The sequence below is a fragment of the Chiloscyllium punctatum genome, chromosome 2, assembly GCF_047496795.1.
Source record: "Chiloscyllium punctatum isolate Juve2018m chromosome 2, sChiPun1.3, whole genome shotgun sequence".
Taxonomy (NCBI): Eukaryota; Metazoa; Chordata; class Chondrichthyes; order Orectolobiformes; family Hemiscylliidae; genus Chiloscyllium; species Chiloscyllium punctatum.
In genome coordinates this window covers 147,069,895-147,174,191 of record NC_092740.1, presented here as the reverse complement: position 1 = coordinate 147,174,191, position 104,297 = coordinate 147,069,895, and the positions used below count along the sequence as shown (strand labels likewise).

The 104,297-nt window shown below is 41.5% G+C and overlaps 2 protein-coding genes across 8 annotated transcripts; both read left to right on the top strand.

The window, feature by feature from the left end:
• Positions 1-1,547: 1,547 nt before the first annotated feature.
• On the top strand, positions 1,548-64,846 carry fsd1l (fibronectin type III and SPRY domain containing 1-like). 7 transcript variants are annotated; one of them, XM_072589891.1, is made up of 15 exons: positions 1,548-1,682; positions 4,756-4,851; positions 8,810-8,941; positions 20,893-20,994; positions 27,387-27,409; positions 27,540-27,572; positions 31,621-31,742; positions 37,455-37,664; positions 40,024-40,122; positions 44,283-44,412; positions 44,987-45,019; positions 48,707-48,804; positions 49,961-50,212; positions 60,119-60,207; positions 63,585-64,846. In XM_072589891.1, the coding sequence occupies exons 1-15, from the start codon at positions 1,668-1,670 to the stop codon at positions 63,705-63,707; spliced, it is 1,557 nt and encodes a 518-aa protein (XP_072445992.1). In that variant the 5' UTR covers positions 1,548-1,667; the 3' UTR covers positions 63,708-64,846. The 7 variants fall into 7 exon arrangements, with proteins under 7 accessions (XP_072445992.1, XP_072446008.1, XP_072446017.1 ...); XM_072589907.1 differs by lacking the exon at positions 27,540-27,572; XM_072589916.1 differs by lacking the exon at positions 44,987-45,019.
• A 17,168-nt stretch (positions 64,847-82,014) lies between these two features.
• Positions 82,015-92,703, top strand: LOC140491544 (sialidase-2-like). The gene is made up of 3 exons (XM_072589877.1): positions 82,015-82,426; positions 85,053-85,304; positions 91,161-92,703. The coding sequence occupies exons 2-3, from the start codon at positions 85,101-85,103 to the stop codon at positions 92,229-92,231; spliced, it is 1,275 nt and encodes a 424-aa protein (XP_072445978.1). The 5' UTR covers positions 82,015-82,426; positions 85,053-85,100; the 3' UTR covers positions 92,232-92,703.
• Positions 92,704-104,297: the final 11,594 nt, after the last annotated feature.

The following is a 104,297-nucleotide window of genomic DNA, read 5'->3' as shown; positions in this document are numbered from 1 at the left end:
GGACACAGGTACAATTACATTTAAAAGATATCCAGATAGATATATGAATAGGTATATGCTGCCTCACAGCGCCAGAGACCTGGGTTCAATTCCCACTTCAGGTGACTGACTGTGTGGAGTTTGCACGTTCTCCCCGTGTCTGCGTGGGTTTCCTCCGGGTGCTTCGGTTTCCTCCCACAGTCCAAAGATGTGCAGGTCAGGTGAATTGGCCATGCTAAATTGCCCATAGTGTTAGGTAAGGGGTAAATGTAGGGGTATGGGTGGGTTGCGCTTCGGCGGGGCGGTATGGACTTGTTGGGCCGAAGGGCCTGTTTCCACACTGTAAGTAATGTAATCTAATCTAATAGGAAAAGTTTAGAGGCATAAGGGCTAAATGCTGGCAAATGGGGCTAGGTCAGATTGGGATGTCTGGTCGGCATGGATGAGTTAGACTGAAGGGTCTGTTTCTGTACTGTGTGACTGTATTACTCTATATAGGAGCAGAAGTAAGCCATTCAGCCAATCAAGTCTGCTCCACCATTCAATAAGATCACAGCTGATCTAATAATCCTCAATTCCATTTTCTTGTCTTTTGCCCATAAACTGTGATTCCCTTAAACAGGCCGTTCTGCTTGAACGTGTGTTTCATTAATGCAAATTCGCTATAACGTGACTGACGAACTGGGGACACTATTTCTAAAGCACAAACTTTTAAAGCATATATTGGTTATAGCGCGATGCCGGCCCTGTTAGTTGAAATGGTGCTGCTGTTACACTAATTCCTTGTAACACTGGATTGCACAAGAACAGAACTACAACGTTACAGTAGTTAACACTGTTGCCTCATAGCACCAGTGACTTGGGTTCGATTCCAGCTTTGGGCAACTGTCTCTGTGGAGTTTGCACATTCTCCCCTGGTTTCCTCCCACAGTTCAAAGATATGCATGTTAGGTGAATTGGCCATACTAAATTGCCCATAATGTTCGGGGGGGAGGGGGGGTTGTGGGATATGGGCCAAGTGCTGGCAAATGTATTTAGGATATCTGGTCAGCATGGACGAGTTGGACCGAAGGTTCCATTTCCAGGCTCTAAGAAAAAGATTCATTACATGTGGAATGATCCACAAGTCTTTTTTAAACAAAGAACTGCAGAGGCTGAAAATCCGAAACGAAACAGGAATTGCTGGAGAAACTCAGCAGGTCTGGCAGCATCTGTGGAGGGAGAAAGCAGAGTCAATTAAGATTTCGAGTCCAGTGACCCTCCTACAGAACTGTATCACTGATTTTCTTTTCGCTTCCGCACCACGGCATTTACAATAATCATATGACGCTGCTTACTATTATCCAAACCGTGCGGGATGGGTTTTGAGTTCAATGTTCAAATCCAGCCAATTCCATTACCATCCCAATCCCGCTCCTGATCGTGGTCGGGACGGTTGGACGTCGCCAACGGCGCCTGCTGTCTCCAAGGCAACAGCACGCGGCGCTCGGCGCGCACGCATGCGCGTGACGCCACTTCGCCCGCCCACGGCCCCCACCCCCTCCCCAGTCCGACCTCCGGCGCGGCATCGTCGGTTGGTGCGCCTGCGCACTGGGCCCAGCTCGTCCGTGTGTGGTTCCCGGATCCTGGTGGCGCCGGGTGTCTGTTGTTTTCAGGGGGCAGCGGGCGCCCGCTCTTTGACCGCCTCGATGGACTCGCAGCGGGTAAGTGCCAAGGCCTGAGAGAATGAAGTTCGCCCTTGGAGAAACCCTGCTCGTTTCGAGATGGAAACAGAAATTGTTTAGGGGGGAAGCTCAGACGATCTGATAGGGGAAAGCAGAGTTAATGTTTTGAGTCCGGTCATCCCTTCATCAGGACTGTTCTTTCCAAGCCTTCCTCGTTGCCTATCCACCAGCAGGGTCTTAAGCGGTAGAATGGGTCAGGGGCTGGTCATCCCCGAACCAAGGCGACCTAATCTCTCTCTCTGTCTCTTCCACTATCTGCTCGCTGACCCTTCCCTCACCGACCCTCCCCCTCCCCTCGCCGCCGCCCCCTTCCCCACCCCTGCACCCCTTGCCCCTTGCTGTCTCCTCTTCACCCTTTGCCACCCCCTCACCCCACTGCTTGCCCCCCTCGCCACCCTCTTCGCATCCTTCTCCCTTCCCTCTATTCCTGGTTAGTTCATTTGGGTGTATTTCAGTTTTGCATCAGTCGTGTGGTTCATTTGATTTAAATGTCTGGGTCTTATTTTTCAGCCCTCATTTTATTTGCACTGAGGATCTTAACAATTGTATGAGTCCTTGACCTTTTTGTGTTCAGGTTTAGAAAGGGAATGGGGGGAGTTTAGTTATTGCTATTCCCAACATCTTGTTGCGGAGCAATGAAAATGCTGCATCACTCTGGTGTGTAAGCAATCCGCATCCATCCTCAGTGGCTTTGGCAGTCATTGGTTTAGAGGATATTAGATTTGCAGTGAGATCAGTCGTGGGAACTAATGTAGGGTGGTGGCTGAGTTGTAATCCATTTGTTGCAGTGTTGATTCACATTGTATCATTCAGTGCTTTAAGTACTTATTTGTAAATATTTGTATCTTTGGGTTGTAAAGTTACTTGCATGGGAAGTGCTATTGCTCTTTTTGGAAATAGTTAATTTGACAGATGTTTTCCAATTTTTGAAGACTGCTAATGTTTATGATCTTGTTTAGTTATTGTTCAACAGCAGTCGTGTCTTGAAACAGTACTAGCTTTATTTGAGTAGCGTATAGCAAAGACCATTTTGATATCCTAAAACGTCAGATTTGAAAGGAACTCAACTTTATCTCAGCGTTTGAGCAGTCTTTTTAAAGACTTGTACCAAAGCCTAATCTATATGTAGTCTGAACCAAAAATGGAATGACTACTGTCTGATTCAACTGACAGTGACGAATGCATTTATAAGATTAATGGATTGGCAGATTGACAAATCTCTGCTCATTATATTTGATACTGGCAAGAGTATTTGGCAGTGAGGAGCTTAGCTTTTAAGATTCAGAGGATATGATTAGACCCTCTGTTAGTTTGTTCATGTGGATTGAATTAAATTTGCTTGACTCTTGAATATTGGTGCAGGGGCCTTTATTGGTGGTATTTTTGACAGTCTATCCCATTTTTTGCATTGGGCTTTTGAAAATCTGCAGGGATGTGGTGGTAGAACTGAAAAGGCTGGAGTGAGTGAGACTGGCAATACCAACATTTTTTTAGTGAAACCTGACCACATCTGTATTCCAGCCATTAGTGTCCCATGCTCTCAACTAGCATGCACGCAAGTAAAACCACTTCTAAGGGGAAAAATTAAATGATGTAAAAGTGCATGTAAAGGGGGCCAGTGAATATTCAATGATGAGAGAATATGAATTATTTGTGTATCATGCAAAGCAGACTTGATTGCTCAATGTCTTAACTCTGTTTTTAAACCTGCTTTGGAAAATTACAATACAACTGCTTAAGCAAGTGCAAACCTCTGTCTAATCTCACTTGCAATTCACTGAGAGTGATAATTGAGAGAGAACCAGTGGTTACAATGCAGTGATTAAAACAAATCAATTGTAGTTATGCATGTCAGTGGGTTGAACTTATTTTGTTGTAGATTTTCTTTTGCACTTGATGCTTTTCTGTTAGGTCTTGTCTGTTGCCTGAATTACCCTATGGAGGTTTACTTGACCTTTCTGTCATTTTTAAATGCCAGGATCTAGTGACTGATTTGGTATATAGTTTAATAATATACTGAAGGTTTAATAATTGTGAAAAGCAAATAATTGATAGGGTCAAATATTGATTAGGAATTGTACCTTAAAACACTTTTATTTTAGCTGGAGATTGATGCATATAAGGTACAACATAAAGGATTAATATTCAAGGTGTGGCTCATGATGTTGGATATACACATGGATAAACTGTAATTAATGCACAGGAAGCAAAGACTAAGGATAAATGTGGCATTTTCAAATTGCCAGGCTGTTGCTTGTGGAGCACTATTAGAATCAATAGTGGTATCTATTATTCATGATTTATATTAATGACTTGGAAAAAGGACTTGAGTAATATAGCTAAGTTTGCTTACAATGTAAGGTTAAGTGAAAATATAAACTGAGGTGGCTGGAAAAAGGTAAGTAGATGAAGTGAGTGGGCATCAAGATCATAGTATAATGCGAGGTTACTCACTTTGGTAGTCAGAATGCAAATGCAGATTTGAGTTGTGAAATTTGTATATGTTAATGTTATGAGGGACTTCGTACTTGTTCGAAGAGCACAAAGTCAGGATTCAAGTGTAGGCGACAATTAGAAAGGCACATTTCCCCTTCTCTAAGGAAAGATGTAATTGTATTAGGGTCAGTTTGTAAAGGTTTATGCTTGTCTTAAGATGAGTGAAATTTAGGCCTATACTTTCAGAACCTAAAAACGTGAAAGGTGATTTTGTTGAAATATATAAGATTCTGAGTAGACTTGCTAGGTTAGATGCAGCTTGTATTTCCTACCTAGACAATATGGGTGAGTAGTTTCATTTCATGATTTAAAATTATGAAACTCTCACTTTGAACACTTAGACAATCCATGCAAGACCCTCTAGTTAAAATTGACCATGTTTTAATTAAAAAGGTTGTGGAAATTGGTGAGGGCTAAAGCTTTTACATCTGTTTAACACTTGCATATATAGCATTGCATGAAAAGCTTCCAGCTCTACATCAGATATTGATATTAGTTCATAGTTAGTGATTTTTGTTTTATTTGGATGACCTATTTCTCCTCTCTTTTTATATAGGAAGCATTGCAAAGAATTATCACAACACTGGCAAACAAAGATGATGAAATACAGAATTTTATTGAGACATTGAACCATACTTTAAAAAATGTTCAGGTAGTATTTTTAAGTGTATTATGCCTTTTCTCCAAAATTGCATACATGTACTCATTCAAACTTTTTTTCCTGTGCTCACATCCATAGTTTAATTGTCTATAAATTAGTATTTGGTTATTGCAATTCAACTTTATGCAAATTACCCAAGTAAAAGATGATGTAGACAAATTGCTGAATAAGATTAGAGTGGTGCTGCCAAAGCACAGCAGGTCAGGCAGCATCCGAGGAGCAGGAAAATCGTCGTTTCGGGCAGGAGCCTTTCATCAGGAAGGGCTGATGAATGGCTTCTGCTCGAAGTGTCAATTTTCCTGCTCCTCGGATGTTGCCAGACATGCTGTGCTTTTCCAGCACCACTCTAATCTTGACTCTAATCTCCAGCATCTGCAGTGCTCACTTTCACCAAATTGCCAAATAATACTTGTCAGGATGTTGCTATGTGGCAGTTAGCATGGTGATAATGCTATTCAGCATGATAGATGGTATTCTCATTGAAGGCAGGAGGGGGAATCCAGAACTAGAGGGCATAGGTTTGGGGTGAGAGGGGAAGGATATAAAAGAGACCTACGGGTCAACTTTTTCACACAGGGTGGTACGTGTATGGAATGAGCTGCCAGAGGAAGTGGTGGAGGCTGGTACAATTGCGACATTTAAGAGGCATTTGGATGGGTATGTGAATAGAAAGGGTTTGGAGGGATATAGGCCAAGTGCTGGCAGGTGGGACTAAGTTAGGTTTGGATATCTGGTCGGCATGGACGGGTTGGACCGAAGGGTCTGTTTCCATGCTGACAATCTCTATGACTCTGACTGTGCAGTGGTCATTCTTACCAATAGTCATGGATAGATGCATCTGCATCTGGCAGATTGATTAGGATGAGGTAAAATGATCTTTTTTCTCTAGTTGGATCCCTAGCCTGAGATGAGCAGCTATATCCTTTAGGACCCAACCAGTTTGATTAGCGGTGCTGTTGCTGAATCACTCCTTGGTGATGGACATTGAAATCCCACACCAGAGGACATTTTGCACCCTTGCTTCCCTCAGTACTTGGTGTTCTTTTATATAGAAGAACATTGATTCATCAGCTGAGGGAGAACGGTACATGGCAATCAGGAGATTTCCTTGCCGTGTTTAACTTGAAGCCATGAGACTTCATGGTCTTTGGGAGTCAATGTTGAAGACTCACAGAGCAATTCCTTTCCCATGGTATACCACTGTGCTGTCACCTCTGCTGGGTCTGTCCTGCCAATGGGAAATATCCCAGGATGGTGATGGTGGTGTCTGGCCTATTGTCTGGAAGGTTTGGGGGTTCTTGTAGTGCCGTGGTAGTGTTCCTAAGTTTGAACCAGTAGACCTTGGTTTAAGTCCTAGAGTTGTGTCATAGGACATCTGAACAAGCAAATATCTATCATGTGCCTCAGGAATTCATAAATGAACAATAATCATGTTGGGGAGAAGATTTCCTGAATAAACTGCGGGTCAACTAATTTTCATGAAATGAATGCCTTCTCATGTTCCATGTCAAGATTCTTTTATGCTTTCCTCAGAGCAGGTTGACCCAAGATAAGTATTTCACGAGAAGTGAAAGGATGTTGTTTGAAATAGCTTACTCCAGCTGGTTCACATGAATTACAAATATTTTACCTGAACACATTCCTTAATCTTCATCACTTGATGAAATAGGGAAGTGCATCAACAGTTCATGGCCTGAATGTGTAAAGTACATGCACTTAATACTGTGCAACTAAAGGAGTCATCTAATGAGTTAATCAAAGGACTAAAATGTATTGTGCTTAGTTGATTCACAAGAGTTTTTACCATTACCGGAGGCCATTTGGCCCATTTTGTCTGCTCTGGTTGTCTGAGTGTTTTGGCTTCGTGTCAATTTCTTGCTGTTTCCTTGTAACCCTGCATGTGGTTTCTATTTAAATATTAATCTGTTGTCCCCTTGAATGCCGCAGTTGAAACTGTTGTCAATACACTTCCAGGCAGTGCTTTCCAGACCCTTAGTACTTGTATGAAAAAGCTTTTATTCTCCTCTTGTATTTGCTTCTTTTTAAAAAAAAATCAAATCCTTTGGTTTGAGTCCTGTTGTGAGCGAAAACCGTTTCTTCTTACCTACACTATCTGCACCCCTCATGACATTTTATACCTCTATCAGGTCTCCTCATGGCCTTTTCTCTAAGGAAAAAAGTGCCAATTTTTCCAAACTATCCTCAGAGTTTAAATTTTTCATGCTGGAACCCTTCTCATGAACCTCTGCTATATACTCTCCCATGTATTCAAAATCTTTTCTACAGTGTGCACCAGAACTTGTTGATATCATCTTTTTTCTTTTGTGTCGTAGGACTGTCATGTATTATTTAGAAGATCATGCCTATTTGCTTTGGGCTGTTCACGTGATACTCCAAGTCACAACTGAAGCACCAATTGATTGTTTCTTGGGAATCTCATGAATTCTTCTCTCATTAGTTGTTTCAGTTTTGACTACTGTGAAACAAAGTGAAGACTTGTCATTATATTGTACCCATCAGTTGTATTGATGCTGTGACTAGTATCTGGAATATTCAAAATTTAGCATCATTTGAGTATTCTATTGAATGCTCCAATTCTTCAATGAAGACTACATGCCCAGAAATTTTCCAGGGCAAACGGTCCACGAATCCACTGGATTCTCTTCTTGAGAACCAAACATCAGTTGGAGCTGGTTGCCTGCCCATCTAAGACACAAACCAATATCTCAAATGCTGATCCAACAATCTCCAATCTGAAAACTGTTAATCTTTGATACAATATATTAAAATTTATGTTGCATTCTTCCATGCATTTAACCAGTTGTTAACTCCAGTCTAAGAAAGCTGCACTGTGCTTCAGGAAACTAACAGACAACCATTTTTGTAGATTTCATTAAGGATCTCTCTTTAAAAATCCAAATTTTTTTCAGTTCAATTATTATTAGTTTATCTCTCAAAATACTTTTTGATTTTAATTCTTGTGGGAAGTGACAATGTCAAGACCAATTCTTATTTGTTTTCATTTGACAGTATTGTAACCCATGTCTACGTAACCACTTCATTCATCTGCTGGTGATGTGGCTCCATCTCTGGAAATGAGGGTAATCTACTCTCATAATTTAAATTTTCCGTTGTTCCATTTTCCATAATGGCAACTAATCCTTTGGCTATTGCTGTACATGTTCAAGCAGACTGAGCTTCAAGGGGTTTACCTTCACAATTCATAACGCAAATGTGATGCAACTCCATGAATATGAGATTGTAGTCAGACTTGCTGTAAAATTCCTCTCTAGTCTCCCTTTTAAATTGCTGTTATTTCCATTTCTTTCATAATCTGAAATTTGAGTTTGGTCTGGAAATTAAGAACTTGCATGATTCATTAATCTCATTCACCAAATAATCATTGTCCAGCGTTGTCCAAATATTCCAGCTGATACCTAAACTGTGGTTAATAGTCTAGCATGGGTTCAGTTATTGTGTTCTTTTCCTCACCACATCATGTTTGCCACATCACATTTAAGAATTTGTGTCTGGGCTTCAGCTTGCAATTTCATATTTTCAAAATTGTCACATTTAGCATACAGTCTTCTCACATTCTCCACGTTTTGCCCAACCCCCCCCCCCCCACCAAGTGTGCTTCATTTAATATTTCTCAATATTTAAATCTATATGCATTACTTATTTCACCATTCTGTCATCCTGAAATCCATGAATTGCTATATATCTTTCTTTCAAAGACTGGTCAAAGCATTTTGAAATGAATTGAGTATAGAAGCTAATACGAATTGATTATATACAGGCAAAAGAAACATTAGTCTTTTCGTAGCTCTCTCTGATTGTTTTATTTGCTGATACCAACATTTGATTGTGACTTCTATTTTGATTAAGGTGCTAATTCAGCATATAGGTAAGTTTAAAAAGTTGTTTTTTACTTGTGTTTTTCATGCAGGTCAATACCACCAAAGTGATGATTGACTTAGAAGAAGAGTTTGGCGCTCTTCAGGCTACTCTGGATGAGATGAAAGCTAGTATGGTGAACAAAATTAAACAGGAACAAGCATACAAAAGCCAAGAACTCCAGGTAAAAGCTGTTCTTCAAGACAGACTTTTTGTTTTGTTTTTTCATGGTCTGGGAATATCCAGAATAATTTATATCTGTATATTTGTGTTTATTTGAAACCAAATTAATAATTCCAAACTGCTAATTTTTCTGGCTACCCAAAATTCTAACATTGATTTCAACTCAAATTGATCAGAATATGTCCTTGACTTGGAGTAATAGAGATGTACAGCATGGAAACAGACCCATTGATCCAATTTGTCTATTCTGACCAGATATCCTAAAGTAACATAGCCCCATTTGCCAGCATTTAGCTCATCCCATTAAACCTTCCTTTTTATATACTAATCCAGATGCCTTTTAAATGTTGTAATTGTACTAGTCTCCACCATCACCTCTGATCTTGTGAACTCTTCATTACTTTGGTACCAATGACATAATTCATGTGGTTTTGGCTTCTGTATCAATTCAGTGTTTGAAGTGGCAACACTCCGTATTCCATGCTCTGTGGCAGTACTGTCTACTTTGAAGATTTCGGAGGGAAAAAAACAAAAGATGCTGAACATGTAAATGGGTACCAAGTATTTAAAGTCATTGTAGTCCTACCAGACCATACGGCTGCTCTCTCATTAGGGAGACAAGACTGGTGATGGTTTATGCTGAGGGTCACCGCATCTCGGGTGAGGGGAGCGATTGCGAAGGCAAGTATTTTGTGCTAGAGTGGGAATTGAACTCACGTTGTTAGCCTCACAAACCAGCTGTCCAGCTAACTGATCCCCAAATGGCTACCACTGTGTAGTGCATAGTGATGCTGCATGTGGCACCCGCACTTCATATCAAACCTCTGCTGTTTATTTCCAGAATATTCCCCAGTTAAGGGCTCATTATTCTATCAAATCTTTCCCTGGAGGGGGTAGGGGCAGCCCAAAGAACTGCAGATGATGAAATCAGAAACAAACAAGTTGCTGAAAATTTCAGCAGGTCTGCCAGCATCTGGCATCAGAGAAAGCAGTTTGGGGTCCAGTGACCAAAATATGTTTTTTCTCCAGAAATGCTCCCACACATGAGTTTTACCACCAATTATTGTTCTTGTTTCTTTGGAAAATATTTGGTAAAATAGCTGGTCTGAAATAATCGTGCTGTATATTGAATGAGCTAACTATGAAGGCCAATGAGAGAAAGGATGCTATTAAACTGGAAGGGATGCAAAAAATATTTACCAGGAATTGGAACCCTGGAACAATTCCAGGCTGGAATTGAACCTGGGATGCTGGTGCTGTGAGGCAGCAGTGCGAACCACTGAGCCACCATGCCGCCCTCATATTGTCCCATGCAGTCAAGAGATTTTCACAGTTAATTTCTATTCCCCTAATCATAATTTATTATAGTCTCAACAATCCTGTGTGCCCACCTCTCTCTGTTTAACTACTCGCACTTCTTTTTCAAAACATAACTAATGCCAAAGTGAAGATTTTGTTCTTCATCAGCTACCTGCTAGAACTAACAATTTTTAAAAAACCCACATCTGGTTGGTCCAGAAATTTACTAGGAGTTCTGGAGACATGACTGCTGAAGGTTCATAGGCAGAGTTCTGCAAGAGATGGATGGGAATCAACAATCAAACTTTTCCATTAAAATAGAAATAACTATTATTGGCCCACCAAATTTCATAGAATAATTTGGCCTCCTGTGTTGCAATCAAAGTCAATGTACTGCAATTGAGAAATTTGAAAGGGTTCAGAAAAGATTTACAAGGATGTTGCCAGGGTTGGAGGATTGGAGCTTTAGGGAAAGGGTGAATAGGCTGGGGCTGTTTTCCCTGGAGCGTCGAAGGCTGAGGGATGACCTTATAAAGGTTTATAAAATCATGAGGCATGGATAGGATAAATAGACAAGGTCTTTTCCCTGAGGTGTGGGAGTCCAGATAGAGGGCATAGGTTGAGGGCAAGAGGGGAAAGATATAAGAGAGACCTAAGGGGCAACTTTTTCGCGCAGAGGGTGGTGCGTGTACGCAATGAGCTGCCAGAGGAAGTGATGGAGGCTGGTACAATATAGCATTTAAAAGGCATCTGGATGGGTATATGAATAGGAAGGGTGTAGAGAGATATGGGCCAAGTGCTGGCAAATGGGACTAGATTAGGTTAGGGTATTTGGTTGGCATGAACGAGTTGGACCGAAGGGTCTGTTTCCATGCTGTACATCTCTATGACTAAATGCTAGAAATCTGTAATAACAACAGAAAGTACTGGAGAAACTCAGTATGTCTGACAGCATGTCCGAAGTAAGGGACAAAGGTAACCTTTCAAGTCCAATTTGACACTTCTCCAGAACTGGCTCCACCCTTCAGTTCTGAAGGAGAGTCATTTCAGACACGAAACATTGACTTTGTTTTTCTCTCCACAAATGCGGACAAAACTGCTGACTTCTCCAGTACTTTCTGCTTTTATTTCAGAAAGAGGCCATAAAATCAGTTAAATCTATGCTGGGACTGGTGTTAACTGAGTTTGGAAGGTTTGAGTTATTAGGAGATTCTCTGACCTCTTTCCCTGGAGGCTGATGGGTGTCTTGTGGAGTTTATAAAATCCTGAGGGTCATAGATAAGATGAATAGCCAAGGTCTTTTGCCCAGGGTAGGGGAATCCAAACTATTGGGTATAGATTTAAGGTGAGAAGGGAAAGATGTAAAAGGGGCCTGAGAGGCAAATCTTTCACACAGGGAGTTGCATTTATGGAATGATCTTCCAGAGGAAGTGGGCGAAAAGAGTACAATTAGAGCATTTAAAAGACATCTAGAAAGATACGTCGATAGGAAAGATTTAGAGGGATACGGGCCAAATGTAGATAAATGGGACTAGTTTAGTTTAGGAAACCCTGGTTGGCATGGACAAATTGGGCTGAAGGGTCTGTTTCCTTGATGTATGTATGAAGTGTACAAAAAAAACCTTAAAGCCATTTCAGTAACGCCAGTGATTCTTCAGGCTTCAGATTCAAATGCAAACGCACGTAAAGCAGGAAAAGAAGTAACTGGCCTGTCACATGCAAGGGGAAAAGATTCAGCTAGGAATTTTGCACATGTTGGGAGACTGTACCTGAGCTATGTTTACATGTGACGTACTGTCTACATCAAAATAATGTATGTCAATAGCAGAGTCAGCATGTTTTTGCTAGCATCTGTCAGATTGTGAGTGCAGTGTACTTTGGAACAATCTATTAATGTTCACTGACTTTCATTTGTCACATAAATGCTTGTTACCAAACATGATGACTTGACAAATTTGCACAGCATTATCTTCCAAGGCTGTAATGCTGGGCTTGAAACCTGCAATTTCTAATATTAAGCATTCCACTATTACTCTGACATTTCCAAAATTGAATTCAAGAAATCATATGTTGTTTTTCGTGATGCCTGTCTGCAATCTTAAGCTAGCTAATTTTTTTTAATTAAAAACCTGAATGGTTCTTGTGCCACTCAAGGAATGGGATCTAATATAGGAGCAAATTACTGCAGATGCTGGACTCTGTACTGGAAACAGAAAATGCTGAAAATTACAACAAGTCATGCAGCAGGAGAGAGGGCAAGCTAATATTTTGAGTCTAGGTGATTCTGGAGTCTAGACAGTTATTTTTTGTTTTCAAGGGATGGGACTTGACTGATCTGGACAGGTTCAAGCAATCTTGGCATTGTTAAACCCACAAAGTGCTGCTCACTAGAAATGCCTAAGAGTTAGCCCATGGACTAATTAAGCATTAGGCGTCTCTATTCTATCAATCAGTTAACATTTCAGATACTATTACAATGCTAGTGTATATGCTAATTTCTTTTCTAATCCATTGTAGCCCCTCATGCCACCAACTTTCCTATCTAGCAGAAGTGTGGTACTGTGGTGAACATTTGAATTGAATAAGCCAATGAGCAATGTCTTGAATAATTCCACAGATTTACTACTTTGAGAAAAGAAATTTCTTCTCCTTTCTGCCTTTAAATAGGCAACCATTTACTCTGATATTGTGACCTCTAGTCCCAGACTCTTCCACAAGGATGAAAAACTATGCATAGTTACTCTGTCAGGTTTCCTAAGAAACTTGACAAAACAATGCTAAAAGAATTTTTGAGAAGATTTGTAGCTCAGGTTGATGATAAGTATAAGTTAGCTTGCTGAGCTTGAAGGTTTGCATTCAGACGTTTCGTCGCCATACTAGGTAACATCATAGAGTCTCTGATGAAACGCTAGTGGTACGTCCTGCCTCTCCATTTATAGGTCTTGGTTCTTAAGGTGGGTGATGTCATTTCCAGTTCTCTTTTTCAAAGCAAGGTAGATGGGATCTAAGTCGATGTGTTTATTGATGGAGTTCTGGTTAGAATGCTATGCCTCGGATTTTTCATGTGTCTCTCTTTTGCCTGTCCTAGGATGTGTGTTGCCCAGTCAAAGTGGTGTCCTCCTTTATATGTATGGGAACTAGTGATAGTGGGTCATGTCTTTTGTGGCCATTTGGTGTTCACGTATCCTGGTGGCAAGTTTCCTGCTAGTTTGTCTGATGTGGGTCTTTTTAAGAGTTCTTGCATGCTATTGTGTAAATGACATTAGTTTTGCTGGTAGTATCTTATGGATCCTTTAGGTTTATTCATCGCTGTTTAAGTGTGTTGGTAGGTTTGTGTGCTACCACAAGGGGTCTGAGTAATCTGGCAGTCATTTCTGAAAAGTCTTTGCTGTTAGGTAATGTGGCTACAGATTTTGGTTGCATTGTCTGTTCCTGAGGAATCAGTGGATTATGTTTATTGGATGTTTTTTCTTGAAAACATTGTACAGATTTTTTTTTTCTTCTGCCTTTTGTAGTTCTTGAGTGCTGCAGTGTGATGTAGCTCGTGAAAGAATTTCTTGATGCAGCTCGGTTTGTGGGTATTGGGATGAAGCAATCATTGAGCTAACTTACATACATCTGCTAAAAGAATTGCAGATGCGAGAAATCTGAAACAAAAACAGAAATTGCTGGAAAATCTCACTGATGCTGCCAAACCTGCTGAGATTTTCAGGCAATTTCTGTTTTCGATCCGAAGAAACTAAATGTTTCAATAATGTTGACTCTTGTTACAAGCCAATCTTCCCTACCCAGTATCAACTTAGTTAAGCTTCTCTATACTGCCTATAATGCAAGTATATCTTTGTTTTGTTAAAGGAACTAAATATGTTCAGTTTTCCAGGTATGGTCTAACTAGCTTGTCTTGAAGAGCTTTAGCAAGACTTTCTAATTTTTGTGCTCCATTCCTATTGAAATAAAGGCCAAAGTTCCATTTGCCTTCCCTATTGGCTGCTGGATTTGGGTGGTAGCTTTTCATGATTCATGGACAAGGACTCCTAAGTACTTCTGTTTCATTACTTTCTGTAGTCTTTTTTTCATTTGAATAATGTTCAGCAGCTCTATTCTTTCTGAAGAAAATATATAACCTTGCATGTTCCCATATTAAATTCCATCTGCCAAGTTTTTTTCCCCCCCACTGGTTTAACCTGTCTATATTTCTTTACCAGCTGTTTGTCATTTGCAACTCTTGCCTTCCCACCTATTTCTGTATCATTCAAAACTTGGCATTAGTACATTTGCTTTCCTCATCCAATCATTAATAAGTCTTGTACATAATTGTGGCCCTTGGAACTGATCCTTGTGGCAACATAGCTGCTGTAAGTTGCCATCCTGAAAATGTACCACTTATCCCCACTGTCCTTCTATTAGTAATCCTCTATCCTTGCTAATATACTACCATCAACACTATGGGCTTGTACCTTAAGTAGCCTAACATGTAGTACCTTATCTGACATCTTCTGGAAATCCAAATATATTGAACCCACTGCTTCCACTTTGTCTTGCTTGTTATGACACTGAAAGAATTATAGTAAATTTGTCAGGCATGATTTTTACTGCATGAACCCAAGCTGACTCTGCTTGATTTATATTGTGCAATTACATCCTTTAAAATAGATGCTCACATTTTCCTAATAACAGACACTAAGCTAACTGACTTTTTTTCACTCCCCTTTTTAGGTATATGTTACATCGGCTGTTTTCCAACCTTCCTGGATGTTTTCAGAATCACTGGATTCTTGGAAAATTGCTGCCAGTGCATCCATTTATCTGTGTAGCTTAATCATTTTCATGTGTCCAATAGATTCAGGATACTTAGAATCATAGAATACCTACAGTGTGGAAGCAAGCCATTTGGCCCTTTTGAGTCCACACTGAACTTCTGAAGAGCATCCCACCCAAAACCACCTCCCTGCCATATCCTTTGTAACCCAGCATTTCCCATGACTAATTCACCCAACCCAGACGTCTGTAAACACTATGGGCAATTTAGCAAAGCCAGTCCACCTAATTTGCACATCTTTGAACTGTGTGAGGAAACCAGAGCACCCGACAGAAACCCATGCAGCTACAAGGAGAATGTGAAAGCTTTACATGGATAGTCACCCAAGGGTGGAATCAAATCCGAGTCCCTGGCACTGTGAGGCAGCAGTGCTAAACAGTGAGCTACTTTGCAACTCCATTGTTGTTTCGTCAGCCCTATTCTAAGGAGTCTATGTTCAGTTTGGCCGCTAGTATTGTTATGAAGATGTGGGTGTACTGTACCTTTTAAAAGCTAGCAGAACTACCTGACAGCACCAATTGTTCTGAACAAGATATAATGCAACCTTTTGGTCCAGCAGCTAATGTAGCTGGTTGCCTGGAGACAAAAACAAATTTGAATTAGGCCATTCGGTTTAAATTACACCCCAAAAAAAAACTCCAATCAAGTTTGAATTTATTATATTAGTGTTTACTGTGGAAGAAGACACGGAAGATATAGAATGTAGGGAAATAGATGGTGGCATCTTTAAAAATGTCCATATTACAGAGGAGGAAGTGCTGGATGTCTTGAAACGCATAAAAGTGGATAAATCCCCAGGACCTGATCAGGTGTACCCTAGATCTCCGTGGGAAGCTAGGGAAGTGATTGCTGGGCCTCTTACTGAGATATTTGTATCATTGCTAGTCACAGGTGAGTTGCTGCAAGACTGGAAGTTGGCTAACATGGTGCCACTATTTTTAAAAAGTGGTAAGGACAAGCCAGGAAACCATAGACTAATGAGCGTGACATCTGTGGTGGGCAAGTTGTTGGAGGGAATCCTGAGGGACAGGATGTACATGTATTTGGAAAGGCAAGAACTGATTAGGCATAATCAACATGACGTTGTGCGTGGGAAATCATTTCTCGCAAACTTGATTGAATTTTTGATAAGGTAATAGAGGATTGATGAGGGCAGAGCGGTAGATGTGATCTATATGGACTTCACTAAGGCATTTGACAAGGTTCCCCATGGGAGACTGGTTAGCAAGGTAAGATCTCATGGAATACAAGGAGAACTAGCCATTTGGATACAGAACTGGCTCAAAGGTAGAAAACAGAGGGTGGTGGGGGAGGGTTGGTTTTAAGACTGGAGGTCTATGACCAGTGGAATGCCACAAAGATCGGTGCTGGGTCCATTACTTTACATCATTTACATAAATGATTTGAACCTGAGCATAAGAGGTATAGTTAGTAGGTTTGCAGATGACACCAAAATTGGAGGTGTAGTGGTCAGTGAAGAAGGTTACCTCAGATTACAACGGGAACTTGATCAGATGGGCCAATGGGCTGAAATATCGGATGGAATTTAATTCTGGTAAATGCGAGGTGCTGCATTTTGGGAAAGCAAATCTTAGCAGGACTTATACAATTGTGGTATACAATTAAGGTACTGCGGAATATTGCTGAACAAAGAGACCTTGCATGCAGGTTCATAGCTTCTTGAAAATGGATTCGAAGGTCGATAGGATAGCGAAGAAGGCGTTTGGTATGCTTTCGTTTATTGGTCAGAGTATTGTGTACAGGAGTTGTGAGGTCATGTTGTGGCTGTATAGGACATTGGTTGGGCCACTTTTGTAATATTGCGTGAATTCTGGTCTCCTTCCTATCAGAAAGATGCTGTGAAACTTGAAAGGGTTCAGAAAAGATCTACAAGGGTGTTGCTAGGATTGGAGGATTTGAGCTAAAGGGAGCGATTGAATAGGCAGGGGCTGTTTTTTCTGGAGGTGTCGGAGGCTGAGGGGTGACCTTAGAGAGGTTTATAAAATCATGAGGGGCATGGATTGGATAAATAGACAAAGTTTTTTTCCCCTGGATTGGGGAGTCCAGAACTAAAGGGCATAGCTTTAGGATGAGAGGGGAAAGATATAAAAGAGACCTAAGGGGCAACATTTTCACGCAGAGTGCGCTACGTGTCTGGAATGAGCTGTCAGGAAGTGGTGGAGGCTAGTACAATTGCAACATTTAAAAGGCATCTGAATAGGAAGGGTTTGGAGGGATATGGGCCGGGTGCTGGCAGGTAGGACTAGATTGGGTTGGGATGTCTGGTCGGCATAGATAGGTTGGGCCGAAAGGTCTGTTTCCGTGCTGTGCCTCTCTTTGACTTTGACTTTTAATATCGTCAATAGAGTCAATGCTTTGGGGTAATAGACCGGGAAAAATTGAACAGTTGGGGGAGAACTGACAAAAGGCCAACAGATGTAGACTGCTAGTCAGAACTGGAGAAGGAGTTTGCACAGAGAAAAACATGAACACTGACTTGGAGAGCAAATCTGCAAAGAAAAGATTTGACAGCTGGATGGTTTTGAAATTTGAATTTTTCAGTAAATCTTAAATGGGGGTTTTATTGGACTAGTATTATAGAAGGGCAAGTAAAAGATGTTAGTTCATTATGCCCTGTTATATACTTTTAAGAAATAAAGTTGTTAATTGTTCAAATAGTTCTTGGCCTCTTGAATTTTCACATTACTGCATGGGATAAATCTTTTGTGTTGCTGGTTTAAATTAAGCAGTGAGGTTTATCCCATGTCGTAACAGTATATTTAGAAAAGCTCTTGCTGTCTGTCTTGGTATTAGTTGCAAGTTTACCCTCAAAGTTTGTTTTCTTCCTCGTTATTAATTTTTGGTCATCTTAGTTTTTAAAACTTTTCCAACCCTCTTGTCTACTACAAATCTTTGCCACATTTTATGGTAATTTGATGGTGTTCTGAACTTCCCTGGTTAACTGTGGTCGACTCATCCCCTTCCTAGAATCCTCCTTTCTTAGGGAATTTCTCCAGGAATCTTTTGCACTCAACATGTTAACTCTGTTTTTCTATCCACAGATGTTACCAGATCTCTTGACTTTCTCAGTCACTTTGTTTTTGTTTCAGATTTCCTGCACTCCTTGATTTTATTATTATAAAGACAACCAGATTGACACTTTAGAAGTGTTCTGTAAAAGACAGTCTCAAAAACCGTTAACCATTGTTAGCCAAGTTGTCTTTGAATATTAATGCATGATGAAGCCAAATGAATTCTTAGACAAATTTGAGGTGAAGTTTGTTTCCTAAATATTGAGTGCAGCATTTTGAGAAGCAAGTTGAGGTTGACCTCTTTTGGACAAGTTTTCCTACTTACAGTATGGTATAAACCAGGTCAATGGATTGTAAGTGTGACCTTGCCATATCTGAAGGACTACTGTTTGGAGTTGTTAGGGTTTGAGGAGGAATTAAACACTATTCATACAAACTGAAAATGGCAACAATGTCATTTTGTATGCAGACTTCTCTTTCTATATTTCATTGAAACAAAGAAATTAGGAGTAACAGTAGGCCCTTGAAACATAGGCATAGAGAATGTACAGCATGGAAACAGACCCTTTGGTCCAGTCTGTCCATGCCAACCAGATATCCCAACCCAATAGAGTCCCACCTGCCAGCACCCAGCCCATATCCCTCCAAACCCTTCCTAGTCATATGCCCATCCAAATGTCTCTTAAATGTTGCAATTGTACCAGCCTCCACCACTTCCTCTGACAGCTCATTCCATACCCGTACCACCCTCTGCGTGAAAATGCTGCCCCTTAGGTCTCTTTTATATTTTTGCCCTCTCACCCTAAACCTATGCCCTTTAGTTCTGGACTCCCCAATCCCAGGGAAAAGACTTTGCCGATTTACCCTATCCATGCCCCTCATGTTCCATCATTCAATATGATCATGGCTGAGCATCCATCTCAGTACCCTGTTCACACTTTCTCCCCATGTCTATTGATTCCTTTTGGCCTTAGAATATATCCAACTCTTTTAAAAATATTCAATGTTTTGGCCTCAACCACTTTCTTTGGCGGAATATTCCGTAAATGCACGACTCTCTGGGTGAAGATTGCAATCTTAAATGGCTCACCCTGTTTCCTTAAACTGACCCCTGGTTCTGGACTCTCCAGTTATCAGGAATATCCTTCCTGTGTTTACCCTGTTGAAAGTTTGAGATTCTTCTGAACTCAATTGGTTATGGCAATATTCACTAAAGACTCTTCATACATCAGCCCTTCATACCCAGGAATCAGTTTTGTAATCTTTATTGTACCCCCTCAATAGCCAGACCATCTTTCCTCAATAAGAAGATCAAAGGTATGTGCACTATTCCTAGTGTGAGCTTACCAAGTTTCTGTTTAATTGCCTGCTTCTGTACTTGAATCTTCTTACTAGGAAGACCAACATACTATTTGGTCCCTTCAGTCCCCTGCTGCAACTGCATGCTTTGCTTCAGCAACTGGTGATCAAGGACATCCAGATTTCATTGTACATCCTCCTTTCCCAATCTATAGCCATTCAGATAATATGCTTCCTATTTCCACCACCAAAGTGAAGAATCTCCCATTTATCCACGTTGTGCTTCATCTACAATGCATTTACCCACTCACTCAAATTATCCAAATCACACTGAAGAATCTTTGCATCCTCCTTACAGTTCACCCACCCAGCTTTGTGTCATTTGCAAGCTGAGTTATTACATTCAGTTCATTCATCTAAATTGTTGGCATATATTGAGAAAAACTTAGATCCAAGCATTGATCCCTGTGGTACCACTATTCACTGTACCAGCGCTCAAGATGTCAATACACTATGCCTAATCCCATGAGTTAACCGGAGTTGATACTAATGTTAATAGCTAATGCTTAAGTGAGATGTTATCAAAACCTTTTTAAATTTCAAGAATGTAGGAAGCTAATGTTCCTTCTAGCAAAGACGTCTATGACACTAGAATATTATATTAATGGATAATAGGTAGTGGATAATTGAGGTAGCACAGAACAGGATACTGGTAATTGATTGAATCTGTCAAAGTTTATCAGGCACAGAAAATGAGTGGTTGAACAGAAAAACTTGTGAATTCTTAAACATATCATTCATGTTTTTCTTGTCCATAATGCTGTGATTTTAACTAACTCATCTTTGGAATTGTACCTCAAGTAGCACTGACACTATTGGTCTTCGAGCCTTGCCACCAGACTCTGGGGCTTTCCTTTGGGTCTTTTTAAATCTGTGGTGGCTAACTATCATTCAAACATTGAACACCATTCCCTTGGTAAGAAATTAAAGTAAATGATCTGCAGTTGAAAGCTTGCAGGTGGGATTGACACCATATTCATTGAATTGTTTTTGAAAAACCACATTGGCTATTGGTTTGATTTTTGTTATGTTTAGTACAGAGATGAATGGCAATTTTGTGAATTGAGACATTAAACTAACCTTCTGCCTATAAGGCTGAAAACATGACATGGTAATCCCCTCATTTGTTTGCTGTGGAGATCAGGCCTAAAGGATAATTTGTTTTTCTGTGTTGAGTGATAAGATAACTAAAAATATGTCTACTTTTGTTTAACTGAAATGAAGAAGAATTGGAACGACTGCAGTTTAAATACTTTATTTTCTTGTTAGTTTGTTTTGTATTCTGTTGAAATTTTGGTTCTTATAACTTTACTAGAATGCATGTATGAATAGCATTCCTCAATTTGTTAGTTCAAAACCATCTTGAGTGTGAAAATGCAATTTGTGATATGTAATTACATTGAACACAGATGGCTAATTGTGCAATTTTTAAAATTTCATCAGAACCAGTTGACCATATGCAACAATGCTTTGGAAAGTTCGGAGGAACTACTAGATTATGCAAATCGGACATTAAGTACCAATGACCCTGAAGCTTTTACTAAGGTATGATTTTTGGCTTTGCATGGAAGCGTTCTTTTTTTTTTAAGGATGAAACATTTGAGATTGGTAGAAATGACCAACAAGATATTGCAAAATCATGTAAGAACTTAAGATAATGTAATTTATTTTACAAGTACACCTCCATTAAGATGCGCCTGATCAATTTCCATCTTATCCATTTGAATGGTCATAGCTGTTTAGTTCAGTGTTGGGGCTAACTTGCTGTACTGTGGGGAGTGCAGTTCTTGCACTGTTCTAATTTTAGGTGAATTTGGAAAATTACTTACACACTTAATGGTAAGGTCCTAGGGAGTGTTGCTAAACAAAGAAACCTTGGAATGCAGGTTCATAGCTCCTTGAAAGTAGAGTCGCAGGTAGATAGGATAGTGAAGAAGGCATTTGGTATGCTTTCCTTTATTAGTCAGAGTAGTGAGTAAAGGAATTGGGAGGTCTTGTTGCAGCAGTACAGGCATTGGTTAGGCCACTTTTGGAATATTGCGTGCAAATCTGATCTTCCTATCAGAAGGATGTTGTGAAACTTGAAAGGATTCAGAAATGATTTACAAGGATGTTGCCAGGATTGGAGGATTCAGCTATAGAGCGAAGTTGAATAGGCTGGGGATGTTTTCCCTGGAGCGCAGGATGCTGAGGGATGACCTTTTAAAGGCTTAGAAAATCATGAGGGGCACGGATAAGATAAATAGACCGGAACTCTGTTCCCTGGGGTGGGGAGCCCAGAACTAGAGGGCATAGGTTTAAGGTGAGAAGAGAAAGGTATAGAAAAGATCTAAGGGGCAACTTTTTTACTCAGATGGCTGGTACTTGTATGGAATGAGCTGCCAGAGGAAGTGGTGGTGTCTAATACAATTGCAACATTTAATAGGCATCTGGATGGGTATATGAATAGGAAGGGTTTGGAGGGATATAGGCCGGGTACTGGCAAGTGGGACTAGATTAGGTTGGGATATCTGGTCAGCATGGACAAGTTGGACTGAAGGGTCTGTTTCCGTGCTGTACAGTTCTATGACTGTAGAGACTTAAGGCTGTATTTCTCTGTAAGCTGAGGGGGAAAGAGCTTCACTAGGAAGTACTCCTGCTAATCATTAATTGCAAGCAAAATGCTGGAATATGTTCCCAAGTTCTGAATAATGCAAGGCTCATCTACAGCATGTGGTCATGAATGTAAAATGCAGCTCCTATGTTATTACATATAGAGACATTGGTTCAAAGGAATATGTATGTTTGAATATTTCACATTTGCCCATGAAATAATGGTTGATCTTTTGAATAAATTCTGGGATGTTGGCAAATGTTTCTTACCAGCTAAAGCTTAGCTGTACTGGCTTGATTGAGTAATCTTGATAAGCTTCTATGTGTACTTTTCTTTATAACTTCTGAGAATTGCTTCAAAAGGCAGACTTCAGTCTTCTCCTGTTTCTTATTTGACTTGCTTCCAATGAAGAAGTAAAGTACTTGGCCTAGGAATGCCCTGGACTAAAATCTGACAAGTTGCCTTAAAAAAAAGTCTTATGCTAACATACCATGGAGCTCCTCTGTCAGTTCACATATGAAGTAAGTCTACGAATGGAAGTTGGAGTTTGATCTAACAGAAAATTTGTGAAAGTAGAAATATTGGAATAAAATGGTTTTGTTAGAATGAGATTTAGAAAATTTAGGTTTATCATTGTATGAGGAGAAGCTGACGTTACCATTCATTGTTTCTGAGACATTTCTTTCTGGATTGCAGATGATAAATCACGTGCAGTAGGTCTTTGTGCATCTCCGTTGTACTGGAGGCATGGTTCTTGGGTCTGAGGGTATTAGAGACTTTCAGGCATGTATGATGTATTTACAATATCTCTCTGTATTCTCCTCCACTGAAGCGTTCAAGATGTTTATAACCAGGGAGAAAATGTAACTGGGTGACATTGTAACACAACTCTAAAGTGCCCATGGGTTCCTCATGGATTTTGTCTGTGGGAAACTAGATTAAATTTGAAGGTTAAAGTACACCTATGCTTCATGTTCAGTAGTTTGTTTTTGGAGATTAAAAAAACCCAATCTATTCATCACACTTTTACCAATTGGCAATCACATCAGCCTACAGGAGTTTACATAGAAATCCTTAGCTTCTGTGTCTAATTTGAAGATTAGATTACTTACAGTGTGGAAACAGGCCCTTTGGCCCAACAAGTCCACACCGCCCCGCCGAAGCGCAACCCACCCATACCCCTACATCTACCCCTTACCTAACACTATGGGCAATTCACCTGACCTGCACATCTTTGGACTGTGGAAGGAAACCGGAGCACCCGGAGGAAACCCATGCAGACACGGGGAGAATGTGCAAACTCCACACACAGAGTCGCCTGAGGCGGGAATTGAACCTGGGTCTCTGGCGCTGTGAGGCAGCAGTGCTAACCACTGTGCCACCGTGCCGCCCACTAAACATGACAGACAGAATTAGTTCAACCTTGGTCTCCTCATATTTAAATGGTTGTTAACAATTTGTATGATGTGTAGGCTCTTACTCCAAACTAGGAAATGTTTATCTTGCCATAGGTGTGGATTGCTTTGCAAGATCTCTATTATTTGTTATGTGGATATCTGTGGTTACACCCGCATTTATTGCCTACCTCTTTAATGTTAGGTTAGATTAGATTACTTACAGTGTGGAAACAGGCCCTTCTGCCCAACACGTCCACACCGACCCACCGAAGCGCACCCACCCAGACCCATTCCCCTATGTTTACCCCTGCACCTAACACTACAGGCAATTTAACATGACCAATTCACCTGACCTGCACACTTTTGGATTGTGGGAGGAAACCGGAGCACCTGGAAGAAACCCACGCAGACACTGGGAGAATGTGCAAACTCCACACAGTCAGTCGCCTGAGGCAGCAATTGAACCCGGGTCTCTGGTGCTGTGAGGCAGCAGTGCTAACCACTGTGCCACCGTGCCGCCCATGTTTTAGAGCAGATTGATGGTAAGGTACTTATTTGAATCACTGCACATTTCTCTTGTGGTGTAAGTGCATCTACAAGTGCTGTCAGGAAGGGCATACTTGCAATTTGAGCCAGAAATAGTGAAGGATTTGAGATATAGTTCTAAGTCAGGGTGGTGTGTTTTGGAGAGAAAATAGAATGTTATTCGCTTATCTGCTTGACTTGTCCTTTTGAGGTGGCAGATGTCACAGGTTTTAAAGATACAGTCAAAGGAACTCCCTACATTAACTATTTTAAGACATCATTCCCATCATATGCATACCTCTCACAAGGCCAACATTTATTTACCATCCCTAGCTACCCTTGAAGATAGTAGTCAACTGCTGTCTTGAGTTGTTGTAGTCCCTGTGAAGATTCGAGCATAAACCCATTTGATGTTTGCCTAAGCCAGGATTGTGTTGTACTTCAGAAGGAACTTGAAAATAAGTGTTACCATTCATCTGCAGTTTTGTGCTTTGTGAAATTGTAAATTTGATATTTGCTGTTGAAGATCCCTTCAAAGTTTCTACAGTGTTTATTGCAGTCATACTATACAATTGGTTCTTGTTTTTTGGACTGCACCCAGCCAGGATCTTGTATGCAGATGCACATGCTATCAGTTGCATTTTGTTTGCACTGGTGTCATGGTGAAACAAACTTCTGCTTTTTATGGGGAAAAATATATTTTGAATATAATGCCAGTGTATGTTAATTGAGTGTTTTTTGCATTAAAACTCCACTCTATAGTCTTGCATTTAATTTAAGGTATCGCTCTAATGCCATAGTGAGGAAGTGTTGCACTGTTTCAGGATTAGGTTTTTTAAGCATTCAAACAGAGGTCCTGTCTGTTCTTCCAGACGAATATGAAAGATCTTTGAGATACTGTTCAAATATTGTTACAAAGAAATCATATGCATCCGGCTCCAAAATGATTAAATAATGAGGATCAGAAGGGCCGAACAAAATCCTCAAAACCTGATGATATAACTTTGTTCTTCCTCCTCCAATCTTGTAGTTTTTCCAAATGAATCTTCTCCCTCACTTCTGCAAGGATTCACTAAAATCTTCTGATTTTTGTTTGTGGGATTGTGCGCTGTTCAGTTTTGGCTACGATGTTTTTCTCTAGGTAAAATGATTAGCTTTTAATAATTTAGCTTCTCCCATTTGCCTTCATGTGCATATGCTGTTAAGATAATTAATCCAGTTTAATATCATTGCTTGATGGGGATCAATTGAATAAACAATAAGTTTATGTTCTAACTCTGGCACTACTTTTGTAAGAATTTGCCTGGAAAGATTGATAAAAGATTCCCCTTTTTTGGTTAAGTGTTGAACTTTATATAAATGTAGCGATGGGGAAGTAATCGAGAAAGGCCAACCTTAAGAGCATCCAAAGTCAATCAGTTGAGAAATGGTTAAGACATATGTGCGTACACAACAAAGACAAATGGGGGAGTTGGGAAGAAAGAATGTGATGAGTGGAGGGAAGAATTAGGAAAGCAGTTCAGTGGTTCAGTCCTAAGGATTTTCTCAGATACTACTTGTGCTAATTAGAATGCAGCTTCTTGATTTTTATTTGGATGCTTCCTCTTGTTTGCAAGAGGCGCAGGGTGACTGATTCGCACAAGTCTCTGATTTGTTAATCAGAAGTCACAGGTTACAGCAACTGCTGGAGGAAAAAGATGATCTGGTTTTCTTCAAGCTTTCAGGGGTATTTATTGCAGCAAACAGTTCCTAAACTTGCAGAGATCTGATGACTTCTCATCTATCACGTTTGGAGACTAAGCTATTCGGCTCCCTGGGAACCAGTCACATAATTATTGGCAGGCAGAAGGCCATAGTCATTGCTAGTTCACAGACCAATCAGCTACTTATTGCTGGCTGAATGTCCGTTTGTGCATAGCCCTTGGCTCCAGCAAAAACTCCACGACTTAGCGTCACAGGAATGTACAGCACGGAAACAGACCCCTCAGTCCAATTCATCCATGCCAACCAGATATCCCAACCCAAGCTAGTCCCACCTGCCAGCACCCGGCTCATATCTCTGCAATTCCTTCCTATTCATGTACCCATCCATATGCCCTTTAAATGTTTCACTTGAACGAGCCTCCACCACTTCCTCTGGCAGCCCATTCCACACATGCACCACCCTAAGCCTATGTCCTCAAGTTCTGGAGTCCACCACCCCAGGGAAGAGACTTTGTCTATTTATCCTCTCCATGCTCCTCAAGATTTAATAAACCTCCATAAGGTCACCCCTCAGCCTCCAACGCTCCAGGGAATTCAGCCCCAGCCTATTCAACCTCTTCCTATAGCTCAAATCCTCCAACCCTGGCAACATCCTTGTAAATCTTTTCTGAACCCTTTCAAGTTTCACAACATCCTTCCAATAGGAAAGAGAACAGAATTGCATGCAGTATTCCAAAAGTGGTCTAACCAATGTCCTGTACAGCCACAGCATGACTACAACCCAACTTCTGTACTCAATATATTTCCTCAGTGAGAGTAACAGAAATTAACTTTTGATGACTTTGACCCTTTCTGCATTTTAAAATCTACTCCCTTGATGTTCTAGAAATTGCTGAGCAGCATATTATTTGCTGCTTGACACATTCACAAAACGTGCTGGAGATGCATAGGTTTAGTAAGAAAGAATACTGCTGTGTCCTTGGATGTGGGATTCAGAATCACTTCTAACATTTGTAAATACATGCTGAGAGTAACTTCAACACAAATTAGTATATGCTGTCATTTTGTTGTTTTAAAAAATGCTTTTTGGAATGAAAAGAACTGGATTATGCAACTACAGACACAACTGTGTAATTGATGTGCAAGCAAAACTGGTAAGTCATAGATCCATCAGTCTTGAGGTCAACGGTTTAATTTCTTAGCTCTAAGTGCCCCTTGTGGGCTAATAGAGTACTGTGAAGTTGTGCTTGATTTGGTCGCATTTTGCACTAAAATCTTGAATTATCTAGTTATTCAAATTAAATGACATTTAATTCAGAGGAGTGGGCTGTGCTCCGTTATCTATTGAGAATGCATCTCTGCAGTAATGGATACATCAAAATTTTAATTATTCGCCGCACCCTGCCTTTCTGAAAGGTTGCTGTGCTATTTGAATAACTAGATAGTGTGTTATGCTTAAGCATGTATCTGATTATTTTGGCTACTGCAGCGCTAACCCACTAACTGCTGCAGCAAAGATGGGATTCTGTAATCTGGTAAATAAAAGTAGATCACAGTACCCTTGACTTTTTTTCTTTAAAATGCAATGTCTTGGTTTTCTTGAAAAAGTTTATAGATTTCTCGTGTACTTTCACCTCTTTCACCTTCAGCATGATGTTTCAGTCAACTTGCATGAGCGGGACTAACATCCTCTTTTCCTCTTCCTCTTTCACTCCAAGGCTGCCAAGCAGATCAAGGATAGGTAAAAAAATTTATTTATCTTTGGCACTTGTTGAATGTTGAACATCTATAATATCTATGAGAACTTCTTATTTAATCTCAGGATTAAGTGAATATAAGGGAAGAATAGAGTTCCTTTTTTTTTCTCATAGTACAGAAATGAAGCTCATCTTCACCAGAGCAGGGTAAGAAAAGTGGTACACTTAATTTTTATTTCCCAATTAATGTATTTGTGTGAATGATAATGAATTTCTGCTCGGAGTCGGCCCCTAGTTGTAAACTACTCAGTTGAGAAATTGTTTGCCATATAGTCAGTAACATGGGTCTGAGCCTCAATGTTGTGACGCAACGTGTTATGTTTACATTTGTTTTTGTAGGGGCAAGCTGCTGGGTGAGGGTCATTTTAGTTAGAGGTTTAGTGTCAGTAAGTCCCATGTATTTTCCCACTCTTCATTGATTTGGGTTAACATGAAATGCTTATTTGTGCCTATCCCAAACGTCATCCATAGTATTCAAAATCAAAAGCTGGTACAGCCTGGGCTTGGTTCCACTCATGAAGCCTGTCTTATGCTTGCGCCAGCTAACAGACAACCGATCAATGCTCTGAAACTTGTTTCAACTTTGCTGCAATTTAGAACATTTATTGAATGGTGTAGCAAAGAATAATTTGTTTCAAAATCAGGAATAAGAGGGTGAGAGTTGAGGTTGCTAAAAACATTAATTTTAAACCCTATTTAAAACACTTGATGTGGCATTATTCTGAGCTGCCCACCATGTTTTCCAATTAATTAACCCATATGTTTTCCCTTAAACTGGCAGCCTTCAACTGATGTTTTTATGCACATATCTTTTATATGTATTTAAATGGGCACATCATTAATTGCATCTAAGTTCTTCCTACTTTGTGTTTTACTTGCATCAGCACCTATGAGTACCTTAGATCAGTCAGTGCTGGGTCCACTTTGGTTGTCATTTATATAAACAATCTGGATGAGACATTCGGAACCATGGTCAGTAAATTTGCAGATGACACCAAAATTGGTGATACAGCCAACAGTAAAGCAGGTTATGCAAGGTTACAAAGGGATCTTGATCAATTGGGCCAATGGGATGAGGAATGGCAGATGGAGTTTAATTTGGGTCAATGTGAGGTACAAACAAGGGCAGGACTTAGTTAATGGTAGGGTCCTAGTAGTGTTCTCAATCACCAACCTAGGAGTTCAGTTGCATAGTTCTTTTGAAAGTTGCATCACATGAAGACAGAATGGTTAAGAATGAATTTAGCGTGCTTGCCTTCATTGTTCAGAGTTAAAAATCACAACACCAGGTTATAGCCCAACAGGTTTATTTGGAAGCAGTAGCTTTTGGAGCGCTGCTCCTTCATCAGGTGGTTGTGGAGTATAAGACCATAAGAGACAGAATTTATAACAAAAGATTGCAGTGTCATGCAACTGAAATGATATATTCAACAAACCTGGATTGTTGTTAAGTCTTTTATCTTTTTAGAATGGATTGCAGGTTTTGGTTCATTAATATGTAAATACCAGAACTTCTTTTAAGTTACCTTTTCGAGATTTTATAACAAATGATGTCGAGGTGCCAGTGTTGGACTGGAGTATGAAGTTAAAAATCACAAAGCACCAGGCTATAGTTCAACAGGTTTATTTGGAAGCACCTGATGAAGGAGTAGTAATTCCAAATAAACCTGTTGGACTATAACCTGGTGTTGTGATTTTTTATTTTATAACAAAAGGTGACATCTAGATCAGACAATGCATTAAAGGTGTAAGGCTAGGGTCTGTTTCCAAATCTTGAGTCAGACTGGTTCTATTTCCAAAGTAGAATTTACAAAGCATTACATGGATTGACTGCCTGCAGACTGTGCATTTTTTGAGCAAAATAGAATGTATCTGCAAATACAAATACACACATCTATGGGATGAATATGTGCAAGAGAGACTGGGAGTGAGTGTGTGCATGTGAGACTGTATGTTTGCATCTGTGAAAGCTTGATAAAGCATGTGTGAGAGTATGATGGAGTATAATCCTGTGAGAGGATGTATGCGTGTGTATGAGAGGGTGTATGTGTGAGAGTTTATACTGTAGTGGGGTCACCTGTAGTGTGACATGAACCCAAGGTCCCGGTTGAGGCCATCCTCATGGGTACCGAACTCGGCTATCAGCCTCTGCTCAGCCATTTTGTGTTGTTGCCCTATCCTGAAGTCTCCCTTGGAAGGTCATCCGAAGATCCGAGGCCGAATGACCCTGACCCTTGAAGTATTCCCCGACTGGGAGGGAATACTCCTGCCTGGTGATTGTTGTGTGGTGTCCATTGATCTGTTGTTGTAGCATCTGCAAGTTGGGACACACTTCAGCCGTCAGAGTCATTCAGCCTTGGATGACCATCCTCCAAGGCGGACTTCAGGATAAGCAATAACGCAAAGTGGCCAAGTAGAGGCTGATAGCCAATTTCGGTACCCATGAGGATGGCCTCAACTGGGATCTTGTGTTCATGTCACACTATAGGTGAATGCATTACACTGTGTACTCTCTCATGCGCACTCTTACATACACTCACACTCATGCAGACCCTCTCTCATACATACACCCCCCCAGTCACCCATGCGCACACCCTCTCGCAGGCTTATACCCCATCACACCCACACACGCTTTACCAAGCTTTCACACATACAAACACGCTCTCTCTCACTCACATGCACTCTCATATGCACGTGCGCGCACACAAGTCTGTGGGGTATATTTGTATTTGCAGAATTTTATTTGCAGATACATTCTATTTTGCTCAAAAAATGCACGATCTGCTGGCAATCAATGCAGGCAATCAATACACCTAATATTCTGTAAATTCCACTTTGGAAATAGAACCAACCTGACTCAAGATTGTGATACAGACAGACTCTGACCTCAGACCTTTACTGCATTGTCTGAGCTGAGATGTCACCTTTTGTTATAAAACCTTAAGTTATCTCGAGAAGGTGACTTAAGAAGTTCTGGGGTTTACACATTAATGAACCGAAACCTGCAATCCATTCTACAAGATAAAAGACTTAACAGCAATCCAGGTTTGTTCAGTATATCATTTCAGTTCAGAACTCTGTGATCTTTTGCTATAAATTCTGTCTCTTTTATAATCTTCTAGTCCACAATCACCTGATGAAGGAGCAGTACTCTGAAAGCTAGCGCTTCCAAATAAACCTGTTGGGCTATAACCTGGTGTTGTGTGATTGTTAACTTTTTCCACCCCAGTCCAACACTGGCTTCTCCACTTCATTGTTCAGATCATTGAGAATAGTTGGGCTGTCATGTTAAGATTGTACAGGACATTGGTGAGGCCACTTTTGGAGCACTGTGTACAGTTCTGGTCACCCTGCTATAGGAAGGATATTATTAAATTGGAAACAGTTCAGAAAAGATTTGCTGGAACTGGATGGTGAGAGTGATAATGAGCTGCTGGATAGGATGGAACTTTTTTCCCTGGCACCTGGGAGGTTGAGGTACGAGGTTTATAAGGATAGGCTGGGACTTTTTTCATTAGAGTAACTGAGGTTGAGGGATGATGATATAGAGGTTTATAAAATTATGGGAGCATAAATCAGGTGAATAGCAAAGGTCTTTTCCCAGAGGTGGTGGAGTTCAAAATTAGGGGGCATATTTTTAAGGTGAGAGAAGAAAGATTTAAAAGGGACCTGAAGAACAACATTTTCAGTGTGGTTTGCATGAACTGCTAGAGGAAGTGGTAAATGCAGGTACTGTTACAACATTGGAGACATTTGGACTGGTACATGAATAGGAACGGTTTAGAGGATGTGGGCCAAATGCAGGTAAATGGGTTTAGTTTGGTTTTGGAAACCTGGTTGGCATGGACTAGTTTGACTGAAGGGTCCGTTTTCATGCTGAATGTCTCTGACTCTGTCTGATTCTGGAGCCGTGTATTGCCATTTTATTGCAATTTGGAAAGTTCATTGGATTTGCAGTTTTGTCAGTCTGTAGTGTGTTCCAATAAAATCTAATCTGAGTACAGGTTCACAAATGTTTAAGTAGTTGGGGGGGGGGGGGGGGAGGTTGAGACAGCTGTAAACTGGATAATCCACATACAGTTTGTTGAAAATGAAATGTCGTTGGTTTAAAAAGAAAAGGTTTGCCGATTTCATTATGGCTTTTTTTTTCTGGAAAGAATACTCTAACTTGTCAGGTTTCATGTTGCTTTTGTAGGGTAACAATGGCTCCTGCATTTCGGTTATCTTTGAAACCAAAGATCAGTGACAACATGACACATTTAATGGTTGATTTCTTCCATGAAAAGCAGATGCTGAGATCACTGAAATTTTTACCAGGTAAGACTTTGATTTGTTGGTCTAGCCCCCATGTTTATGTTGATAACACCTGTGTAGTTTCATGCAGAGAATGGTGCATGATTGGAATGAGCTGCCTGAGGAAGTGGTGGAGACTGGATGGGTATATGAATAGGACTAGTTTAGTGGGATATGGGCCAAATGCTGGCAAATGGAGGTAAATTAATTTAGGCTGTCTGGTTGGCATGGATGAGTTGGACTGTAAGGTCTGTTTCCATGCTGTACATCCCTACGACTCTGATTCTAGTGCTTTTGCTGTATTCATGGAAAGCCACTAGCAGTTACATTCTTGTGATTTGGCCCCTTGTTTACCTGAACCAAACCATAGCTCAATAGTTGACCTTCAGATCTTCTGTCATTCTCTCAATTGTTCCATTGCAAGCCTTGCAATGAATGACAATCTAGATTGAAGTATAGTTCTTCCTTCTTCTCCTTCCTCCAGACAAATGTATCCATTCTCTATGGTAATTGGCAAACAACCTAAGAGAAAGTTGTCCTAGGTCAATAAAACATTTTTAACGCTATACATAATACATTTTTAATTCCATACCATTCCCATGCAGGCTTGTAGTTGAAATTGAAGACCGAAGTATAGGAACCTACTCTATACCCAGTTATTCTTTGGTTTCAAGTAAAGCTATCATGCTGAAATTTTAATTAAGCAGAAATCATTCTTGAATATAATATTTCCACAGATATTCAGTGACCGTTTCAAAGTGGAAAAAAATTTTTCCACTGTGTAATTGTGTTTTGAAATAGAAGAGGAGGCGGCGGCAATGGCCTTGTGGTATAATCAGTGAACTGTCAATCCAGAGACCCAGATAACATTCTGGGGATTGGGTTCGAATCCTGCCATGGCATGTTGGAATTTGAATTCAATAGATATCTAGAATTAAGAATCTAGTGATGACCATGAATCCATTATTGATTGTAGGAAAAACCCATCTGGTTCACAAATGTCCTTTCGGGAACAAAACAGGCCTCCTTAGCTGGTTTGCCCTTCGTGTGACTCCAGACCCACAGCAATGTGGTTGACTCTTAACTGCCCTCTGGGCAATTGGGGATGGGCAACATATGTTTGCCTAGCCAGCAGCACCCTCATCGTATGAATGGAAAAAAGACTATTGATGTTATTAAATGGATATTTTCGAACTCTCTGAACATTGCTTCATATAGCATTCTGTTTTTGGAGCATTGTTAACTAACATCAACCAATCCAACTTCAGATTTTAAGTATGGGAATGGTTGGCTTTAGCTGTTTAGCACACAGTGCTACACAGCTCAAGTGGAAGTAATCCCAACACTGCTTTAAAAAATTGTGCCCTTTATGAAATGTCTATTTTATCAGTCCAGTTGTTCGGTTAAGAACAAAAGGCTTCTTAATTCTGTAAATTGTACAATTAGATTTCTTTGGGTTTGTCCTGATGCAGTTTTACTAGTAAATTATACAGTTTACTCTTAATGTTGAATGAAGTGTCAGATGTATGATGTTAATGGGGCAAATTGCATGCATGTGCAAAATATTATTTGTTTTTCTCCTGCTTGCAAATATAAATGTTACATTCTGGTTACATATATCTGTTTCTCCATGAGGTGCAAGCTTTAAATAAATTTAAAGTGTATGGACATAATACAGAAAAATAATCAATTGATTTTTGCAACAATTGATTGGGCTGCACTCAAATGCAGTGGGGCTTATGTAGGACACTTACTGCAGACTTGATTGCACCACCTGTTTGTCTAGACTATATAATGATGCATTTAACAGACATCTGTTGCCCTTTCTGTAATGTCGCATCTTCCAGATTAAATGCATTCCCTAGGTGATTTTAATTCCCTGAGCCTAGTAAAGAAAAATTGTCAACAAACTTGAGCCATTGTTTACAGTACACTTAGTGTATGTTGATTATTTCCTATTCTAATCAAGCCCTGCTTAATGTTTGCTGGTCGCCCTGGCTCACTGTCCCCAAAAGGTAGTGTTCAAATTTTTTTTTAGTAATCTCTCACAGCCCTATAACATCTTCCCACCTGCTCTTCCAAATTCTCTTTCTCTACCTCTGGCTTTTGTGCAGTCCCTCAGTCCACATTCCTAACATGCCTTTAGTCAGTTGGCTGCTATACTTCTGATAAGAAAGTTGATGGCCTCGTGAAAATATCACTGAGCTGTTAATCCAGAGACCTTGGTAATGTTCTGTGGTCCTGGGTTTGAATCCCACCATGGCAGATGATGGCATTTGAATTCAATAAAAGCCAGGAATTAAAAGTCTAAAGACTGTGAATCATTATCAATTGTGGGAAAAACCCATCTTGTTCACTAATGTCCTTTAGGAAGGGAAGCTGCTAAGCTTACACGGTCTGGTCTACATGTGTCTTCAGACCCACAGGAATGTGGTTAAAAACCAGGTGATAGTCCAACAGGTTTATTTGGAAGCACTAGCTTTCAGAGTGTTGCTTCTTCAGGTGGTTGTGGAGGATAAGACCACCTGATGAAGGAGCAGCGCTCTGAAAGCTAGTGCTTCCAAATAAACCTGTTGGACTATAACCTGGTAATGTGATTTTTAACTGTACACCCCAGTCACCTCTGTACACCAGCATCTCCAAAACAGGAATGTGGTTGAATCTTAACTACCCTCTGGGCAATAAATACTGGCCTAGCCAGTGATGCCCTCATCCCATGAACAATTTTTAAAAAAATTCCTCAATGCTTTGTGCTGTACGGCTTCCAAGTTTTTAAGACCCTCTTTTGACCAACACTTTGATTCAGCATTTGCGAATCATAGAGTCCTACAGCATGCAGATAGGTCCTTAGCTCCAAACTGGTCCATGCCGAACAAAATGTCCATCAACGCTAATTCCATTTCCCAGGACCTCGCTCATATCCTTCTAAACCTTTCCCATCCATATGTGTCCAAATGCCTTTTAAGTGTTGTTAATGTACCCACCTCAACTACTTCCTCTGGCAACTCATTCCATATGCGTACCACCCTCTGTTTCGAAAAACGATTGCCCCTCAGGTTCCCTTTTATTCTTTCTCCATTAACCTTAAACTGATGCCTTCAAGTCCTTGATTCCCCAACCCTGAGAAAAAGATTGAGTGCATTCATCCTATTCATGCCTCTCATGATCTTATAAACTTCTATAAAACTCCCCCCTCAGTCTCCAAGCTCTAAAGAAAAAAAGTCCTACCTTGCCCGACCTCTCCCTGTAATAGAAACTGTTGAGCCCTCGCAACGTTGTTGTAAATTTCTTCTGCATTCTTTCCAGTCGGAAAGTGTATATAGTTTAATTACAATATTTGATTTTCTGAATCCTAGCAGGATGGTATCAGCTTGACTGCCTTTGAACTAGGGCAAACAGTAATATGACCAGGAGCAACTTGCCTTTCAAACCTATAGTTATGTAAGAAGAAGGGAGAAGCATCTTGTAGAAGGCACAATGCCTGTGATGTAGGTTGTGACTCAGAAATTTTCAGAAAGGCCATGTGTTTTGAGTAGTGCCTTCTGGACCTAGTGCCATGTGCTAACGTTGACATCAAATTCGCAGTGCATTTAACCCCATAGCCTTCATGACCCCAAGGGCTCCCCTGACCATCTATTCAGGGTCTGTTAACAGCCCACAAATGTATGAGACTACCAGCTTGTTTGCCAGTGATGACAGTTGGTTAGCTTCACCTGTGATATAGGCCAGAACAAACAGGTAGTTTGGTTTGCTTCTCTGACTGTTGCCTTGATGCTGCAAGACATTATCGTCAAGACCATAACAATTAGGAGCACGAATCTACTATTTGGCCCTCAAGCCTACTGTGCATTCAATAATATTGTGGATCTGACCATGGCCTCACCTCCACTTTCCTGTTATATGTCAACTCTATACCTCTTAACTCCTTATTCAAACATCTGTCTCAGACAGCATTGAACAAACTCAGTGAGCTAGTCTCTACTGTTGTCTTGGAGGCGAGAATTCTACAGACTAATAATTTCCTGAGGGGGAAGAGAAACCATCTCATCTCCATCTCAACCAGGAGACCCTTAAATTTTAAAATTCTGACCTCTAGTTCGAGACTCCTGAACAAAGGAAAACATCCTGTCAGCACCTGCCAAACCAAGTTCTTTTATTCTTGTATATTTCAATAAAATTCAACTGAACGCAAAAGGCAATTGTCATTCCCAAGATCAATCAAATTTTCATGAGCAGCAATATGTGCACCCACAAAATTACATATGAGTGTTTTAAGTTGTTGTCCCATGTCAGTTCAGATTTACTAAAAAACCTGAAAGCAAATTTAACGATGGCTTTAAAGAGACTAATCAATGGTTGACCTAACTTTGTTTGAATAAAATGCTTTGTTAACAGTTCAGCTGTCTTTACCAGTTGACCATAAGCCATAGCTTTGCTTTTACTGCCAGTCAGATCATTTTACTTGAATAGTTTCTTAGTGTGGCAGTCCAAGATTGCAGAGCATCCTTCAGCAACAGTCACTTTAGCTTCATCCTTGCCAGAATTGGGTCTGGCCAGATAATAATGATCAATGCCTATCATGATTGTTTTCAGTCACTCTTTGTTAAGGATACTGTAACCTGATTGGTGTTGAGCAGATATCGCTCAACACTATTTTTCAGTGAGGTAAAAACAATGACTGCAGATGCTGAAAACCAAATACTGGGTTAGTGGTGCTGGAAGAGCACAGCAGTTCAGGCAGCATCCAACGAGCAGCTGATGAAGGGCTTTTGCCCAAAACGTTGATTTCGCTGCTCATTGGATGCTGCCTGAACTGCTGTGCTCTTCCAGCACCACTAATCCACTATTTTTCAGTGGATGACTCCCAACTCAGGTTAACATCTTTCAGTGCAGAAACAAGATACTGTAGAGGCTAGAAATTTGAAATAAGAGTGAAATACTCAAGTGTGAGAACATATGTGGTGGGGAAAGTTAACTCTTCAGGCCAATGACCTTTCATCTGAAATGCTGCTGAGCGTTTCCAATATGTTATGTTGTTTTGCCTAGACTCCCAGTTTCTGGATACAGGTGCTGAAATTCCACAGGTAAACAATACCTCTGCATTTTGAGAGTTGTAAAATCAGTGGAAACCATCTCTGGTATTCTTTCTCGTTCTTGCTTGGTATTTTGTCCTCTAACAAGGGATAGAGTTTTATGCCATAAGTGTATTGGCACATGTTCAGCTAATTGGCACCCTCACCAGTCACCAAGTATTCTGGGAAGAGGCATGAAATTATAGACTCATCTTTACTGGCTATAAATCTTGGGTTATTGCATCTGTAGCATTTGACTGTGGTTCATTAGGCATGTTTCAAACTTTAGATGGGAAGAATATTTAACTGAGCAGGATTGTAACACAATCCTGTTTTATTGCATGGTAGTCAAGAAGAAAGCTGCCACTTGATTTCTCTCCCCAACCAATGCTGGGCCCCGCAGCATCTCTTAGCCCATGGGTCAGGAAGCAAACGTGGGATTTAACATTTTTTGGTTTTGTAAATTCTATCCATGTTAACGGAGTCTTGAGCTAATTAAGATGTTAATTTCCTGAAATACATTAGTCATTGTAATGAAAATATTTTCCAGCTTCCATCTAATGTATATTGATTAATTTCTGATTTGAATTTGAGTTATCGGTCATATCCATATGGGCTGAGATGATATTATTGTAAATGATTAAATGCATAACCTTTTCCACAGTCCCACGAGCTCCTGAGATTGACCTGGCAGATTGTTTGGTTGCTGATAATTGTGCAACTGTTGTGTGGAGAATGCCAGAAGAAGATCATAAAATTGACCACTACATACTAGAGTACAGAAAAACCAACTATGAAGGACCGCCTAGAGTTAAAGAAGAACGGAACTGGGATATCATTGATAATATCAAGGACACTGAATACACCTTAACCGGTCAGTTCTGTATTTTAAAGTTAAACCTAATGTGTATGCAAAAAACAGATGAGGGTCAATTTCTTTTGTTATTGAACCTCTGCAGATGCATTGTCCATCAGAAGCTGGCAGTTTTGTTATTGATCCACAGTCTGTCCATTTGAGTCATGATGACTAATAGCAACAGGTCAATGATCATAAATTCACATCAAGAAACTCTTAGATGTTTATTTGCAGAAAATGTATTCTGGATTAATGGCCTGAAACCTGCAAAAAGATACCAATATTAAATTTTTGCTTTGTGTACCCCCATTTAAAAAAGTGAAGCTGAATGCAAATAGCTAACTTGCAATGTTGCTTTGGCGAGTGTGATTACCCTAGGTATCCTTGGAAGTATTCTGGTTTCTGAAGTTATCTTCAGTGAAGTGGAGAAATAGTGATAGCATTAGCTTTGTTACTGTGGTATAGAAGGAAGTCAGACCCTGAAAGGCTAACTATCACTACCTGTGAACAGCTGATATGTTTATTTTTCTCCCAAATCTTCTCCCTTGGATGGTATTTATAAGAAATAGCTTACCTTATTTTTCATGTCTTTGGGAGATCCCAAAGTGCTTTGTATCCAGTGACATGCTTTTGAATTGAAGAGCCTGTGGAACTGGGGGGGAAAAAAGGCAGCAAATTTGGACATGGCAAAGCCCAGAAACATATGGCTATTTTTGGGATCTTGCTTGAGGGGACAAAAGTAACATTGATTGAACTCTGCTGCTGTTTGGTAATGCCTATGTCCTTTATTTCTATCTAACTTGTGTTAACTGTGTAGATCTTGTGTTGCAATGAGTGTCAACTTAAATTTTATGGTGTCGCCTCTAGAATCAACTTTTGGGCTAACTTTGTGAAACATTCGACTTTGATTGTAGTATGACATTAGAGCAACAGGTTTTAAGTAAAAATTTAAAATACACTTAGGAATTGTCTTGCAGAATATGGAAGTAGAAATACTTGGGCAACTAGCCATTGCTGGGGGAAAGAAATTGCCTGAAACAATATAATTCAGAAATGTTTTAACTTGTCAGTTTACTGTTTGTGCTACAAAGGGGTAAAACAGAAACAGCCAGTTTGGTGGACCTCATGCCACTGTTTCCAACAGTGATATACCATTGGGTGAGCAAATCACTGAGCCACAAGAGCAGGCAATGTATTTTGGTGGAGGGGTTGGGTGATGGTGGGAAGAACTTCAGAGTCCATCACCAAAGTATTCAGTAGCACCTGAATATTGCATCTGCCAGATTCAGCCTGATTAGCTTGACTAACCATAAATCAGTAAAACCATAAGTAAGATGACTCCCCAAAGCCTGAGAGCCATTAACATAGCACAAATCAGGCGTGTGGTGGAATACACTCTCTTGTTTTATTTCCACCTTTGAGATGTGAGTAGAATTTGGTGCCAATCCCTAAATTGCCTTTGACTTCTAGGCAATATCCAAGAATAACCTGAGTCACCAGATTGCTGCAAGTTCTCCTCCAAGTCGTGCACCATCCTGATTTGGAACTTCATATTGCTGTTCCTTCTCTATTGGATGAAAATCATGAACTCCCTCCCAAACTCACTGTGTCCCTGCATTAGCTGGCTTCCAGCAGTTCATGAAGGCAGCTCATCATCACCCTTGGGGCAAATAGAGATAGGTACCAATGCTGGCTTCTCCCATTCCATGAATTATAATTTTTTTTAAAAATTGCAGGCAGGTATAGAATTCCAGCTATAGACTAAAACTTCATTCAAATTAAGATTTCCATCTGACTCCAGGGCTAAATTATTTAATGCCTGTGCAATTGACAGTTGGGGATAGTTAAATTGACTCAAACCTAGGTAGCATTTAATATTTCTCACTTGTTACATTATCAAAGAAAATGGTTGTCAAAATTTTTTGCGATCCACAATGGTGAAATCTGAACCTGGTTCTGTGAAGAGTGCTGTGACCCAGTGAAGGTCCTGGTATATGTATCTACTTGAATTTCCTGAAGGAATGATTTTCCACTCTTTGGATACTACTCAAATGTGTTTTAGACTGAGATTAGTGAGGGAGACTTGGGCCAGATATATAGTTTATGTGGATAATTTATCCTGTAGAAGTCTGATCGGTCAGTGTAGCTAAACAGAGTACCAGAATTGTTCACTGCCCACTGACTCTTTGGCAACATCGCAATCACAATCTAACACTGCTGTAGCTCCACACCGCTGTGGGGGAAAAAGAAAATCCTTGCTCTGCAGTGAATGAAAAAGAATGGTGTTACTGGTAATACAGAAAATGTTTGTGCTTTGAATATTGAATTAATGAACGTGGTGCTTGGTTTTTTCATGATCTTTCCTTTTGTAATACAGGGCTGAAGTTTGAATCAAAATACATGAATTTTCGGGTCAGAGCATGTAATAAGGCTGTGGCAGGAGATTATTCGGAGCCAATAACCTTGGAAACAAGAGGTGACTACTATGTAGTGCTTGGCATTTGATCCTGATCAAGGGATTCCTGATGAAGGGCTTTTGTCCAATACGTCGATTTTCCTGCTCCTCAGATGCTACCTGACCTGTTGTGCTTTTTCAGCACCACTGATCTAAACTCCGGTTTCCAGTATCTTCAGTCTTCACTTTTGCCTATTTTTTCCCGATAGTAAATTTTAGGACAGGCTTTGAATGGACACAGTGTACAGTCTGGAAATTTGGACTTTTTTTTCACTATTTTCATTGTTGTGGATGTAAAGCCCAGACGAGAATAACTTACCAAGTATGTCAAGTATGGCATTATCCTAAAATTTGAGTCTGGCCTTCAAAATTAGAATCTGAAACCTGAGGCTGAGGGGTAACATTTGTAGAGGTTTGTAAAATGATGAGGCCCATAGACTGGGTGAAAAGCCAAGGCCTTTATCCTCTGATAGGGGAGTTCTATGTTTAAGGTGAGAGGGGAAAAGTGTAAACAGAACCTGAGGGGTAACTTTTTCCACACAGAGGGTGGTGAGTGTATGGAATAAGGTGCCTGAGGAAGTAGTGGAGGTGGGTACAGTTACAACATTTAAAAGGCATCTGGGTGGGTTTATGAATATGAAGGGTTTAAAGGGATATGGGCCAAATGTTGACAAATGGGACCAGGTCGGATTGGAATGTCTAGTCAGTGCTGTTGAATTGCATCAGATTTTCTGCTCCCATGCTGTATGACTCATAACTTATGCCTCAGCATATCCAGCATCTATAGTTATTTGGTTTATTTTAATTGTTTCTACAATTTTTACCTGAATGGTTTATAGTTGCTTGGCTAATCTTGCAGCATCTTTTGAATAAGAACATAATGTTTGTTCTCCAGTCTTCAGTACCAGCCCTGAATCCAGGGACGATGTAAAGATTATTTCCAGTGCTTCTGTAGTTTCCACACTCATGTCCTTTGGTATCCTTGAGTGTGTCTTATCCAGTCCCAGTGTCTAATCAACTTTAACTATCTAATACTACCGCCTGATAAATTTTAGTGACTAACATTTCCTACTCCATCAACACGTTCTGGTTATGATTGTTTTGTAGGTAAGCGCTGATGCGCAATATTCAATTAACACCCTAGCCATGCCTCTTGTCTAAGCATAAACCTTAAAGTCCCTAGCTTGGCTCTACCCATTTTACCATGCTTGCGCACAAGTGCACTTCAAGAAAACTTTGACATTTCCTTTGTTAGCTGCCAGCCTTTTTTGTCTTTGCTTCTCATGCTTGTTTTTTCATCTGTCTTCTGAAGGTAGTCAGAGTCATGGAGTCATACAGCACAAAAACAGACCCTCCAGTGAAACCAGTCTATGCAAACATAATCCTAAAATAGACTAGTCTCATCTGTCTGTTCCTGACCCATATCCTTACAAACATTTCCTATTCATTTACTTAACCAAGTATCATTTAATCATTGTAATAATACCCACATCAACCACTTCCTCAGGAAGTTCATTCCACATACAAGCCACTCTTTATGTAAAATATTTGCCCCTTATATCTTTTTTTAAAGTGAGGAGAGAGATTTAAAAATGTAATGTCTCATCTTGAAATCCCCCATCCAAGGGAAAAGACACCTACTATTAACCCTATTTATACCCATTATGATTTTATAAACTTCTATAAGGTCACCTCAACTTCTTGCGCTCCAGTAAAAAAACGTCCTAGCCAACTCACCTTGTAACTTGAACCTTACATATCAGTTTAGTTTTTTTTAAGCTTTCAGAATAAAAAACACTTCAATCTTTCACTGAATTCAGTTTGGTTCTCAACTGTATCTAGTACCTGATGCCTGACATGAGCACGCTTAGTTTCACTTAATTTCTATCTCCCTTGCCTTCCAGGGAGCTCTGGATTTGTTTGCCCATCTTTCCCTGACTGTGTCCAAGCCATATTTCTTTTGAGCCCATTGTTCAGTTACTGTTTGTCTGACAACCTTGGGTTCCAGTCCAGCCAATCCAGCTCTGTTCTTGCCTCATTGAAGTGTGTTCTTCACCAGTAGATTATTCGTGCTTTGTATTGACTAATGTCATATCCCACGGTCGCCTTGGACATCAGCCTAAACAATTATTGCATCATGGGTTGACCTCTAAGTAAAATCCCTCTGTATGTCTGTGCCTTCACTAAGAGGTTCCATGCAACCTGATCAGCATGCTAATGCATTGGCTTCTGGTTCCAGAGCTCATTGCTATGCATACAGCTTGATAGTCTGTGCAGTAGAAAATAAAATTAGAGAGAAATATACCTCCACTGTCACTTGGTTTACTTGGCCTACCATTTCCAAGTAGAGGTCCAGCAGTACTACTACTTCGACTGACAGACGTTGTGTCGGAAATTCTCTTAAACACAGTATAGGAAGGCTTGTTCGTCACTGCTCTGTACGTTACCACTATCTCAATTGATATACAGACATTTAATGTCCTTTGTTATAATTACTCTGATGTTTGTATTTCTGTGAAATTTCCTTGCAGAATTGTTCCTCCGTATCCTTCCCACTAGCTGGAGATCTAATTATTATTGTGAGCAAGTATTACACACTGCTAATTCCTTAGATCTAGCCCACTAGTTTCTTGATCCCTCTGAAACATCCTCTTTCTCCTTCATCAAAAGCACCATCGTAGTCCTTTTTGTTTGAATACCAAAAAATATTTAACATCCATATCTGTCTTTCCTTCAGTGGATCTCTTTTCACCACCATATCATGATCCATCTGTGTCTTCCAAAGCTTATTAAATATACTTCATGGATTCATACGTATGTAGAGTAATCCTGCTTTAGTCTTGATTAGTTTCGACCTTACTTCGACATCATCTATTAACTTATTGTTCTTTACTTTAGTATTGTCTGCACTCCTCACAGTTGGTACACTGTAGTAATCACTTTCTTATATTCTTCAGGTTCCTGCTGAGTTAATTTAAACCCTTTTCAACAGTACAAGCGAAATACCTTGCAGGAAACTCACTCTCACTTCTGCTCAGATGCAGCTCATCCAGCCTCAAAGTCAAAGTGTGACGCTGGAAAAGCACAGCAGGTCAGGCAGCATCCGAGGAATAGGAGAATTGACGTTTCAGGCATAAGCCCTTTATCAAGAAGCCCTTCAACCCTTCCTGATAAAGGGCTTATGCCCGAAACATTGATTCTCCTCCTCGGATGCTGCTTGACCTGCTGTGCTTTTCCAGTGCCACACTTTTGACTCTGATCTCCAGCATCTGCAGTCCTCATTCTCCCCTCCTCAGCCTCAAAGGAATCTAAAGTATGTAAGGATTCTAAAGCCATCATTTGTCATATATCTGTACTCGCTTGAACATGACACTGGAAATTATGAAAATTACTGTCTTTCAAAGTCTTGCTTGCTAATTTTCTGCCTATTTCCTAAATTCTGATTGCTGGACCTCCCATACCAATGTTAGTACCAATGTGGACTATGATGTATGACTGTTTGTGCTCACCCAGAACAGTTCTGTAACATTCCTGACCCTAGCACATCCCTGAGTTGGGTTGGCAGCTGCAGGAATGTATTTCTGTTCCCCGAACTAAAGAATCTCCAGTCAGCACTGCCTTCCTCACCTCTTCCTCCCATCCTGTACAGTTGCGCAACCCTGTGGTGCCATGAGCTTGGTTTTCTGTGCACTCCCAAGGATCCATTGTCATTGTCATCCTGAACAGAGAATTGGTTCATTAGCAGGACCTCTGGACTTTCCTGCAATGCATGCCTGTCTCTCTAGAGCTGTCAGGTGGTCACTCGTTCCCTATCTGCCTGCTTGCACCGAACCTGCAGTGTGACCACCTCACCCATGATGTTTATTCTTCCACCATGCCACTCAAATAAAGATTCCATACTTACCCAGGCTTTCAGTTTCCTGAGGCTATAAAGCAAAAGGCCTCCGATTTGCAGTTTTGATTTGGTTATTAACCTATTTATTGTATACACTTGATCTCTGTCAAGGGAGTGTTGTTACTCCAGATTTGTTAGTGTTACATTGTATAATTGTAAAGTTTATATTTTACACAAATGACTTTATATTTAAAAGAAGTGAAGTTTTTTTAAAGATGCTAGTTAACTTATTTACTGATACCTTAAAATATTAATAAAAGCTAGCTTTGTGCCATTTTTTCCATAGGTTTCAATTTTACCTTTGATGGCACAACTTCACACCAGAACTTAAAAGTTGATGATTTCACTGTTGAGTGGGATTCTTCTGGTGGAAAAGGGCAGGAGAGTAGAATAAAAGGGAAAGAAAACAAGGGCAGGTAATCATTTCGCTATACCTATTATTTAGGGCAAGAAAGTTTTTGTACCTAATCATTTTTCCAGGACCGTAATATGTGGATCTATACTACTGCATATAGAAGTTATTGTGTGAATAAAGCTTTTGGAAATATTTCTACAATGAAATTGTTATTTAAGTTTTGTAATGAAATGAATTAATCCTGTGGGTTTATTGTACTAAAATGTGATTATTTGAAATAACTAACTTAATCCTGGGTACAGTACAGTGAATGTTTCTAGTAGATGTATTCTGAATGTTTGATCCAAAGTAGGAAGCATTTGTCTTCCTTGTTTGCCTTGGCTTGCAGAATCCCTCTCCTCAAATGCAGTTAAGGCAATCACTGGGAATTTCCTTGGGCTTTTCCACTCAATTATTGTACCTTTGCCGTAAATCTGAGGGGAAATCTATTTTAAGTTTGTTATTGAAGCAAATCCTAACACAGCAGAAACTAAAATTTAAAAATGATATTGAGAAGGAAGTAGAAGATTTTTCACTTGAATTTTCCATGTGTCTACATGATGTATGCTGCTAATCAGTTTATCTTCCTCTCTCAGTGGCCAGATTTCTTTGAAGAAGAACAAAATGAGGTGAAATACAGTAGTTGCTTATTTTGAGTTTAACTGGTAGCAGCAGCACACTGATAACCATACTTGCATTTCTTCTAATGGAAATAGTATGGAACTAATCTGCTAGCGCTGTCAACTCTTTTTCAGTTTCCTTGTGGATTTGGAATGTACCCATCTTGAGTTGCACAAACCTACCTTTGTTTTAACTCTGAGCGCAGGGATCTCAATCTCAGATTTCCAAGCTAATCTCTGATTGTTAAGGTTCAATATAAAGCCACACTATGAGCAATGTTCCTTTCATGATCTCTTTTTAACCAATAAATGTGTGAAATTAACTAGAATTTGATTCCTATGCAGTTCCCAGTAATTTTTCTTTTAGGTGATATTCTGTATTACTTTGGAAATGCATGACAACAGCTGGTTGAACAACACTCATCATTTTCTGTTTGTATTACATGAGTGAAAACTACTGTTTTGCAGATTTTGCATTGCATTTCTACGTGTTGAAACAGCGGTTTTTAAAAAAAAAATGAAAGCTCATTTGATTAAAGATGTATTTTCTTTCATTTCTAAAAATTTTAAATTTTGGAATAAATTGTTTGAAGTCATAGAGTCAGAGATGTACAGCATGGAAACAGACCCTTCGGTCCAACTCATCCATGCCGACCGGATACCCCAACCCAGTCTAGTCCCACCTGCCAGCACCCGGCCCATATCACTCCAAATCCTTCCTATTCATATACCCATCCAAATGCCTCTTAAATGTTGCAATTATACCTGCCTCCACCACTTCCTCTGGCAGCTCAGTCAATACACATACCACCTTCTGTGTGGAAAAGTTGCCCCTTAGGTCACTTTTATATCTTTTCCCTCTCACCCTAAACCTATGCCCTCTAGTTCTGGACTCCCCAACCCCAGGGAAAAGACTTTTCCTACTTACCCTATCCATGCCCCTCATAATTTTGTAAACCTCTAAGGTCACCCCTCAGCCTCAGATGCTCCAGGGAAAACAGCTCCAGCCTGTTCAGCCTCTCCCTATAGCTCAAATCCTCCAACCCTGGCGACATCCTTGTAAATCTTTTCTGAACCCTTTCAAGTTTCACAACATCTTTCCGATAGGAAGGAGACCAGAATTGCACACAATATTCCAACAGTGGCCTAACCAATGTCCTGTACAGCCGCAACATGACCTCCCAACTCCTGTACTCAATACTCTGACCAATAAAGGAAAGCATACCAAACGTCTGCTTCACTATCCTATCTACCTGCAACTTTCAAGGAGCTATGAACCTGCACTCCGAGGTCTCTTTGTTCAGCAACACTCCCTAGAACCTTGCCATTAAGTGTATAAGTCCTGCTAAGATTTGCTTTCCCAAAATGCAGCACCTCTCATTTATCTGAGTTAAACTCCATCTTGTCAAGATCCTGTTGTAGTCTGAGGTAAACCTCTTCGCTGTCCACTACACCTCCAATTTTGGTGTCATCTGCAAACTTACTAACTGTACCTCTTATGCTTGCATCCAAATCATTTATGTAAATGACAAAAAGTAGAGGACCCAGCACCAATCCTTGTGGCACTCCACTGGTCACAGGTCTCCAGTTTGAAAAGCAACCCTCCACCACCACCACCCTCTGTCTTCTACCTTTTGAGCCAGTTCTGTACCCAAATGGCAAGTTCCCCCTGTATTCCATGAGATCTAACCTTGCTAATCAGGAGTAGAAAATATACTGCTGTCCTCAAATGGTTAAGACACAGTATGCTTTTAAAATATTTTAATCTTTTTGGGTCAGAGCATACTGTTGGAATTTTCTTTTGAATGTTGTAAACAAGTGATCCTGTATCTATTTTGCTTCCCCTCCCCCATGTGTTAGGGCTGGCGTAGAATTGTTCATACCTAATCAAAACAATTCAGGAAGGGTTTACATTGTACAAAATGTTTTGAGCAGCGACTACCTAAGGTTAACTGTGGTTATCAGGCCTTCTGCTATGGTAAATAAGTTCTCGAAATAATTGCATTAAATTTTTATTTCATGTTTGAAAGCATGCCGCAAATAAAACCTGCTTGTGCTTTATCCTGTAAGTGACTAAATACAGGAACACTGGTCTGTTTCCCATAGTGAACTAAACCTAACCTTTGCAGTTTGTTTCCTAATTTAATGCTTGTTTTACAGCTTCAAATATGTATATTGTCTGAAAACAACTAATTGATGGATGGAGTCTTCACTTCATTTCTAAGCATATAGTGTTTCATTTGTAGTGATTTAATAATGAGCACCATTTGTCACACAGTTTATTGGTTTCTCCTGTCCATCCTTCGCTGTATTTTAATGAGAGACTTTTAATAGAGAGTATTAGGCAAAAGTGAAGTCCTGAGTTGAGAGTATCATTAAAAAACATTGATATTAAACACGCAATGGCCAATAAATGGGGAATTATGAGTACTGATGTTCAGTTGAGCAATGTTTATTTGTGGACACCTGTGTGTCCACATTTGTGGACATGAGTGCAGCGTGTCTGTTAGCTGTCCATGTTAAATGCTTGTGCGTTTGGGATGAAGTGAACACTTTCTAGGTAGCTCTTGATCAATCAAATCAAAATGTTAATATCTCTTTAATCTTTCTTTCCTGCGGATTCCTCCTTAACTTTTTGGTGAGTATTCTTTGTATTTCAAAAGTTATACATTTGTTCTCTGTTCACTGGTGCATGCACCCTTTTTGCTCTACTCCACTTGTTATTTACTCAAAATATCAAACATTTGAACGAATAATTCAGAGCCTTGCCCTCTGGCAATTACTTAAACGTTTAGTTATAGTAACAGAATATGTATAGGCTGAGAGAGGCTGATGTGAAGTGTTATCATATACTGATGGCCTGCTCCAGATATAATCAAAGTCACGGAGTTATATTGCATGGAAGCAGACCCTTTGGTCCAACCTGTCTGTGCTGAACATAGTTCCAAACTAAACTAGTCCCACCTGCTTGTTCTTGGCCCATATCCCTCCAAACCTTTCCAAATGTCTTTTAAACATTGTAATGATACTCACATCCACCACTTCCTTAGGAAGTTCATTCCACATACGACCTCCCTCTTTGTAAAACAAAACCTGCTCCTCGTGTCTTTTTAAAATCTCTCTCCTTTCAACTTAGGAAATTTAAAGACTAGGGTACATTTCTATCCTAGGGAAAAGACAATTATCATTAACTCTACCTATACCTCTCATTAATTTATAAACTTTCAGCACTCCTATGCTCCCAGTGGAAAAAGTCCTAGTCTATCCAGCCTTACTTTATAACTGAAACCTTCCATACCTGGCAGTATCCTGGTAAATCTCTTGTGAAGCCCCTCCAGCTTAATAATATCCTTCCTATAACTAGATGACTATTTAGTAATCTGAATAAAGCCCTCTGAAGCTACTTGCAGCAAAAGTGTTTACAATACACGTGGTTTTTTTGGCAGCTATTGCTATTCATTAGTATTGCTGTGACCTCTTCTACCTATGAAACATTTAAATGAGCAGAGTTGAAAGTTAACAGCTTACGTGGTGAATGGCAGATTTTGATTTTTAGGTGATTTCGCAAATCTCAAGATTAAAATGTAAGTGCCTCTTGGCCTGTCACTTCAATTGTATAATTTACTGTTAACTTTACTTCAACTGTAATTACTGAATGTAAACTAACCTTCCTTTCCTTTCGTTATTCTGTAGAAGTGGCACACCGTCTCCAAAACGAACATCTGTCTCTGGCCGACCAGCATCGGCACGAAGTAACCGAGATCGTTTTACTGGTGAATCTTATACAGTTTTAGGTAACATTACTTTTATATATAAGAATGGCTGATGTAACTTTCCATTCTGAGTGTTTCACATTGTGTATTTTTAACTTTTGTATAATATTGTCTAATAAATTAAATATTATCAGAAGTTATTAACCCATACAATAAATGCAAGAACATGCATCAAGCTTAGAAGATGGAAGCTAAGAGGGCCATATAGATGTAACAACTTCTATGAAGAGTTTGGTGAACATGTGAATTGTAATGTCCAAGAACGTGAAGGAGGCACATGGAATTTTAAAGAATTAGAAAAGTAATCTGAGGCAGTGTTTGATTGAGAAGTTAATTCATTTTTAAGTGGCCAACTTTGCAATATACAGTTTCTAGGTCTGTACTTGTCCATCGAGTTTTCTGCACCAAATGTTGTAAATTCCAAAAGATGAATTGTGATATCAATGTTTTGCAAACGTGGTACTGTATATACTGCCAATATTGTGCTTCTTAAGAACCAGTGCAACCACTTTCCATTTTATTCTGAAGAAATAATGTTGATTTTAGAAATACTTATGCAAAAATGTTATTTTGATTCAAAGTTGTGGTCGGGAATGGGGACTTTGAAGCTTTCTGCAAAGAATTTGCATTGGTTCTTGCAAGTCCTAAATGTAACTTTTTCTAGATTGAAGTGATTATTGAGCTTGTAGAACTTTGCTTTGTAAAGTTCATTTTGTTGAGTATGAATCTGCGAGAGTTGCATTTATTTTCTTTTATTCTGAGAGTAGTTAATGGTCTGTGCATTATTCTGAAGCCAACTTGTTTGTTTGCTAGAGAACAGCAATCCTTTTTTACTTTCAAGTTATCTACATTTGGGGGAATTGACTATATTGGAGATCAGTCTGAAACCAAGTATCTGTAGCTAAAAACCTCTGGCTCAGTGTTAGTAAACCTGAGATCATTCTTATTAGTTCCTTTATTCCAAGCTAAAAATGGTACAATTTCATAACTATTGGTCTTTCATGATGCAGATAGATATGACCAGTTATTATGTACTTTCAAGAGACATGGATGATTGGATGAGATGTTTTCTTGGTTTTTCTGTTCACCAGTAATAGGACTTGATATTTCATTTGTGAAAAGTACTAAAAATTAAAATAATGCTTCCTTTTAAAAACCTTTTGCACTGTCTTCACAGGAGATGCATTGATTGAAAATGGACAGCATTATTGGGAAGTGAAGTCTCAAAAGGACTGTAAATCCTATAGTATAGGCGTATCCTACAGAAATCTAGGAAAATTTGATCAACTAGGGAAGACTGTCACTTCATGGTGTATTCACATTAACAACTGGCTACAGACGTCCTTTGCTGCTAAACACAACAATAAAGCCAAATTCATGGATGCACAGGTTCCAGACAAAATAGGTGTTTACTGCGACTATGATGGAGGTAGTTTTCTTTTTTTAAAAGACATTATATATTGTATTATTCATATCCTTGAACAAAGCAAATCTATCTTTTTTCCCATTATAACTACTACTTTGCTATCTGCCAGGTGATTATTTTAATGGCTTTAACTGAATAACTTGGTAAGCTTCAAGTGTAGGTCCTCATTCTCTCCGGCAAATATCTCAGGCATGCATATGGCTTGTATATGGCTACAGTTTTCTTCTCTGGCATCATTTGGCATTCTCTGAAGAATCTATTGAAGCAGCTGCTTTCTCCTTATCAGCAATCACCCTACTATCCCATACAATCTTTCCAATCTTCCCACTAACTGTATTGACTGGTTCATCTTGACATGTGACCACCTTCACATTCCACAAACCCCTCTTAACTCTCTCCCTATGAATACTCCTGGTATGAACCATATCTCTGAATGATGTACTCAGAATTTCTGTTCATGTGCAAACAAAATGCTTGCCATTTTTGAGTCTATTGATGATTTATATTGATCTCATGGCCTTGACTGGGATGGAGCTGATGGATACTGACTCCTTTTATTCCCTTACTGAAACCTCCCCATCTGGCTTTCCTTTCTATCACTTGTCTGCCCAAACAGGCAAGTGACTGTGTGGCCCCCATCGCTAAATCATTCTATGGTTTATCTTTCTATTCCCCTGCCATCTTCTACTCTAAATATTTCATCAATTTCCACCACTCTCATCTTTATAAATTCTCTACTGTCCAGCTAACTACATTGCCAGCTTGCTCACTTATGCATCTTCACTTCATTCCTTAGCCTCTGCAATAATGATGTTGCATTCATCATAGAGTCATAAAGATGTACAGCACGGAAACAGTCCAACCCCTCCATGCTGACCAGATAACTCTAATCTAGTCCCATTTACCAGCACTTGGCCCCTATCTCTCTAAACCCTTCCTATTCATATACCCATCCAGATGGCTTTTAAATGTTGCAATTGAACCAGCCGCCGCCTCTTCCTCATTTCATACACAGACCATCCTCTGCATGAAAACGTTGCCCTTTAGGTCCCTTTTATATCTTTCCTCTCTCTCTCTCTCTCTAAACCTATGTCCTCCATTTCTGGACTCCCCCCACCCCAGGGAAGAGACTTTGTCTATTTATCCTATCCATGCCCCTCATGATTCTGGTATCTGCTATGAGGTCACCCCCAGCCTTCGCTCCAGGTAAAACAGCCCCAGCCTATTCAGCCTCTCCCTATAGCACAAGTCCTCCAACCCTGGCAACATCTGAACCCTTTCATGCTTCACAACATCCTTCCGATAGGAAGGAGATCAGAATTGCATGCAATATTCCAACAGTGGCCTCACCAATGTCCTGTACAACAGCAATATGACCTCCCAACTCCTATACTCAATGCTCTGACCAATAAAGGAAAGCATACCAAACACCACCTTCACTGTCCTATCTACCTGCAACTCTACTTTCAAGAAGCGATGAGCCTGCACTCCGAGGTCTTTGTTCCCTCGGACCTTACCATTAAGTGTATGAGTCCTGCTAAGATTTGCTTTCCCAAAATGCAGCACCTCCCATTTATCTGAATTAAACTCCATCTGCTACTTCTCAGCCCATTGGCCCATCTGAACAAGATCCCGTTGTAATCTGAGGTAACCTTCTTCGCTGTCCACTACACCTCCAATTTTGCTGTTACCTGCAAACTCACTAACTGTACCTCTTATGCTCACATCCAAATCATTTATGTAAAATGACACAAAGCAGTGGACCAGCAGCACTTCTTGTGGCACTCCACTGGTCACAGGCCTCCAGTCTGAAAAACAACCCTCCCACCACCACCTTCTACCTCTACCTTCAAGCCAATTCTATATCCAAATGGTTAGTTCTCCCTGTATTCCATGAGATCTAACCTTGCTAACCAGTGTCTCATGGGAAATCTTGTCGAAGTCCATATAGATCACATTCACTGCTCTGCCCTCATCAATCCTCTTTGTTACTTATACAAAGAACTCAATCAAGTTCGTTGGACATGATTCCCCATGCGCAAAGCCATGTTGACTACCCCTAATCAGTCCTTGCCTTTCCAAATATGTGTAAATCCTGTCCCTCAGAATTCTCTCCAACAACTTGCCCACCACCAACGTCAGGCTCACTGGAGTGTAGTTCCCTGGCTTGTCCTTACCACCCTTCTTAAACAGTGGCACCACATTAGCCAACCTCCAATCTTCCGGCACCTCCCCTGTGACTATTGAAGATGTGAATATCTTAGCAAGGGGTCCAGCAATCACTTCTCTAGCTTCCCACAGAGTTCTAGGGTACACCTGATCAGGTCCTGGAGATTTATCCGCCTTTATGCATTTCAAGACATCCAGCACTTCCTCATCTGTCATATGGATATTTTTCAAGCTGTCACCATCTATTTCCCACATTCTATATCTTCCATGTCCTTCTCCACAGTAAACATTGATGCAAAATACAGAGGATCCTCGATTATCCGAATGAGATGGGTGGGAACTATTTCGTTTGGAGAATTGGGTTTACTATGAAATCTGCTCCCTGTGTAGGAGATGAGGCAAAGGTGCAGTGCATGCTAGACCCACCCCCCCCCCCCCCCCACCCCCCCCAACCTGCCCCAGCCCGTCTTCCGGTCGGCTCCCACCCCACCCGCCCCCAGTCCTGTCCTCTCCGACCCTGCCCACCCCAACCCCGTCCAGCTCTGCCCCCGCCCCTCCCTGTCCATCCCCACCTGCCGTCCGAGCCCCACCCAGGGAAGCTGTACTGTACACCATCAGTAAGACTGCTGCTGCATTTGTGGGGTAAGTCTCCAAATAGCGCGCACAACATTTTGACAGGTTCTACCTTTCCCCTGTACAGGTCAATGTTGGAGAGATTATCTGTGGAAGGGAGGTTTAGGGTTCACCCGTGTAGAACTCCAGGGAATGTGTCAGGGGGGGTGGGGGAAAGGGTAGAGAGAGAGAGAGAGGGGGGGCGAGGGCACGAGGGTCAGTCATTTGGATACAGTGCCTGGACCGTCCATGACTGTTCTCTGCAGCATTTCAGTGAGCCGGGTTCCTTTTTAATCATTGTACCTGTAAACAAAAGATGCAAACAGGTCTTTGACGCAGTGTTTCCATCAGGACCTTGAGATCCCCTTCGATAATCCATTATTCAGATAATTGATATTCGGATAATCGAGGTTCCTCTGCTCGTTTAGTATCTCCCCCATCTCCTGCAACTCCAGCAATGCTGATCTTTGAGCATTGCTGATCTTTGAGGAGCCCCTTTCCTGATTTCCATCTCCATCTCAACTCTTAATATCCTGTCTGAATGTCGTGTTGTTCTTTCCTAAGCTCTCCCTCCATGTAATGAGGCCATGTTGATTACTTCCTGGAATAAAGTTGCATACAGTGGCTACCTATTGGTTTTTGGCCACAACATTTCTGCATAGAACATATAACATAGAAGAATACAGTGCAGTACAGGCCCTTTGGCCCTCAATGTTGTGCCGATCCAAGCCCACCTAACCTACACTAGCCCACTATCCTCCATATGCCTATCCAATGCCTGTTTAAATGCCCATAAAGAGGGAGAGTCCATCACTGCTACTGGCAGGGCATTCCATGAACTCACGACTCGCTGAGTAAAGAATCCATCCCAACATCTGTCCTATACATACCACCCCTTAATTTAAAGCTATGCCCCCTCTTAATAGCTGACTCCATACATGGAAAAATGTTCTCATGGTCAACCCTATCTAACCCCCTAATCATCTTGTACACCTCTATCAAGTCACCCCTAAACCTTCTTTTCTCCAATGAAAACAACCCCAAGTGCCTCAGCCTTTCCTCATACGATCTTCCTACCATACCAGGCAACATCCTGGTAAACCTCCTCTGCACCCATTCCAATGCCTCCACATCCTTCCTATAGTATGGCGACCAAAACTGCACACAATACTCCAAATGCAGCCACACCAGAGTCTTCTACAACTGCAACATGACCTCAGGACTCCGGAACTCAATTCCTCTACCAATAAAAGCCAGTACGCCATATGCCTTCACCGCACTATTTACCTGGGTGGCAACTTTCAGAGATCTGTGTACATGGACACCAAGATCCCTCTGCTCATCCACACTACCAAGTATCCGACCATTAGCCCAGTACCCCATCTTTTTGTTACTCATACCAAAGTGAATCACCTCACACTTACCTACATTGAACTCCATTTGCCACCTTTCTGCCCAGCTCTGCAGCTTCTCTATATCCCGCTGTAACTTGCCACATCCTTCCTCACTGTCAACAACTCCACTGACTTTCGTATCATCCGCAAACTTGCTCACCCAACCTTCTAGCCCCTTCTCCAGGTCATTTATAAAAATGACAAACAGCAATGGTCCCAAAACAGATTCTTGCAGAACACTGCTAGTAATTACACTCCAAGATGAACCTTTACCATCAACTACGACCCTCTGTCTTCTTCCTGCCAGCCAATTCCTAATCCAAACCTCTAACTCACCCTCAATGCCATACCTCTGTATTTTTTGTAGTAGCCTACCATGGGGAACCTTATCAAACGCCTTACTAAAATCCATATACACCACATATACTGCTTTACCCTCGTCCACCTCCTTAGTCACCTTCTCGAAGAATTCAGTAAGGTTTGTGAGGCACGACCTGCCCTTCACAAAACCATGCTGACTATCCTTGATCACATTATTCCTATCCAGATGTTCATGGATAGGTGCAGTTCCTGTCTACTCAATCAGTTTTTTCATACTTTTGTCCCCATTAAAACAATTGTTTCTCATCTAAGTTCTGTCAGCCAGTTAGTAACATTCTTGCTTTTGAATCACATGGTTTGGATTTAAATCCCACTCCAGAACTAGTTGACATTCTGTGGTAGTGCTGCTGCTTTGGAGGTGCCATGATTTAGATCACTAATTAAAACCAAGTTTCTATCCGTTCCCTCAGGTGGATGTAAAAGATCCCACAACAGTTTTCAGCAGAGCTTTTATTGTTGGTGTCATGGTCAAAAATATTCCCCATTCAGTGTCAGTAAAATAGAATAGCAACATGATAAAAACAGGCTTTGAGAGAGTTGTGATCAAATTGGCTGTTGCCTTTCTTACATCACAGCAGTGACTATGAATCAAAAATATCACTTGGCTATAAATCACTTTGAAAGTTCTGATTGTTGTGTAAAGTGCTAAAGAAATGCAAGTCTACTTTTCTATCTCTCACTGTTTCAAGATCGTGTTGGATTGCCGTAACAAATCTCAGCTTCTCATTTCAATATAAACCACTTTTTGATTCTTTCTCCTATTTCTCTTCTGGCATGAAATACCAGAAACACATGGGTATCTTTGTCACTAAAATTGAGACCATCAAATCATTGGCTCTGTCCCTTGTCTGAACTCACCAAGACAAACCTCCTTTAATTTTCTCCCCACCCCATCCTTGACCTTAGTCTTGAGTTGCATCTTTCTCATTTACCTTCCGTTATATCCCCTTTGAGTTATTCTCTTTGAGACCCATCCTTTGCTCATTCTAGGTCATTGTGCTGGCAAAATTGGGGTTTGGTCGTTCTCTTATTGTGGAAATAAGTGGAAATCTCAACTACAAAGCTAGCTCCTTTGCTGCAATACTTCATATGTGCTTAATCTGCCTTTTCAAGCCTGAAATAGTTCACATTTCTGGCAACAGACATGTCCTGTACACCTTGCATTTATCCCAAGTTAAACTGCATCTGCCAATCCCCTACCCAATTAACCAAGATCTCTTTGTAATCTTGGTAATATTCACTGTCCACTATGCCACCAATTTTAGTGTCATCCACAAATTTAATAACCATGCTCCCTAAATTCTCATCCAGGTTGTTTATATAAATGACAAACAACAAGTGGACCTAGCACCAACCCCTGCAGAACACCACTGGTTACCGTCAGTCTGAAAAACAGCACTCCACCACCACCCTTTGTCTCCTTCTGTCAAGCCAATTTTGTATCTAATTGGCAAGCTCACCCTGAATCCCATGTGATTTAACTTTACTAAGCAGTCTACCTCGCAAAATCTTATCAAAGGCTTTTGTAAAGTCATGTAGACGATATCTCCCATCTACCTTCATGGTCACATCCTTAATCAAGTTTCTGACAAATGACTTCCCACGCAAAAAGCCATGCTGACTATCTCTCATCAGTCCCTGCTTCTCCAAATGTATGTAGATCTCAGAATCTCCTCCAACAATTTACCCACCACTAATGGCAGACTCATCAGGCTGTAGTTCCCTGGCTTTTCCTTGTAGCCCTACTTGAATAACAGTACAAGGTGAGCCCATCTCCAGTCTTCCAGCACTTCACCCATGGCTGTCGCTGCCAGACCTGAGTTTTTCTGGCAATTTCTGATTTTGATTTTGTTCTGATTTCCAGCATCTGCAGTTCTTTTGGGATTTTATTTAGTCTGTAGGCACAAACTTGATTATCTTCCCTGACCATTGTTTGAGGCTGAACTAGACTGGTCATAATCTTGGCACCTACTAGACCTTCCACTCTATATCCTTTCCACTACCAAAACCACCTGCTTACAAAATAGAATTAAACAATGCTGGAGGACTCAGTTAGCATATCTGAGGAATAGAAGAGTTAATATTTCAGGTTAGTGATCTTTCATCAGGCCTAGGAAAGGTATCAGATTTGAGCAAGGAATTCGTGGATGAAGCAAAGATAAATCTGTGATGGGTGCAAGGCTGGAGAAGTTAAATGACAGCTGGTCTGGCAGGATGAATGGAATGGAGATGGCATGAGAAACTGTGACAACAGCAGGTAAGCTGCTACCTGAAAACAAAAAAGGAAGCCTTAAATATGCAAAGGAAAGAAAACTACGTTAATTGGAAGGAACATTTCTGTAGCTCTGGAATTTCTTTAGTAAAGATTTATGCACATCTTTTTGATAATGAAGTTAATACAACAGAATGTGGGGCAATGCAGCACAACATTCTTGTAGAATGAGTCTGTACATTACAAATTAATTTCAAATATGGATTAGTTTGAGCTGGGATTTAGTGTTTAAAGAAAGAGGCTGCAAACTGCACAGATAATAAAAGTATGCATGGGATGAAGGACCACAGGATTAGAAGGCTACAGTCTGTATACAAGTCACTAAAAGGGGGCAATGAAAACTGAGGGTCATAAAGATCAGTCATGTTTTCTCCATTAAACTTGCATGAGAAATTTCTCTGCTCAGTGGTAAGAATGAAACTTTTAGGTGATGTAAACAGGGTAGGAGCATTTGAAGGGAAGCTTGAGAAGCATGAGTAAAAAAAAAAATGCTATTAGGATTAGTTAATCAGGGAAGGCTCATTAGGAGTTTAAGTATCTGTAATTGGGTTGAATAGTGTGTTTCAGTCCTTGTGGAGTCCTTGAAACACTTTTGACCCCTTCCTTAAAATATACCATAGCCAATATGTCAAATTTTGATTGCTTCCCTCATGTGTTTTATCACATTTAAGGATGCTACCAATTGAGTTAAATAAAGATTTAGGGTCTATGGCATCTTTCATGACTACAGAGGAACTCAAAACACTTTAGAAACAACACAGAACCATGTATGTTACAGAGGTCATTTTGGCCTATCATGCCTGCAATGGTTCATTAACTGAGCATCATTACCTAGTGGGCAACATTTTCCTTGCAGTTGACACAAATGTGAGAGTGTGAGCAGCGATGCTTCTCTGACTTAGACAAGTTGGGTGAGGTGAGCACATGCATAACAGTTGAAGTATAATGTGGATAAATGTGAGGTTTGGTATGCTTGCCTTTCATTGGTCAGTACATTGAGTATAGGAGTTGGGTGGTGATGTCGTGGTTGTACAGGACATTAGTTAGGCCACTTTTGGAAAGCTGTGTACAGTTCAGGTATCCCTACTATAGGAAGGATGTTGTGAAACTTGAAAGGGTTAAGAAAAGATTAACAAGGATGTTGCCAGGATTGGGGGCGTGGTTTGATCTATTGGGAGAGGCTGAATAGGTTAGGGGTATTTTCCCTGGAGCATTGGAGGCTGTGGGGTGACCTTATAGAAGCTTATAAAATCATGAGGGGCTTTGATCTTTTTCAAGAACTTTTCCCCAGAGCAGGGGAGTCCAAAACTAAAGGGCATGGCTTAAGGTGAGAGGAGAAAGATATAAAAGGAACCGAAGGGGTAACTTTTTCACGCAGTGTGGTGCATGTATGGAACGAGGTACCAGAGGAGGTGGTGGGGGTTGGTACAATTAGAACATTTAAAAAGCATCTGGATGGGTATATGAATTGGAAGAGTTGAGGGATATGGGCTAAATGCTGGTAACTAGGACTAGATTAATTTAGTGTATCTGGTTGGCATAGGCAAGTTGAACCAAAGGATCTGTTTCAATGCTGCATGACTCTGAAGTTATCCACTTTGGCACAAAAATAGGAGGCAGATTATTATCTAAGTAGCTACAGAATGGGAAAGGGAGATGTGATGAGACCTGGGTGTCCTTGAACAGCAGTTGCTGAAAATAGTTGAAGAGGGCAAATGGTATATTGGCATTCATAAAATGTTGGCATCTCTTTAACTTACCTTTGGACTTAATCTACTCCACCCTTTCCACACAGCGGTGGTCTAGGGTATAGCTAGCAATGCATTAAAACCCTTTTTGATTCTTATTTTTGCCAAATTGATTCTGTGCTTGAACCCACTGAGACGACATCTTTGTTCAGTACTGCTGTGCTGTCCTTAGACAATTCTACTGCAACTCCTTTACCAATACTGTTGTCTGTCCTTCCTTTTCTACCTTTCCTGAACACCTTTATACTTAAGAATATTTTATACCCAGTCTTGCCCTTCCTTGAGCCTGGTCTCTGTTATCACTGGAACATTGAAATCCCACATGGAAATCTGCATCTGCAAGTCCCCAATTTTATTTACTGTATTCCTGACGAAGGGCCTTTGCCTACAACGTCAATTTGCTTGCTCCTCAGATGCTGCCTGACCTGCTGTGCTTTTCCAGTGCTACTCTAATCTCCAGCATCTGCAGTACCCACTTTCACCTTACTTACTCTATGCCATTCATTCAGACATATGTATAGTATCCCTGATTCAGACTACTTTGTTTTTCTCCCTCATTCTAGTTTCACCTTCTAATTTGCCCATGCTAGTGTTAGTTGTATTTCATAAGTATTTTGTGAACCTTGGTCTCTTCCACTACTATTCTCCCTTGGTTTCCACATTGCCACCAAGTTACTTTAAAGCCTTCCTATTAGCACTAGCAAAGAATCCTGCAAAGAACTCAGTCTCAGCTGTGTTCAGGTGTAACTTGTGTGGCTTATTCAAGTGCCAACATTTCCAGAGCCAGTCCTAGTATATAAAGCTCTCCCTCGTGTACCATTGTTCAGGCCATGTAATGTTAAATTATTGATGAAACAGGAGAAGCAATGACTAATTTGCATTTGGTCATGAATGGTTAATCTGATTTGTGATGTTATTTGAGCAGGAATATTGACCAGGGCATGAGAGAAATGTCTCTTGTGGTCTTTGACACAATATTGTGAGATTTTTTTGTGTCTATTTGAGAGGGCAGATGGGACCATGCTTTGATGTCTCATTTGAAAAATGTCACTTCCAATAATGCAGCCGTGCCTGGGTGCTGCATTCCAGTGTCAATGTTTGATATTGTGTTCAAGTTCTGAAGTGGGGTCTAACTTGCAGTTCAAGGTGAAGTGAGAATACTGCCAGATATCAACAGCTAAAATATAAGATTTACCTGTATAACTTAGTATGGGATTTCTACTTTTTGTGGTAACTTGAATACCTGATGGCTCTTGAGTCAAGTATGAAGTCTGTTTCAGAAAAATAAATTGAAATGTCCACGTGTAATTTCACATTTTGCTTTTGTTTGTAGGCCATGTTTCCTTTTATAATGCTGATACAAAACAGTTATTGCATACTTTCAAGACTAAATTTACTCAACCAGTAATTCCAGCCTTTATGGTAAGTAAGTGAGTAATCAGTATGCAGAAGGGCAAGTTTGGGGAAGGGTTTGTGAACTGTTGTTTTAAAAAAAAGCTGATTGTGTTGAACAATTCTAATGGTAAAAATTACAAAGTGCATGAAAATTAGACTGTTTTTAATCTTGTGATACCAAAGAAAAGCTCATAAGAGGACTATAAAAGGCATTGGGGTGAAATTTTTTTAAAAAATTAGGGAAACAGAAAGGGAGCATCAAAAAATAGGCAACTAAAATTAGGGAAAACATGACTTTTCTGCAAATGTGTTAAGATCAAAAGGATAACTCTCGGACAATAAGAGTAACCTGCGAGTGCGGAGTGTTACAATGGTTAGTGAATACCTTGCTACTGTTTTCACAAAAGAATTTCAAGCCAGTTCCTTGTATAGTTCTCTGAATTAGCTTTTTTTGTATTGCTTTTAAGGGAAACAATTTGGCTGCAGGTGTGCTACCAGAGCAATGGAAGACACTAATATTGTACCATTGTTCATAAAAGCTGAAAAGGGATAGATGAAGCAATTACAGGCCATTCAGTCCAGCCTTAAGAAAATGATTTGAAAAATTTGAGGAGCAAGTTGAATTTTCAAAAGACAAAGTCACCTGTCAGTGAGGCTTTAAAAGTAAGTTTGTGACTGATTAATATTGAACTTGGAGGAGGTAACAAAGTGTTAATGTGGCTAGTATATTTGAACTCCATACACATTTAGAAAGGCTTTTTATAAGGTCCCACACAATAGACTGGATAGGATTGTTAGGCAATATAAATCCAAATTTGGATCAGGCTGGATGCCAAGTGTAATGGTCAATATATGGTCTTGACTACATGGCTGTTTCCAGTGCATCTCTACATGTGTGGTACCAGGTTCAGTTTTGTGGTATACATCAATAATTGGGAGTCAGTGTAGGAGATATGATTAAGAAATTTGCAAAAGATGAATAAATCAGCTGTGTAATGATACATTGAGGAATGTATTAATGGATTGGTGAAGTGAACTGAGCAGTAAAAATGGCACTCGATCTGGAAGTGTGGGAGCATATGCTTGAGAAAGGCTAACAAGGCAAGGGATATTACAATAAATGGTAGGAAACAAAAAGTACAGAGGAACTTTGGAGTATATGTTCACAGATCTCTGAAGGTGGCTGAACAGGTAGATAGGAAGATCAAGGTGGCTTAATGGATATTTGGCCTTTACCAGCCAAGGAATTTAAAGTAAGTTGGAAAGATGTAATTACACCAGATGACAGGAAAATTTGATCGTTAAAAGATTGGATAGGGTCAGGTTGTCATCTCTGGAACATGGGGGCTGAGGGAAGATGCAATTGCGGGTTAGATGGTGAATAGGAAGACTCAGTTTTCCATAACCAGGTAGCAGAGATTTAGGGTAAGAGTTAGAAAGTTGAGGTTGTTTGAAGGGAAATATTTTTCCAAGAGGGTTCCAGAATATGAAACTTATTGCCTTTGAGAACAGAAATCTCAACGTTTAAAAAGAAATACTTTGTAGATTACGGCATTCAAGTGCATATCTGAGGTTATGGGCTAAGAATCAAAAAGTGGAGTTAGGCCAGAACACACTTTTTTGGCCTCTGTAGGCATGATGGGCAAAATGGCCTCCTGTACAGTAATGTTTGTGAATATTCTATGACTGTTTGATGGTGGTTGTCAGATTCTAGTATATGCTGTATGATTACATATTTTTGAAGATAATGATGAGGAACAAATGCCATTTTTTCAAATAGAATGAGCAGCATTTAGAGTCATAGAGATGTACAGCATGGAAACAGACCCTTCAGTCCAACCCGTCCATGCCGACCAGATATTCCAACCCAATCTAGTCCCACCTGCCAGCACCCAGCCCATATCCCTCCAAACCCTTCCTATTCATATACCCATCCAAATGCCTCTTAAATGTTGCAATTGTACCAGCCTCCTCCACTTCCTCTGGCAGCTCATTCCATACCCGTACCATCTTCTGTGTGAAAAAGTTGCCCCTTAGGTCTCTTTTATATTCTTTCCCCTCTCACACTAAACCTATGCCCTCTAGTTCTGGACTCCCTGAACCAGGGGAAAATACTTTGTCTATTTATCCTATCCATGCCCCTCATGATTTTGTCAACCTCTATAAGGTCACCCCTCAGCCTCCGACACTCCAGGGAAAACAGCCCCAGCCTGTTCAGCCTCTCCCTATAGCTCAAATCCTCCAAGCCTGGCAACATCCTTAGAAGTCTTTTCTGAACCCTTTCAAGTTCCACAACATCTTTCCGATAGGAAGGAGACCAGAATTGCACGTAATATTCCAACAGTGGCCTAACCAATGTCCTGTACAGCCGCAACATGACCTCCCAACTTCTGTACTCAATACTCTGACCAATAAAGGAAAGCATACCAAATGCCGCCTTCACTATCCTATCTTAAAAATGTGTTGCTGAACAAGTGCAGCAAGCCAGGCAGCATCAAAGGAACAGGAGAATTGACGTTTCGGGCAAAAGTCCTCCCTCAGGATTATGCCCGAAACGTCGATTCTCCTGTTCCTTTGCTGCCTGACCTGCTGCGCTTTTCCAGCAACACATTTTTAAGCTCTGATCTCCAGCATCTGCAGTCCTCACTTTCTCCTTACTATCCTATCTACCTACGACTCCACTTTCAAAGAGCTATGAACCTACACTCCAAGGTCTCTTTGTTCAGCAACATTCCCTAGGATCTTACCATTAAGTGTATAAGTCCTGCTAAGATTTGCTTTCCCAAGATGCAGCACCTTGCATTTATCTGAATTAAATTCCATCTGCCACTTCTCAGCCCATTGGTCCATCTGGTCAAGATCCTGTTGTGATCTGAGGTAACCCTCTTCACTGTCCACTACACCTCCAATTTTGGTGTCATTTACAAACTTACCAACTATACCTCTTATGCTCACATCCAAATCATTTATGTAAATGACAAAAAGTAGAGGACCCAGCACCGATTCTTGTGGCACTCCACTGGTCACAGGCCTCCAGTCTGATAAACAACCCTCCACCACCACCCTCTGACTTCTACCTTTGAGCCAGTTCTGTATCCAAATGTCTAGTTCTCTCTGTATTCCATGAGATCTAACCTTGCTAATCAGTCTCCCATGGGGTACTTTGTAGAACACCTTACTGAAGTCCATATAGATCACACCTACCACTCTGCCTGCATCAATCCTCTTTGTGACTTCTTCAAAAAAAGCTCAATCGAGTTTGTGAGACATGATTTCCCACGCACTTAGCCTTGTTGAGAATACAGTTGGCAGAATGATATTGTTTGGTCATTTTAAACTGCATTAATATGCTCATGTTCTCATTCATATTTTAGGAAACTATTTTGACTTTTTCTCCCCTACAGGTCTGGTGTGGTGGTCTAAACTTGTACACAGGACTCCAAGTACCGAGTGCTATAAAATCCTTGCAGAAAGGAGACGGTGGATTGGGTGGTTCTGAAAACAGTTTAACTGGGCTTGCACAATAGTTTTTCTGTGAGACTAATCTACTTAGTGATGTGGTTTTAATTCCTCATTGATTGGAAATCTGTGCTGTGTAAGAAATGGATGCATCAATACAGCAGACCATTATCATTCTGGTTTTCCTTTTACATCCAGTTACGGCAAACATTTTGTGTAATATACGAGCAATGTTCTGTATTGTAACTCAGGGTTGCATCTGTAGTCAGCCATCTGTTGTTACTGTCTTCATGAACTTCCAAAAACACTTATGTAGTGTACGTGCACTACATTTCAGGGTTTTAGTCATTGTGGCATCTGCACCCATACTGTTGTTGCTTTAGCTGGAAGGAACATGTAAAATTTACAGAAGGATTGAAGGTAATCCCATGGTTTAATCTACCGAACTGACTTTTTACAGATAAGTTGGAGGGTACATCACACCTTGGTTAAGTTCAGAGACTGTGTGTTTAGCTGGGAAGTAAGCCTATTGGATTGGAATGTTTGGTAATAGAACTGAAGGCCTTGATTATACCAGTATGCTGATAACACCAAAACATAATCTTTAAACCTCCCTTTAGTATGTACATGATGTGTAAAGCTGCCTTATTAAAAGTAATATGATGAGGTACATACACAGGGAACACAGAACTATAGCTAAATGAGCCATTTATTGGAATAATTGTTAGTGAGCACTTTCATTATTTAGAATGAGAATCTATTAAACACTACTTTGCTCAGTAAAGGTGCTTTATTGCAGTTAGCACAGTGTTTGCAGCACCACAATTAAATTTCCAGGTAGATAGAATTCAGAATTGGACATGGCCACACGAACAACTCTTGGAATTCGTAAGTATGTTTTACAGTCCATCTTAATTAGGACTGATCAATGCTAACAGTTTAAAAATCCAAATATGTATATTACTTGTATTAGAATGTATTGATGCTGTTGATAAAGATGGAATGGTACAACTACTTAACCTGATCTGGAAAAAAAATCTGTAGCTCTTTACACTGTGCACAGAGAACAAACCTTTCCCTTACAGTGCCTATGAAGTCTGTTTTCCTCCAAGGTTATGTCAGCAATAAGAGTATACTGTTTTTTTTTTAAAACGTCTTGACTGACATATCTTGGTCTAGTAAATAAATTTGAGAGCTTTTAATCTTTTTTGCCTGTTGAATGTATAATTTGAAATTTAATCTACTTGATAGTTTGATTTTGTATCACATAACTGATTACATTCCAAAATTTAAAGACTGCCTTTTATTGGGTATTGATTTAACCCTAATGTAAATTTAAGCCAGTGATCTAATTTATCATTGTATTATTTTGTCAGTCTGATATTTTCAGGCAACTTCATTTTCTAGATTAGATTCCCTACAGTGTGGAAACAGGCCTTTTGGCACAACCATTCCACACCAACCCTCCAAAGAGTAACCCCACCCAGACCCAATTCCCTCTGACTAATGCACTTAGCACTATGGGCAATTTAGCATGGTCAATTCACCTGACCTGCACACCTTTGGACTGTGGGAGGAAACAGGAGCACCCGGAGGAAACCCACGCAGACATGTGGAGAACGTGCAAACTCCACACAGGCAGCCTAAGGCTGGAATCGAATCTGGGACCCTGGTGCAGTGAGGCAGCAGTGCTAACCACTGAGCCACCATGTATTTTCTAGTACCATAAAAACTACACTTCCATCCATTCCCATAACATATGACACTAAGGACTCATCAACTTCAGCTCCAATCCAATGTGCCAGAACTCCTCAAGTTTCTGATCTCAGGAATTTGTAGTTTAAGTCTGTGTCAAACTAATGTTCCCAATGTTGAGTATTTAAATCTAAAGGGCCTTGATTCTCCATAACCAGTGATTTTGGAAATGATCTATCAGGTAAAGCATAACAGTCGTAAAGAGTTTGTCCTAATGCACCTATGCACTCATAACATATAATTTGAATCAAGTAATCAGCTAATCAATATTTGCAAGTGAATATAATTTGCAGCAATAATACCCATTTTAGGACTGAAAACTTCCTTCCATTTCAGTTACCTGCTTTCTTTTAATACCTTGTTTGATTTTCCACAAATAAATTCTTATTGTTTTGTCAATATTTGTTCTTGCTAGATTACCTCAAGTACGTTTAGTGAATTCCCATTTATGTTGATAATGAAATGGGATGTTGGAGCCTGGTTCTGTACACCAATTACATGTTGGATGGTACTGGAATGTTAATAGCTAAGCATTGAAACATGCATTTGGAGTTTGTATGCTTTCCGTCTGAGCTATAGGATATCAATCTTAGGGCTACAAAAATATCAACATGGACTTTCAACAATTGTGGAGCACAATACAGAAAAGTGTTGAACATTGAAAGATGTGCTATAAATGTTTTACACTCAGTTCATCTTGAATTGTATTGCACCTGACTTATCAAATTCTACAATAGTATAATAACCCTATAGGGTGGCTGAACTGTGTGCAGGTACTGGCTTTTGACCACCATTGATTGGCAAGCCTTGATCTTTTCGATACAAGCTATCAAAACTGAAAGTATAGTGCAGCCTACTTATTTGTAGAGTTAACTACAGTTTTCATTATACTCAATGCATTTACTGTGCATAACTTCATTGTGAAGATTAGCTTATTCCCTCCCACATATTGTCAGCTAGGGACTGAGCAATAGTCATTGTTCATGTCCAACAAAACAACATTTATACAATAAAGAGAGTCATACTTTTCATTGGCATCCAGTTCATGTTACCTTTTTAAGATTGCACCTCCATTAAGTGAATTCTGATCCTACTTATTCGAGTAAATGCTTCATTTTATTCATATGACTCATACATTTTTGACTTGACAAAATGCATACATAACAGCAGGGATTTAACTTTTGACTTTCTGCACAGAAAGATGTTGACCAAGAATCTCAGCTATATTTTTACCTTGTAAGTGCAACATGACTTACATTTTTAGAGGGGGAGTTTTATGCTGTCTTAAGTGTCAACTTTGCTGCAACAGAGCCACTTTTTATATTTTGCTTCTTTTTTTTGAGAAGTACAGCAAGTAATTCTGGATTTTTTTTCTCTATATAGGAAGGGGTTGATTTTGTTTCTGCCCTCTCTGCAGTTTGACCTCTATCTGAAGTGCTTCATGGCTAAATTGAACAATGCAAGGATGCTAGAACTATGCAGACTACTTCATTGTATGGAGATGCTGGTGTTGGACTGGGGTGTACAAAGTTAAAAATCTCACCACACCAGGTTATAGTCCAACAGGTTTAATTGGAAGCACACTAGCTTTCGGAGCGACGCTCCTTCACCAGGTGATAGACCTGATGAAGGAGCGTCGCTTCAAAAGCTAGTGTGCTTCCAATTAAACCTGTTGGACTATAACCTGGTGTTGTGATTTTTACTTCATTGTAGTTAATGATAAGCCAAGCAATATAGTTGTCCTTTACATAAAATACTGCAAAAGTAAGCAAGCTCCATTTTCTCTATCACATTTCCCTTATCGACCTGACAATTTTTACTCAGTATTGAAGTGTTGAATTGAAGAAGCACAGCCAGTCTTGCAGCATCTGAGGACTAAGAGAATCGATGTTTCAAGCATAAGCTCTTCATCAGGAATGAGGGATTCACCCAAGGGGGCTGAGGGTAAATGGGATGGACAGATAGGACAGTTCAAGAAGCTGATGCCGAGTTAGAATGTTGGATCTAGCATGGGGGGTGGGGTGGGGGAGGAGGAATGAGGAAACTGGTGAAATCCACATTGATCCCGTATGGTTGGAGGGTCCCAACGCAGAGGGTGAGGTGTACTTCCTCCAGGCATCAGGTGGCTGGAATTTGGCAGTGGAGGCGGCTCAGGACTTGCATGTCCTTGGCGGAGTAGGAGGGGCTGATAGGTGTGTGGCACAGTACAGGGCAGTGGGATTGTTTAGTGCGTGTCCCCCAGAGATGTTCTCTGAAATGTTCCACAAGTTGGCGTCCTGTCCTATCTGTGCACCTTCCTTCTGAACTATCCGCTCCACCCTCCTCTCCGACCTATCACCTTCTTCCCAACCTTCATCTACCTATCATATTCCCAGCTACCATCCCCGCCCAGTCCCACTCCCACATCCTCCCATTTACCTCTCAGCCCTCTTGCGCCACCCCCTCATTCCTGATGGAGAGCTTATGCTTTAAATATTGGTTATCCTGCTCTTCAGATGCTGCCTGACTGGCTGTGCTTTTCTAGCACCACACTCTTCGACTCTGATCTCCAGCATCTGCAGTCCTCACTTTCTCCCAAAGCTTGCTCAGTAAACCATTTACTTTTTGCCTATTTAAATAAGAGGCTTTTCATTTTTAATATGATGCATGGTTTGCTACTTGCTCAGTGCAATTTTTACTGAAAGAATGTAAAGTACTGGAAACGAAAGGCCTGTGAAATGTTTGCTTTCAATGCAGTTTCAATAGTGGTCAAAGCTGGATTGGAGAAAGTACCAAATATACAGAAAACTGATCATGCCATTTATATAATAAAGCCTGATTTGAAAACCACTGTCTTTAACGAATGCCTACATTTACTACTTTATATCAATTTGAATGCATTGAGAGCATTTCTCTCCTCTTTGAAATGATAGTCAGGAACACTATCCAGGTGTGAACTTTGGGTGAGAGAAATGAGCAAATGTAAATTTGTTTAGTTTTATTTGTCAACTTTTGTATAGTGGGTACATTGGATGAAGGGGTTCTATTGTGTGCACATTGTTAACAAGATTGGATTAATTATGCTCCATCCTCTAGATACACAAGACAATATTCAAGTTTGGACATGGTATCAATACCAGCACTATTGCATTTTTTTTTAATAGCCAAATGAATTGAGGCTTTTGCCTTGGTCTTTGGACAGTAGTCCGTGTTGTCATTACTGCAATCAAATTTGCAGACAACAAACAGGTGGAACGACCAGTTGTGGCAGAGATACAGTCAAGAGATTGATTGGTTACGAAAGTGGGCAAAAAGTTGACAAATGGAGTGTAATGTGGTTAAATGTGAAGTTTACATTTTGGAAAGGAGACCAAGAGAACACAATTTAAATGTAGAAAATGCAGAAAGGGACTAGCTGAGGGGATGGAGGGGTGTAGTGGTTACTTGAGCACTAAGCACAAAAGACTAATACAGGTGGCATCCTTGCTTTTGTTTCCAAAATGGATTACCTCTCATTTATCTGCATTTTACTGCTTCTGCCATGAATTTCTCCACTCGTGCAACTTGTACAAATCACACTGAAGCATCTCTGCACCTTCCTCACAGCTCGCCCTCCTGTCCAGCTTTGTCATTTGCAAATGTGGAGGTATTACATCATCTCCCACATCCAGATCATGAATGCATTTTGAATCCCAAGCACTGACCCCTAAGTTATCTCACTAGGTATTGCTTGCCAGCACTCTTGTGGAGTGCGAGGAACCCCTTCATTCTGACAAAGGACCTGTCAAAATTAATGACTTTGTGAGAACAAAGAACAGAAAACTATTTAAGTTGGAAAAAAAACCTGCAGAAAGTTGCAACACTAAGGGACTTTGGAGTACTTGTACATGAAACATAGAAAGCTAGCACACAGGTGCAGCAGGTAATCAGGAAGGCTAATGAAATGTTGGCCCTTCAAGGGAGTTAAAGTATGAGAGTGGGGGAAGTCTTACTGCAGTTGTACAAGTTGCTAATCTGACCACATCTGGAGAAAAGGTAGGAAATTGGATGTGAGGAATATTGAATCAGCCTTTGTACTTTTGAAGGCACAAGCTGAAGAAGGCAATCAGCCTACTCCTCTTCCATTTTCTTATGATCAATCTGAGTCCTTTGTCTTGAGTGTTGTGTTGCTTGGTATCTAACAACGAATGGTGCAATGTGTTTTGATTTATTCTCCCATTGATGTGATCATTACTGGCAAGGCTATCGCTAGTTGCAATCACATCCTAAATGACCCTTGATTGCTTGGCTGTTTGAGAGGGCAATTAATGCTCGATCACAGTCATGGACCTGGATTCGCATCTAGACCTGAACAAGTAATTGCTTGTGATTTACTTGTGTTATGACACAGCAGTGAACCCTTCTGTTAATTAAACCAAACACCCAGAAAAGCCCACCTCGTTCGTAATCTGTTAATGAATGACAGAACTCCCAAATTCCACTATTTAAAGAAAATAATATCAATTTATTCTTTTACTCTAAAAGTGAACATTAACAACTCTAATCCCTTTTTCTCTTAACTGCTTATTAGCTGCCTCCAACTCTATAACAATATACTGTTCTAATAAAACACTTACTAACATTACATCAACTTAATTTCAAAACCATACAGTGGCTGTCATCATCAGTGTCTTCTTTTGGATGAAGATCTCCCTGGGTCGTAACCTGTTATTTTTACTATGAAGATGTTTCATATGAAAAGGTACCTATGATAGAGAACGTTTCAATCTATTGGGTCTCTTGATGACATCGCATGGTTAGGAACGTGGGACTGCGATATCATAGCAATTACAGAAATGTGGCTCAGGGATGGACAGGGCTGGCAGCTTAATATTCTAGGATACAAATGCTACAGGAAGGACAGAAAGGGAGGCAAGAGAGTAGGGCAATGGTGTTTTTGATAAGGGATAGCATTACAGCTGTACTGAAGGAGGATATTGCCAAAAATACATACAGGGGCGTTATTTGGGTGGAACTGAGAACTAAAGGGATGATCACCTTATTAGGATTGTATTATAGACCCTCCTTTCTTCTCCCCCACCCCCCCCCCACCCAAAATAGTCAGAGGGAAATTGAGAAACAGATTTGTAGGAGAGCTGAGTTATCTATAAGAATAATAGGGTGGTTATGATAGGGGATTTTAACTTTCCAAACATCGATTGGGACTGCCATAGTGTTAAGGGTTTAAATGGACAGGAATTTGTTATGTACAAGATTTTCGCAGGTAAAGGCATGGTTGGAAAATGGGAAGCGTTCAGTAAAGAGATAACTAGAGTCCAGAGACAGTATATTCCTGTTAGGGTGAAAGGCTGGTAGGTGTACGGAAAGCTGGATGGCTAAAGAAATTGAGCGTTTGGTTAAGAAAAAGGAAACATATGTCAGGTATAAACAAGAGAAGGTGCAAAACTTGACCTACTCTTGGGAAATGAGGTAGGGCAGGTGACTGAGGTGTCAGTGGGAGAGCACTTTGGGGCCAGCGACCATAATTCTATTTGTTTTAAAATAGTGATGGAAAAGGATAGACCAGATCTAAAAGTTGAAGTTCTAAATTGGAGAAAGGCCAATTTTGACGGTATTAGGCAAGAACTTTCGAAAGCTGATTGGAGGCAGATGTTCGCAGGGAAAGGGACGGCTGGCAAATGGGAAGCCTTCAGAAATGAGATAACAAGACTCCAGAGAAAGTATATTCCTGTCGGGGTGAAAGGGAAGGCTGGTAGGTATAGGGAATGCTGGATGCTAAAGAAATTGACCGTTTCGTTAAGAAAAAGAAGGAAGCATATGTCGGATACGGTCAGGATAGATCGAGTGAATCCTTTGAAGAGTATAAAGGAAGTAGAAGTATACTTAAAAGGAAAATCAGGAGGGTAAAACAGGGACATAAGATAGCTTTGGCAAATAGAATTAAGGAGAATCCAAAGGGTTTTTACAAACATATTAAGGACAAAAGGGTAACTAGGGAGAGAATAGAACTGCTCGAAGATCAGCAAGGTGGCCTTTGTGTGGAGCCACAGAAAATGGGGGAGATACTAATTGAATATTTTGCATCAGTATTTACTGTGGAAAAGGATATGGAAGATATAGACTATAGGGTAATAGATGCTGACATCTTGCAAAATGTCCAGATTACAGAGGAGGAAGTGCTGGATGTCTTGAAACAGTTAAAGGTGGATAAATCCTCAGGACCTGATCAGGTGTACCTGAGAACTCTGTGGGAAGCTAGAGAAGTGATTGCTGGGCCTCTTGCTGAGATTTGTATCATCGATAGTCACAGGTGAGGTGCCAGAAGACTGGAAGTTCGCAAATGTGGTGTCACTGCTTAAGAAGGGTGGTAAAGACAAGCCAGGGAACTATAGACCGGTGAGCCTGACCTCAGTGGTGGGCAAGTTGTTGGAGGAAATCCTGAGGGACAGGATGTACATGTATTTGGAAACACACAAGGTCTGATTCGGGATAGTCAACATGGCTTTGTGCATGGGAAATCATGTCTCACAAACTCAATCGAGTTTTTTGAATAAGTAACAAAGAAAATTGATGAGGGCAGAGCAGTAGATGTGATCTATATGGACTTCAGTAAGATGTTTGACAAGGTTCCCCATGGGAGACTGATTAGCAAGGTTAGACCTCATGGAATACAGGGAGAACTAGCCATTTGGATACAGAACTGGCTTAAAGGTAGAAGACAGACGGTGGTGGTGGAGGGTTGTTTTTCAGACTGGAGACCTGTGACCAGTGGAGTGCCACAAGGTTCGGTGCTGGGTCCTCTACTTTTTGTCATTGACATAAATGATTTGGATGTGAGCATAAGAGGTACAGTTAGTAAGTTTGCAGATGACACCAAAATTAGAGGTGTAGTGGACAACGTAGAGGGTTACCTCAGATTACAACAGGATCTTGACCAGATGCGCCTATGGGCCAAGAAGTGGCAGATGGAGTTTAATTCAGATAAATGCGAGGTGCTGCATTTTGGGGAAGCATATCTTAGCAGGATTTATACACGTAATGGTAAGGTCCTAGGGAATGTTGCTGAAGAAAGAGACTTTGGAGTGCAGGTTCATTGCTCCTTCAATGTGGAGTCGCAGGTAGATAGGATAGTGAAGAAGGCGTTTGGTATGCTTTCCTTTATTGGTCAGAGTATTGCATACAGGAGTTGGGAGGTCATGTTGCAGCTGTACAGGACATTGGTTAGGCCACTGTTGGAATATTGCGTACAATTCTGGTCTCCTTCCTATCGGAAAGATGTTGTGAAACTTGAAAGGGTTCAGAAAAGATTTACAAGGATATTGCCAGGGTTGGAGGATTTGAGCTATAGGAAGAGGCTGAGCAGGCCGGGGCTGTTTTCCCTGGAACGTCGGAGGCTGAGGGGTGACCTTTATAGAGGTTTACAAAATTATGAGGGGCATGGATAGGATAAATAAACAAAGTATTTTCCCCTGGTTCAGGGAGTCCAGAACTAGAGGGCATAGGTTTAGTGTGAGAGGGGAAAGATATGAGAGACCTAAGGGGCAGAGGGTGGTACGTGTATGGAATGAGCTGCCAGAGGAAGTGGAGGTGGCTGGTACAATTGCAAACATTTAAGAGGCATTTGGATGGGTATATGAATAAGAAGAGTTTGGAGGGATATGGGCCGGGTGCTGGCAGGTGGGACTAGATTGGGTTGGAATATCTGGTCGGCACGGACAGGTTGGACTAAAGGGTCTGTTTCCATGCTGTACATTTCTATGACTCTAAGGTAGATCAAATGAATCCTTAGAAGAATATAATGGCAGTAGGCGTATGCTTAAGAGGAAATCAAGAGGGCAAAAGGGGGACATGAGTTAGTTTTGGCAAATAGAGTTAAGGAGAATCCTAAGGGATTTTACAAATACATTAAGGACAAAAGTGTAACTAGGGAGAGAATAGGGCTCCTCAAAGATATGTCGTAGGATATGTGGAACAGTCCATCTTCCGCAGCTACACTGGCACCACCCCCCACCTTTTCCTCCGCTACATCGATGACTGTATCAGCGCTGCCTCGTGCTCCCACGAGGAGGTTGAACAGTTCATCCACTTTACCAACACCTTCCACCCCGACCGCAAATTCACCTGGACCATCTCAGACTCCTCCCTCCCCTTCCTAGACCTTTCCATTTCTATCTCGGGTGACCGAATCAACAAGGACATTTACAATAAACCGACCGACTCCCACAGCTACCTTGACTACACCACCTCCCACCCTGCTCCCTGTAAAAACACCATTCCCAATTCCTTAGTCTCCGCTGCATCTGCTCCCAGGACCACCAGTTCCAAAACCGTACAACCCAGATGGCCTCCTTCTTCAAAGACCGCAATTTCCCCCAGACGTGGTCGATGATGCCCTCCACCGCATCTCCTCCACTTCCTGCTCCTCTGCCCTTGAGCCCTGCCCCTCCAACCGCCACCAGGACAGAACCCCACTAGTCCTCACCTACCACCCCACCAACCACCATATACAGCGTATCATCCGCCGTCATTTCCACCACCTACAAACAGACCCCACCACCAGGGATATATTTCCCTCCCCTCCCCTATCAGTGTTCCGAAAAGACGACTCCCTCGTCAGGTCCACACCCCCCACCAACCCAACCTCCACTCCCGGCACCTTCCCCTGCAACTGCAAGAAATGCAAAACTTGCACTCACACCTCCCCCCTTACTTCCCTCCAAGGCCCCAAGGGATCCTTCCATATCTGCCACAAATTCACCTGCACCTCCACACGCATCATTTATTGCATCCACTGCAGCCGATGTGGTCTCCTCTATATTGGGGAGACAGGCCGCCTACTTGCGGAACGTTTCAGAGAACACCTCTGGGACACCCGGACCAACCAACTCCCCCAAGGACATGCAGGTTCTTGGACTCCTCCAGCGTCAGACCATAGCAACACGACGCCTGAAGGAAGAGCGCCTCATCTTCCGCCTAGGAACCCTCCAACCACAAGGGATGAACTCAGATTTCTCCAGTTTCCTCATTTCCCCCCCCCCCCACCCCACCTTGTCTCAGTCAAATCCCTCGAACTCAGCACCGCCTTCCTTCAATCTTCTTCCTGACCTCTCCGCCCCCGCCCCCACTCCGGCCTCTCACCCTCCCCTTGACCTCCTTCCACCTATCGCATTTCCAACACTCCTCCCCCAAGTCCCTCCTCCCTACCTTTTTTATAGATATTTTTATAAGAAATTTAACATTTTTACAAGTTTACAAAAATAAACAAAACTCTCAAATACAAACATTGATATACAATTAAATCAAATATACAATAGCCAAAATTTAACAAAAGAAAAAGAATACAGAAAAAGAAAAAAAAAACAAAACTCAACTTTCTACTAATCTAACGTACAACTAACCAGAGTATATATTTAAGTCTCTTACATGCTCGGAATGTGTTAACATCAAATGTAATAAAACCCATATTCGTGTGGGATTCCTCTCCTAAGGGGCCCCAGACCAGCCAGGTTTGTAATCTCAATTAAATAAAAGCCCTTGTTAGGATAGCCGAAATATCTGTATTTATGCAATTCAAGAAGGGCTGCCATATTTTATAAAATAATTCGGTCTTTCGGTGCACCATATTTGTAAGGAAGTCAAGGGGAATACATTCCATAATTAATCTGTACCAATTTGAAAATCCAGGAGGGCCCTCAGCCACCCAGTTTACCAAAATATTTTTCCTTGCACAGAAAGAGAGAATAGAAAATAGTCTCTTCCCGTACATGTCCAGGGAGGGAAAGTTCGAAAAGCCCAAAAGGAGAGATACAGGGTCCACTTAAATTTCCGTTCCTAAAATTTCTGTCAGGGTACTTGCTACTTTAGTCCAATATCTACGGATCTTATGACAGGTCCATAGGCAATGTACAAGAGTGCCCACCTTTATTTTGCATTTGGGGCACATTGGAGATGCTCCTGCTTTAAATTTTGCTAATCGAACCGGTGCTATATGGGCCCTATGAAGTATCTTCAGCTGGATAGCCTGGGTTCTGTTACAGATAGTAATTCTTCTAGCATTTTCCCAAATATCATTCCACGTTTCTATAGATTTCTAGTCCCAAATCCTGATCCCATGTTTTAAGCTGATTGTCCATATCTCCCGATACTTCATCATGTAGTAAATGATAAATAATGCTGACGGAAGATTCCTCCACTGGTCGTAGGACATTACATTCTCTATCTGATTTATAAAGACTATCTAAAAACGTAGTCTTCTTCTGTATATAATCTCGAATTTGGAAGTATCGAAAGAGGTCTCCATTAGGTAATCCGAATTTCTGACGCAGCTGTTCAAAAGACATCAGGACCCCATCCTTAAATAGGTCCCCTAGACATGAGATACCCCTGGATCTCCAGAGTTTAAAAGTGGCATCTGTAAACTCCGATTGGAATCCCCATGCTCCCACTATCGGGGCATAGGGGGATGTTTTATGTGAGTTACCCTCACTTTGCTGCATTATATTCCAAGCCTTAATTGTGTTTAGTATTATAGGGTTTTTACAGTGATCTGTAATGATTTTCCTCTTGTCTGAAAATAAAAGGTTAATAAGTGGGTATTTTACTTGAGAAGCCTCGATGTCCAACCAGATTGATTGTGGATCAGACAAGACCCAATCAGCTATGTAACTTAATAGGGAACTTAACTGATATTTCCTAAAATCTGGGAAGTCCAGTCCTCCCCTTGTCTGTGGAAGCTGTAGCTTCTTCAGTTTAATGAGGGGCTGTCTATGATTCCAGATAAAGGAACCCAACCAGCCATATAATTTACGTAGAGCCATCCTCGGCAGCATCACTGGAAGCATTCTCATAGGATATAGGAGACAGGGCAGGACATTCATTTTAATTAGTGCTATTCTACCCAACCAGGAAATTGGAAGGTCTCCCCATCGCTGGAGGTCCTGCCTTATCCTTTCCAGTAAATGTACAAAATTAGCCTTATACAACTGACCAAGTACTGGAATAATAAAAATGCCTAAATATAAGAAGCCCTCCAGGGACCAACAAAAGGGAAAAAGGGATCCATCCACTAAGTGGGGTGTCATAGCAAGGCCACCCATTGGCATAGCCTCTGATTTTGAAAAATTAATTTTATAGCCTGAGAATGCACTAAATGTATTAATAACTTGGATTAGGTGAGGTACGGACATCAGAGGATTACTGAGGAATAAAAGAACATCATCTGCATAAAGGGTAATTTTATGTTTACCTGTACCAATCCTCGGGGCCGTTATATTAGGATCAGCTCGTATAGCTTCTGCTAGTGGTTCAATTATTAGCGTAAATAACAATGGCGAGAGAGGACATCCCTGATGGCAGCCCCTACCCACACTGAAGCTATCTGAACCTAATCCATTGGTAACCACAACTGCTTTGGGATCACTATACAATGTTGAGACCCATTTGGTAAACACCTTTCCAACGCCAAACCTTTGCAATGTGTAAAAGAAATATGACCATTCAACCCTATCAAATGCCTTTTCCGCGTCTAATGAAACTACTACTCCTGGTATCTTTCCCTGATGACAGGCTTGAATCATATTCAAAACCCTTCTAATATTATTGGATGATCTACGGCCCTTAATAAACCCCGTCTGATCCTCCTTTATAATATGTGGCAGTACCCTTTCTAGTCTCAGTGCTAACGTTTTAGAAAGGATTTTAAAATCTACATTTAGCAGGGATATTGGTCTATATGACGTACAATCTTCTGGATCCTTTCCTTTTTTAAGGATAAGAGAGATATTTGCCTCTTTCAGCGAAGGCAGGAGACAGCCCTGACTATATGCATAGTTATACATGTCCATAAGTGGACCAGCCAATATTTCTGTAAATTCTTTATAGAATTCAGCTTGAAAACCACCTAGGCCCGGTGCCTTACCCCTCTGAAGTTGCCTAATTGCATCAAGTATTTCTTGGACTGTTAGAGGAGCATTTAGGACCGATACCTGTTCCGGAGTTAGGCCCGGAAAGGTCAAATTTTTTTAAAATGACTGCATCCTCCTAGTCCTATCTTCACAATCCTGCCATTTATATAACTCAGAATAAAATTCTCTAAAGATCGTATTAATCTTTTTATGATCATGAGTCAAAATACCCGTCCTCCCTACCTTTTATCTTAGCCTGCTGGATGCACTTTCCTCATTCCTGAAGAAGGGCTTATGCCCGAAACATCGATTCTCCTGTTCCTTGGACGCTGCCTGACCTGCTGCGCTTTTCCAGCAACATATTTTCACCCCTCAAAAATCAGCAAGGCAGCCTTTGTACAGAACTGCAGGAGATGGGGTAGATACTAAACAAGTATTTTGCGTCAGTGTTTACTGTGGAAGAGTACATGGAAGATATAGAATGTAGGGAAATAGATGGTGATATTGTTGTTGGAGGGAACCCTGAGGGATAGGGTATACATGTATTTTGAAAGGCCAGGGCTGATTAGGGATAGTCAGCATGGCTTTGTGTGTGGGAAATCATGTCTCACAAACTTGATTGAGTTTTTTGAAGAAGTAACAAAGAGGATTGATGAGGGTACAGCAGTGAACGTGATCTATATGGACTTCAGTAAGGCGTTTGACAAGGTTCCCCATGGGAGATTGGTTAGCAAGGTTAGATCTCGGAATACAGCCATAAGTATACTGTGGAAAAAGATCTGCCACCCTGCCTACCCACAGTATGCCCTCACAGAATATAGGAAATCAAACTTGGCAAAACTATACCAGAAGCACCCAGAATGCCTCAGACTCACAAGTGAATCCAAACAGGACCATAGTCACTCTCAGACCAGGAAATACACTTCCCAAAACACACTAACAGTAAACTTCCTGGACTCGGTCAACAGAGCTGTCCCAAAGCACCAAGGGCAGTCTGATAACACAGCAATACCAAAGGGCAGGTCAGATGGAGAGGCACCAAAGGACCTTGCTCCCAGGATAGAAACAATGGAAGCACTTTACTGTTTCAAGAGACATTCTGACCCCTGCAAAGAGAGCTGAAATCTCCTGATCCCATCAAGAACTCATTGATACTGTCAGGATGTTACATTGTATCGACAATCAGGACGTTCTTCCGATAACTGTTTTTCAATTATCATCATTGTAACTGGGTTACTTAAATTCCAAATACATTGTATCTTTCCCATTTTAATTAACCTATTTTACAAGATTCCTATAACGCCTGGCTTCATCCTCAGCTTGAGGAAGAAAACCCTTGATCTACCTTTGCAGACTGTCAGTTCTGTGTCAGCCTAGTCAATTTTCCTTCCATCGATATTGCTTGTAATAAACAGATGGTCAATTTCACCCGATCTGGCTTGTGTGGTATCTGCTTTATTGGGTTAATTTCTCCAACAGATACAGAACTGGCTCAAAGGTAGAAGACAGAGGATGGTGGTGCAGGGTTGTTTTTCAGACTGGAGATCTGTGACCAGTGGAGTGCCACATGGATCAATGCTGGGCCACGACTTTTCATTATTGATATAAATGATTTGGGTGTGAGCATAAGAGGTATAGTTAGTAAGTTTGCAGATGACACCAAAATTGGAGGTATAGTGGACAGCAAAGAAGGTTACCTCGGATTACAATGGGATCTTGATCAGATGGGCCAATGGGCAGAGAAGTGGTAGATGGAGTTTAACTTAGGTGAATGTGAGGTGCTGCATGTTGGGAAAGCAAATCTTAGCAGGATTTAGACACTTGAGTGTTGCTGAACAAGTGCAGGTTCATAGCTCCTTGAAAGTGGATTTGCAGGTAGATAGGATAGTGAAGAAGGCATTTAGTATGCTTTCCTTTATTTGTCAGAGTATTGAGTATAGCAGTTGGGAGGTCATGTTGACGCTGTACAGGACATTAGCTAAGCCACTGTTGCAAAATTGCGTGGAACTCTGGTCTCCTTCCTATCGGAAAGATGTTGTGAAATTTGAAAGGGTTCAGAAAAGATTTACAAGGATGTTGCCAGGGTTGGAGGATTTGACCTATAGAGTGAGTTGAATAGGCTTGTTTTCCCTAGTGCAATCGAGGCTGAGGGGTTTCCTTATAGAGATTTACAAAATCATGAAGGGCATGGATAAGATAAATAAATAAAGTCTCTTCCCTGGGATGGGGGGAGTCCAGAACTAGAGGGCATAGGTTTAGAGTGAGAGGGGAAAGATATAAAAGAGACCTAAGGGGCAACGTTTTCAGACAGAGGGTAGTATGTCTATGGAATGAGCTGCCAGAGGAAGAGGTGGAGACTGGTACAATTTGCAACACTTAAAAGGAATCTGGATGGGTATATGAATGGGAAGGGTTTGGAGGGATATGCGCCAGGTGCTGGCAGGTGGGACTAGATTGGGTTGGGATATCTGGTCGGCATGGATGAATTGGACCGAAGGGTCTGTTTCCATGCTATACATCTCTTATGACTCAATGAGAGTTACACTGTCTGATTTTCAATATGCCTGCCTGTTTTATACCACCAACATTGGATTGTCTCATTGGTTTGTTGTTGCAAAACAATAAATTCAAACTTGATTGGATTTTAGTATCCTGAGGCATAACGTAAACTGGTTAAATTTGAATTGTTATCAAAACAGCAGCCAACTGGGGTATCCATTTCACAACCAAATGTTACATATTTTCAATTTTCCAGTACACTCAGACTGCTAGGTAATCATATGTCAGGTGCTTGTAAGCTCTGTGCAAAACAGCATTCGGTCTCTCTGAAAAGTACATGCCTGCAACTTCATAACACTCGACACTGTCATTATGACACAATCTTGACCTGCATATATAACACTAGTTGAAACTTAAAATGGTGCAGGAATAAAAGTCTGAAATAAAATCAGGAAATGCTGGAAATACCGTTTTGATAGCATCAGATTTAACCTGTCAGGTTTATGATATTCTTCGTTCATTCCTGAGATATGGATGTTGGTGGTCAGGTCAGTATTTTATTGTCCACTCCTACCAACTCTGGAGACAGTAGTGTTGAACTGCCTCTTTGAGCTGATTTGGATATGGGGTTTTCACAGTCAAGAAGGGTGTCTGAGGATTTTGACACAGTGCCAATGAAGGAGTTGCTGAACATAGAGATCTTGGAGTGCAGGTTCATAGCTCCTTGAAAGTGGAGTCGCAGGTAGATAGGATAGTGAAGAAGGCGTTTGGTATGCTTTCCTTTATTGGTCAGAGTATTGAGTACAAGGGTTGGGAGGTCATGTTGCGGCTGTACAGGACATTGGTTAGGCCACAGTTGGAATATTGCGTGCAATTCTGGTCTCATTCCTATCGGAAAGATGTTGTGAAACTTGAAAGGGTTCAGAAAAGATTTACAAGGATGTTGCCAGGGTTGGAGGATCTGAGCTATAGGGAGAGGCTGAACAGGCTGGGGCTGTTTTCCCTGGAGCGTCGGAGGCTGAGGGGTGACCTTATAGAGGTTTACAAAATTATGAGAGGCATGGATAGGGTAAATAGACAAAGTATTTCCCTGGGGTCAGGGAGTCCAGAACTAGAGGGCATAGGTTTAGGGTGAGAGGGGAAAGATATAAAAGAGACCTACAGGGCAACTTTTTCATGCAGAGGGGGGTACGTGTATGGAATGAGCTACCAGAGGATGTGGTGGAGGCTGGTACTTTTGCAACATTTAAGAGGCATTTGGATGGGTATATGAATAGGAAGGGTTTGGAGGGATATGGGCCGGGTGCTGGCAGGTGGGACTAGGTTGGGTTGGGATCTCTTGTTGGCATGGATGGGTTGGACTGAAGGGTCTGTTTCCATGCTGTACATCTCTATGACTCTATGAGTGACTGAAAAGTTCCAAGCCAGGATGCTGTTGGGTTTGGTGAGGAATTTGCATGTGATCATAATTTCATACATCTTCCTAGGTGGCTAGAGTGCATGATTTTAAAAAGGGTTGTTGGAGGAGCTTTGGTGAATTACTGCAGTGCATTTAGTATATGGGGTGTAGATCTATGCTGCTGCCACTGTGGATGGTGAAGGAAGTGAATTTTGAAGGTGGTGAATAAGATACTGCTTTCCTGAATGCTGAGGAACTACTTGAGTGTTGGGGCTGCAATTAGCCAGGTGAGTGAGTATTCCATCATATGGGCTTTGGGGAGTCACAAAGTGAGTTGCCGCAAAATCCCTATTGCTTCTGACTTACTCTTGAGGCAGCCATGATTTGCAGGAGCCAGTGTTGGACCGAGGTGTAAAAGTCACACAACACTAGATTATAGTCCAAATAAACCTATTGGACTATAACCTGGTCTTGCAGCAGCAGTGCTTATATTATTACTCCAGATCAGTTTCTGGTCAAAGGTAACTCCTAATGAGATTCAACAATGGCAATGCCATTGAATGTCATGGGTCCATTCTCTTGTCATTGCCTGACAAAATGTTACAGAATGATGGATCACTGACCTAAAACATGAATTCTTTCTCTTTCCTCACCTGCTGCCAGAGCTAACCATTTCTAGTATTTTATGTTAATCCGTGGTGGTAGATACTTTCCCTCTTTATCCATTCCTTGGATGACTGCATATGTTTTACAAAGATAGACACTTGCAGAATTGGCAAATATAACTTTTTATGATGTGATTTAATTTCCTTTTATAAGAACAATAAAGTGATATTGTACTTTATTCAGTATTTATTAGAACAATCTTGTGAAATGAACTTATTTGCTCTCACAACTGATTAGAGGATTCATTAATGTTAATTAGTCTCTGGAAATCCTGGAAAAAGGGATACACGTCTTGTAGATTGACTTGGGTGGTTTCAGACTGAATTCAAATGTCCACCTGGAGGTGGAGAAGACTGGAATCTGTTGATTTTTTTTAATGCCTAAGGAGGCAGCAGTTTGGGACTCGGAGGAATAATTATCGAACAAATCCAAGTGTTAGCCAGGACAGAGCTCCGCCCTCATGAGGTCTGTTAGACAAGTTTCCAGGAATTCACTTTCTGCAACAAGATTTATTCCCCAGCTGTTGGTTATCTACTCTCCACAGCAGCTAAGACAGTTATTGTGACCGAACCAATTTCAGAGTGGGGTAAGTAGCACAGAGCCAGTTAATCGAGGCGGAGGTTTGACTGAACTCTGGACGGTCTACGGTACAGAGAGATCACAGGGAATGAAACTAAAGAGAACCCTCTGTTCCCTCAAACACACAATCCTGGTTTCTGATGAAAATGTGACAAATGGTGGCGATATCAGAATATTTCTGTATAATTTTAAGACAGTTTGACGCCATATGGTGCAAAGAGAGTGAGGGCAGTCTGTGTGTGGGGGAAGGAGGGAAAGGGTGGATAAAGAAAAGGAGGGAGGAGGCGGAGAGGAGAGAGGAAGTATAGAGCTGGGGTTGGACAAAGGGAGGGAATGGAGAAAGGGAGTGAGGAGAGGTTGGGAAAAGGATGGGGAGGGGCTGGAGAATGGGAGAGAGGGGAGGGATTATTGATGTGGCTTATTTATTTTAGAAAAGTGTCTCAGGTACAGGTTAACAATTCTGTCTGTATTCGCCAACATGTTGGGACGGCACCACCCCAGAGAAAATTCTAAAATAGAGCTCTGGTCTCAGCAGGAAGTCTTAGATAAATATTTATACATTGTGAATACTTTCAACCTTGAGAATCTCTTCCCTGACGTGTCTAAGACCAGAGGGAATTAATTTAAGGTGGTTTAGAGGAGATCTGAGGAAAATGTTTTCACCCAGAGGGTGGTAGAAAGGGCTTTTGCCCGAAACGTTGATTTTGCTGCTCGTTGGATGCTGCCTGAACTGCTGTGCTCTTCCAGCACCACTAATCCGATATATAGAATGTGCTGACTGAGAGAGTGGAGGCAAGTACCCTTGCAACATTTAACAAGCACTTAACATTTAACAAGGATGTGCACTTAAAATGCCAGGACGTAGCAGACTATGGAGCAAATGCAGCTAAATAGCGCTAGTGTACTTTGGTGTTTGTTGATGGGCCAAAGGGTCTGTTTCTGCACTATATGACTATTAAATCATGCAGAAAGTACATTATTTGAATTCCAAAAGTCTGTTTCAGATAAATGTCTTCTTTTTCATACATTCCAACATGCCCACGTCTGTGGGACATGTCTCCTGGGAAGATAGGGGGAATGTTATCTTCTTTCTGTAGCATCTGCTACTCTCTCAGCCTTGAGATTCTCATATCTATATCTGCTGGTAATTTTCCTTACACTTACAGGATTACATGTGCCTGCCACCTTAATACACTGTTCTTAGAATAAGGATAAATAAATTATGTATATGTACAGACTAATTATTTCTACTTATTTCTAATAATATAACCCTTTATGGCTAAACTTAAGATTTGACAAATCTTCCACAAGTAAGTTGATGTGGGTTTAACCCATGCCATTCCAATATTTCTCCCTAAAAGGGGCACATTAGATGGTGGGGAGAGGGAGGGGACAAGAGAAAGATGACATGTGTGGGAAAGGAAATGTTGAGAAATAATAATGGGAAAAGGAGGGGAGGAAGAAGGGGAACATGGGAAAGCGATGGAGGGGTAGGAGAAAGGAGACTTGGGAAGTTAAATGGGCGGTGGATGTAGAAAAGGAACAAGACAAGTGGGGGAGGGGAGGAGAGCAAAGATGTGGGTGATGGTGAAATGGGGAGCAGAAAGGGAACCGAAAGAGGAGGGAGGAAAGGAAGCGGATGTGGATGGTGGGAAGAGGAGGTGCATGAAGGAAAATGTGATGTGGTGAGTAAGAAAGGGGAGATAATGAGGGGTGATTGATGAGGAACCCCAGTGGAGAGCATGGAAGGTGGAGAGAAAAGGGAGAGGAGAGTGAGGGAATGTGGTGGGAGAGGCTGAGGGGCATTAATGCTGGAGGAAAAGCACAAGGAGCAGAGAGGATGGGAAGGGAGGTCAGGCAAGGAAAGGGGAAGGGAGGGGATGAACAGTAGGCCAGAGGGAAACAGGATGGGGCAGAGGGAGAGAAGAGAGGAGGTAGGGATTAGGGAATTGAAACAGGAGTTTGGGGGACAAGGAAATGGGGAGGGGAATAAAGGTGTAGGGGAGGAGGGTAACAGGAAGGAAGGGGATATGAAGGGTGGGAATGGACATGGCTGAAGTGAAATGGGATGTGATGAGAAGGAAATGGGGTGTTGGTCAGGATATAGCAGATGGGAGAGAAGGCAGGTGGAGGGAAGAGTAGGCAGGCTGAGGGAAGACAGGCCAAGTATGGAAGGGGAGAAAAACTACAGTGAGATGAAGGGGATGGGGAAAGGGTGGGAGAGATGGAGAAGATAAGGGGTATTATACCTCATTGGAGGATCATGAAAATCAAGCCCCTCTATTCCTGCCTTTGTCATGAAAGTTTGATATTTTATAGAAGTGCTTAATAGGCAGAACTTACTTTTGGCCTGATCAGGGCAATGTCTTGACCAATAAGGAAATTAAAAATTAAAACAGGTTTGACAGGAAGCTGTCAGTCATCAGTAACTGCTTCTAGCAGAGACCCATGACAACCAATCAGCACTCTCCACTCGCACAGTATCAATATTGTTTTCCTTTTACTTTACCTCTTGGCAGATGTTCTGATTCTTGCAAAATATCAAGCTTTGACATTTTTGTCAGCAATCTGTACTGTCAAATGCTATAAGTTTCAAAATTTTATTTGGAGCATCTGATGTTCATCTTTTGCAGAGAATTTGATGCCTTTCTCATAGTACTGTGTGCAATTTCCCCGGAAAGATGGGTTCCTCAACATCTTCCAACACGACTGTTCTATTTAAGAAGGAGGATAACTTCGGGTATCGAATACCTGCATTGCTCCACATTCCCGATACAGATGTGCTTTTGGCAATTTCTGAGAAGAGATTGGGTCCCCACGATGAAAATGCTGATACACTTATGCTCCGAAAGGGCACATACAATAAGTCTTCAAAGAATTTTGAGGTAAACTGAAAGAAACATATAAAAAGCCAGAGCATTGTGTTTAATATTTGTGTTGTTAGTTAATTTAAAAGTAACTAATGCTCAAACTTTTTTTTTTGATTGAGAGACAGTAACAATTTGCATCCCTGGATTTTTCTTCAGGTGAACTGCTGCAATTGAAGATACTGCCTTCTCATGGCTTTTAGGGACGGGCAATAAATTATGGCATTTTTAATCCCATTTTTAATTGGGATTCGACTTTAGATTTTTAAGTAGAGGAGATGGGATGGGGAGAGGTATAACCTTTCATTTGCATTGCATGCTGGATCAAACCATGGACAAAATCTATTTAAGCCTGAGTGAACTTGCAATCTTAATTTACATATTTTACAAATTAATGAAGGAATGACATTATGTCTCAGCTGTCTGTTATCATCTCCCCTCACAGCTTATTTTCCTTCCAGTAAAAGCTGCCTGGAGTTTGACATTTGGAGTGCAGGTTAATTTATGGTCCAGATATCTCCCTTTATAAAACCGACTTCCCATGGGTATCTCATTCACGACCCTGAGGATTGCTCAGTCCTTTGAGTATAGGAGTTGTGAAGTCATGTTGAGGTGTACAAGACATTGGTGAGGCCTCTTCTGGAATACTGTGTCCAGGCATAGTCACTTAGTTATAGGAAGGATATTATTAAGTTAGAGAGAGTTCAGAAGAGTTTTATCAGGATGTTGCTGTGAATGAAAGATAGACTGGGACTTTTATCACTGGAGCGTAGGAGGTTGAGAGGTGACCTTATAGAGGTTTATAACATCATGAGGGTGGGTGTCTTTTCCTAAGGATGAGGGTTGGGTGGGGGGCAGTTTCAAGACAAGGGATTACATTTTTAAAGTGTGAGAGAGAGAGATTTTAAAAAGATAAGCGCAATTCTTTTACACAGGATGGTTTGTGTGTACAATTAACTTGCTGAGGAAGTGATGGATGTGGGCAGTGTTACAAAATGTAAAAGACACTTCGATAAGCACATGCATAGGAAAGATTTGGAGGGATATGGGCCAGGAGCAGGCAGTTTGGATTAGTTTAGTTTGGGATCATGTTCGGCATGGACTGGTTGGATGAAAGGGTCTGTTTCCGTGCTGTATGACTTTATGAATGTTCAGCCTTGATTGCTAAATGACATTGAATAAATCTTACCTTATAGTGCCTTTAAAATCATCCCAGATGAGATTACCTAATGTATTTGTTTTGATCTGTGTAGAGGCTATTAAGGTTTCATATTCAAAAAATAGACTTATTTTGAAATGCCAGATTATTACCAAGAGAATAAAAACACAAGATTCCACAGTTTATAAACAACTAAATACATCAAGTGTCCATTTAAAGTTGTTGTTATGGTTCTGAAAATCATGATTTTAAGTGAAACTATTTTAAGTGGATCATAAGTTCTGAAACAAATTTATATGAGAGCCAGATTTGATCTCCTTCAGACTTTTGAGTAAAAACTGTATAATTCAAATCCTATACTATAAGAATGATGATTTATTGTCACTGTACTCTACAATGAAAAGTTTCAACAATCTGGTGCCATTTTGAATCTTTTGAGAATAAAAATATAGCTGAAAGAGAGTAGCATGAATCCTGAGCCCTGACCACCTGCTACTACACAGTATGTACAGCACTCTGCATTCTTAGCTGAAATAACCTGCTCAACCAAATATACAGGAAACTATTCTTTAAAATATTTCTCTGCACAATACCTGTAAAGGTGGTTTTAAAAACTCAGCTGTATTTTTAAATGATCTGCTACTTTCTAGTGACATTGCAGGGAACTGCAGTGTCCTGGACAAACTGGCAAGCCGAAATGGTGAGGGAAGTAGAACTAAATGAGAACAAAGTTAAAGATCACACAACGCCAGCTATAGTCCTACAGGTTTATTTGGAAGCACTAGCTTTCAGAGCGCTGCTCCTTCATCAGGTAGCTGTGGAGCAGGATCACAAGACTCAGACTTTATAGCAAAAGATCACAGAGTCACATTTTATAAATTCCTACTTTGGAAATAGAACCAATTGGACTCAAGGTTAGGATACAGACAGAATCTAGCCTCACACCTTGAATGCATTCTCTGAGCTGAGATGTCACCCTTTGTTATAAAACCTTACGTTATCTCGAGAATGTGATTTGAAAGAAGTTCTGGGACTTACATATTAATGAATGGAAACCCGAAACCCATTCTAAAAGATGAAAGACTTAACAGCAATACATCATATCAGTTGCATGCATGACATTGTGATCTTTTGCTATAAATTCTGTGTCTTATAATCCTGCTCCACAGCTACGTGATGAAGGAGCAGCGCTCTGAAAGATAGCACTTTCAGATAAACCTGTTGGACCAGAATAACCTGATGTTGCGTGATAGATGAGAACAGATAAGACCAGGTAAAGGGAGGGACAGGGCAGCAGGGCGCAAATTCGAGGTGAGTGATCAAGAGCTGAGTATTTGCCTGGAGGATATACTGTAAACTTTACTGCACAGTTACAGAAGTAAGATGATCATATACTTTCTTGCATTCAGAAATAAAAGTCAAAGGAGGATTAGCAGTTTTCTAGTGTGTGATAACAAAAATGTTACAATGACAGAATAAAATCCAATATTATAATGGCGAACCATAGGTTTCTATGGAAGAATGGCAGTCCTCATCTACAATTTACTTCATATGTTGAAATAAAGATTGTTGTAAAGCATAGAATTCCAGATGACTAGTAGATCAGAATATTAGACTTGAATACAGTGAACAGCAAAGAGTGACAACAAGAATAATAAGGTGGGAAATTATAGTGTGAGAGAATGTTAGCTAGAAATATAAAAATTTAACAGGTGTTTGAAAAAGAAAAGAGTCTGTAAAGTCCTGGGTCTGGGAAATTAATTATGGAAGATGGAGAAATGGAGTATAAATTGAACGTTTTGCTTCTCTTCACTGTAGGCGATACAAACACCACTGAATCAGAAAGTGAAAGGGAGTGAGTAACTTAAAAAATTATAACTTCCAAGGAAAGGGTGCTGAGAAAATGTTTTGAAATAGCAAATATGAATCCTCCATCCATTCAAAAAAAAAGTCAAAGTATCAAGTGGCAAGTAGTGCATACAGAAGTTAAGGTTCGGGCCTCAATTACTTGTATATCAATGATTTGGATAAATAGACTGAATGCACAGTGGCTAAATTTAGTAATGGTACCAAAATAGTTCTGAAAATAAGTTGTCATGAGGCAGTAGAGAAGCTGTAATGGGATATGGACAGGCTTAGTGAGTGGGAAGAAGATCGGCAGATGGAGCAAAAGGTGGGAAAACGGGATCTTCTCCAATTTGGCAGGAAGCAGAGAAAGGGTCAGATTGTTTAAATAGAGAGAGACTGTAGGATGATTGCAAGGGGATTGGAAGATCAAACTATGGGTGTTTCTGCTGACATTCATTGGGGAAGCAGCAACTGGAGTGGTGTGTACAATTTTAGGCCCTTTTTATGAAAAAATGTGAAGGCATTCAAAGCAGTTTAGAGAACAAGGGAGCTCTGTCATGAGGAAGGGTTGGATGGTTTGGACCAGTTCCAACTGGAGTTTGGAAGAATGAGATGGTCTTATTGGAACAAGTCAGATCCTGGGTGCACGTGACAGAATAGATGTTCAAAGGACGTGGCAGACAGTAGAACCAGGGGATAGACTTGCCGAAATGGTGAGGGAAGTAGAACTAAATGAGAACAAAGTTAAAGATCACACAACGCCAGCTATAGTCCTACAGGTTAATAGGAAGCACTAGCTTTCAGAGCGCTGCTCCTTCATCAGGTAGCTGTGGAGCAGGATCACAAGACTCAGACTTTATAGCAAAAGATCACAGAGTCACATTTTATAAATTCCTACTTTGGAAATAGAACCAATTGGACTCAAGGTTAGGATACAGACAGAATCTAGCCTCACAACTTGAATGCATTCTCTGAGCTGAGATGTCACCCTTTGTTATAAAACCTTACGTTATCTCGAGAATGTGATTTGAAAGAAGTTCTGGGACTTACATATTAATGAATGGAAACCCGAAACCCATTCTAAAAGATGAAAGACTTAACAGTAATACATCATATCAGTTGCATGCATGACATTGTGATCTTTTGCTATAAATTCTGTGTCTTATAATCCTGCTCCACAGCTACGTGATGAAGGAGCAGCGCTCTGAAAGATAGCACTTTCAGATAAACCTGTTGGACCAGAATAACCTGATGTTGCGTGATAGATGAGAACAGATAAGACCAGGTAAAGGGAGGGACAGGGCAGCAGGGCGCAAATTCGAGGTGAGTGATCAAGAGCTGAGTATTTGCCTGGAGGATATACTGTAAACTTTACTGCACAGTTACAGAAGTAAGATGATCATATACTTTCTTGCATTCAGAAATAAAAGTCAAAGGAGGATTAGCAGTTTTCTAGTGTGTGATAACAAAAATGTTACAATGACAGAATAAAATCCAATATTATAATGGCGAACCATAGGTTTCTATGGAAGAATGGCAGTCCTCATCTACAATTTACTTCATATGTTGAAATAAAGATTGTTGTAAAGCATAGAATTCCAGATGACTAGTAGATCAGAATATTAGACTTGAATACAGTGAACAGCAAAGAGTGACAACAAGAATAATAAGGTGGGAAATTATAGTGTGAGAGAATGTTAGCTAGAAATATAAAAATTTAACAGGTGTTTGAAAAAGAAAAGAGTCTGTAAAGTCCTGGGTCTGGGAAATTAATTATGGAAGATGGAGAAATGGAGTATAAATTGAACGTTTTGCTTCTCTTCACTGTAGGCGATACAAACACCACTGAATCAGAAAGTGAAAGGGAGTGAGTAACTTAAAAAATTATAACTTCCAAGGAAAGGGTGCTGAGAAAATGTTTTGAAATAGCAAATATGAATCCTCCATCCATTCAAAAAAAAAGTCAAAGTATCAAGTGGCAAGTAGTGCATACAGAAGTTAAGGTTCGGGCCTCAATTACTTGTATATCAATGATTTGGATAAATAGACTGAATGCACAGTGGCTAAATTTAGTAATGGTACCAAAATAGTTCTGAAAATAAGTTGTCATGAGGCAGTAGAGAAGCTGTAATGGGATATGGACAGGCTTAGTGAGTGGGAAGAAGATCGGCAGATGGAGCAAAAGGTGGGAAAACGGGATCTTCTCCAATTTGGCAGGAAGCAGAGAAAGGGTCAGATTGTTTAAATAGAGAGAGACTGTAAGATGATTGCAAGGGGATTGGAAGATGAAACTATGGGTGTTTCTGCTGACATTCATTGGGGAGGCAGCAACTGGAGTGGTGTGTACAATTTTAGGCCCTTTTTATGAAAAAATGTGAAGGCATTCAAAGCAGTTTAGAGAACAAGGGAGCTCTGTCATGAGGAAGGGTTGGATGGTTTGGACCAGTTCCAACTGGAGTTTGGAAGAATGAGATGGTCTTATTGGAACAAGTCAGATCCTGAGTGCACGTGACAGAATAGATGTTCAAAGGACATGGCAGACAGTAGAACCAGGGGATAGACTTTAAGTACAAAAGCTGTCTGAATTAACGTAGAAATGGCTGACTTTTCAAAGAACGATGAAAGTGGGGTCATTGAATACTTGAAGGCAGATGGAGTTAGATTTTTTGACTAACAAGGGAAATAGGTTGTCATCAGGGATAGATGGGAATGTGGAATTGAAGCCAAATGAATGGGCTATTCCTGCTCCTACTTCATACATGAGAAAGTGGAATGATTAGAATTTGTTTCCAGAGCTTCAGAGCTGGTGGCAAGTTAATGTAATAACCCTGCCCTTACTTGATTTGCTCTTGGTTTTATTTTCGCAGTGGGATGATGTCACATGTATTGAGTCTGCACGACTAAAGGATCATCGATCCATGAATCCTTGTCCTGTCTATGACAAAGAAACAAGCAAGATCTTCCTCTTCTTCATTGCTGTATATGAAGATATGACTGAGCAATATCAAATAAGCTCTGGGAGAAACGTCACACGACTTTGCTTTGTCACCAGCATGGATGAAGGAAAGAGCTGGAGCCCTCTTAATGATTTGACAGGTTGTCAAATACATCAATACATTAAAAATTGGGCAACATTTGCTGTGGGGCCAGGACATGGTATTCAACTCCAGTCTGGACGCCTGCTTATCCCAGCCTATGCTTATAAAAAAAAGCCCATTGGCCAATCACATGCTTTTACCTTTTATAGTGACGATCATGGAGAGATCTGGTGTGTTGGGGACTTCCTTTCCAAAGAGGAATGTGGTGAATGCCAGATTGTGGCAATGAATCAAGGGAATGAATCTGAAATTGTTTATTGCAATGCTCGGAGCATGAAGCGTGGTGAACACCAGTATCGCGTTCAGGCTTTTAGCACAGACGGTGGAGGTACTTTTACAGATGGGTGCCTGGTCAAAAAGCTAGTTGAACCTCCAAACGGTTGCCACGGCAGTATCATCCACTTTCCAAAATCAAAACTTTCACAGGTCAATGTTTATCCTGCCATTAAAAAACATAATTTTGAGCAGGAGAAAGATGCATCAAAACTAACAGAGGATTTTGAAATTATATTATTCTCGCATACAACAAGCATGGAATCACGTAGGGATTTAGGAATCTATCTCAGTACTTACCAAGGTCATCCACTGACCTGGACGGACCCTTGGATCATTTGTCCCGGTCCCAGTGCCTACTCAGAACTGGCTTTTATTGAAATTCCAGGGATAGAAATTCCTCTTGTTGCCTGTTTGTTTGAATGTGGATCCACATCTGAAAGTGAGCAGATCTCATTCACTGTATCCCAAGTTGATGAGATTATTCAGAACATTCTAGAAATAAAACCTCAGGACATATCCTTCTCACAGGAGAGGGACCAGCTTTGTTTCTGTACTCTCTCCTGATAGCCCTTCATCTGAGGTGCTTTCTGTCTTAATTAAACAATGCAAGGATATTATAACTAAGCAGATTCCTTCCCAGTAGTTCAGTTTGACAAAAGCAATGTAGTTGCCCTATATATAATGTACTGCAAATGTTACCAAACCCTATTTGCTCTGTCTCACATTTCTCTAGTCTGTTACTAACCACACACCCCTGAACCCCAATGTGCAAAGCAAATGGTTTTATTCATCTGGAGAAGACTGTTTTCCCTTTTAAACAAAAGGCATTTCATTTTTAACCTGCTGCATGGTGTGCTTGTTGCTTATTGGAATATTCACTAACTCCAAGAATGTAAAACTATTGGGAAGGAAAGGCCTGTGCTGTATTTGCTTATGATGCTGTTACAACCCTGGTCAAAGTTGGATTGGAAGAAGTACCAAACATACAGAAAACCGATCACGCCACTTGTACAATAAAAGCAGATTTGAAAACTGATTTGTGGTGTGACGTTATTGATGCTCTTTTAGATTTTTTTCATTCACAATATAGACCACTCCTCTGGAATGATTAAGTCTATAGCTTGCCTTCTTATCCGAGCATTGATATGCTCTTCTTGTCGGATGTGGGAGTTTAGGGAGAGTTTACGTGTTACTAAGGATTATATCTGCAATAAATGCCGTTGGTTGTGAATCCTACCAGATCAAATGGATTGGTTGGAGAGAGCGTTAGAGGCAATGAGGATTTTTCACGTGTAAGGGGGTGATTGGTGGCAGTTACAGGATGGGAGAAAAGTTGCAGATACAGTCATATAGATGGGTCACTCCAGGAAAGGTAAGAGAGGTAGGCAGGTAGTGCATGAGTCTTCTGTGGCTATCCCCATTTCAAACAGGTATGATGTTTTGGAAAATATAGGGGGTGATGGATTCTCAGGGGAATGTAGCACGAACAGCCACATTTCTGGTATTGAGACAGGCTCTAATGTAATGAGGGGTATGTCAGGTTCCAAGAGACCAATTGTGTCACGGAACTCTCTAGTCCGAGCACAGACAGATGTTTCTGTGGCTAGCAGTGAAAAATCAGAATGGTGTGTTGCTTCCCTGGATGTCTCAGAGATGGTACAGAATGTTCTCAAGGGGGTGAGGGTCAAGCAGACATTGTACACATTGGAACCAATGACTTAGGAAGGGTAAAGGATGAGATTCTGAAGGGAGAATATAGAGAGTTAGGCAGGGATTTAAAAAGGAGGTCCTCGAGAGTAGTAATATCTGGATTACTCACGGTACTACGAGCTAGTGAGGGCAGGAATAAGATAATAGAGCAGATGAATGCATGGCTGAGGAGCTGGTGAATGGGAGGTGGATTCACATTTTTGGATCATTGGAAGCTATTTTGGCGTAGAAGTGTCCTATACAAGAAGGACTGATTGCACCTGAATTGGAAGGGGACTAATATACTGGCAGGGAGATTTGCTTGAGCTGCTCGGGATGATTTAAACTATTGAGGTGGGTCAGGTTGGGGGGGTGGGGTGGGTTGGAAAGATGTGGGACCCCGGGAGATATGAGGAAAGAGATAAACCACAGACTGGTACAGTTGAGAAAAGAAGTGAGTCAAACAGTCAGGGCAGGCGGGGACAAAGCAAAGAACAATGTAGGACTGATAAATTAAACTGCATTTATTTCAATGCAAGAGGTGTAACAGGGAAGGCGGATGAACTCACGACATGATTAGCAACATAGGAATGGGATATCATAGCAATTACAGAAACATGGCTCAGGGATGGACAGCACTGGCAGCTTAATGTTCCCGGATACAAATGCAATAGGAACGACAGAAAGGGAGGCACCAGAGGAGAGGGGGTGGAATTTTTGATAAGGGATAGCATTACAGCTATGCTGAGGGAGGATATTCCTGGAAATACATCCAGGGAAGTTATTTGGATGGAACTTGGGCAAGTTGTTGGAGGGAATCCCGAGGGATAGGGTGTACATGTATTTGGAAAGGCAAGGAGTGATTAGGAATACAGGGGAACCTCGATTATCTGAACCAGATGTGCGGGCACAATTTCATTCGGATAATCGATTATTCGGTTAATTGATTGAATGCCTTTCCTCTGGGGCTCGGAGGGTTTAATGTCTCTCCCCATTCAGGAGACAAGCAACAGCACACAGCGCGCAAGCCCCTGCCGCCAACATCACCCCCCAGCTCCCCAACCCCATCCAACACCGTCCCCCGCCCCCGGCACAGCCCCCTGCCCCCAACACCACCCCCCTGCTCTCCAACCCCATCCAACACTGTCCCCCCCAACCGTACAACATTGGCCCCCGGCACTGCCCCCCACCCCCCCAACATCCCCCCCATTCCCCAACCGCATCCAACACCTCCCCACCCCCAGGCACCGCCCCTGCCCCCAACGCCACTCCCCCACCCGCTCCCCAACCCCATCCAACATCATTCCCCGCCCCCCCCAACCGTCCAATACTGCCCTTCCGGCAACGGCCCCAACTGTCCAACACCTCCTCCACCCCCCTGAGCCGCCCCCTGCCCAAAACCATCCAACACTGCCTCCCCACCCGACCCCATCCATGTCTAGCCCTGCTGCCCACCGCCCGCAACCCCCCCGACCCTGTCCAGCCCTGCCCCCACACCACACAACCCCCCCATCCCTGTCCAGCACTGCCCCCTCCCCATCTCTGGGGCAGTAGAACCGGACACCAACAATAAGACTGTGGGGAGACTGAGAGGGCAGGAGGTCAATCATTTGGAGATGGTGCATGTTTAATCACTGTAAGCAAAAGACGCATTACATCTTTGATGTAATGTTTCCATCGGGACCTCAAAATCTCCTTTGGATAATCCAATTTTCGGATAATTGGTATTCGGATAATCGAAGTTCCTCTGTAGTCAACATTGCTTTGTGCATGCGAAATCATGTCTCACAAGCTTGATTGAGTTTTTTGAAGAAGTAACAAAGAAGATTGATGAGGGCAGAGCAGTGGACGTGATCTATATAGACTTCAGTAAGGCATTAGACAAGGTTCCCCATGGGAGACTGGTTAGCAAGGTTAGATCTCATGGAATACAGGGAGAACTAGCCATTTGGATGCAGAAATAGCTCAAAGGTAGAAGACAGAGAGTGGTGGTGGAGGGTTGTTTTTCAGACTGGAGGCCTGTGACCAGTGGAATGCCACAAGGATCGGTGCTGGGTCCTCAAGTGGCAGGTGGAGTGTAATTTAGATTAATGTGAGTTGCTGCATTTTGGGAAAGCAAAGCTTAGCAGGGCTTATACACTTAATGCTAAGGTCATAGGGCGTGTTGCTGAACAAAGAAAAGTGGAGTCGCAGGTAGATAGGATAGTGAAGAAGGTGTTTGGTATTATTTCCTTTATTGGTCAGAGTATTGAATACAGGAGTTGAGAGCTGAAAATTGTATTGCTGGAAAAGCGCAGCAGGTCAGGCAGCATCCAAGGAGCAGGAGAATCGACGTTTCGGGCACAAGCCCTTCTTCAGGAGTTGGGAGATCATGTTGCGGCTGTACAGGACATTGGTTAGGCCACTGTTGGAATATTGCGTGCAATTCTGGTCTCCTTCCTATCGGAAAGATGTTGTGAAACTTGAAAGGGTTCAGAAAAGATTTACAAGGATGTTGCCAGGGTTGGAGGATTTGAGCTATAGGGAGAGGCTGAACAGGCTGGGGCTGTTTTCCCTGGAGCATCAGAGGCTGAGGGGTGACCTTATAGAGGTTTACAAAATTATGAGGGGCATGGATAGGGTAAATAGGCAAAGTCTTTTATCTGGGGTGAGGGAATCCAGAACTAGAGGGCATAGGTTTGGGGTGAGAGGGGTAAGTTATAAAAGAGACCTAAGGAGCAACATTTTCACGGAGACAGTCGTACGTATATGGAATGAGCTGCCAGAGGAAGTGGTGGAGGCTGGTGCAATTGCAACATTTAAAAGGCACATGAGATGGGTACATGAAGAGGAAGGGTTTGGAGGGATATGGGCCGGGTGCTGGTAGGTGGGGCTAGATTGGGTTGGGATATCTGCTTGGCATGGATGAGTTGGACCAAAGGGTCTGTTTCAGTGTTGTACATTTCTATGACTCTATGACTCTAAGAGAGTTCCAGCATTTTGACCCAGAGCCAATGAAGGACTGACTGAAAAGTTCCAAGTCAGGATGCTGTACGGTTTGGATGGGAAATGAAGAAATGGCCATTTCTATTATGTTCTGTTTTCCTATGTTAATTGTTGGTGGTGGGGATAGCTTCTTTGTTTACTCATTCTTTGGTTGACCGCATATATTTTGCAAAGATAAACACTTGGAAAGTTGGCAAACTTGACTTTTTACGCTGTGATTAAACCATTTCCTTTCAACAGAACAATAAAAACTAACATTGTACTTTATCCAGACTGTTAGAAATGAAAATTGCTTCTTAATAATCGCTCTAGACAAATTCAGGAAAACAAAGTTTTATTAGCAATTCTGCAGAGTCGGGCACCTTTCTGAGTAAAAGGCGCGCTGAGGCTTACAAAGTTTCTCATTATATACAGTACAAGTCCCTCCCCTCCTTGGTTCTAACGAGCCATGAGGTTCACATTCTTAAAAACATCATTATTCTCCAACTTGCATCCTTATCACAAAGTCTGCAACAAATGTCTTCAGACCCTCCCCTTCATGCCTCCAGACCCTAGAGGTGTTATTTTTCTCTCCCTGTAGTCTTATCAGTCAAAGACTTATTCTTCTCTGTCTGTGCTGTAGCAGATGTCTCTGTATCAATCTGTAGCAGATGTCTCTCGAGTCGTTTCCCTGTCCTGCAGTCTTTATCAGTCAAGGACTCATCCTTCCCTGCCTGTGTTTATGGTTTCATCAATCAAGGGCCTGCTTGTTTTACTCTGCTCACAAACTGCATGCACTATTTTAAACTATTCTACTTTTGAGTATACAAAATGTTTTAAGAAAGCAAAAGTCTAATGTTTTTAGAAAAGAAGTCACTCTGCTCACAAACTGCATGCACAATTGTAAACCATTCTAATTTTGAGTATACAAAATGTTTTAAGAAAGCAAAAGTCTAAAGTTTTAGAAAAGAAGCAAAAGTTTTATCTTTTATTATAGATCAGTCTGTGGTCTAGGCACATCTTAAAGTTGCAAACCGAAATTACCTCTCACAATTCCACCCTTTTCTCTTTTTAAGATGTGCCTAGACCAAGATAAGCCCCCCCCCCCCCCCCCACCTCCTTAAGGGCCCGGGAAATCCTTGGTCTTTCGCAGCAACATCACCTTAAGTTCCCGTGTCCCATGTTGTGGAACCACCACTGCCTGGAGTCGGGAAATATTTTTCTGAATTAGAAGCTGAATACAGGGGATTAGGCAGGGTAATACGAGAAGAAGAATCACAATCCCCCCCCAACCATCAGTAGCGCCGTGCGCCACCAACTACCACCTAGGAGACCACCCCACCATCCGATGCCACTAAGAGGACGCCAAGATTGTACTGGCACATGGGCCAATTTCCGAATTTCACCGGAAATTTCCAAAACCGCTTTACCATTATCGTCAATTTCTAGGCAGCAGTTAGTCAGATTAAACTTCCCGCACACGCCCCCCTCCGAGGCCAACAGATAATCCAAGGCAAGTCGGTTTTGATATATAGCAGCCCTCATCTGATCCTGCTGCTTAGCCAGCAGCTCCAGGGCCAGGGCAGTCCGGTTAGTAATAACCTCTACGACTGCTTGGAGCCTGATAATTCGATTTAACATATAGATAGGAGTACGGTATCCCCATGATCCGTCCTGTGCCCATGTAGCTGGCCCGTAGTATTCAATAATCCGGGCCGGTGGCCACTCATCCCCCCAATCACCGACTTGGATATCCCTTGGCGACCTACGGAGGGAGTCAAAGAGTTTAACTCCCAAATCATCGCCTTCCTCCCGGGGTAATAGGAAGAACGCAGGTCGTATTAGACCCAGGAAGCATACCCCAGCCCATCCCATGGGCAGTTTGGAGTATGCCTGATTACCGCATATCCAAAATAGGCCATCTGGAGCAGGCCCTCCCTGCCTCACAACGTCATCCCACAGCTCCTTTACCACAGGGATGCCCTCATAAGGACCAGGACCACTGCAATTCCAGTATTCGGGCTCCTGGCCCCGTGCCAGAGTCTGGACAGGAGTATCCCAGCATCGACTCCCCTGACAACCACCACCCCAGGCTCTCATCATGTCATCGGAAGAATCAGCACCTAGTTCGTTAGAGGAGGAATCAGTACGTAATGGAACGCAATTTTGATGACCTCGGTTTGCAATGTACCAAGTAATATCCTCAGGCCACCATACTCGTGTGGTCGCATCCAATACACTCTGACAGGGACTAATTCCTACCTCCACGGTCCCATTGCCTTCAACACATAACTGGCCCTCAGGGCTATTTGTCAGTCTCCACCCCTGGCTTTTCCTTTCGTTGACATGTGTCCAAGTGGTTTGAAGCAATTCCCATATGTCTAAGCTGTGACCAGTCCACGGCCATTGTTCTGACATATGCGGCCCCCCACAAACCCAGCAATTGCTAACATTTAAAACAGTGGCTATCCTAGAGGTAAGATCAATAAACAGGTTTTGTGTTACATCAGGGAGCTCAATCCTTTCTTCTACCTCTTCGTATACAGATGGCACTTTAGAGACCGCGACCATTCTTTGACGGTCTTGCCCTTTCCCCAACCCCCGATCAGTGTTCTGTACCCTGGTCTCCTTGACTCTGTCAACCTGCTCTCTGAGCAACACGGAGGATAGGCCCCACTTCCCAGTTTTGCTAACACACACCCAGTGGTCATTTTTAGGGCATCCACGGACTTTGCCACCGTATCCTTTATTATACACCTGATAATAGGGTCTTCCGCCCTCCCGACATTCTTGCCGTGCATTCACATCGTAACACCGATCGTCCACATGGGAGTGAGAAACAAATGATCCCGAGTAGATCCGACTCCCAAGCCTCACCGTAGTCCGACATTTGTCACATCTCCCCTCACCCTCCTCCACATACAGGAGTAAACTGATCAATATCCCCACCAATACAGTCCAAGTAGAGTTCATTATTGCTGTCTTTTCAGTTTTACCACCAACGGCTTGTCCCCTTGCTCGCATGTCCAAGTGCTTTCTTCTTCAGACGGAACAGGCCCCTTTATCCTTGACGCGTGGACCCACCCTTTTTCTTTTGTCCGAACAGCTGCTTCAGTTGTTAACAGAACCAGGAACGGTCCTTCCCACCGCGGCTGGAGCTTTTCGGCCTTCCAGGTCTTAACAAGTACCCAATCTCCGGGCTCCACCTTATGCAGGAGGAAGTCGAGCGGTGGAGTCTGTGCCAGGAGACCTTTCCTCCGGAGTTCTGCAAAAGAACGGGATAAGGCCAGTAAATAGTTTCTGACAAATACATCTCCCCCTTGTAGAGTGGGACATCCATCAACCTTACTCCAATATGGTAATCCGAACAGCATTTCATAGGGGGAAACCCCGACATCCCGGCGAGGTGCCGTACGTATCCTCAATAGGGCAATTGGCAGGCACTTCGGCCAAGGTAACTTAGTTTCTAACATCAGTTTAGTCAATTGGGTTTTGAGTGTGCCATTCATTCTCTCAACCCGACCCGAACTCTGAGGATGCCAGGGTGCATGGAATTTCCATTGGATACCCAGGGCAGTACAGATCAAATGGTGTAGTTTAGAAATAAAATGCGTCCCGCAGTCTGAGTCGATAGATTCCATTATGCCATACCTCGGGATTATGTTCTCTAACAACAGTCGGGCCACGGTTGGTGCATCGTCTTTGGCAGTTGGGAAAGCCTCTACCCAGTGAGTGAAATGGTCTACTATTACTAGCAGATATTTCCATCGCTGCACTGGGGGTAATTCTGTAAAGTCGACTTGGATCCTCTGAAATGGCCTAATTGCGAGGGGCTGACCACCGGCTGGCATAGAACGCATGGCTTTCTGGTTAATACGCCGGCAAGTGGGGCATCCGACTACCTCTTGTTGGGCTAATGTGTGTATCCCCCTGCATACATAGTCTCTCAGGATCGTGTCGCACATGGCTTGCACCCCCCAGTGGGTCTGATGGTGTAATCGGTGCAGAATACCCCGGGTGATCTGTTTGTTCAGTACTTGTCTCCCATCAGGAACCGTCCACTTCCCGTTAGTATCTAGCCGGGCACCCAATTGATCCATTTTATCAATCTCCCCCTGGTTGAAGACGGGTTGTTTAGCGAGCCCTTCCCTTAACGGTATTAATGTTAATAATTGTACGGGTTTTTCGACCGCTGCCCGCTTGGCTTCCTCATCTGCCAGCCGGTTTCCCACCGCTTCCGGTGTCGACCCCTTCTGGTGGCCGGGTACATGGACTACTGCGAGTTCCGTAGGTAACGCCAGGGCTTCCAACGTTAGGCTGATCATTTGTTCGTGAGCCAATTCTTTTCCCCGGGAGGTTATCAATCCTCTCTCTCTTTCCAGATTTTTCCGAAAGTATGAACGATTCCGTATGCATACTTTGAGTCAGTATATATGGTCCCCACTTTCCCTTCCAACAACTTCAGGGCCCTCTGGAGGGCGTACAACTCACAGGATTGGGCTGACCACTTCCCAGGCAGTCGTCCGGACTCGATCGTCTGTTTCGTTGCACCATCTATGACAGCATAGCCACTGTACCGTACCCCACTGATGCACCGGGAGGACCCGTCGATGTACAGTTCCTGTCCTTCACCCAGCGGGGCTTCTTGCAGGTCCTCTCGGCTCTTGGTCTGCAAGTCTACAAATTCCACACAATCATGCTCCTGTTCTCCATCTACAGGACGTCCGTATAGAAACTGGGCTGGGTTGCAACTGAGATCTTTTGCAAAATTGAGATCGTCCCCGGTCATCAAAATCGTCTCATACTTCAGGATGCGAGAGTCTGTTAACCAGCGGTGTGCCTTCTGAGCCAGTATGGCACTAACCGAATGTGGGGAATATACTGTGATCCTTCCTCCAAAGGTAAGTTTTCGGGCCTCTTCCACTAACATTGCCGTAGCTGCCACTGCCTGTATACAGGTCGGCCATCCACATGACACAGGGTCTAACATTTTTGACAAAAATGCAACCGGCTGACGTTTCCCTGCCCGCAGCTGGGTAAGCACGCCCTGGGCAATTCCGCCGGCGCTATTGACATATAACTGGAACGGTTCCTTCAGGGTGGGTAAAGCCAATACCGGAGCTCGGATCAGTTTACTTTTAATAATATTAAATCGCTGCTCCTCCTCATCTGACCAGTCCACCTTTTGTACTTCTTGTCCCAGTTTGTCGTACAAGAATTTTACTAAAGTGGTGTAACTTTCAATCCATATCCGGCAATATCCTACTAGCCCCAGGAATTGTCTGATTTCCTTCTTCATCCTGGGTATTGGCATACCCGTAATCCCTGATATTTGTTCTGGCGTGATACGGCGATGCCCCTTACTGACTTGATGGCCCAGATACCTTACTTCTTGCTCTACAAACTGGAGTTTTGTCCTGGAGACGCGTAGGCCCTGTTTCCCCAGGAAGTTCAGCAGGGCAACGGTGTCTGCCCGTACTTCCTCTTCTTTTGGTCCTGAGAGTAAGAGATCATCGACATATTGGAGCAATTGATTTTCCGCGTTACACCGAAATCCTCCTAAGATCTGCTCCAGTATTTGTCCAAACAAGTTGGGTGACTCCGTGAATCCCTGCGGCAAGACCGTCCACCTTAACTGTCGCTTTCGTCCTGTGAAGGGATTCTCCCATTCAAAGGCAAAAAGGTTCCGACTTTCTTCGTTAAGGGGGCAACTCCAGAAGGCATCCTTCAAATCTATTACGCTGAACCATTCGTGTTCGGGGGAAATTTTACTCATTAACGTGTAGGGATTGGGTACCACCGGGTACCTAGCCTGGACTACTTCATTCAACCCCCGCAAGTCTTGCACCAGCCTATATGTCCCATCCGGCTTCCTCACAGGGAGTATTGGAGTATTGAAAGGGGACATACATTCCTCCAGTAGTCCATCTGTGATTAATCTTTCTATCACAGGTTGTAACCCCTCGCGTCCTTCCATAGCAATCGGGTACTGTTTCCTTCTTACCGGGCCTTTTCCTGGTAACATGGTGATTTGGAGAGGTTTGATGTTTAAACCCCCTCTGTTCCCTTCTCGGTACCATACTTCCGGGTCTATTTGTTGATCATCTTCTTCGGTGAGGGCGAACAACCTTACCACTATTTCCCCGTTACTTGGTACCGTTCCGATCCCTAGTTTGACCTGCAAGTCTCTTCCTAACAAATTAAACCCCGCCGATGGCAGTAGAAGGAGGTCTCGTTTAGTAGTTCTGTCTTCATACCCAATTTCCACGTCCTCCACCACTGGGACTTGTAATTTCTGTCCTCCAATTCCAGATACCCCCATAACTTTTCCTCCTGCTCGGGTGCCGGGGGGTATTTGGATTATACTTGATCTTTCGGCTCCCGAGTCCACCATAAATGTGATCTCCGATCCTTGGGGTCCTACTTTCAAGTTTACCAGGGGTTCCTGTCTATAGTCCTTTTGCCCCAAGGGTAGGAACCCCCGACCTCCCTAATCTTCCTCCATTAGTGCGTACGACCGCACTTCCCGCTTGTAGCGGGGGCACTCCCGTTTAAAATGTCCCTCTTCATTACAGTAGTAACATCTGAGTATCCTCTTTGTTTCCCTGTCGCGGTCTCACGTTCCTCCACTCTTCCTTTGTTCCGGCCATGGTTCTCTTTTCCTCTGCTCTTGCCACGACTCTCCCCTTTCCTGTTTCTGCCACGGCTCTCCCTTTTCCCTTCTTCCAGCTGTCATTTGTTGCACCGTTTGCATCATTATCTTTGTCGCCTTCTTTTGCTTCTCATCGTCCCTTCTACCAACACCTTTTGCGCCTCCCGTAGTAGTTCACTTAGAGATTTACTATCCCAATCATCCATTTTCTCCAACTTCTTTCGTATGTCCGGCCAGGCTTTTGATACAAACTCTATCCGTATGAGTTGTTGCCCCACGTCCGTCTCAGGGTCCACCCCAGCGAACTGCTGCAAGTTCTTCCTAATCCTGTCTAGGAAGTCTGTAGGGGTTTCCTCCGGGTTTTGATGATTACCAAAGGCCTTGGTAAAATTGTGCCCCTTCGGGGCTGCCTGCCTTATTCCTTTTATCCAATATTCCCGCATGTCTCTCATGTTGCGCCGTCCTTCCTCCGTGTTCTTATCCCACTCGGGGTCGGTGAGGGGAAACTTCTGCTCCCCTCCTTCTCCCCCCTCTTTCTCCCAGACCAACAGCGCAGCTTGTCGTATCATCTGTCGTTCCTGGCTAGAGAACAATGTTTTCATGATGGAACACATCTCTTCCCACGTGTAAGTATTCGGACCCAGGAACTGATCTAATTGTTCAGCCAGGCCCATGGGGTCCTCTAGTAGACCCTTCATCTCCCTCCTGAAATTCCGTACTTCAGTACTCGTCAAGGGAACGTTCACATATCCCGTCCCTCCTTCCTCGCCCCCCATGGGCACTTCCCGGAGTGGATTCATTAATGCAATTGAGGTAGGGTTTTGTCCGTGACCCCTTCCAGCTCGAGATCTGGTCTGCACCCCTGAGGTAGCCTGTGATTCCTCCCCTTTTTCTTTCCCTTCCCCTGATTCGTCGTCACCCGGAGGAACATTTTGTGGGGCAGACGGGGTCACGTAGGACGGCGGTAAGTGATCTAAAGGTTCCCATTCTTTCTGTCTTCTCGAGTCTTCATTAGTTGCCTGCATTTGGCAAGATATCGCAACCGGTAGCCAACAAAAGGCATAATCACTTTCTTCTAGATTATCACCCGGTTTTGAATTGACATATAAAATGAGAGCTTGCCGGACCCAGTCTTCGTCAGTACCGAATCTAGGCCACCACACTGAGTCGCCCTGAATAGGTTTCTGGGACCACTTTTCACAGTATTCTACCATCTTCTTTTTAGATTTTCCTTTTCTCCCGCCCTGATTCCAATTATTTAACATTCTTCCTAACGGACTATCGTCAGGTACCCCGGGGTATGTGTCATTGTCCCTGTTTAAGCC

What these genes read in the sequence shown, in the direction of transcription:
- LOC140491544 (XM_072589877.1), top strand. Translation starts at nt 85,101, where the DNA reads ATGGGTTCCTCAACATCTTCCAACACGACTGTTCTATTTAAGAAGGAG. An exon ending in AGTCTTCAAAGAATTTTGAG is followed by an intron (nt 85,305 to 91,160) that starts GTAAACTGAAAG and finishes TTATTTTCGCAG; the next exon opens with TGGGATGATGTCACATGTAT.
- fsd1l (XM_072589891.1), top strand. An exon ending in ATCACTGAAATTTTTACCAG is followed by an intron (nt 31,743 to 37,454) that starts GTAAGACTTTGA and finishes CCTTTTCCACAG; the next exon opens with TCCCACGAGCTCCTGAGATT. An exon ending in CAGTAATTCCAGCCTTTATG is followed by an intron (nt 60,208 to 63,584) that starts GTAAGTAAGTGA and finishes TCTCCCCTACAG; the next exon opens with GTCTGGTGTGGTGGTCTAAA.